This window comes from Sorex fumeus, unplaced genomic scaffold, assembly GCF_029834395.1.
Source record: "Sorex fumeus unplaced genomic scaffold, SorFum_2.1 ptg000003l, whole genome shotgun sequence".
Lineage (NCBI taxonomy): Eukaryota > Metazoa > Chordata > Mammalia > Eulipotyphla > Soricidae > Sorex > Sorex fumeus.
In genome coordinates, this window is record NW_026606060.1 from 15214195 (window position 1) to 15358373 (window position 144179).

Here is a 144179-nt window from a genome sequence, read left to right on the forward strand (position 1 = left end):
TATTCTTATATGCTTGTCAGACAAGGTGAGGAGAGACACACCCATGGGATCCCGCTCTAGGGTGGGTCGTCTTGCTGAGAAAGGATCTGTCCTAGGAGCAGCTTTCCCTGAGGCTAAGATTTCTATCCCTATTGATTGTGACCACACCTATAGGTAATTGTTCCCCCAATTCCTCATGGAGAGAGATATAATGAGACTGTAGAATGGGCAAGGGGGAGCACACTGGATCACAAATTCATAGAGCAGCAAAAATTGCATGGGAAAAACGTGGTAGGGAAGTGAAAAGTAGGGAACTCAGCTGACTTCCTCAGATAATTATAGTGAGGGCACACCACAAAGATTATCTTTATAGTAGAAACTGCAGAAAGCACAATGTTAGTAAGCACTGAAAATAGTCTGTGTGCTCTACCAGTTCCAACCAGCTCTATATCCACACAGATAATGACATTTTAGACACTGTGATTAAAAGTTTAATGAGCTCACAGAATAGATGGTTCAAGTAATAAATAAAGCACAAGAAAATGTGAAGTAGTTGGGAATGAAGTGATAGATAAGGCATTAGCCTTGCATGTAGATGATCTGGGTTTTATCCCCAGAACCCCATGATCAATACCCTGAGAAGCAATTCCTGAGCACAGAGACAGAGGGAACTCCTGAGAATTGCAGGTAGGATCTAAAAACCAGAAAAAAAGAAAATACAAGAGTAGAAATGAGAGAACGACAATCGGAAGTGACGGAACTGAAGAGTGTGGACAGCAAAATACAAACAAATATTCAACAACAAAAAATCAGCCTCAGCATCAGAGTAACAGAAGCTGAGGACAAAACTGCTGAATCCTCCGAGTAATAATAGAAACCTCAAGAAAACAAAAGAAGATAGAAAAAAATAGTTTTGATATAAATGAACAGTACACCAAGACCTATGGATTGAATTCTGTACTTGAAAATGACATGATAACTTAAAGATCCTTAAATAATCTGCAAAAATCTGGAGAAATAATACATATTTAGAGTAATGTGGTGTGCTTTGTGTGTGTTTTGTCAAATATTTTTATTTTGAGAGCCCTTTAACATTGTTTTCAAGAGGATTAGCCCTGGTGATTCTCAACCACCTGGACAGCAGTTTCATTTAGAGGCATAAGAGTAGCGTGCTATTCAGTTACATAGGGGCTAGAGATTATGTGGGCTACACTGGTGATGTTCAGAGTCTTCCAAAACTATACTTTGCAGAGTTTGAGAGGCTTGCAGAGCTATACCTATCAGTGCTTGAGGTATGGTACTTGGGTTCAAACTGGGGTTGACTACTTGCATGGCAAGTGTTTTAAGTCCTGCACTAAGGCGTGTGTATTCTTAATGTAAGAATAATACTTAATCCTTAAAATAGTATTTTATATTATTTTATAGTATTTTATATTATATTTTATATTATTATATTATTTTTATTATACATCCTTATTGAAGGTCAGAGAGACAGTAGAGAGGGTAAGGAATTTGCCTTCAATGTGACAGATTTAAGTTCAATCCCCTACAACCCATAATGGTTCCCAGGAGTGATCCCTGAGCATAGGGGTGATTCCTGAGTACTAAGCCAGGCATCAGCCCTGACTGCTGAGTGTGGCACAAAAGCAAAAACAAAACTTACTAAAAACATGGAAAAATGTAGGCTTCTAATGTGGATATCAAAATGGTCCTTTTCCACGACACCCAAAAGGAGAGAGAGAACAGGGGGGAATGCCCTGCCACAGTGGCAGGGTGGGATGGGGGGGATGAGGGGGAGGGATATTATCCATGGTGGCGGAAAATGGGCACTGGTGGAGGGGTGGGTATTTGATCAGTGGATAAACGAAACCCAAGCACAAAAATTTGTAAATCTACAACTGTACCTCATGGTGTTTCACTAATAAAAATAAAAAAATAAAAAAAAAACAAAATGGTCCTTTAAAATTAATTATATACATTTAAGAAATGAATCTTAACATTTTGTACCTTCTCTATGAAGATTCTCTTTTCCTGTATCATATTTATATGAATATTTCAATGTTTTTCATCCTTCTGAAGAAACTATTGTTTATCTTTAAATATATTTTCATTTGCTCTCCAAAATAATTTGATTAGGAGGTAGTTTTCATATTATTATCCATATATCATTAATATTTAAACACCTCAATAATCAATGAGGCATATGTATACAAATAAAAACTTATTAGGCTGCCTGACTATGGACTGGATAATTAAACACTTAAAAGGGTGGTTTCTAGCCTTAAATAATCAACTCTAAATAATCAACTGAATCAATCAGAATTTCCATGACAAATCTAGTTTTTGCCTCAGCACTCTAGCACAACCAAAATTTCCACCAGAAATTTTAGTGAGGTGGAAATTTATATGCTGACTGACTTTATAATGAAAATTAAAGACATGAAAAAGCATCTCACTTTTCTCATTGTGAGAAAGAAAATGGGCATAGTGAATATGAACAATTGTTGTTTTTACATGATAGTTTTTAACCTAACATTAATAGATGTATCATATTACTTTGTAATAACAAACAGACTAACAAACATCGTCCTCCCGTTGTTCATCGATTTGCTCGAACAGGCCCAGTAACGTCTCCATTTTGAGACTTGTTGTTACTGTGTTTGGCATATTGAATATACTCTCTGTAGCTTGCCGGATTCTCTGAGAGGGGCAAAGGAATTGAACCCTGCTCGGCTGGGCTGGCTGTGAGCAAGGCAAATGCCCTACCACTGTGCTACCGCTCAGAAAAAATAATGAATTCATGCAAAATACAAGATAATAAAAGACTGCATTATTATGGAACACAATAATTGGGGCCTAAAGAAAGTACTAAGAATTGCATGTTACTAGCATCTGGTTCTCCCCAGTTCTATCCCTGGTACAGCATAACATCCCCAAGCATGCCGGGAGTAATCTCTGAACACAGAGCCACCAGCAAATCTTTCACCCTTTTGAGTATGGTCCCCCCCCCAGAAAAAAAGTGCAAATGAACAAACAAAAAATAGGAAAGAAAATTTAAAAAAAATCCAAAAATTGATCTCTTAATCTCTTTATTTTGTTCTACATATTGGGGTAATTTTTTATGAATTGAAATAATAAAAGTTATGATATTAATTAAGCATTTAAACATTTTTATATAGATATGAGACATCTTTTTTCAAACTAACAATTGGAAAAAGATTTCCATAATTATTCTTTGAATAATATCAAGAAAAAGTGAAAAATAATAAACTTGAATTTATGTTTATACTGAAAGTTTTACTGTAGTCATTACTAACTAAACACTTCAAAATTATCTTTAGATAACAGTCTCTTTAGCAAAGTCTGCTACTTGGTTACTTATAAAGCATAGTTTATGTATGATTAAAGTGAACTAAACATTTTTTAATTTATTACAGTTCCTTGTTGAGAGCCAGAAAGATGATGTGTCTTAAATATAGTTATAAAAACCTCTTGTTTCTTAAAAAGTATTTTCAATATATTCTAGGGGAATTGCCAACATGAACAACATTTGGTTGCACTGCTTGTGGTATGACAGGTGATTTCTTTTCATGTAACACAGACATAAATTCACTTGTGGATATCATCTATTAGTTTCTCCAGAGTAGTTGGTGTTTCCTTTATAACAAAATGTGGAATGAGGATTATACTTCAACACAAATGTTTTCTACTGATATAAAATGTATGTCTAGTTTCTCTGTTTCTGAGTACTTCAGCATAATCAGAGACATTTTATTTTTAAAAATGACTCATACAGCAATCTCTGTGATTCCATTTAAAATGGCAATCCAACTCAACACATGCAAAAACAACGAAGGAACATAAAGTAGCTGCATTAAAAGATAAAATAGGAATGAGCAAGTCAGTGTATGCAGGTGATAACAGACACCTACTTCACAAGTCCTGATTGGCTGACAAAATTTGTAACAAACTGATGACATTGAGATGAAAATTATTTTTGTGGGCTGGAGTGATAGCACAGCGGGTAGGGCATTTGCTTTGCATGCAGCCAACCTGGGTTCCATCCTCAGCAACTCATATGTTCCCCCGAGGAGTAATTCCTGAGTGCAGAGCCAGGAGTGATCCCTGAGCATTGCTGGATGTGACCCAAAATGCAAAAAAAAAAAAATAGTTTTGTATGTGCTACTTTTGAGAAAATGTGTCTTAAAATCAATGAAATATAATTTATCATGTTTTCCTTTTAGCCCACTCTCATCTTCAGACTCAATCATCAGCTACCTTCCAGTTCTAAAGTTGGTATATACAAAGGAAAAAACAAACAAAATGAATGTACTTCTTTTGGGCTTGATCAGAGGATATACTTGTGTAAAGTACAAGAGTGATGACTTATAGTGATGTAGATGGTAACAATGGTCTTCTCTGGTTACTGTCTGTGTCAAAATAATAGCAACAACCTATTGAAAAAAACACCCTTTGTATTTCAAATTTGAAATACAAATTTGAAATTTGAAATACAAATATTTCAAATTTCAGAATTTCCAGTCTAGCACAAGATACTCCAAAAAGAACTCAGTGGATTCATTGTTTCTTCAGTGGGAAAAGAGAGATCAAGACAAGCATGCAGCCTCCTCAGTGTTAAAGGATCCTTCCAAGGAGATCCATTCAAGTTCTGCATAATGAGATTCTCTGGAGCAAACTGTACATCTCTTCCACTGTGATTCCGCTAGAGAAGATGGTGCCTGGCATCAGCAATGTAGGCAGTTATGGGCGAGTACCTTACCTGAGCACAAATCACACCCTGAGGCTCACGAGCAGTCGGTGGTCTTGGCTTTCCAGGGAACTCACTTGCCACTTCTCCTTTATTTGGGATTGTAGAACATCAAACCGATGGAATCCATTCTCCTACTTCGTCTGTAAAGGGAGGCAAAATTTTAGATTTTAGCCTACTACTTTTCTAAATTTAACTTCTCCCACACAATCAGAAATTCTGACCAGAGAAACTGAGTCATCACCTGTTATAACCATTTCACTTTCTCAGTAAGACTGAGAATAGACTGTAGTTAAAAGACACAGGGGATTCTATTGTGGGGATACTAGGTGATGAAAATTTTCAATTATTAAAAAAGTCTTGGATATTTAAAATATGGAAACTCTAGTAACTTTCAGCCGTATAGTTCACAATATTCTATTGGTTGTTTGGAAGTGGCTAAGAGAGTAAATTCCAGTTGTCAATATAAGCACAGACATACATATTAATATACAACACAATTTAGCCATGCAAATTGATAAATCTTTTAAATAAATATATTGTGATAAGCATTTTGCAACACAAACATGTAAAATCATCACATCATACGCTTTAAACTTGTACAACAGTAAATGTAATTTTATCTCAATGACTATTAAAAATAGCACATGGAATATAGAATATGTAGTTTAATTTTTTGTGGTGTCTAGTTTTGGCATATTCCAGGTTTTCTCACAACTCCCAGCCCCCAGTTGGTGTTATGAATTAAATTCTTGTGCTCACTCTTTGAAGGCATAGGGACAAGAATTAGTATGAGATAAACAGGTATATTCAGGTGCTAGAACCTGAAAAGATAATGTGTTTATCCCAAAAACCCACCTTTCTATCACAGGCACAAAAATGAATTTTAGTAAAAAGAGAACAATTAGATAGTATGTATGACACTTGACACTTGACATCCAGTTACTCATTGATTTGCTCAAGCGGGCTCCAGTAATGTCTCCATTCATCCCTGTCGTATGCTAAGATAGCCCAATGGCATCTGCTCATTCTAGGAACACAAAGAGCCTCAGACATTTAGGGTCTTGACAAAGAAGTCTGACCATCTCAGAAATGGGCGGCCACGTGATCTTTTGAAGTCCCGTGGAATGCAGTCAGGAACGGCTCTAGTTCAGTGGTCATCTCCAAATCTCATTATGGGTCCAGTCCATCTGATTTTCGATGCCTTGGCAAACAAGACAGCATCCCTGATTCTTGACAATCAACGAAGGACAGAACTCTGGATTCTTTCTCTCAATTGAGTGAAGCATGATACTCCAAGTATAGCTCTTTCAATTCATCTTTGGGAGACATGAAAAGTGTTCTCATCCTCTTTTCGTAGGGCTCAGGTCTCTGAGGCATATGTTAATGCAGGAAAAACAGTGGAATTGAAGAGCTATGTCTGGAACCGGAGGTTCTTCATCCTCATAGCTATTTCTTTGATTCTCTTGAAGGTGTTCCAAGCCGCTCTCTTCCTCCTGTGCAACTCAGGTGCCAGGTCATTTGTGATGTTGACTTCTGACCTAGGTACACATAACTGTAGCATTTGGAGATGTTTGTCCCATTGAGAGTAAATGGAACATCAGGAATGAGACGGGTTTCATAAACATTCTCTTTGTGAGATTCAGCTGTAGTTCTATGTTTCCACACTAACGGTCAAAGTCGGCCAGCATTCGTGCCACTTGGCTGATGTTTGGTGTTATAAGAATGATGTCACCAGTGAATCGGAGGTGGTGTAATTGCCGACTGTCTAACTTCACTCCAATTTCTTCCCATTCCAGTCGTTGCATAACGTTCTCAAGGATGGCACTGAAGAGTTTTGGTAAAATGGTATCCCCCTGCCAAACCCCTCTCTTGATGTCATGATCACTTCCCTGTAGAATGGTGAGATCCTGGTAGTGAAACCGCAATACACCTCACGGAGGATCCTGATGTATTGACTTTGAATGCCCTGTTTGGCTAGGGCCTCGATGACCTCTTCCGTCTCAATAGAATCAAAGGCCTTCTTTAAATCAATGAACGTTAGACATAGCAGCATCTTGAACTCCCTAGAAACCTCAATGAGCTTGGTTAACATATGGATATGGTCGATAATGCTGAATCCTTTGCGGAACCCAGCTTGCTCACATGGTTGTTTTTCATCTAGCATTCTGCCAATCTTGTTAAGGATGACTAGAATGAACAGCTTGTAGATGAGAGACAATAGGCAGATTGGGCGATAGTTACCAATGTCATGGATGTCTCCCTTATTGTACAGTATTACAGTCTTGCTGGTTTTCCATTGGGATGGAACTTTGCAATCAGACAGGTAGCATGTGAAGGGCCGAGCCAAAGTATAGATGAGTACTAATGGCAGGTTCTTCCAATGTTTGTGTCTGACCTTGTTTGGATCAGGTTCTGTTTGCTTCTTTACTGATGAAATGGCGTGTCACATTTTGGAATTGAGAATGTTGGGAACGACATATCCATCCTGTGGAATTTGGTATGTGGGCAGGTGGATGTGACTATCAAAAAGATCCGATTAGAAGTTATGGATAATATTCTCCATTGTCCTTCTGGACATGTGATAGATTCATCAGAATGTCGAGGGCAGTCACCTTGGTCTTGTAGTTGGCAAAGGACAGGTAGGCATTGCGAGTGCTTTTCCCATCTTCTGTTGCATCTGCCAGCACTGCTGCTCCTCTCTCTTTGAGGTCTTCCTTTATTGTTTCTCTACTCATTTGCGAACTCGGATGTTCACTTGCGGTTGCCTGAGGCTTGCACCAAGCCACTTTGGCGAATGAGCTCGAGAGATTTCTAAGACAGTCATCTTTTTGTGGCTATCTCTCTCGGCATTCCTCGCACAATCATGAAGGTGCTGAACCAGTCGTTCGTATTCTTCATCAATGTTGTCAACGATGGCATCTTCCCATGTTGCTGCAGTAGTGCCAAAGAGCTCCCAGTTGGTGGTCATTCCTGGAGTTCTCTTCTTAAACTTTGCAGCCCTTTCTCCCCACTCTGTGAAGTAGAATTTTGCACAAAGGAGACGCTGGTCCGATCCCATTTGGAATTAGGGGACAACAGCGACATCAGTCAGGCAAGATCGTTGATTGAATATGATGTGGTCAATTTCATTGTGGAACTGTTCACTGGGAGACTCCCATGTCCAACATTAAGATTTGGCCTTCTGGAACTGTGAGTTACCATGGATGGTCTTGGTCGACATGATGAACTCATACAGTCTCTCATATAGAATGTATATTTTAAGTAATTAATAAATTCTCAACTGGATTTATCATCCTGAAGCATACAGTGAACCTAAGCAAAGTTTCATGAGCAAGATTTCTATTTGTCCTGATCTTAAAATTTTGGGAGAAGAATAACGTAAGGACACTATCCAGGCCCAGAAAAGTACTCTGTTTTTATTTTTTATTATTTTATTTCATTACTTTTCCATTTTGGATTCAGTTATTAATTTTCTTTGAGCCAGATTCATTATTGTCTTTGCTCTTTATATTTAACAGAGGAAGAGTTTTGGTCAAATTGCAGTCTTGAACATGCTACTGGTGGTGTCCTCTGTCTTCTTGCATATGTGTAAAGTTGGAGAGCTGAGGGTGCTTTGTAATCATTTACATTTATTAATGCCTGTAAAGGACAGAATGATGCTACTTTGTTACATGTGAATTTCATAAGCCTAAGGGCTGAAATGGGTCAGCAAGCAAGACCCTTGCCCAATATATGATTGGCTATAATTCAATCTATTTTGCGTTTGGCATGATCACTGAACACAGCCAGAGTAAGCTTAGTGCTCCACCCAGGTGAAGTCAAAAAAAAAAGGAAAAATAGAGGGCTATCGTTCCAGCCCGGAAACTCTTTAGTTTGTCTTCTTTTTTGGTTAGGTTTTGCAGCCACAGCTGGCAGTGCTCAGGGTTTACCCTCCTCAGGGTTTGCTCAAAGGTCACTCCTGAAAGTGATCCGTGGATAATAGGCAGTGATGGGCACTGAACAAGATCTGGGTACTTGTGAGCCAAGCACTTGAGCTGGGCCTCGGGAGCCTTATTTTTGATTCTAGCACCACATGTCCCTGGAGAATCCCTGGGTGTTGTCCCAAAACAAAACTAAGCAAACAATATTTAAAATTCAAAATTTAGTGTCCAAAAACAAGCGATTTTTGGAACAAAACTCACATTTTATTTACTTATTGCTCATAAATATTTTTGTATATCATAGACGAGTTCAGTTGCTGGGATGAAGAATGCATGACTTGAAATATGTGATCTGTTACTTTCAGAAAACAATTCAGTATCTCTATAATACGCCATTTGACTATGACCTTTGCTGAGATTGTTAAAATAATCCAATCTTAATGTGCTTTGCAATTAAAAACTATTTAAAGCTAGGACAAGTTCCCAACTTTTTGCTTATTTATGTTCAACTTTATTCATTTTAATATAGTGAAATGTACCAATATGATTTTTCTCATCTGCCTTTCTTGGAATTCATGCTTAATTTTTTTAAATGAACTAAAATAACCATGACTATTTCCTTTTTGACCTAAGAAGTATTTAGGAGGGATTTTAACTTTCTGTGTATTTCAGCTGTTTTGATTTGGGTGATTCATTTATTATTTATCCATATATTTCACACAGAATTCAGAAAATATGATGTGTATGATTTATAATGTTATGAAAGCTATACATTATCGTTCTAAAAATCCAGAAATTTGATATAGAGTGATGTAGAAATCTTTATTTATTTATAGATTTGTTATATGAATTCAATTCAATTACTAAGTACATTTATCTTTATTTTATTGTTACTTAATCCTTTTCCCAAAGTCAGTGTTGTCAATACTTCTGAGTAAAACTATTTGAATAACAGAAATTTAAATATATAAATTATTTCAAAAATAATCAATATATATATATTTCTCAGTAACTCTCTGTTCTGGACAAAAATATGAGAACTCTAATCTTATGAACCTTTATGATAGCTAAAATGTTATGGAACCATATAGAAATAAATAAAAATTGTTGCATTGTCTAGACTTATTTTAATCCTTATAAGTACTAAGATATATGAAACTATAAATATAAAAAGTGGAATTTTCCAATATCTGGAAATTTGAGTTTTATCTTTTGTGTTTTATTTACATGATATGCAAACATCTAATTACCAAGGGAGTATCTTGGTTGGGTTGATTTGAGAGCAGAGGGATAAGTGAAGGCAGAGAGAGAAAAATGAAAAGCAAATGTAAGTAAAATGAGCGTGAAAGTTATGAGAAAGCAGAGGGAAGGACAGAAACCATGTAAGACTGGTTTTTGACTTAGTTTGACTATTGAGATTTGAGGATTATTTCATTGTAAAACAAGTCTGCTGCCAACCTGTCAACTGCCATGGGATTTCATTACCTTTGTTCTGTCACTGCTACAGTCTAGGAGATATTCTGCTATTATCTGTGAGAAATAGATGTGTGTATATATGTACATATATACATTATGTATTGTATCTGTATATACATAGAGAGAGTATATCTAGAAATTACCACATGTATATGGAGATAGACAAATTGATAGAAAGATAGAACAGTACATTCTATGACAACAGTGAGGTGATTCTAACCTCTTAATTTGGCCTCTGTCTCCTCATAGTTTTTGTAACTTTTTAAAAACAATTTAGGCGTCAGCATTTACAGTACTGTTCATGACAGGTTTTCATGTGTACAATCTGCAATATTACACCCCATTCAACCTCCACCCCACCCCCAACTCTTTCCTACTCCTATCCTCCCTCATGCTAAGTTCAGTTCTGTAGACCAGTTCTAAGAATCTGGTGCATTTAACCATTTGTTATTAACTTACTTTGTTACTGTATTCATAACAGTCCTGTTTGAAGTTTTTCTTTGGTGCTGATTTACAAATGCTGTTGCAGGATACACTACTAATTTATATACAACTTTTGAGATTTCAATTGAAATATATAAGGTAGAATGGCTAAGTTTGAATAGACATTTTTTTCAATAATTTTATTTGTCAATACACAGCAGATTTCTGATATAAGTTGTATTGATTAAGAGAACTATGATGGAAAATAACAGCATGGATTTAGTGGATTTTAAATATATGTGAAATTTATATCCAAAATAGCAGATTTTCATACATTTTAGAAACAACTCAAATATGTGCTCGATATATGCTTTAATATTATAATGTTTAACATTATGATGTTTAATACATGCATAGATTCATGAACTCTGTAATTTATGACCCCTTCCCAGGAGACTATACTTTGGAATAGAAACTATAGCTTTCAATAATGACTTCCAGTTTGGGATTTCAGTGGGACTTATTATGTGAATTAATTCTTAATCCCTAGTTCATGGAAGTGCAATTGAAAATTAGCACTTTAATGTGTGATTCATAGAATGAATTACCATTACAGCAGCTTAATATTACTCTAGGGGTGAAAAATATTTACCATGGTTTCCCAAATTATCCATGTTTTATCCAAGAAGGAAATTTTATTCAAAAGGGATTCATTTCATTATTCAATGCAGATTTATTTTTCTTTGGCTGTGAATATTTCTGCTCTTATTGCTATTACAGATTATGGATGTAAAAATATCAGTTTATTGTTTTTGCATAAAGATTTTGCTGTCATTTCTGTTCATTGAATCTGATTTTTATTCCATTAGCCAGGATAAGAAAGGGATAATTTTGCTAAAAATTGGCATTTCTAGTCAATGGCATTAGTTTATTAGCACCCATATATTAGTTGCAAATTAGTTCTAAGAAAATACTAAATGTGTGGTAACAAACAAAAAAATGACTTTATTTTGTCATGTGAGAGCAATAAGTTTAGATGGAAATATGCCCTTTAATTGGAAAAATGTCCCTCTTTTAATTTAAGGAATTGAACTTTTCACAGTTCAATTAGGAATGCAAAAGCAAACAAACAAATGTCAATTTTAGAGAAATCAATAAATAAAAATTAGAAATCATATATCAGCTGTGCACTAAGAAGAAAAAATTCAGTGAAAATTCCACATAGTATTTTTTCAAAAAGTCAGTTTGACTTTTTCAAATATACCAGAGAATGTGGCTGGAGTGATAGCACTGATAGCACAGTGGGTAGGGTGTTTGCTTTCATGTGGCCGACCCAGGTTCAATTACTCCATCCCTTTCGGAGAGCCTGGCAAACTACCGAGAGTATCCCGCCTGCATGGCAGAGCCTGGCAAGCTCCTCATGGCGTATTCAATATGCCAAAATATTAACAAAAAGTCTCACAATAGAGACATTACTGGTGCCCACTCGAGCAAATCGATAAACAATGGGGAGATAGTGCTACAGTGCTAACAGTGAATGTAATGATAAAGAAAATATGCTGAAAGTGATGTCTATAGAAAACTTTGTTCCAATATAGCTCCCTTCCTTGTACATCTACCCCGAGCTCCTCCTGGAAGATGCTTGCTGCTAATAGGGTCAGCACTTAAGAAGATACCACGTTTTTTGCATATATCATCCAAACAAAACAAACATTTATTCAAAATGATACATGCACACCTATGTTTATCATTACACTAATTAAAATACCCAAGACATAGAAAGTATCTAAATATTTAACTACAGATTAATGGACCAAGAAGTTGTAGTCTATACCTACACCATGCAATACTATATATATATAGCTCTAAGAAAGAACAAAATCATTCAATTTGCAGCAACATGGACAGTACTAGAGGATATCATGCTGGGTGAAGTCGGTCAGAATGAAAGGGAGAAATAGAGAAGGAACTTCCTCAGTTGTAGAACTTAAAGATACATAGCAAAGTAGGGTTCAGAGCTATAGCACAGTAGTTGACACCTGCCTTGGGTGCCACTAACACAGGTTCAATCCCCACTACCTTCAAGTGATCCAGGAATAATCCCTCAGCACACAGCCAAGAGTAAAAACTGATCACTGCTAGGTGTGGCTCCCACATCAAAAATAAATAAATACATAAATAAATACAAAATAAAATAAAGATATATAACAAGGTAGCAACAAAAGATGCAAAGGCAATGTAATGGGACAACTAATCCACACAACTGGTCTGGGAGTAGAAGGGTGTTGAGAGGAATTGTTGGTAGAATTCTTGGAGGAGGGAACTGGTTGCAAATGAGATAGTGATAGTTTATTGTTAAAATGATGTGCATAAAAAACATTTTAATAGTGTTGTAACCACAGAATCTCAATAAAAAATAAGAAATAAATATAACAATTAATGCATGGACAGATATTAGGGCTTGGGAGCACAAACCATCTGGCATTCCTACTTTTGTCCACCATGGCTCCTAACTTAGGCAGAAATCAGAGAATATAGAATGTTATTGGAATACCATTCAGATAAACTTTATGTGGAATCTCACAGAGAACATGATGCTGAGAAACTTGATCATACGAATGTAGTCCAAATAGCAGAGAGTTAAAAAAAAATCCCAGTCAAACACTTAGAAGCAAAATAAGCAGAAAGCACTTGTTTATATGATGAAAAGTCACTTAAATAGATAAATCAAATACTATAAAGGAAATTGGGGAAGTGAGATTAAGAAGACAACTTGTTAAAAGTTGTTTGGGGTGATTATAAAAAGAATGTTAAGAATAACACTCCCTTTTTAAGATTAAAATTCCTTTACAGAATAAAAATAGAACGGAATAAAATGTTGACTAGAGATAATATTGTAAATCACAATATAGATTTCATTTGTGACTTCTGACTACCTTTTTCTCTTAACTGATATTGTTCATTATTGCAAACACCAACATTAATAATAGCATGAATCCAATACTATTTGCTGTCTTTAGGTTAGTTGGATGAGTTTAGGGAGTGAGCACTGAAATCTGTACTGGGCAGTAACGGAATGTGTTTTGCGAATGCATTTGGCAACTGTTCTGAGGGAAATTACTTTATTCTTATTCAGACAGACACCACACTCTTTCCCCTAAATAAAATGCTTATAATCAGCCATTTCTTCTTGAGGAAGAGATATGGTCAGTATTGATATGGAGGCAAAAAAATAACAGTTGAGATTTATTTAGACAATGGCTAAGCTGTGAAGAGGCACACATTGTTGCAATATTTTCTTAGTATAACTACTGAATTTTGCATTCAAAGAACCAATTGACTATATTCACATCTATCCAAGGATGCAGCATTATTAGGATAATGCTTCCTGTTTCTAGGAGAGGAGCAAAAGAAATGTATAATGCACAATGATGGTTAAAAAAAAAGCAGGTTCTCACAGGAAATACCATAAAAAGAAAAGACCCTCTAGTAAAGATGCTTTCTTTCACATAATCACATATTACTCTCCTGAATGTGCTTTCCAAGAATATCCTAGAAAGTAATAAGGAATTAAGTAAACACACCTTCTGACACTGACTGATAGCAAAAGACAATATAAAAATTATGGGACCAGAGCTTCCAGGGGTTAAGTATTTGCCTTTCATTCAGCAGGTCCCAGTGTGAATTTCAGCATTGTATATGATTCCCTGAGTACAAGCAGGGTCACCCCTAGACATGGAACAAAGAATAGCCCCTCAGTACTGTTGGATGTCCCCTGAAATCCACTCCCCTCCCCAATAAAATATAAAAAATATACATATAAAGCTATGACTTAGTTTGATATCAGAGATTTCTAGTGGCCTCAAGATAGAATCTTTCAGTTAAGGTCTTTCAGAATAGGTTTTTCCTCAATAGAAAAAGAACCCACATTTGATAGCTTGCCTACTTCATGATTACAGTTTTAGTTTTAGTTTCTCTTAGAGCTGGACATAGCTGCAAAACTAAGTTTGGACTAGAAAATAGGAAGATGTGAAACCCTGGGTTTGATCTCTGGCACAAAAGTAAGAAAGGAGTGAATAAAAAAAATAAAAAGAAAAGAAAGAAGAGAGAAGTGTGATGGCAATTTCTAATTTGTACTTCCTTGAGTAAGATAACATAGTCATGTGCAAATGCAATTACCTTAGACCAAGAAATAATGGCAAATGTGTATGTTCTCATTCACTGTTGGTGAGGATGTCTACTGGCCCAGCCTTTCTGGAAAACAATATGGTTGCTCCTAAAATATTTAGGAACTGATCTTCTGTTTTACCTAGCAACCCCTTTTCTTGGAATAGACTGCAAAGGCCCCCCAAAAGATAAAACCATACAATTTGCTGCTACATGGAGGGACCTTGAGAGTATCACGCTGAGTAAAGTTAATATTCCTAGACTTTCAGAAGTGATCCCTGAGCACAAACTCAGCAGTCAGCACTGAGCACACCTGGGTGTAGCCCAAAAAAACAAATAAACAAAATGATTATATTGTAAATGTGTTATAATTTTTAAATAGATGTTTACTCTTTTAAATATAGTAACATAATTAGTACCTCTTATGAAGAAAATTCAGTACAGAGCAAAGGTATACACATTGCACCCACCCAGTGGACCCTAGCTGTATTCCCGGCACGTGATTCCTAAAGAACTAGCAGGAGATGTAAGCCCTGGGTGTGGTCCAACCTCCCTTCTCCTCCACACACCCTAGAAAGTTGAGTAAAAGTACATTTACAAAAGTCATGCAAAGTCCAAAGAGACTGCAATCAATTTCTCTGAGTGCTCACCACTTGGAACATGGTATTAGTTTATGTTGGTAAGTTATTTATATATAAATACATACATACACACATATATGCATGTTTGTGTATATCTGTCACTCACTGTTCTCCCGTTGTTCATCAATTTGCTCAAGCGGGCCCAGTAATGTCTCTATTGTGATACTTCTTGTTACTGCGTTTGGCATATTCAATATCTCACGAGTAGCTTGCCAGGCTTTACTGTATGGGTGAGATACTCTCGGTAGCTGGCCGGGCTCTCTGAGAGGCACGAAGGAATTCATGCTAATTGAAATGAGTCAGAATGACAAAGACAAATATCAGATGGTCTTACTTATTTGCACTGTAAAAAGTAAAAATCAAGTGATTAAACAATTCCCAGTGCAAACTATGGTCAGTAGAACTGTGATCTGTGGATGCTTAAGGAGCTAGTGGAAAGGCACTCAGGGATAATAATGAAGGGATGTTGGCACTATGGTGTAGGCATGGTGTGGCAGCATCAAAAGAATAGTGATGCAATTGCCAAAACAATAGCAAATAAACTTTAGCAAAGAAGAAATCTAGTTTCATTACTAAACACCTATACTAAAAACAGATACTCATCTAAAATCTCAATCATCTGATAAAAGGATAACGATAACAATAATATCTATAACAATAATTATTTCAGCTACATAATTGTCTTGATGTTCTACATTTAGTGATTATCATGCTTTTCAATTCCTATTTATCTAACATCTACATACTTATTGCTATTGCTATGGGACACAGAATCTTTTCTGTAATATTTATGCCTTGTATTCCTACTTTTATATTGAGCCATGAAAAGCTAATTAGGAACAGAAATTATCAATATCTATCTGAAAGAAACGGTGGTAAAACGTGAATCAGAATAGAAACATGGAGTTAAATAGAAAATAAATCCTTTAACACCTAATTTTTAAAACTTTGCATTGTACTTAATTGAGATTTAAGACGATTTCCATAGGTAATACTCTATTCACTGTATCAGTTGAGTAAAATCCACTACAACAAAACTGTTAAAACCATCCTCTTAATATACTTTTCTATTATAATATTCTTCATCTGCAAGTTATTTTTTCAGAAAATGACTGGTTAAAGCCATAATTACTATTTCAATATTAAATGCACTACAATAACAATTCTTATTTTTAAGCATTGTATTATTGACAAATTTAGAAAAATATTTCTAGCCAGAATAGTAAAAACAAGCAATATTCTCTATATAATAACATATGTGAACTTTAAACATTATTTTAAAGACTCAGATTATCCTTTGCACATTTATAAACATGTTTCTACTAGATAAAAATTTTACTAAAAGCTACTACTTTGCTATTTTTAAATATAGAAACTAGAAACATTTTATAAAAATTATTAAATAAATGTGTGAATATCAAGAAAATAAGCATGTTGTTAAACCTTTAACCTGGAGATAGATTAATATATTTTTTAAATGACGGATGTGTATTGAGTATATGGTATGAGTTGAACTTTTGCAAAGCTGTTTTTTTACTCAATGTTATTTAACTAATTAAATAGTTTTGCTTGAAATGTGCAGTATTTATAATAGTGTAGAATTGAGTTGAATTTAAAATTAATTCCGTTCTCAAATACATTCTTTTGGGGATTGGAGAGATATCTCAGGGCTTAAGGCACATACATTGCACATAACCCACACCGTTTCTATTCCTCACATAACATATAATCACTTAAGCACCACCAGGAGTGATCCTTAAGCACAGAACCAGGAGTAAAACCTGTTCACTTTCAGATCTGCCTGCACCCCCAACAACCAAAAAAAAACCCTCACAAAACCTTTGAAAATTAATTGCCCATTTAAAAATGCTAAACAAGGTCTTAGAGTAGTGCCTCTTCAAGGATATATATATATATATATATATATATATATATATATATCCCCTAAAATCATGAGGGATGACACAAGGCAAGATAAATAGCCAAATGACACAATAATTGTGCTGTCAGACATGAAATACTGCTCCTTAAATTCATTTTCTTGCTGTGGTCTAAACACCAAGTCAAATAGAATTTCTGTTTAATTTTATTTTCTTGTGGAGCCAACATAGCTCTAATTCATGCCAGAAAGCATTTATTTGCAAGTAATGGGCCCTTATCTGCCTTGTTTCTTGGCCTCTATGTCCCTTGATCAAATACTTGAAAGTTATTTTAATGTAACTTTGTGTCGTATTATGTGCTGCTTTTGAACTTATAGTGTTTTCTCAATAGTCAGCACTTCTGCTTCCTTAAGCAATGTATTTGCTAAAAGAGCACAATAGCCAACATTTTCTAACCCTTTTGTGAGTTCTTCAGGGCTATAAATTCATTATAATGCAGTCAGTGAACTCCTGCATCTACTGCTTATATATAACCCACCAAAATATAGATGTGCTGATTAACACATAATACAAATGCTTTATGTTCCAAATAGTCACCCAGAGGAAAGAATGTGCACTTGATTTTATTGTTCAGCATTAGGCAAGACAAAGGGGGCATATGTGTATAATTAAAAAACTGCAAATGTCACTGACTCTTTGGTCAGGAGGTGAGTTTTAAAAAAATGGAGGCACTTGTGTATTTTGTGACCTTGTCTATTTGCCAATATAGAGAAGAAACACACGCACACATAATCACACACAACTGAACTGGCAGCAGAGAAAACAAGTCTTAGGCTAAGTAATTTCCTTCTGGAACAGAAAGATCAATGCAGTATAATTTTAGGAGTGCTGAGTGGCAGCCCTTCCAATTTTGTTCAATTTTCTATTGATGTACTAGCTTTGAGAAAATCATCTGATAAGAGTAGAGATCTGAGGTGTGGTTCTGATTCATAGTGAACTTAGTGTCATGGCTTAGAGGATCTGCATGGAAATCTGTCAGATATCAATTTCAGCTCCATCACTTCCTAGAGTTACAACTATGGAAAACCTACTTCACCTCTCCACCTACCTCACTTCCCTCACATTTAGACTAGAGATTACAATGACACCAACCTTTTAGGAGTACTGTAAGTGTGAAAAACATTCTATGCAAAAGGCTTAGAAAAGTGCTAGGCAAAGTCTAAGTCAATATGTGTCAGTTATTATGACTCAGTGTGACTTACTTCCCTCCACAAACTCCCCTCACCTTACAAACACACACATTCCAGGGAATCTCCATGTCTCGTATATTCTGATTTGATTTTTGTTCTTTTACTTACTTCTCAAAACTTTGTTTAGAGGCCTATATATTCAAGGGATAAAACTAGCTCATAAACCTGTGTATTAAAACAATTAGAATTACCAATGTGATGGGTATTAGGTAATTTAAATATGAATTGGAAATAAATTGTTTTATTCATGCTTTCTAGTATATACATATCATCATTCATTTTATGTGAGGTTAGGGAAAGAAAATCTTCTTACATAAGCCTAAATCACTTGTATCACTTGTATCAATTGTCATCCCGTTGATCATTGATTTGCTTGAGCAGGTGCCAGTTAACGTCTCCATTCATCCCTGCCCCATGCTAGTGTAACCCAATGGCATCTGCTAGCTCCAGAAACACGAAGAGGCTCAAACCATTTTTTCAGACTTTCGATGAAGAAATCTGACCATCTCATAGGTGGGCAACCACATGTTCTTTTGACATCCCATGGAATCCAGTCGGTAACAGCTCTTAGTCCAGTGGTCATCTCTAAATCTCATTGCATGTTGGGGATAAGCCTGTACACAAGGGAAGAGTAGGATGGGAGGGAGCCAACTACTGTAGACAAGGGAAGAGAAGGGTGGAGTACAGCTACCGTAGAAAAGGGGGGAGTGGAGAGGGAGCCAGCTACTGCAGATCAGTGAGAAATAGGAAGTTCCACCGATCTTGATGGTTCATCACCACCACCTCAATGTGGAAAGGGCAGCAACGATGCCAAAAAGTGAAGAGCGAACCAACACAGATTGTTACAACATGCCACCCTCATGGTACAGCCTGGCCATCTACCTGTGGCATACTTGATATGCCAAAAACAGTAAAAAAGGGAGGCCTCATTCCCCTGAACCTGGAAGAGACCCCAATAAGGCAGCGGCATCATTGAGAAGAACAAACAAGGAAAGGCTGCTAAATAAGTCTAAGTAGTCAGTATAAAGAAGAAACCAGAATTTAACTCGTCTGTTTAGAATCAAAAGATTTTGTAAAATATCATTCTATCCAATTCTTTTTAAAAGGCATCTGCATTTCAACAAATAATATATAACAATATATAAAATGCTGTCATAAAACTTGCATAGTGAGCTACTGGAAGAAATCTAGTATTATATGTCTATCTATACATGTATGTATGCATATATATTTGTTAACTTTACAAATGACAAAATAAGATTTATTGAGAGTAAACTTACTAATCTTATACATACGATGTATTGCCAAGAAAAGGCAAAATTAGATCATCTTAATAATTTCTCTGATGGTTTTTGCTCAAATTATTTATAATGGCAAGTAGCACTCAAGCACTGCCTTCTCTTGAAGACCTCACATGTTAGCAGGTGACTAACAGTAATAGAAAAATGAGTCAGACATTTCAAACAATGGGAGCTTATTTGTGAAATTCCCAAAATCACACCAAATCAGAAACATAGTCTACCTCCTATGTCACCGCTGTATTAACTAGCTCTATATATAGTTTTCAGTGAATCACTTTTCACAGGAATTCAAACTGCTTTCATTTACTTGAGAAGGAATGCTTATGAAATTGAATACAAAGTCATAAGTAAACTCTGAAGCTCTAAGTAAAATACTATACAATTTGTGGACACAGGTGACAGAATTTCATCTTCTGTTTGAAGTTCTCCACTTCTATATACCTGAATAAGAAGATAGGAATCAATTTCCTCTCTCACAGAGATGTCACTTGCAGAACTAGAAGATTCAAGAAGTGCCAATATTCCTTAATCACTTAATCACTTAACTTCCCGTTAGTCGTCGATTTGCTTGAGCGGGCACCAGTAACGTCTCCATTTGTCCCTTTCGCGTGCTAGTGTAGCCCAATGGTATCTGTTCGCTCCGGGAACATGAAGGGCCTCAAACTGATCGTTCATGATCTTGACGAAGAAGTCTGACCATCTGGTAGGTGGGCGGCCACCCGGTCTTTTGACATCCCGTGGAATCCAGTCAGTAACAGCTCTAGTCCAGCGGTCCTCTTTAAATCTCATTACGTGACCAGCCCATCTGATTTTCGACACTTTGGCAAATGAGACAGCGTCCCTGATTCTTGATCGTCGACGGATGTCAGAACTCTGGATTCTTTCTCTCATTTAAGTGAAATGTGATATTCCAAGCATAGCTCTTTCTATTCTTCTTTGGGAGACCTGAATAGCGTTCTCATCTTGTTTGCGTAGGGCCCAGGTCTCTGAGGCATATGTTAATGCAGGAAGAACAGTGGAATTGTAGAGATGTGCCTGGAGCCGGAGGTTCTTCGTCCTCTTAGCTATTGCTTCGACGTTCTTGAAAGCGTTCCAAGCAGCTCTCTTCCTCCTGCTGCAGCTCGGGTGCCAGGTCATTTGTCATATTGACCTCTTGACCTAGGTACACATAGCTGTTGCATTCGGAGATGGTCGTTCCATTGAGAGCGAATGGGGCGTCAGGAACGAGGCTGTTTCTCATAAACATTGTCTTTGTAAGATTCAGCTGTAGTCCTACCTTTCCACACTCACGGTCAAAGTCGGCCAGCATTTGTGCCGCTTGGCTGATGTTTGGTGTTATTAAAACAATGTCATCAGCAAAGCGGAGGTGGTGTAGTTGCCGACCATCTATCTTCACATCCATTCCTTCCCATTCCAGTCGTCGCATGATGTTCTCAAGGGTGGCACTGAAGAGTTTCGGTGAAATGGTAACACCCTGCCGAACCCCTCTCTTGACATCAACGATCACTTCTTTGTAGAATGGTGAGATCCTGGTAGTGAATCCACAATACAGCTCACGGAGGATCCTGATGTATTGGGCTTGAATGCCCTGATTGGCTAGGGCTTCAATGACCGCTTCCGTCTCAACAGAATCAAAGACCTTCTTTAAATCAATGAACGTTAGACAGAGTGGCATCTTGAACTCCCGAGAAACCTCAATGAGCTTGGTTATCGTGTGGATATGGTCGATGGTGCTGAATCCTTTGCGGAACCCAGCTTGCTCGCATGGTTGTCCTTCATCTAGTGTTCTGCCAATCCTATTTAGGATGACTCGAGTGAACAACTTGTAGATGACAGACAATAGGCAGATCGGGCGATAGTTCCCAATGTCATGGATGTCTCCCTTCTTGAACAGTAGTATGGTCCTGCTGGTTTTCCATTGGGACGGAACCTTGCATTCAGACAGGTGTGTCGGCAAGTGGACATGGCTGTCTAAGAGATTTGAGTAGAAGTCATGGATAATTCTCTCCATTGCCGTTCTGGAGGATGTGATGGATCCATCAGGACGTCAGAGGGCAGTCATCTTGGTCTTGTAGTTAGCGAAGGACAGGCGGGCGATATGAATACTTTTCCCGGCTTCTGCCGCATCTACCAGGTAGCGAGTGAAGAGCCGAGCCAGTGTTTTGATGAGTACTGACGGCAGGTTATTCAGGTGTTCAGGTCTGACCTTGTCTGGGCTGGGTGCTGTTTGTTTCTTTACCGACGAAGTGGCGTGTCAGATTTCGGAAGGGAGAACATTGGGAACGACATATCCATCCTGTGGAATTTGATATGTCGGCAAGTGGACATGGCTATCTAAGAGATTTGAGTAGAAGTCATGGATAATTCTCTCCATTGCCGTTCTGGAGGATATGATGGATCCATCAGGACGTCGGAGGGCAGTCATCTTGGTCTTGTAGTTAGCTAAGGACAGGCGGGCGATATGAATACTTTTCCCAGCTTCTGCTGCATCTACCAGTACTTCTGCTCTTCTCTCTTTGAGGTCTTCCTTGATCGCATCTCTGCACTGCTTTACGAGCTCGGACGTTAGCTTGCGGTTGCCTGAGGCATGCGCCAAACCATGCTGGCGAATTAGCTCAAGAGTTTTCGAAGATAGGCGATTTTTTGTGGCTATCTCTCTTGGCGTTCCTCGCACATTCATGGAGGTGCTGAACCAGTCGATCGTATTCCTCGTCAATGTTGTAAACAATGGCATCTTCCCATGTTGCTGCAATAGTACCAAAGAGTTCCCAGTTGGTGGTCATTCTGGGAGTTCTCTTTTTGAACTTTTCAGCCCTTTCTCCCCTCTCTGTGAAGTAGAATTTTGCACGAAGGAGACGGTAGTCCGATCCCGTTCGAAATTTTGGGACAACAGCGACATCAGTCAGGCAAAACTGTCGCTTGAATATGATGTGGTCTATTTCATTGTGGGGGCTGGAACGATAGCACAGCGGTAGGGCGTTCGCCTTACAAGCGGCCAACATGGCCGACCCGAGTTCAATTCCTCCGCCCCTCTCGGAGAGCCCAGCAAGCTACCGAGAGTATTCGATATGCCAGACACAGTAACAACAAAGTCTCCAATGGAGATGTTACTGGGCCCGCTCGAGCAAATCGATGATCAACGGGAGGGCCTTTACTTTACTTTACTTTTATTTCATTGTGGAATCGTCCACCAGGAGACTCCCATGTCCATCGTTTAGATTCTGCCTTCTGGAACTGTGAGTTACCATGAATGGACTTGGTCGACATGATGAACTCAGACAGTCTCTCACCCTGTTCGTTCCATTCTAGGCCATGGGTCCCGATGTGAAGTTCTTCAGCTGATCTTCTCGGTCCTATCTTGGCATTAAAATCACCCACAATGATCTTGTAGAAGGTGTGGTCTTCTTTATAGAACTTCTCTAGCTCCATGTAGAACTTCTCGATTTCTCTTTCATCATAATGAGATGTTGGTGTGTAGACAACGAAGATAGAAACTGCAGGCAGTGAGCCACATCTATTCAAATGTAAACGTCCGATTCGGGTTATTAGGCATTCAAATGAATCAATGCTCTTGGCCAAGTTTGTGTTGACAAGGACACCGATGCCTCCAACACCTCTTTTATCGCATGTTCCGAGGAACAATTCTTTTCCAGTGTCGAAAACGGCATGGTGAGATTCGTGCCTTCTTGTCTCGGTCAGACCAATGATGTTGCACTTGATCATGCTTGCTTGTACCATCAGGTCCTCGGTGGATGCATCTGATGCTAGCGTACGTGCATTGAAAGTACAGACGATCATTTTTGTCTTCCTTCATTGTGGCAGCCTAGGTCGGCCTTGAGATTGTGTCAGCCTCTCCTTTCTCATCCTTCTCAGTGCTGCCATGTCGGTGAAGCCTTCAGGGTCAGGTGAATGAGACCAGTTGTAGTTACTGGTTTTGGCATATCGAATACACAACGGATAGCTTGCCAGGCTCTTCCGTGTGGGCGGAATACTCTCGGTAGCTTGCCAGTCTTCCGAGAGGGATAGAGGCTTTTGGGGCGACCTCTAATCACCCTTGTAGGTGTTACCATATTTGAACCCTATCAAATATGGTACGACAATTCCAGAAGATGGGTATTTAGTGTCTTATGATGTGTCTGGAAAGCATCCTGGAGTGTGGCGACGGCTGGGTAGTGGGAGTAGTGTAGATATTCATTTTGAATATTCCTATCTCTAAAATAAAGTGTTTAGGTTTGTTTACAAGTAACTCAGTAATTTCCAAAGAATAGCAATATGTCTGCATATTATTTTAAAAGACAATATATCATGTTATGCTTCCCTAAAATATAGTGTCCACAGAGTAGCAAAATATGATAAAGAGGGAAAAATAACCTCTGAAAATCTACTGAAAGTCCCATTTATTATAGTCTCACACTGGTAATATTGGCAAAGCTACTTCTCAAAATGAGAGGGAAATTGTAATTCAGTTCTAATTCGATGAAAATAAATTCCAAGATGATGTGAGATAATTATTATACTAATTCAAGCAATTTAATATTTGTGTCCTCTCCTCCGAAATTTATATGCTCAATCCCATCTCATCAAAGTGATAGCATTTTTAGATAAAACATTTGAGAGAAATTTTAGGTCATACGGTGGATGCTCTCTGATGGAATTCATACTTTTTTATAAAAGGACAAAATAGAGTGATACCTAATTAATATAAATATAAATATTAAATATAAATATAGAGGACTGTGTCTTCAAGTCAGGAAATATGCCCTTACCAGACAGTCACTGAATTGACTAGATCTTCATTTTTGTCTTCCAGCCTACCATACTATGACAAACATATTTATGTTAAGTGACTCAGTCTATATTATTTTGTTAAAGATATAATGAAGGCAGACACACACAGGAAATATGTTGCTTTATTTGATTTTCACATAGAATAAATTTGTTATTTACAGATATTGTGGGGTAGATATATAAAAGCCCTCAAAATCCAAAGAAAAATTTTAATAAAACAAAGATAATATCCACTGGCTCAGATAATTGTGAGAGGGTCTAGGTTGAGTGGGATTTTGAGGTCAGTAGAAAATATTGGAAATGTATATCTCAGATCTATCATATAAATATGTTATTATTCATGAAAAATTTCTCAATAAACTAAAAATAGAATTTGCACTACAAAGTAACACGTAATCCATGGAAAAGAGTGGCCAATATGCACATTTAAGTATGATGGTATTTCTTAAAATTATCACGATCACAATCATGACCATCCTGTTGTTCATCGATTGCCTCGAGCAGGCCCCAGTAACATCTTCTTCATCCCAGCCCTGAGATTTTTTTAAAAAGTGCCATATTCAAGGCTTTTTCAGGGTTAGGAGAATGAGACCTATCATTGTTACTGGTATTTGGCATATTGGGTATGCCACGGGGAGTTTGCCAGACTCTGCCGTGTGGGCAGGTTACATTTGGTAGCCTGCCAGTTTGTCCAAAGAAAGAATGAGATAATAAGATGTCACGCGGCCGTGACTGCTGAAGACCTCCAGAATCAGGCACCACCATGCTGAGACCACTCTCCACATGCATGAAAGTACCGGCAGAGGAACAAAGGCATGCGGGTCCCGGGGCTGAGATCTCCAAGCCTGCTCAGATCGGAGCGGAGCATCCTCCACCCAGATCCTCCATATTCCAGTAGGCAGGGGTCACACCCACCAACTGGTCCCCTGGCGCTGTGTAATCCCCTCAATGGCCAAGACCCAGAGACTTAAAATTATATGATTATTCTATTCATATAAAGAGGTATGGATAATGCCAGATGTCTGCGGCTACTCTAGAACCAAAATAGACTAAATTGATAAAATATTGCAAACATAGTTTCCAAAAGTTATATTTTCTTTTTAGCTTCTGTTTTGTGTTTTTATTTGAGGAAATAATTGACCTGTTTGAACATTTTAATGCAATGATGTAGCCTACAAAGAATAAGGGGAGACTGATTTAACTGAAACATTGTTTTAATATTCTTTTGCAAGAGAAACATATTGAGAGTTCAAAAGGGCATAAAATATGATAAGGGCTGGAGCGATAGCACAGCGGGTAGGGCGTTCGCCTTACAAGCGGCCAACATGGCCAACCCGAGTTCGATTCCTCCGCCCCTCTCTGAGAGCCCGGCAAGCTACCGAGAGTATTCGATATGCCAGACACAGTAACAACAAAGTCTCCAATGGAGACGTTACTGGGCCCGCTCGAGCAAATCGACGATCAACGGGAGGGCCTTTACCTTTACCTTTTATTAAATTTAAATTCAAGGAAACATAGGTTCAGAAGAATGTCTCAACTTGATTTTAATACAGAGTCAGGCAAAGGTTTGCCAGATTGCTAAATGATTTTAAATATTAAAAACTAAAACTACTGTTTCTGCTTTGAAGTAATTGGGAAAAAGTCAAATATGAAAACATATTTTACTTTTAAAATTATCAAAATAGAAAGTAGTCAAAATCAGGGTATTTATTTTGGAGAAGAGGTAATCAAATGGGGGCCAAAATAGTTTTCTCAAATACCTTAACTACAAATGTTAAAAATAAGTTTTTTTTGTTCCTCTCAATAAAAGCGAATTTGTACTTTGACTAAAATACACATGTGGAAACACAGTTGTCATTTTTGTCCCATGGTACAGCACACACTGATGCAATGGTTTACACTGAGCCCTGTGAGTGAGAATAAGCTTCTGCCATCGAGTCAGTCAGGATAGAGAAATCATGATAGACTCATTATTTTGGTATAAAAAAGAGACTGTAGCACTGTCTGTAGCACTATCCACCCGTTGTTCATTGATTTGCTCGAGCGGGCATCAGTAATGTCTTCATTGTGAGACTTGTTGTTACCGTGTTTGGCATACTGAATATGCCATGGGGAACTTGCCAGGCTCTGCTGTGCGGGTGGGATATTCTTGGTAGCTTGCCAGGCTCTCCGAGAGGAATGGAGGAATCGAACCTGGGTCGGCTGCCTGCAAGGCAAATGCCCTACCTGTTGTGCTATTGCAAAGAGCAATAAGATTTAAAAAAAGCCACACAAAGTCAAAAGATTTATTTTATATTTGTTGATCTTTTCATGCAGTCAATTAAATATTTATTCAACAAGGTGAAAAAGAGTTTGCATTCTTGAGATACAGTATAGGAGGCTATGAACAGTGTATAGAGAGTTCTAGAAGAAGTGCTATAGGTTCAAGTAAAGAGTGAGAATATATGGTTTTGATCATGAGATAACTATCTTCTATTGCTGTTTTGGGCCACACCCAGCTGTGTTCTGGGCTTACTCCAGGGTGTGTACTTAAAACACTAAGAAGGTTTGTGGGGGTCACATGGGTTGCCAGAAGTCAAACCCAGGCTGGCTGTATGTAAGGAAAATTCCCCACCCACTGTTCTATTATTCCAGGCAAACATTTTCTAAAGATTTTTGTTGTTGTTGCTGTTGTTTTTAACAAAAGTTAAAGCAGATACAAGTTAAATGGCCAGGTGTGCCAAAGATTCAACTAATGGCCAGTTCATCCTGTTAATCTGTTCTCTTCACAAACCATCTTAATAATTGGTGACAGTCATTTTACTTCACATGATGATTTCTGGATAACTCTGCCCAACAAGGAATAAATATATAAAAAAATCAATGTTTCATCATTATTTCAACCAGATGTTAGGATGATATATTCAATGAACACCAGTGTTCTGTGATAAAAAACAGATTTCAAATTGTTGGAAAAATAATATAATACTTGTAAAATATTCCATTTTAATTGAATTACTGAATATGTATCTGTTATACTTTGAAAGAGAAAAAGACAAAGTTCATTAAGAAAATGTACAAATTGATTATATATAAATTTGTAAGATAAAATTGTAAATGATAGAAACATAATTAATTAAAGAGTCCATAGCCTATTATATAAGTTGCTATGGAAAAATGGTCTAGGTAATTCTGTTTCATCAAATCAAAGGAATATACATATACCACTAAATACAATATACTATGAACGCAAAAGTTGAACACAAGCAGGTGTGACTTGCATATTTATAAGTGATATCCATATAATGGTACTTACTGCTTTATTGAGTATAGACAACTATGTAAAATTCCTCTGTATGTAATGGCATCCCTCACATCCTTACATTGAAATCTCGATTCCGCCTTATGATGATATTTTGTCATTAAAACATTCTTGAAAGAACCAAGTACTTAAGTAGATCTTGCTGATTACAGACATCATGTGGAGATTCCATGTTAAAAATAGTTTCTAATTAAGGAATCTCTTAATATTTGTATTGCAGTTTTTTCTGGAGTCATTCAATTTTCCACAGAAGAGTCTCCCAATCTCCTCTCTGAGGCTTTAGCATGGTTGCCTGAGTTCTAAATACAGAGTGTAGAAAAGCCTGGGAACTTCAGCATTCAAAGCTTTATATTCCTACAGTTTGTTTCTTACAGATTTGAGGCTCGTTGATGTTGCCTTCTTGAAATGAGGAATCTGAGTCTGGAACATTTTCAGCTCAGATTCGCTGAAGAATAAGATTTTTACCTCCTGCCTTATTTTGAGGGCTTACAGAAAGTGTGTACTGGTGTCTGAGCTAGTTCTAGCAAGGTCTGAGCTACCTAATCCTTTCTGTCTTCAGATTTTCAGATACACATGATCTCTAAGCAGTTTAGCTGCAGCTTTCTCTACTCTGTCAAGTCTGTTATGCTAACTCATCTTGTTTGTCTTCCTAAAAATGATTAAAATTCCAGCTTGCTAAATTTTTTCATTCAAGTATTATTGTATTTGTTTACGTCATTTTTCTTAAAATAGGTTTTGAAGAGAGAAGATAAGGGTTTTTCTAACATTCACAGTTGTGGTCCAGAGAAATGGTACAGGATGTATACAGAGCTGATCCAGTTTTGACCTACGGGTGCTGAGCATGTTTCCCCAAGCTCCATCAGGAGATACACCTAAGCAGAGAGCCAGGAGTAAACCCTATACATGGCTGTGTGTGGTCCTAAAGTACCCCAAACAAAGCAACAACAACAACAAAAACATACAATTAAAAACTAAAGTGACAGTGTCTTGTCTTAGAGTGTCTTGGAGAGATAGCATAGTGGTAGGGCGTTAGCCTTGCACACGGCTGGGTTTGATTCCTCTGCCCCTCTCGGAGAGCCTGGCGAGCTACCGGGAGTATTTTGCGAGCTCGGCAAAGCCTGGCAAGCTACCCATGACGTATTCAATGTGACAAAAACAGTAACAAGAAGTCTCATGACGGAGACTTTACTGGGTCTGCTCTAGCAAATGGATGAAAAACAGGAGGACAGTGATAGTGACAGTGATAAACTGAAGTTATTAAGGATAGTCTAAGAATTAAACTAAAGAAAATTATTTATCAGTTAGAGCTGGAGCAATAGCACAGCGGGTAAGGCATTTGCCTTGCACACAGCCAACCCAGCTTTGTTTCCCAGCATCCCACATGGTCCCCTGGACATGGCCAGGAGTAATTCCTGAGTGCATGAGCCAGGAGTAACCCCTGTGCAACTCCAGGACTGCCCCCACCAAAAAAAAATTATTTCTCAGTTAAATGGAAGTATTTTCTTGAGAAATATGCTAAATAAGAATTCTCTGAGGTAGAATAAGGAACTGAAATAAATAACCTCTAAAATAAGCTTATGTTCTAAATAGCTAAAATTAAATTTATTGAATCTCATCATAGATCTCTTAACTACATTCATTTCAGCTTCTCTAGTAGAAAAGAATTCCATTATTCTAAGCCATCAAAGACCCTTCTGTTTAGCATCCCTGAGAAGCTCAATTGAGAATAGTTGTGGAGAAGCAAGGCAAAGTCCTACTCTGTACTCATCTACCTCTTCAGTTTTTCTCTGACCTACAGTTCTTTTCTCCATCTCCATTCCCTGAATTCCACTCTAACCTCTATCTCCAACCTGGATCTTAGATCAACTTTTCTATTCCACTGCCTTTACAAGTTATGCATCTTGAAAATTTGTTGACATGCATAATTTAAGGAATACAAATTTGAAATTAGTTTATTCTTATTCATCATTATATCTATGTTTTCTGTTTGTTTTAGCATAGTGGAAAAACAGGTTTAGTATCACATATATTAGCACATATATTAAATAACACACATATTTAATATAAACTATAATTAATTGTCACTGTCTTCCCGTTGTTCATCGATTTTCTCAAGCGGGCCCAGTAAAGTCTCCATTGGGAGACTTTGTTGTTACTGTGTTTGGCATATTGAATACATTACAGATAGCTTGCCAGGCTTTGCCTTGCAGGCGAGATACTCTCGGTAGCTTGCTGGGCTCTCCTAGAGGGGCGGAGGAATCGAACTCGGGTCGGCCATGTTGGCTGCTTGCAAGGCAAACGCCCTACCTGCTGTGCTGGTGCTAATAACTAATTTAGTAGACTATAATTTGTCATTTGTTATTCTAGTGTAAATGCTAGCACAAGTTAAAGTTATGCTCATTATTTCACAGAGAATGCTGTCACTTTGCCAATTTATTAGAATTTTTTCATGAAATTAAAAAAATAATAGGAATTTAATCTGATAAATTATAAAAATTGATTAATAACAGGTTAATTTCTCAAAAGTTTGAATATAAAAATGTAAGTCTTTTTTGATAGTAATATTTGTGTTTTTGCAGCCAACTATAACCAGCATGCTGGAACTATTTGTAAATATCACTTTTTCATTGGGTAATAGAGTCTTTTAAAATTATTCTGATACTACCTGAAATTAAATGCAAGATATTAAATACAATCCTCCTGGAAGACTAATGAATGTTACTTAATTTCTTTACTTATCACACTAGGAAAATCCTTAACACATGGCAGATGGAGATACATCTATAGAACATACACAAATAAGGAATACATTTTTTAAAAATTATGGTCTGTATGAAACTCACAAATTCAGGCCACATTAAAATGTACAGAAGTGATGAGGATTAAGAGACTACACTGGTGAAGAACCAGTAAGTACTACATGGATATGCACACTTCCCACCTCAAAATAGAACAAGAAAATAAGAAACAATTCTTCCTGAACACTAGCAATAAAAACTGTAAAGACACTAATTGCCTTCCAATTAGAAGCTGAAGGAAGATGCACAATTATTTTTCTTCAAAGAAGATATTTAACTCTCCAAGCAGTGATTTGCCTGCATATAAATACTTTCAGAAATGTTTAGATTATCTGCCTTGCATCTATTCAACAGCACAGAGATTAAAATAAGACAATTCCAACAAGTCATAATATGGGAGAGGCCGTTAAATAACTTTTGTCTGTATCATAATGTCAATGAGAAATTATTTTCTCTTCAAAGCACTAGAGAATTATTTTAATTGGTAGAAGCAAATCCGATTTGAAAATCTTAAAATTTACTCAAATAATTTGGCAATTATGAAATAATAGGCAAAATTTCATTGAGTTAACCACATTCTGACATTCATTTTGCTCTTTCTCATTTTCTGTAAACACCCATTTTCTTTGTAACATTATCACCTGCTTGATTATTTAATTACAGTTGTTTATGTTATTCCTCTCAAAGGTCTATGAATATAGGTTTGTCATTCTAATGGATACATAATAGTTGTCTGCTTTGGTTGCCATGTGAAACAAGCACTTTACTTTCTCTTCAACCCCTTGGCAAACTTTTATAAATATGATATTTATAAATACTTTTGTTTTTAGTGAAGTAATTTTGCAGTTTGAAGGCTTAAGAGATAATACAGGAGATAACGCACTTGCTTTGAATAAAGCAGTCTTCAGTTCAATCCCCAGCAGCACCTACAGGTTACTGAGCAATGGCAGTGGTCACTCCTCAATACAGAGCCAGAAACAGCTGCTGAGTGCAGGCAAATATGGTAATCACTTCTGGCTCCCCCAGGGAAGATATTTGCAGAGTATTATTTGCCTAGGAATTTTTATGAGCTGTCACCATTGTAGAAGTTAAATATTGCCAGATATATTGTTATCATTATGCTTTACACTTAGGATACATGAATAAAGTAATATGCTGTCACTGTCACTGTCACTGTCCTCCATTGTTCATTGATTTGCTCAAGCGGGCCCAGTAACATTGTGAGACTTGTTACTGTGTTTGGCATATAGAATAAGTTATGGGGAGCTTGCCAGGCTTTGCCAGGTGGGCAAGATACTCTCTGTAGCTTTCAGGGTTCTCCGAGAGTGGTGGAGGAATATTTTCCCAACATATTATGCTATACCATAGAAATGAATAAAGTATCAATAATTTTTAATTAACCATTTATAACATTTTTATTGGAATAAGTTTTATACTTTGAATTGAAATTTGTGGTCACATTATAAAGTCATAATCAGGGAATAGCTTTATCATTATTTTAATATTTATGGTAATACTGGGTGTTTACTCAGAAAAATGGCAGTTACTGCTTCCATTTTCAGTTCCCGCTATAGAATATTTTGTCATTTAAAATGCTTTATAGTTTCCTACCACTAACACCAACTTCTTTACAATCACTTTCTACATATCAGAGCCATATTCACTAGATGGAGATTGACTCTAAGTTTCTTATAGCGACCCTATGTTATTCTTGCAGCAGCACTTCTGCAGGAAATAGTTTCAATGTTACAAAAGTTCTAGAAGTTCCTTAAATATAACTTCTTATTCAAAATTGTCAGCAGGGTGTGTGTCTGTGTCTGTGTTTTTGTGTGTGTACATGCCTTCATATGTATACAGTCGTTTAAGACTACAAATAGACAGTGGATGATGAAATATTCAAGGTAAAAATCAATCCTCAGAATATATTTAAGTTTACCAGGGCAAGAACTCAAATTGAAATAGGTTGATAGCTCAATTATAAATGAACATGTTAAGCTGAACCAAGACTATTAAAAGCATAGTTAGTTTAGTTCAATTTGAAGTGAATAAACATGCAAACCCTGGTATCATAATTGAGCTCTTTATGAAATAGCATAGCATAAAAAATCATAAAAATATCAGTATCAACACAAGAAAGAGCATTTACTGAGCATCTACCTTGTTCCTTACATTTTTCACAAGAATGTAAATCGTTTAATTTTGCCACTGGTTCCATAAGGGAAAAATTATAAGTAACCTACTTTTAAATGAAAAAAAAAAAAACAGAATGACTGAGTAAATTCTTCAAGGGCATACATTTTAAAAAATATTGCTGTGAGAATACAATGTCAAGCTCTTTTATCCAGTTTGTGGCATTTTGCATATTTACATCCATTTTAACTGTAGTATTATTCTACCTAGATCTGGATAAGAAAGTAACATGAATATGAATTTTTATCTAAGTTTTTTAATAAATGGTTGGGTAGTAATAGAGAAAAATGAATTAACACTTAGTATTCAAAAGTTGAATGTTTGCACACTAGGAATGGGCTTCACTCTTTTTGCCAAAATATTTTTAATATTTTATAGAATTCAACTTGTAAAGGCAATTCATTTCATCCAAGTCTTGTTATAGACTTGAAATGACTTCAAATTCCAGTAAAGATTCAGCCATATTTTCAGATAGAAATGCAAGTTTAACATTCAAAATATACTAAGTAATTCTTGATCATGTTCCACTTTCTTGATGTTAATATTTAGATAAACAAAGCCAATAGACATGAGTCCACTATATGAGGCATTTTTTTCATTTCACTCCATGTAAGTATAAGTGATTAAACAATATAATTCAAAAACGTCTGCCTGAGATTTTGGCCTCATTTGGTTATTTAAAAAAATGCTTTGTTTTATTTTATTTTTCTGTTTAACAAATTTGAATTGACTGACAGAACACTGTAGTATATAAAGATTCTTGTCACACATTTCATAGAATCTTTAATTAATAAAATTTCACAATAGAAATTTCTTTTTTAATTTTTTTTTTTTTTTTGCTTTTTTGGGGGGAGGGCACACCCAGTGATGCTCAGAGGTTACTCCTGACTCTGCACTCAGGTATTACTCCTGGCAGTGCTCAGGGGACCATATGGGATGCTGGAAATTAAACCCCCATCAGCCACATGCAAGGCAAACACTTTGCCCGCTGTGGTATCACTCCAGTCTCTCTTTTTTAATTTTTAATTTAATTTTATTTTTAAAGTAGTTTGCAATAATTTGTTAAATTTAATATCAAACCCCAATCTCACCACCATTACACCTTCCCACCACCATATTTTGGATGTTTCCATCATGAACCCTAACCCCTGCCCCAAACCAGAACCAAAATAATTTATTTTGTATTGTTTGTTATGAATAAACTGCTGAAAGTGATCCAAGAAATTTTCCTTAGAGAAAAGAATGTGAAGATTGTTGTATTTCACCCAGAGGCTATTAAGCCCTTCTATAAGAGATAACTATAACGTTAAAGGTTGAGCCTTGTGTGCTTATACATATATATGTGTATATATATTTATATATGTGCAAATATATTTCCCCCTAAGATTGGTTGTCTTCTACTTTAAACCCCATGAAACGTGGTGCACTACTCTTGGGATATTCATGATCACAGTCCTCCCGTTGTTCATTGATTTGCTCAAGCAGGCCCAGTAATGTCTCCATCATGAGACCTGTTGTTACTGTGTTTGGCATATCAAATACATCACGGGTAACTTGCCAGGCTCTGCTATGCGGGCGAGATACTCTCAGTAACTTGCCGGCCTCTCCGAGAGGGGCGGAGGTATCAAACTCGGGTCGGCCATGTTGGCTGTGTGCAAGGCAAACGCCCTACCACTGTGCTATAGCTCCAGCCCACTCTTGGGATATTAGTGGTGTAAAATATGAGATGTTGCACAGCCACAAATCTGGCCCTATGGTGTAGGAGTAGGTTCACTCATGAGTGAGGCTCAGCCTGAGCATGTGGAGGGGCTGTGAGCAGATAGAGCTTGAGTTCTGGAGGTTCATGGCTGCCATGACTGGGTCCCTTGGGGTGGGGAGGAGTCTCACCCGCTCCCCTTGGGGGTGCCCGGAATGAAACAGTCTTGCATGGGGTTCAGCAGCATGGCTATAGCATGTCGTTTTATGCTCTCTTCCAAGAGATTATGAGTCCTAGAAAGTTCCTTTGAGCAAGGAATTTTCATCTCTTTTAAACTTTGTATTTTTTCTTACTTGATTAAAACAAAACTTCTGGACAAATTCATTTTTTTTCAAATGAGGCACGATGTCTAATTCATTTGCAACCGTCACTGTCACTGTCACTGTCCTCTCATTGTTCATCAATTTGCTGGAGTGGGCCCTGTAACGTCTCCATTGTGACAATTGTTACTGTGTTTGGCATATCGAAGACATCACAGCTAGCTTGCCAGGTTTTGCCGTGCGGGCAAGAAACTCTCGGTAGTTTGCCGGGCTCTCTGAGAGGGGTGGAGGAATCGAACTCATGTCGGCCATGTTGGACACTTGCAAGCAAATGCCCTACAAACTGCGCTATCACTCCAGTCCATTTGCAACTGTATCAAGCAAATTATTGCTATTTTCATTTTTTGAATTATATTATTTTACATTACTAGAAATCTTATGAAATATCTTATTCTGTGTAAGTTGAACCAAAATATAACAAAGTAGTTTTCATTTTAAGTAATGTGAAGGTCAATGGATGATAGGCACAGAGGAAAAATATATAAAATGTTTTGTTTCTTCCTATGACTTTGCTCTAAAGAAAGCCTTTGCATCTATCAACGTTAGTTTATTCTGAAGCTTGAAAATAGAAGGAAACTGCAATTCTAGTAACAATAAAAGTACACTCTGTACTCTCCTTGAACTTCTCTGCCCCAGTCTCTACATCTATTTTCATTTTGTACTCAATCTCTTGCAATTGCTTTTGAGAAATAATATGGGCTCCCTCTGGTGACTAATTTCACACCTAAACATTCCCATGGTACTTAATTAAAAGACTTGCAATCTCCAGATCCTCTGCTTATCTTATGCAGAAACTAGTTGAGGTTCTAAGTCTTCAGGGGAAAAGAAAAAAAAAACTTTTCAGTGTTTAGTATTGGTTCTCCATTAAATGATCAGGAAACATTCTTATTATCACTTATCACCATAGCATTAGCTCCCTACTTGTGATCTCTCTCTCTCTCTCTCTCTCTCTCTCTCTCTCTCTCTCTCTCTCTCTCTCTTATTGCAACTACCATTATTTAGAAAATATCCATTTTTGGCAAAATGTTTCTTAATTTCAGATGAAAGTAAAGTATTAAAAGTTATTTAATTAGTAGGTTTTTAAGTATGTTCATCTTCATAGAAATTAGGGTAGAGCCAAAGAAGAAATTCATGACATGGATGAAAGAATGTAACATGAATATTAAAAGTGCTAATTTCAACTTTTGAGTGATACATTTCACTTTATACTCCTGTCAATAACACATAATTGCATTATTGTGGGAGTGCACAATTTTGTAGTATAAGTATATAATTCAAGGAGTCAGGAGTGAGATGTCAGCACAGTGTCTGTGACACCAGAACAAAAACAAACAAAACAAAACAAAAAGGTAGTGAGGTTCTTCACAAAATTAAGTGTAAAACTGCACACTCTCAATCCTCCTAATTTGATTATTTTTCTATTTCTTTAATTTTAAAAATATATGTTGTTTATTAGTGTTCTGTTCACAAAATTTCTCCTTTTAGATATAATCATACTTTGGAAAATCACTTTCCATCAGCAATGATATTTTTAATTCATATGTAATAAATGAAGATCTGAAACTGAGTTTCATTTGTGTTCTTTTATTATTTCTCTACATTGCTATGATTATGTACATATCTTCCTGCAAATGACATCATCATCAAAATGAGATTTTAGAGATTTATTCATTCATGTCTATAAATATATTTCATTCACTTTACCTAAAATCAGTTATAATAACACAATATTTTATTTATACAGACCTCTGGTAATTTTTAAGTTGCATTTCATTCCCTATTAACATAAGGAATCTGAACATCTCAAGCCTTCTTTCATTATCGCATATTTGAAGATTTCTCAGGAAATTAGACTGAAGATGAATCAGTAGGTCTTAGAGAATGCACACCTTCAACCCTCTTGCTTAAACTATAAAGAATGGTCCGTTTTTGCTTTGTTTTGTTTTGTTTTAACCAAGTCAAACAGTACCACTGTAGTACTGTCCTCCCATTGTCCATCGATATGCTCCAGCAGGTCCAGTAACATTATGAGACTTGTTGTTACTGTGTTTGGCATATCAAATATGTCACAGGTAGCTTGCCAGGCTCTGAGGGTGAGATACTCTCTGTAGCTTTCTGGGCTCTCTTAGAGGGGTGGAGGAATCGAACTCTGGTCGGCCACGTGCAAGGCAAACGCCCTACCCGCTGTCCTATCGCTCCAGCCCGAGCCAAACAGTATACAGTTTTATTAAAGACACTGCAGATACAATTGTGGGATATTTCAGGTAGGATGTGGGAAGACAACAATTAATAACAAACAGCAACTCCCTTTTTCAGTGGACTATCAAAATTAGAAATGACCAGGAAGCCAGTAAATCTGATTTTGTAGTTTGAAGTAGGGAAAGTTAGAATGAAGATTGACACTTCACACTTAACATGCTGTTAACGATTTCTCACAAACTGGTTCTGACATTCAGGAAAGACTATTTTAAAAGGCAAAATTATTATCAATCTGAAGATGCACAATCTAAAAAAGGAAGCATTTCTCTTCTGAGGGAGGCCATCCCAGTAGTGTCAAGCTTGCCTGATATCCTGGTGTCAGATTTTTATAGTCCAGGCTCCAAAGGCTTCTCAGAGTTTAAAACTGGCAAATATACAACTGAAGATGGATCTGCAGATGACCTCTCAGATCTTTTCTGTGGTTTTCTATCACCTTGACTTTAACTCTTTTCACATCAGCTTCAGTCTTTCTTTTGGGTATGGTGTACTCAGACATGGGAATAATCGCTGTACATGAGAATACAGTTGGCCAGCCGGGATCATTCTCTGCTCTTTGCATTACTTTCAATTTATTTTTTTTTCCTTCAGGGCAGTTCTTCTCATTTTTTTCCCCTAACCACCTTATGTACTCTATGAGAACAAGTTTTTAGTCAGCTTTATAGACATAGTAAAAATTCCTTCCTTTTTAACATTTTGGAAGAGCTTGAGTATTACAGGCAAAGTCTTCAAACATTTTATTGGAGTGAACCTATTTGGGCCTGGGCTTTCTTTATTGGCTATATTTTTAAAGTACTATTTCAATTTCTTTACTTGTATTTGAGCTATTATTTTTTCCTCTTGTTTTTTTGGGCCACATATGGTTGTGTCCATAGATTACTTCTGGCTCTGCACTGAGACATTATTCCTGATGGTACTTGGGGGATCATCTGGGATACTGGAAATCAAACCAGGGGTGGCTGTGGGTAAGGCAAGTACCCTTCCCGCTATACTGTTGCTCAGCCCCTGTTAAAGTTTTCTCCTTCCTGCTATTTAATTATAGTTGTCTATATTATTCTAATAATCACTAACTTCAAAATTATATAGGTTCACAGCATAGTCTATTATGATCATATGTGTTTCCCAAGTGTCTTTTGTAATTTCTCCCTTTTCACATCGGATACAATTTATTTGAATTTTATCTATTTTCATTCCTCATGATTCTAAGGATTTTCAATTTTGTTTATTATTTGTGTAAAACCATCTTTTGCTTTCATTGACCCTTTTCCTCATTTCTAAATAATACTATATGATTTTTCCTCATTTATATACAATTAATTTCTGCTCTGATGTTTATTATTTTGTTCCTTTTACATATCTTGGAGTTCCTTTGATTTTCTATTTCTAGTACCTCCAACTATGATATTGTTCTATATTAGATTCTTTTCCTATTTCCTACTATAAGCTTTTTTTTTACTATAAATAGAATGCTTATGGCTATTTTTGCCACTTCTTATAAGTTCTTATAATTTTTTATCTTCCTTCTTGCTCATTTTAAGAAAATTTTGAATTTATTTTTTATTTACCCTTTGAACCCAAGATTTAAATAATTTTTATAGAAATAATGATGTATTTAATAAAATACTATTTAAATACTATTTAAATATTATGTTTATTTATATACAGAAATTGTTTTTAAATTTATGTATTCTCACACCTTTATTTTTTATTATTTTTATTATTATTATTATTATTATTATTTGCTTTTTTGGTCAGACCTGGTGATGCACCGGGGTTACTCCTGGCTCTGCACTCAGGAATTACTCCTGGCGGTGCTCAGGGGACCATATGGGATGCTGGGAGTTGAACTCGGGTGGGCCAGGTGCAAGGCAAATGCCCTACCTGCCATGCTATCACTTTAGCCCATTCCACTTTTTATTTTTATGATTATTTTTTCTTCTATGGCATTGTGTTTTGAGTAATACGTGAAATGGGTTCTATTTTTATTATTTTATGGAAACTCAAATTGTGTTCCAATGTTGTCAACCCTGGAGAATTTTGGTTTTCATTCATGCAATGTTAAATAAATATACTTGTTTTGGGGATACAGAATTCTCTGTGTGCTTACTGATTGCACTTTCCAATTCCATAAGGCCCTGGTTTCCATATTGATATTTCGGTTGGTATATCCAATGATGAGAATGTAGTGTTGAAACGTCCCCTACAATTGTGCTGCCATCACTGTATCACCTTTTCTCTATTAGCAATAGTTTTACAGATTTGGCTTCCTTTTTATTTGTTTTGTATATATTGAAAAGATTTATGTTCTCTTGGTCTATGATCTTTTAACCAATATGCAACATCTACCCCCTATCTCTTAATGTTTTCTTAAGACTGAATGCTATTTGGTTTGATACAATTATGGCTGTTACTGCTTTACTTTTATATCTACCATGCCCATGATTATTTACACTTTTAATCCTGACCCGATGTATATCTTGAGAATTCAAGTGTAAGTAGTAGAAGGTTGGATTTTGTTTTGTGATCCTTACTACTGCTGTGTGTTCATTGATAGGAGAGTTCAGTTCACTGGCTTTTAGAGAAATTATTGATAAGAATGTTGTCACTGTTATATGAAGATTTTATTTGTTTTGCCATTCTACATTTTTTATAGAGACCATTCAACATAATTTGCAATATTAGTCTGGGTGCAACATATGTCTTTAACTGCAGTTTGTCTGATAATGTTTTCATTAGTCCTAAACTCTGATTGAAACCCTGTGGAGTAGAGAATTCTTGGCTGGAAGTTCTTTTTGTTAAGTACTTTGAATATATCATTACAACCGTTTCTTTCAGAAAATCTCATTTGAAGTTTGTGCTTTTTCTTTTGGTGTGAGCTATTGCTTCTCTCTTGCTGAATTAAGCAGTCTATCACTGTTTGGTTCTAGCCATTTTGATTACAGTGTGTCTTATTGTTATGAAGTGTGTTTTGTTTGGTACTCTTTGGGGATTCCTGGATTTCTGTACAAGTCTCCCTTTTAATAACAGCAGATTCTATACTACTATCACTTCTGCTAGTTGTTCTTTACTGCCTTCTATTTCTCTCCTGAAAGTTTTAATATCCAGACATTTTTTGTTCTTATTATTATCTATTCAGTGTTTTTTTATTTCACAAGTCTCTTTACCTCTTATTTATTGCTGACTAAGTAAAGTAAAGTAAAGGCCCTCCCATTGATCATCGATTTGCTCGAGCGGGTCCAGTAACGTCTTCATTGGAGACTTTGTTGTTACTGTGTTTGGCATATCAAATATTGATGACTATTGCCTCTTATTTACTGATGACTATTGCCCCTTATTTACTGATGACATTTATTATTGTCTCTTATTTACTGAAGACATTGTGTAGTTTATTCTTTTGCCCACTGATTTGATTTTTTGTTTTTACCATTTTGTTGGGTGCTGGGCTGGAGTGATAGCACAGTGGATAGGGCATGTGGACAACCCAGGTTCGATTCCACCATCTCTCTTAGAGAGCATGGCAAGCTACAGAGAGTATCCTGCCCACACTGCAGAGCCTGACAAGCTTTCCCCCATGGCATGTTTGATATGCCCAAAATAGTAACAAGTCTCACAGTGGAGACATTATTGTTGCCTGCTCGAGCAAACCGATGAACAATGGGAGGACACTTCTACAGTGCTACTACTTTGCTGATGAATGCTGTTATTATATTCTTTAACTCCTTCCTTTCTGTTTCAATGAATATTTAAAATTCTCTGTCAAATTTTTTTCTGGCTTATTCCAGTGATATCCTTAGTTCATTGAACATAGACATAATCAATTATCTCAAGTCATCTATCAGGCAGCTTTGAAAGATCTGATGCACTTGAAGACTTACCTGGGTTTCTTCCCCAACTCATTCAAATAGTCAAATTTCTTCCCTTCTTCTCCTTCTCCTCCTTCTCCTTCTCCTTCTCCTTCTCCTTCTCCTTCTCCTTCTCCTTCTCCTTCTCCTTCTCCTTATTTCTCCTTCTTTCTCCTTCTCCTTCCTCTTCCTCCTCCTCCTCCTCCTCCTCCTCTTCTTCTTCTTCTTCTTCTTCTTCTTCTTCTTCTTCTTCTTCTTCTTCTTCTTCTTCTTCTTCTTCTTCTTCTTCTTCTTCTTCTTCTTCTCCTCCTTCTCAATCTTATCCTTCTTATCCTTCCTTTCTTCTTTTTCTTCATCTTTTTTCTTCTCCTCCTTTTTCTTCTCCTCCTCCTTGTTCTCCTTATCTTTGTTATTCTTCCTTTCTTCTCCTTCTTCTTTTCTTCTCCTCCTTCTTCTTTGTCTTCTCCTTCCTTCTTCCTTTCTTCTTTTTCTTCTTTTTCTTCTTTTTCTTCTTATTGTCCTCCTCCTCCTCCTCCTCCTCCTCCTCCTCTTCTTCTTCTTCTTCTTCTTCTTCTTCTTCTTCTTCTTCTTCTTCTTCTTCTTCTTCTTCTTCTTCTTCTTCTTCTTCTTCTTCTTCTTCTTCTCCTCCTCCTCCTCCTCCTCCTCCTCCTCCCCCTCCTCCTCCTCCTCCTCCTCTTTCTCCTCCTCCTCCTCCTCCTCCTTCCTCCTCCTCCTCCTCCTCCTCCTCCTCCTCCTTCTTCCTCTTCTTCTTGCAGTAACCCTGGTGCTTAATATTTGCTTTTATGGAGTTCCAAATTCCACATAGTGTGAATAGTGATCCAGAATTCCTGTTCAAAGTACTTGTCCAATGCTTATGCCTCTAGCAATTTTTAGCAGCTTTACTGACATGTAGTGATTTCTGAAATTTGTGAGGGCAGTTCTAGGTTTGAAGGAAAAATGAATTGAGTCTGGAAATGACCAGGGCCTCAGTAAGTCTTCAAGGGCTCAAGAGATAGAAATGAAGTATTGGAGTTCAACTTTTAAGGTTCTTGACATCATGAAATTAATGCTTCTATTTTTTCAAAAAACCTATTTGCTCTGGTACACTAATCAGAATGGATGCAGGGCTATTTTTGCTACTCTGTATGCAAAGGCCAGGAGTGATTTAGTAAATATGTTTAGTACCAATTAGTAAACTTGAATTTCCTGACCACAACCTGTATGCTTTCATAATATTGGTGTCACAAAAACTGGGATATTTTTCTCTTTAACATGTGTGATGGGTAAACACGTCCCTATGTTCACAGTTTCCTCATCACTTATACGTGTGCTCTACTTAATCTGACTTTGTTTCCATTTCAGCTAAATTCATGGGCACTCAAGATTATAATCATAGTTTTACATTTCTTTGTCATTTTAAAGAATACACAAATACAGATTTTCTTGTCCTATTTTTAATATAATAATTTTATTAGAATAATTTGTGCTCACTTCATAAAAGTTTTAGAGAAGAGATGTGAAGTCAAATCATAGTTGTTGCAGGGTGTGATTTCTTCTAACAATATAAAAATGCTGATTTTTTTAAAGGAGTGCCAAAGAGGTATAATTTTGTACTTAAAATTGTATTTTTGAGTAAGTTAGACCAACATTGCAGGTTTTTTCTTTTGTGTTTGATGCATAGTGTGCTATTTTAATAAATGTTTCAGCATCCTGTAAAACCACTCAAGAGCACTGAGTCTACCTTCTTATCTGGTTACTCAGAAGTCTTTGGGTAAGATTGTCTTTTGAAAAACTATGTGATTCTTTAGAAATTTTGAAATTTAAGCTGAAAATTTGTTTCTGAAATTGCAGATCTTGGCTGCCCTTTTCAGTTATTTTTAGTGGAGCTAATTCTTACTTTAAATCAATTTCCCTTAAAAGAAGCTATGATTTATTTATCTTTAAGTCTTTGTTTTGAAAGAAGAAAGCACACCTAAAGTGCTCAGGACGAACCCCTGACTCCTAGCTTTGTGTTCAGGGATTATTTCTGGTATGAATTATGCAGCATGGAGTTTGGGTAACATATTGAATATAAAGATTGAACCTGAGTGCAGATCATGTAAACTAAGCCCTTTTACCTTCTGTACTAGCTCTCCATCCTTTCCTTGTGTGTTAACTTCTCTTTTATCTTTAATCATAGGTTTTGCATTTTGCATTCCTGGGACAAAAGAAACAAGTCCTGAATGAAAGAACTTACTGGTATCAAATTACAGAAACAATTGACATATATTGCATTATTTTACCATTAATTAAAGATACAATTCTTGCTAAAATAGGAGAGTTTATAAATTTATTATGATACAAAATCTCAGCAAAAATATTTCTATGGCAATCAAACAGAGTAAGAGTTCCATACCAGAGGGGAAAAATAAGTATGTAGTAGGTCCTGTATAGCAATTTGACAAATCTTTTGAGCTTGTAAAAAAATACCTATTTTTATTTAGACATGTTATATTAATTTTGAATTATGGAGTGGAAAAGAAAATAAATAACTTATATTTTCTCCTATTACTATTTCTCAAATATAAACATGTATATTATAAAATATTAATAATATGTCTTTCATTTTGAGTACTTAGTTTCACATTCAAAAAAATAAGAGTTTTTGTTTCCAAGAAATTTGGTCATCTTACAAAAGAGCTGCAAAACTGTTCAGAAAAGTCATTTACACCACTATGTTCATTGCAGCATTATTTATAATAGACAAAATCTGGAAATAGCACAAGTATTCAAGAACAGATGATGAATACAAAAACTATGGCACATAGTTTTGGACTACTACTAATCTATAAGAAAGAACAAATGGACTACTACTAATCTATAAGAAATAACAAAACCATGAAATTTGTCACAAAGTGAATGAAACTAAAGGGTATCATGCTGAGTGATATCAGCCAGGAAGAGCAGATTATATAATCATTATCATATGTGAGATATTAATATAAATATATCTTAATATATATTATATAGTATAGTAGGGTCATAACAAATGTATATACATATATATATATATAGTAGGGAGATAGCAAAAGGCTGAAAAGCAACAAAATCTGTGAACTGGTCTAGAGAACTGGTCTTCATAGTGCGGAGAGGTGGAGGACGATGGTTTGAGGGCGGGGACCAGAGATAATTGGTGGAGGAAAATGGAACAATCTGGTAGGGAATGTGGCATTGGAGCATTATATGCATGAAACCCTATCCCTGACAATATTGTAAATCATGGTGACTAAAATAAAATTTTGAAAAGAAAAAAAATTATGATAGAAGTAGTATTTAGATATACTGATCTGAACAATTTTTAAATACATGTAACTCTTTTTTAATTGTCAGATCTTATGTGCTTCTCCCAAATCTTTCTCTAAGCAACAGATTTCTTTGTTATCAAATTTCAATTAATAAGTGTGAAAAAATATTTGGCAAGACATAGGAGCAGTGTCAGTCAATTATTGCACTGTCATAATATTACACTCCACCTTACACTTCATTATAATTGGAAAGTATTAGTCAATAAGATATGAAAAGCTGTCATACAATAACATCATTCTATAAAAAAATGTTTTCCAGTGTGATAAATACAATATAAGAACCCTGTGTTTTTGATGAAAACTCAGCAAAATGGGCATTAATGGAACTTTCCTCAATATAGTCAAAACCATCTACCACAAACCCATGGCAAGCATCATTCTCAATGGGAAGAAACTAAAAGCCTTCCCTCTGAGACCGGGGACAAGACAGGGTTTCACACTCTCGCCACTCCTATTCAATATAGTACTGGAAGTTCTGGCCATAGCAGTTAGACAAGGAAAAAAATCAAGGTTATACAGATAGGAAAAGAAGAGGTACAGCTCTCACTATTTGAGAATGATATGATACTATAGTGAGAAAATCCTAAAGACTCTACAAAAAAGCTCCTAGAAACAATAGGTTTATATATTAAAGTGGCAGGCTACAAAATCAACACCCCAAAGTCTATGGCTTTCCTCATACAAATAATGAAAGACAACAAAGAGATATTTAAAAAAAATCCTGTACACAATAGTACCTAAGAAAACCAAGTACCTCGGAATCAACTTAACCAAAGAGGTGAAGGAACTATACAAGGAAAATTTAAAAGAAACTACTTCAAGAAATAAAAGAGGACAGGAGTAAGTGGAAACACATCCCCTGATCATGGATAGAAAAGATCAATATTATAAAAGGCAATACTCCCCAAAGCACTATACAGGTTTAATGCAGTCCCTATTAGGAGACCCATGACATTTTTCAAAGAAATAGACAAAACACTCCTGAAATTCATTTAGAACAATAAACCCCCACGAATAGCTAAAGAGATCCTTGGGAAAAAGAAGATGGGTGGCATCACCTTGCCCAACCTCAAACTATAGTACAAAGCAGTAATAATTAAAACAACATGGTGTTGGACTAGAAACAGATCTGCAGACCAATAGAACAGAGTTGAATATTGTATCACAGACTCAAATATATGATCGCTTAATCTTTGACGAAGGAGCAAGAAATGTGAAGTGGGAACAGGGAAATCTTCAACAAGTGGTGCGGGGAAAACTTGACAGCTACCTGAGAAAAATAACTCTGACCTCTTTCTAATTCCTAGGCACAAAAGTCAGATCAAAGTGGATTAAAAACCTCAATATAAGACCTGAATCCAAAAAGTACATGAAAGAAAATGTAGGCAGAACCCTCTATGACACTGAAGCAAAAAGCATCTTGAAGGATGAAACACCACTGACCAAGCAAATGGAAATAAACTAATGGCACTACATTAAACTAAGAAGCTTCTGCACCTCAAAACAAACAGTGACCAAAGTACAGAGAGAGCCAATATAATGGAAAAGAATATTTGCCCAATACCCATCTGATAATGGATTAATATCCAGGATATACAAGACACTAGTAGTACAAGGAAAAATATATCCAACCCCATCAACAAATGGAGAGAAGAAATGAACAGATGCTTCCTCATAAAAGAAATACAAATGACCAAAAGGCACATGAAAAAATGCTCCACATCAATAGTCATTGGAGAGATGCAAATTAAAACAATGAGATATCATCTCACACCAGAGACTGGCACACATTCAAAAGAACAAAAGCAAGCAGTGTTGGCATGGATGTGGGGAGAAATGGATGCTCTTTAACTGTTGGTGGGAATGCCAACTGGTCTAGACTTTTTGGAAAACAATATGAACATTCCTTCACAAACTAGAAATTTAGCTTCCATATGACCCTGCAATACCACTTCTGTGAATATATCTCGATGGTACAAAAAAGCACAGTAGAAATGACATCTACACCTGTATGTTCTTTTGCAGCACTTTTCACAGTAGCCAGAAACTAGAAACAACCCAAGTGCCCAAGAACAGATGACTGGTTAAAGCAACTTTGGTACATCTACACAATGAAATACAATGAAGCTATTAGGAAAGATGAAGTCATAAAATTTGCTTATAAATGTATAGACACAAAGAGTATCATGCTAAGAGAATTGAGTCAGAAAGAGAGGAACAGACATAGAATGACCGAACTCATTTGTGGAATATAAAATAATTAAATATGAGACTGACATCCAAGGAAAGCAGACTCAAGGGCCAGGAATATTGCTCCATAGTTGGAAGCTTGTCTCTTGAGCTAGGGAAGAAGGGGATCACAAAGTCAATGATGGTTAGAGGAATCATTCAGGATTGGAGATGTGTGCCGAAAGTAGATAAAGGACCAAATGTGATAGACTCTCAGTTATCTATATTGCAAATCATACTGCCCAAAAGTCGAGAGAAATTGTCTGCTATTGAGCAGGAGGAGGGTTGGAAGGGTGGTATATTAGGGACGTTGGTTGTGGAGATTGTGCATTGGTGGAGGGATGGATGTTGGTTCATTTTTTTTTATTTCGGTTGGGCATTATATTTTGCTCAGATTTTCCCACCACCATTCAAGTCTGATTTTCAGGGACAAATGCTAGATCATATACTTTTCATTGATCACTTTACATATCAGGAAAGGTCGAGTGGCCGCTTACGCAGCCACGTGGTTCAGAAAATAGTCCTGGTAACTGCATGCCAGAGCCATGCTTGCAGAAGCTCATGGTCACTGGGATTCCATATGGAGAAGGCAGGAGACAGTACCTACACCATCTGGGACCTCCGGGTGATACTGGCTCTGGATTGGGCCCAGAGAATTCTCCGGGACCTGTGGGACCCTCCAGCCAGTTTTCTTCTTCACTGCTGTGTGCTTTAAGATGGCGTTGGGGGTGGGTTGTGGGCGTGACTTCTGGAATCAAAGGTTGCCTTTGGGAGGGGGGGAGATGGCGGCCCCATTGTTGTTCAGAAAATAGTCCTGGTACTCGCATGCCAGAGCCATGCCTGTAGAAGCTCATGGACACCGGGATTCCATTTGGAGAAGGTGGGGAGACAGCACCTAACCCATCTGGGACCTCTTGGTGATGTCGGCTCTGTATAGGGCCTGGAGAATTCTCCCTGGTGTTTGATCATTTTATAACTGAAACTCAGAGAAAAGTTTTGTAACTGTATTTCACAGTGAATCAATAAAAAAATTAAAAATAAATAAAATAAAAATAGACTATATGCAGATTTTAGATAGTACATTTTCTACATATTGCAAAAAAGTAATAATAAATTGAAGTCCCAAATCAATCAAACTTCTTACATCTGTTTATCAAATACTTAGAAGTTAGAATAATATATATTTATATATATATCAATATATATATATTGAATTGACTTTGTGAATACATTAACTATTCTAAATATTTCTGTCTAACCATTGATTTTGCTTAAATTGAGATATATTTGACAAATGCTATATGAACTTCACACTAGCATTTGTTATTTCTATATGATGTGAAACCATATGGCCTGAAGTGCAGCGGGTAGGGCGTTTGCCTTGCATGTGGCTTACCTGGGTTCGATTCCTCCGTCCCTCTCAGAGAATCCAACAAGCTACTGACAGTATCCTGCCCGCAAGGCAAAGCCTGGTAAGCTATCCATGACGTATTCAATATGCCAAAAACAGTAACAACAAATCTCACAATTGGAGACGTTACTGGTGCCTGCTTGAACTAATTGATGAACAAGAAAAGGACAGTGCTACAGTGCTACAGTGTGAAACCATATAACATCAAATTTTATATATCATCAATCACCATCAGCTATTAAATATATTTTATAAACAGATTTTAATACTTTCTATTTAATTTATAAATATATATCAGTATTCCCACATGGCAGAGTCTGGCAAACTCCCCGTGGTATACCCAATATGCCAAATACCAGTAACAATGATGGGTCTCATTCTCCTAACCCTGAAAAAGCCTTGAATATGGCACTTTAAAAAAAAAAATCTCAGGGCTAGGACGAAGAAGACGTTACTGGCACCTGCTCGAGGCAATCGACGAACAACAGGGTGGTCGTGATCGTGATATCAGTATTAAGTATTATCATCACATTCTACATCACATTGTCTTAACTCATTTTATAATTGTACGTTTGTGCCTTTTGATTATTATTACCTCTATTTTCCATAATCCAACCTTCCTTTTTAGCAATCACCCATTTTTTCTATACCTATGAGTTTACTTTTGCTATTTTTGTGCATCTTTTTATTAGTATATTCCACACATATGTGATAGTATATGTATTTATCTTTCTCTGACTTACTTCCTTTAGCAAAAGGCTCTCAAGTCCATCATGTTATCATAAATGGAAAACTGACTCTTTTGGATGAGATGTAATAAAATATTATTTAGTCACATTTTTTTCTTTATTTTTAAGGAGCTATTCTTTGGATAAATACTCAGAATTACAATTGTTGAAATAGCAGTTCCCTTTTTAAATTTAAGAATCATAAATGATATTTTCCATAATTATTGCATCAGTTTACATTCCTATTAACACTACACAGAGAATTTTTAAAATGCATTTGATATTTAGCCATTCTGACAGCTAATTTAAAAATCAAATACTTAGAGGTCAGAGAGATAATACAGCAGTGAGGCCTTTGTCTTGCATGAAGAAGACATGGATTCAATCCTTGATACTTCAAACAGTGGCCAAGGAACTCTGTGATGGTGGAAATTGATTATGGGACTCCCATATGCAAAGTATACGCTAGACCTTTGAACTCTATTACGATGCTGGGAATTTTTAACTTGATATTTTCTATTGTTATTATTTGCATTTGCACTCTTCTCTTTCAATGTAAAATCTCATATCTCTGCATAGTGTTGGTTTTTGTTTGTTTCTTTCTTTGATTTTGGGCAGAACTTATAATGCTCTAGGTTACTCCTGGATATATGCTCAGTGATTACTGTTAGCAGTTCTATAGAGACCATATATGATTCCAACAGATTTAACCCAGCTTGGATGCTTGCAAAATAAACTCCGTACCTGCTATTCTATTACTCTGGACCCTGGATATTATGTTTTGAACATTAAAAAGATACTACCCTCCACCTACAGTCCCAATGAATGAAATTAATTTAAATTAATACATTTAATTATCAGCTCAAGACCTCTGGGCCCCAGCCAAGGCCATGCTGGGACCACTCTCCACACACTTGGATGAGCCTCACGCATAAAAGAACTGGCAGAGGAACCCAGGTGTGTGGGACCCGGGGCTGAGATCTCCAAGCCTGCACGGTTTGGGACTGGACCTGCCAGTAGCTAGACAGTTACACCCACCAACTGCCGTGTAACCCTAACAACGGCCAGGATCCAGAGATTATCACACTCAGCTGACATCTTATCATCTCATTCCTACTTTGGACAAACAGGCAGGCTACCGAATGTAACCTGCCCACATGGCAGAGTCTGGCAAACTCCCCGTGGTATACCCAATATGCCAAATACCAGTAACAGTGATCGGTCTCATTCTCCTAACCCTGAAAGAGCCTTGAATATGGCACTTTAAAAAAAAAATCTCAAGGCTAGGACGAAGGAGACGTTACTGGGGCCTGCTCGAGGCAATCGACGAACAACAGGATGGTCGTGATCGTGATTTAATTATCACTTGATCACCTGATCACTTCACATCCCATTAATCATCGATTTGCTGAAGCAGGAGCCAGTAACGTCTCCATTTATCCCTGTTGCCTGATAGTATAGCTCAATGGCGCCTGCTTGTTCTAGGAAAATGAAGAGCCTCAAACCAATCGTTCAGAGTCTTGACTAAGAAGTCTGACCATCTCATAGGTGAGTGGCCACGCAATCTTTTGACATTCCGTGGAATCCAGTCGGTAAGGGCTCTAGTCCAGGGTTGTCTCCAGCCCATCTGATTTTCAACACCTTAACAAATGAGACCACGACCCTGATTCTTGACCATTAACAGAGGTCAGAACTCCGGATTCTTTCTCTCATTTGAGTGAAGCGTGATAGTCCAAGCATACTCTTTCAATTCCTCTTGGGAGACCTGAATAACGTTCTCATCCTGTTTTTATAGGGCCCAGGTCTCTGAGGCGTATGTTAATGCAGGAAGAACAGTGGAATTGAAGAGATGTGCCCAGAGCTGGAGGTTCTTTTTCCTCTTAGCTATTTATTCGACGTTCTTGAAGGAGTTCCAAGACAATCTCTTCCTTTTGCGCAACTCAGGTGCCAGGTCATTCGTCATGTTGACTTCTCAACCTAGGTACACATAAATGTTGCATTTAGAGATGATCATCCTGGTTAGAGTGAATGGAACATCAGAAACGAGACCATTTGTCAAAACCATTGTCTTTGTCAGATTCAGCTATAGTCCAACCATTCCACACTCACGGCCGAAGTTGGCTAGCATTTGTGCTGCTATCCTGATGTTTGGTGTTATAAGAAAGATATCATCAGCGAAGCAGAGGTCGTGTAGTTGCCGACCATCTATCTTCACTCCCATTCCTTCCCATTCCAGTCATCGCATGACATTCTTGAGGGTGGCACTGAAGAGTTTCGGTGAAATAGTATCACTCTGCCAAACCCCTTTCTTGACATCATTGATCACCTCCCTGTAGAATGGTGAGATCCTGGTAGTGAATCCATAATACAGCTCATGGAGGATCCTGATGTATTGACTTTGAATGCCCTGTTTGGCTAGGGTTTCGATGACTGCTTCCATCTCAACAGAATCAAAGGCCATATTTAAATCAATGAATGTTAGACAGAGCAGCATCTTGAACTCCCGAGAAACCTCAATGAGCTTGGTTATCATGTGGATATGGTCGATCTAGCTGAACCCTTTGTGGAAAACGGCTTGCTCTCATGGTTGTCCTTTATCTAGTGTTCTGCCAATCCTATTCAGGATGACTTAAGTGAACAGTTTGTAGATGACAGACGACAGGCAGATCAGGCAATAGTTGCTAATGTCGTCGATGTCACCCTTCTTCAACAGTAGTACAGTCCTGCTGGTTTTCCATTGGGAAGGAACTTTGCATTCAGACAGGTAGCATGTTAAATGTCAAGTCAGTGTATTGATGAATACCGACAGCAAATTCTTCAGGTGTTCAGGTCTAATCTTGACTGGGCCAGGTGATGTTTGCTTTTTTACCTACAAAATGGTGTGTTGGATTTTGGAAGGGAGAACGTTGGGAATGACATATCCATCCTGTGGAATTTGGTGTGTGGGCAGGTGGATGTGACTATCGAAGAAATCTGAGTAGAAGTCATGGATAATCTTCTCCATTGCCCTTTTGGAAGATGTGAGAGATCCATCAGGATGTCAGAGAGCAGTCATCCTGATTTTGTAGTTAGCAAAGGACAGGCGGACAATGTGAATGCTTTTCCCAGCTTCTGCCGCATCTGGCAGCACTGCTGCTCTTCTCTCTTTGAGGTCTTCCTTATAGCTTCTCTGCACTGCTTTGTGAGCTCGGAGGTTCGCTTGTGGTTGCCCGAGGCTTGCGCCAAGCCATGTTGGCGAATAAGCTCAAGTTCAATTCCCAGCATCAATTATTTATAAAATTATTAATATAAAACTAGGATGACAGAAATTTCTTTTTTATACTACAATATTAGTGAAATAATTTTATTTTTTCCTGCAGATACAATTCATTTTTTTTCAGTTTTTAATGAAACACAGTGAGACACGATTACAGACTTACACACTTTCATGATTACATTTCAGTCTTACAATGGTTGAGTACTCATACCTCCACCAGTGCCCGTTCTCCACCACCAATGATCCCAGTATCACTCCTTCCACCCCCCTTCTCCCTCCCCGCCTCTTTGGTAGGCACATTACATTTTAATCTCTCTCTCTCTCTCTCTCTCTCTCTCTCTCTCTCTCTCTTTGGGTGTTATGGCAGAAATTTCTTTAAGTGATCAGATATGACACAGTGAATCATGGTGATTTATCCATATAAAATTAACAATTAAATAATTATTTTCTTTTGGAAACAGAATTGAAATTTTTTTTATAAAAATCATTCTAGACTTCATTTACTGTAATATTTAAAGGTATCTATACAATATAATGGGTCTTATTTGATTATATTTTGCATAATGATAGTGTTACAAATTATAGAGATGTAACACTGATTATGAATTAGATACAATATTTTCAATGTTCAAATGGTTTCAGTTTATTTTTATAATAGATATTTGAGAAAACAGTGCATGTATTTTATCTAGGAGATTCAACTAGAAATACATAGTTGCTATTTACTGTGATGATAATGTTGCTAAGAAGTCCTTGAGATCTTTCCTTGGATTTTTCCTCTCCATTCTTCTGAACTAGTCACTTCAAATTGATTCTTTGAAATTTTCGAAATAATGGTGAAACTAATGATCCAAAAGAGCTCCAAAGCTCTTCGTAAGATGGGTAATGAAAAGAACATTTGTAGAGAAGAATAGGAGGAGGAAAATAGATTCTGAGAATAAGAGTTGGAATAGAAATTACTACTCAAATGTGAATGGTGGCCAGTTATACCAGAATATTTTTTAAATATTTTTGAGGGCTGGAGTGATAGTTCAATGGGTAGGGTTTTTGCCCTGCATGCAGCTGACTTGGTTTCCATTCCCAGTATCCCATATGGTCCCCCAAGCACCACTAGAAGTATTCCTGAGTGCATGAGCCAGAAGTGACCCGTGAGCCTCGCTGGGTGTGACACAAAAAGAAAATAAATAAATAAATAAGTAAATAAAATATTTTTGAAAAAGTAGGTTATAAATATTAAAATAGAATTTATGTACCCCCCATGAGAGACCGTTATGTGGAAAGTTAAATATTTCATACATTTTCCTTTGTAGCCCCATTTCAAATTAAAATTGCTTCTCAAATCGATTAAAATTCTAAACAAACAAAAATAGCATAAACTAGATAAGCCTTTATGTTTATTTGCTAACTTTAGTGTAAAAATTATCAAAAACTGAATGGAACAGGATTAAATTAAAATAAAAACTACCTAATCTTTAAAGAAAGAACTTTAATATCATTGACCTATGATTTTTAGTTGTATTCATGTACTTATTTGTTTTTTTCAGTGTCACACTTGGTGGTCCTCAGGGTTTTCTCCTGACTCTGTGTCCAGGGATCACTCTTTACAGTATTCACTGAAAAGCGGGTGTGTAATGTGCAGTTCAGCGATCTATCCCTGTCCCAGTATCTTATCCATGTATTATTTCCTTGGCAGTGTATACTTGAATTTAGGTGCAAATGCATGCGTGTGAATTCAAGATAAACCTAAACTTACATTTTTTAAATACCTTACCTTAACACAAACGTGCATGAGAGAATGATAAACTTTTTGTAGTTTCTTTAATATTTAAATATTCATTCATGTTTCAACTATGTAATGATGGAAAAAATGTAACCTGAAATTTAGTGCCTTAAGCAACAATGTCATCCATCATCATAATCCCATGTGTATTCCCTTCTTCTGTAGTTTTCCTTATATTCATAAAGCAAGTCTAAATATTTACTGAAAAGTGGTCTTCAACTCTAAAATGGCTTCTCTTTGCTCAACATATCACTCTGTGTTGCCTCTTACTATTCAGTAATCCTCTTTTCCTCTTTAAAAACTGTGTCAGCCTCCAGAAAAGTAGAGAAAAATTTAGACAGCAAACTGCAGTGTATAGTACTATCCTAAACCTCTTTCTCATTGCCATGTTTATGTCCCTCTAATAAAATAAACCACCTGGCTAATTCAAGAATTAAAGTATAAGATAATTGTGTAAGTACCTGAGTACTGAAAACTTTGTTTATAAGGGCTACTAATTTAATAGTCTTTCATAACTAGAATTTCAAAGTAAGCATAGAATTGCAACAAATTGAATTTAAATTATCATGCCTTAGGTGATAGAGAGGGTACCTGAGAAATAGAGGTTAGGCAATAATCTGTCATTTTTTTAAACAAAGAACATTGGTTTCTAGTAATTATCTTCTGGAGCCCAATTACCACTTTATTGCACCAAATCAATAGTTTTAGCTAGGTTTTGTTCCCTAATGTATTAACAACTGAATTCTGCAAAACTAATTGGCTTTCTGTGTATAAATATTCTGTGCTAGTCAGATTTTTTTCAGACTCCAAAGTACTGCCTCTCTTTTTGCCTGTTTATCTTGCTTAACACAATAGACATGCACATGAGTGTACACCCAGATGTTTGCACACATATAATTATAATTTTATAGCAGCATAAAGGATCACAATATTTATCTAATATTTTATAGATCTGCTTTCTGGATTTTATTTTCCTATATTCCATCATATTTAAAATCATGGCATTACAGAATATTTGAATGACTTTTATATATTGACAATGTACCAGGCATTGGGTTATACAGACTAAAACATCACAATTTTATTTATATAGTATATTATACCATATATATATATACAAGGTATATAAATATGGTATATATATATATAAGGTATAATATAAGGTATAATATAAGGTATAATATACTATATATAAGGTATAATATACTATATTATATATATATTATATATATAATATATATATCACTGGAGCGATAGCACAGCGGTAGGGCGTTTGCCTTACAAGCGGCCAACATGGCCGACCCAAGTTCGATTCCTCCGCCCCTCTTGGAGAGCCCGGCAAGCTACCGAGAGTATTCGATATGCCAGACACAGTAACAACAAAGTCTCCAATGAAGACGTTACTGGGCCTGCTCGAGCAAATCGACGATCAACGGGAGGGCCTTGTTCTTGTTGTTCACAATTATACCTTAGACATTTACAGAAGAATGTTATGATGTTTTTTTTTAATTAGTGAGACACCATGAGGTACAGTTGTAGAGTTACAAATTTTGTGCTTGGGTTTCAATTATACAATGATCCATCCCTTCACCAGTGCCCATTTCCCACCACCACGTATCCCAGTGTCCATACCATCCCCCCATCTCACCCTGCCTCTGTGGCAGGGCGTTCCCCTCTCTTCTCTCTCTCCTTTTGGGTGTTGTGGTTTGCAAAAGAGGCATTGAGTGGCAATCATGTTTTTGAAGCCAAACATATTATGCTCATTTCAGGTGAAATATTACATACATATTATGTATGGTGAGGCTCAAAAGAGGAAGTTAATATGCACAGTTATAAAAATAAAAAAGGATTGAGTTCAAATTAGAATTTTAATTGTGTGAGTAGAATTTCAGGGCCTCAGTACGGTAGAATAAATGGGAGCTGAAAATTAGTATGGTTCAGTGAAAAAGCAGATCCCAAACATCATAGTTATTATTAAATACTAAAAGCCTTTAAGAGTTTTCTCTCATAAGACCATCTGATAGGATAGAATATTAATACACTATACTAATTATAAAGTTAAGAAATAAGATGTGATCACCTGAAACCCAATTTTAGGTATTTATTTATTAAATGATTTATTAAAAATTACTTTTAGGAATTGAAATATATTAAAACAAACTAAACACATTCTTATAATTTGCATAACATTGAAACATAATATCGAATATATATCTTAAAGAATTACAGCACTGAGTGCTGATGCAGTCAGAGAAGAGTTGAAAAGGTGACATTTGAACTTGACCTTAATCCATTATTCTCACTTGTAGCCTGTTTCCTTATTCTCCAAGCAAGCAGAGTTCACATCCATTTTTGTTAGAACGAACATGAAGTTCGTTATCAATCACAACTCAAACATGAAGTTCTGACCCTTTAACCACATTGATTTGATATCTCATTGATCCTCTGTGCTTTATGTCAGTTCATTCTCCTCCCTTCCTTCCTCCCTCTCTATTTTACAAGTGCCTGCACTCTACTCTTGGCAGCTTATATGCTTAGAATCTTTGTTCTGAAAAGCACCAGGTTCTTTAGGATAAGGACTTACATTGGAGAAAATGTGCTCTCCAAAAATATAAGTGCTACTACTCTAAGTACCTGAAGTGGAAGAACAATCGTGAAATTTAATAAAGAAGAAATGAAATGTTCAATTGGAGACCAAAATTGCTTTACAGCAGTACAATAAAATAAAACACAAGCCAGTTGCCCTCAGCATTAGACTATTATTCACACACAGAAAAATAGGAAGTAGCCCTTGGGGTTGCTTGACCAGAAATATATGAGTGATGAGAGTTTTATTTCTTTTCTTATAACCTATAAGGAACCTGGGGGGGGGGGGGGGTAGAGAGGCTTACATTCATAAAATGCTAAGAAATAATTTTGTCCTATTTGCCTGTCAAATTTTTTATATATTATTTTGATAAACTAGTACAAGAAAGAGCAAAATATAAATCCTCATTACTCTTTAGATAATACTGCCCAGGAGGCCTGGAAATTTGCATTCTTCTTTAGAAACTGTATAATATGTTTAACATCAGTATTGAGTTTAGACTGATTCTGGGCCCCTGGAAAAACCAACATGTGACTAAATTGAGTCTTCCAGTTCAAAATTCAGACTTTTAAATAGTTGTTCTTGGTTTTGGGAGCATCTGGTAATGCCTAGGAGCTACTTCTAGCATTTTACTTGGGATTTGCTTCTGGTGGTCTCAAACCTCTAAAGTAGAATTTTTCTTTTCTTTTTTTTTTTTAATTAGGCCAGGATCAAGTTCAGAATGACACACATGCACAGAAAGAACTCTAACATTGAGCTGCATCTCTAATCTCTCCTTATATTTTGATTTGCATTTAATTTGAAACTTTGTTTTCTTTCAGTATCCAACTCATGCTGTCTTAACAGTGTCAGTTAGTTGCAGAACATCTGTGCCCTTCTATGCTTCAGCTCTTTCTAAAGATGAATTTCACTGCCTTCCAAACATCAGCGTGTGAACCCAGGATTATATATTTGCAATTTTTACGCATTTTATTTTCATAAAGTAGTTCACAATAGATCATTACGGATAATATTCAAACACCCACCCCACCAGTGAGCATCTTCCCACCACATTAAGAGGGAAGTGTGTGAAGGTTGCTCTATTTTATTCTGGAGTGATTTAAGCCTGTATATAAGAGAATAAAGGTAAAAAAGGTAAAGGCCCTCCCGTTGATCATCGATTTGCTCGAGCGGGCCCAGTAACGTCTCCATTGGAGACTTTGTTGTTACTGAGTCTGGCATATCGAATACTCTCGGTAGCTTGCCGGGCTCTCCGAGAGGGGCGGAAGAATCAAACTCGGGTCAGCCATGTTGGCCGCTTGTAAGGCGAACGCCCTACCCGCTGTGCTATCGCTCCAGCCCATATTACTGGAGCTCCAGCTCCAGTAATATAAGAGAATACAAGCAAATATTAAATAAATATGTTAAAAAATCAAATGTGTGCTACTTTAGGTACATCAGTGGGCTAGAGTCTAAGAGGAAATATTGTGTCACTCTCTTCTGGGAGCTTTATTTTACAGTCTCTGGATCTTGGATCTTGGCTGTTGATGATATTATATGGTGTGTGTGAGGGCGGGAAGTTTGTGAGTGTGACTGCCAAGCTGCTGGAAAACTGGAGAGCTGGATGGAGGAGGCTCATTCCCAATCTGAGCAGACTTGGAGATCTCAGCCACAGGTCCCGCATACCTGGGTTCCTCTGCCGGTTCCCTGGTGGGTCAGGCTCTTCTGAGCATGTAGAGAGTGGCCTTTAACTTGGCTGCAGCTGGGTTCTAAAGATTTTTGGCTGCTGGGGCTCTGCTTGCTCTCAACTCGCTCCCCTCCACAGTGCCCTGGTGAAGACATCTTGGTGCGGTGTGACCCCAAGATTTACATATAGACTTATATAATCTTTAAATTGCAATTTCTGAATATCTTTTTTGTTAAGCAATTCAGAATTAATAAGTGCAATTAATTGCAGGAAAACAACTACCTTATTGTTCTCTGAGTGGAAAATGCATCTGTATCTACTGATTATACGAGTTTGCCAAGATCATTCACATATAATCAGGGAGATCAAACTATTGCTTATTGTTCTTGGCACCATTAGAATCCCTGCCCTTAGTACTGAATCTTTATTGCACAATGTACTGAACTCAGAACATTTGCTCTTCTTCCTCTAAATAGAAGAAAAGAAACATTAGCAATAATATAATGCAAATATATGATAAATATACAAAATGATAATAATTAAAAATTATCAAAAGATAAAGTAAAGGAGCTAAAAGGTAGTAAAATGTCATAGAAAAGAAGTTAGGAAATACATTCATTTCAAATATTTCACCTATAAATGCAAATCTGGATACTAGAACCTAGAATGATAATTGTATTTATCTCATTGGACAATTTCAATTTATCAAAAAAATGAACAAAAAGGTGAAAAGCAAAGAGACAATAGAAAATTAAGGACCCTGGAACTTAGGCAATTGCTTTTCAATTAATAAATGAGTGAACAAAAAATAAAATATCAAATCTAGTATTCTCTACTCCTTTATTGTTTTGATGAAAGAAATTTCTAAGAAAAGATGAGATAAGACGGGGATAAAAGGATGTCCACTCAAAAGAAAGGGTGAATACTCTCTAACATGGCATTTATCTTTAAAAAGTCACTCTTTTTAATTGGTCCACTCACTAAAGCATTTTCACTAGCATTTTGACAAAGAAATATTATGTTTGATTGACAATTAATGGCTTCTTTAATTAAAGCAAAGGCAGAAATTATTTCAAAAGTTTTTTTTGCATTTTAAAAATATCTATTTAAGTGTTGAATCAATCATAAGTAAATAGATGTAAATGCTGAAATTTCAATATATATTAATTCACATAACAGCAGAGTTTGAATTTCTAAGAATATTATTCAAAATATAAAGAATTGAATCTCTAGTTTTAGGAAGTGTACAGATAAAAATGATACAGATAAAATGATCCAAATTTCATCTCTTTAGCATTTGAGTAGACATAGGATAGGAAAAAATCTCTACTTTTACCCATTAAGCTGCAATTTATCCATTATTTTTGTTACAAATGAAAGAAGAACATACCCTGTAAATGTACACTGATAAATATATCATTATTTGGACCTGGACTCTGGAGTAATATATAGAGACATCATGTCCTGGAAGGCGAGCATCCAGTTGTCTACAGATGGCAAGTTGTGCATTCTCCAAGCCTTGCTGAGGTAAAGAATTCCAATACTATATTGAATAGTAGTGGTAAGAGTAGAAATCCTTGTCTGGTACCTGATCTTAGAGATAAGCCTTCAGTTAGCTATGGGTTCATGGTAAGCAACTTTAACAATGTTGAGGCAAATTCTGTTTATCCCCCTTTCATTGAAAATTTCTAGCAGGAAAGAAACCAAATAATCACTATTTGTTAATCACATGACACCACGAAAACTTTGAAGATTTTTAAAAAGTACTTAAAAACAATAAACTTGTACAGTATTTTGGCAGGCAGAAAAGTTGACAGTATTTTCACATGAAAAGAAAGAGACAATATTTTTTTAAATCCCATTAAAACTTGTGCCTTAAATATTAGGTACCGGAATGGGAATCAAGTAAAAATGTTTTGAAAATCAAAAAATATGTTAATTGTATCACTTGTATCACTTGTCATCCCATTGATCATCAGTTTGCTCAAGCGGGCACCAGTAATGTCTCCATCTATCCATGTTGCTTGCTAGCCTAGCTCAATGGCATCTGCTCACTCCAGGAACATGAAGAACCTCAAACTGTTTGCTCAGGGTTTTGATGAAGAAGTCTGACCATCTCGTAGTTGGGGTCCACGTGTCCTTTTGACGTCCCATTGTATCCAATTGGTAACAGATCGAGTCCAACAGTCATCTCTAAATCGTATGTGTATGGTCAATCTGAACTTTGACATTTTGGCAAACGAGGCAACGTCCCTGATCCTTGCTCATTGAAGGATGTTGGAATACCGAATTGCTTCTGTCACTTGAGTGAAGCGTGATATTTCAAGCATAGTTCTTTTGATTCCTCTTTGGGTGATATGAATAGTGTTCTCATCCTGTAAGAGCAATTAGAGGCCACCTAAAGTCTCCATCCCTCTTGGAGAGTCTGGCAAGCTACCAAGTGTATACACCCACAGAGAAGAGCCTGGCAAGCTACCCGTGTCATATTTAATATGCCAAAAAAACAGTAAAAACAATTGGTCTAATTCCCATTAACATGAAAGAGCCCCCAATGCAGCAGCATTAAGAGAGATTAGCAAGGAGAGATTGATAAAATCTCAAGGCTGAACTAGGCTGCCAAAATGAAGGATTAAAATGACTGTCTTACTTTCAACACATGTATGCTGGCATGAGAAGCATCCATCGAGGATCTGATCGTGCAAGCACAGAAGATCAAGAATGACATCATTGATCTGACCAAGATGAGAAGGCATTGATCACATCACGCCATTTTCGACACTGGAGTAGAATTGTTCCTCGGAACATGTGACAATAGAGGAGTCAGAGGTGTCTCACGGAGGGTAGTTTCTATCGTCGTCGTCTACACACCAACATCCAACTATGATGAAAGAGAAATTGAAAAATTCTACGTGGAGCTGGAGAAGTTCTATAAAGAAGACCACACCTTCTACAAGATCACTGTTGGTGATTTTAATGCAAAGAAAAGGACCAATAATGTCTCCCAAAGAACTCCACATCAGGACCAATGGCCTAGCATAGAACAAACAGTGTGAGAGACTGTCTGAGTTCATCATGTCGACCAAGACTATTCATGGCAACCAATAGTTTGAGAATGCTGAATCTAAACATTGGATGTAGGAGTTTCCCGATGGACAGTTCCACAACAAAATTGACCACATCATATTCAATAGTCGGTTTTGCCTAACCAATGTCATCATTGTCAAAAAATTCCAAACTGAACAGGACCACTGTCTCTTTTGTGCAAAATTCTACTTCACAGAGCAGGGAGAAAGAGAAAGTTTAAGAAGAGAACAACCAGAATGACCACCAACTGGGAGTTCTTTGGCACTACTGCAGCAACATGGGAAGATGGCATGGTTGACAACATCGACGAGGAATATGATGGACTGGTTCAGCATCTCCATGATTGTGCAAGGAATGCCGAAAGTGGGCAAGCCAAAACATAGATGCCTGTCTTCTGAAACTCTCGAGCTCATTTCCCAATGTGGTTTGGTGCAAGCCTCAGGAAATCACAAGCTAACATCCTAGCTTGCTAAGCTGTACAGAGAAGCAATAATGGAAGACTTCAAAGAGAAAAGAACAGCAAGGTTGGCCAATGGGGCAGCAGCCGGGAAAAGTATTACCAATTCTCACCTGTCCTTCACCAACTACAAGACCGAGATGACTGCCTTCCGAAGTCCTGATGGATATATCACATCTTCCAGAAGGGCAATGGAGAAGATTATCCACAACTTCTACTTGGATCTCTTCATTAGCCACATCCACCTGCCCACATACCAAATTTTGTAGGATGGATTTGTTGTTCCCAGTGTTCTACCTTCCAAAATCCAAAACAGCATTTTGTCGGTAAAGCCATCATGCCCCAAAGTAGAGAGAGAGTATGGGCAATATTTTCTGTATGGAGGCAGGGGGAGGGTGGGGAAGGGGGCATACTAGGGAGATTGGTGGTGGGGAATGTGCACTGGTGGAGGGATAAGTGTTTGATCATTGTGTGATAGTAACCCAGAAATGAAAGCTTATAACTTTCTTATGGGAATTCAGTAATTTTTTTTTAAAAAGAAGGGTACAGCACCGGGTCCAGACAAGGTTGGACCCGAACACCTGAAGAATCTGTCACAAGTACTCATCAATACACTGGCTCGACTCTTCACATGCTACTTGTCTGAATGCAAGGTTTCATCCCAATGGAAAACCAGCAGGACCATTCTGTTGTATAAGAAGGGAGACATCCACAACATCGGCAACTATCGCCCAATCTGCCTGCTGTCTGTTGTCTATAAGTTGCTCACTTGAGTCATCCTGAATAGAATAGTCAGAACACTAGACAAAGGACAACCATGCGAGAAGCCATGCTCCAAAAAGTATTCAGCACAATCAACCATGTCCACATGGTGAACAAGCTCATTGAGGTTTCCTGAGAAATCAAGATTCCTCTCTGTCTAACTTTTATTGAATTAAAGAAGGTCTTTTATTCTGTGGAGACTGAACTGGTCACTGAAGCCCTAGCCAAACAAGGCATTCAAACTCAGTACATCAGGATCCTCTGAAAGCTGTGTTATGAATTCACCACCAGGATCTCACCATTCTACAAGGAAGTGATCATCAATGTAAAGAGAGGGGTTTGGCAGGGTGATAGCACTTCACCAAAACTCTTCAGTGTCACTCTCGAGAACATCATGTGATGACTAGAATGGGAAGAATTGAAAGTGAAGATAGGTGGTCGACAAGTACTCTACCACTGTTTTGCTGATGACATTGTTCTAATAACACCAAACATTAACCAAATGTCACAAATGCGGGACAACTTCGACTGTGAGTGTGGAAAGGTTGGACTGCAGCTGAATTTCACCAAGACAATGTTCATGAAAAACGAACTAGTCTCTGATGTTCTATTTGCTCTCAATGGAACAAACATCTCTGAATGCAGCAGCCATGTGTACCTGGGTGGAGAAATCAACATGAATGACTTGGCACCAGAACTGAGCAGGAGGAAGAGAGCAGCGTGGAACACCTTCAAGAGTGTCAAGGAAGTTGTTAAGCAGACGAAGAACCTCCAGCTCTGGGCACATCTTGACTCCACTATTCTTCCTGCACTAACATACGCCTCAGAAACTCGGGCTCTATAAAAAACAGGAGGAAAACGCTATTAGGTTAAGTTAATTATCTTGTCAAATTATTTTAATATCTATTGATATGATCATATGTCTTTCATTTTTTTTGCATTGACATTGTATATTATATTGACTGACTTGCATATATCAAACCATCCTTTCATTCCTGTGTTAAGTTCTGCTCATTCATAAGGTATGCATAGTCTTATTATTATGCATATATTATTAGATTCAGTTTTCTTTCAATTTGTTAAGAATATTTGCATATATATATATATATATATATATATATATATATATATATTGGTCTTGTAGTTGGCCCAAGCACAGGCGGGCATTGCAAATGCTTTTCCCGGCTTTTGCCGCATCTGCCAGCACTGCTGCTCTCTGCACTGCTTTGCAAGCTCTGATGTTCGTTTGTGGTTGCCTGAGGCTAATGCCAAGCCACGTTGGCGAATAAGCTCAAGATTTTTCGAAGACAGGCATTTTTATTGTGGTTATCTCTCTCTTGGTGTTCCTCACACAATCATGGAGGTGCTGAACCAGTTGATTGTACTCCTCATCAATGTTGTTAAGGACAGCATCTTTCCATGTTGCTGCAATAGTGCCAAAGAGCTCCCCGTTGGTGGTCATTCTGGGAATTCTCTAAACATTGCAGCCCTTTTCCCCCACTTTTTGAAGCAGAATTTTTCACGAAGGAGAAGGTGGTCCATCCGATTCCATTTGAAATTTTGGGACACCAGTGACATTGGTCAGGCAAAACTGTTGATTGAATATGGATATGGTCAATTTCTTTGTGGAACCTTCAACCGAGAGACTCCCATGTCTAACATATAGATTCGCCTTCTGGAACTCTGTGTTACCATGGATGGACTTACTTGACATTATGAACTCAGACAGTCTCTCACCCTGTTCGTTCCATTCTAGGCCATTGGTCCCTACGTGGAATTCTTCAGCTGATCTTCTTGGTCCTATCTTGGCATTAAAATCACAGAAAATGATCTTGTAGAAGGTGTGATCTTCTTTATAGAACTTCTCCAGTTCATGTAGAACTTCTCAATTTCTCCTTCATCATAATTGGATGCTGGTGCATAAGCAATGAAGATAGAAACTGCCAGCAGTGAGCCACATCTATTCAAGTGTAATTGTCCAATTTGGGTTGTTGGGCATTGAATGAATCCATGATCATGGTCAAGTTTGTGTTGACAAGGACACTGACACCACCAATGCCTCTTTTGTCACTTGTTTGGTGGAACAGTTCTTCTCTAGTGTCGAAAATGGTGTGATATGATTGATGCCTTCTCATCTCGGTCAGACCAATGATGTGGCACTTGATCTTTCTCGCTTGTACCATCAGATCCTCGGTGGACGCATCTGATGCAAGCAAATGTACATTGAAAGTACAGACCGTCATTTTTGTATTTCTTCTTTTTGGCAGCCTAGTTCGGCCTTGAGATTTTATCAACCTCTCCTTCAACATCCTTCTTAATGCTGCCACATTGGTGACTTTTACAGGATCAGGGGAATGAGACCCTTTGTATTTACTGGTTTTGGCATATCCAATAGGCCATAGATACAAGCCATACTTTACTGTGCGGGCAGGATATTCTCAGTAGCTTGCCAGGCTCTCCAAGACAAATAGAGGCCTATAAGGTGGCCTCTAATTGCCCTTACAGGTGTTCCTATGGTTCAAACCATATTTCAATCCTATCAAATATCATGTGGCAATCCCTGAAAAAGTGTTTTATAATGTGTTGTGTGGACACTTTGTGGCCATGCAGCTCTGAAAGTGTCCTAGTGCATTGCGGCAGCTGAGTGGTGGAGGTAGTGGAGGTAGTGAAGCTCTGAAGGTCAGGTATTTATCTTTTACCGGTAGTGTGGGTCTTCTGTGTGTAATCCCTGGATCACTGGCGGTTGGTGGAAGCTAGGGTACAGTGGGGCTTCTGGTGTTAATCCCTTGGTTGCCAGAGATTGGGGGGAGCAGACAGAAGATCTCTATTGCCTGTTTGTTGAGCCTGGAGTTTAAGGTCTCAGAGTTCTGCTTACCTGGTTCTGTGGGGCTTCACTCATGCGTGAGTCTGGACCCAAGTATCCGGAAAGCGTCCTGGAGCATGACAGTGGCTGGGTACTGGAGGTAGTGGAGTGTCCTTCACCAACTATAAGACCAAGGTGACTTTCCTTCGACGTCCTGATGGATCTATCACATCTTTCAGAAGGGCAATGGAGAAGATTGCCCATGACGTTTACTCTGATACCTTTGATAGTCATGTCCACCTGACCAAATTCTGCAGAATGGATATGTTGTTCCCAATGTACTCCTTTCCGAAATCCGACACGCCATTTCATTGGAAAAGAAGCAAACAGCACCTGGCACAGACAATATCAGACCCAGACACCTGAAGAACCTGCCGTCAGTACTCATCAATACACCAGCTTGGCTCTTCACACACTACCTGTCTGAATTCAAGGTTCCTTCCCAATGGAAAACCAGCAGGACTGAAGTACTGTGCAAGAAGTTAGACATCCACAATATTGACAATATCACCTGATCTGCCTGTTGTCTGTCATCTACAAGTTGTTCACTCGAGTTATCCTAAATAGGATTGGCAGAACACTAGAAGTACAACCATGCGAGCAAGCTGGGTTCTGCAAAGTATTCAGCAGGATCAACCATATCCACATGATAACCAAGCTCATTGAGGTTTCTCAGGAGTTCAAGATGCCACTCTGTCTAACGTTCATTGATTTAAAGAAGGCCTTTGATTCTGTTGAGATGGAAGCGGTCATCAAAGCCCTAGACAAAGAGGTTATTCAAACTCAATACATCAGGATTCTCTGTGATCTGTGCTACTGATTCACTACCAGGATCTCACCATTCTACAAAGAAGTGATCATACATGTCAAGAGAGGGGTTCAGTGGGGTGATAACATTTCACTGAAACTTTTCAGTGCCACCCTCAAGAATGTCATGTAATGACTAGAATGGGAAGGAATGAGAGTGGAGATAGATGGTTGGCAACTATATCACCACTGCTTTGCTGATGACATCATTCTAATAACACCAACCATTAGCCAAGCAGCACAAATGCTGGCCGACTTCAACTGTGAGTGTGGAAAGGTCTGACTACAGCTGAATCTCATGAACACAATGCTTATGAGAAACGATCTCATTCCTGATGCTCCATTTGCTCTCAATGGAACGAACATCTTCAAATGCAACAGTTATGTTTATCTACGTCAAGAAGTCAACATTATGAATGAGCTGGCACTTGAGTTACGCAGGAGGAAGAGAGTTGGATCAACTTCAAGAGGATGAAGAAACTCTGGCTCTGGGCACACGTCTTCAATTCCACTGTTCTTCCTGCATTAACATACACCTCAGAGACCTGGACCCTAAGAAATCAGGATGAGAACGCTATTTGGATCTCACAAAGAGGAATTGAAAGAGCTATGTCTGGAGTATCACGCTTCACTCAAATGAAAGAATCCAGAGTTCTGACCTCCCTCAACGGTCAAGAATCAGGGATGCTGTCTTGTTTGCTAAGGTGTCAAATATCAGATGGGCTAAACATCTAATGATATTTGGAGATACCCCCTTGACTAGAGCTGTTACCAACTGGATTCCACGGGATGCCAAAAGATTGTGTGGCCTCCCACCTACAAGATTGTCAGACTTTTTCATCAAGATCCTGAACAATTGGTTTGAGACTCTTTGTGACCCTAGAACAAGAAGACTCCATTAGGCTATACTAGTACACAACAGGGATAAATGGAGTATTTACTGGAGCCTGCCTGACTGAATAGATGAGTAACGGGATGTCAAGTGATCAAGTGATGTATATATTAATCAGTGATATTGGTCTACACTTTTCGTTTTTAGTGTTGTCAGGTATCAGGATAATGTTAGCCTTATAGAAACTGTTAAGGGGTGTTCGTGTTTCTTTAATTTGTCAAAGAGCCTGAAAATTATTGGAAGCAATCACCTTTTAAGGTTTTGAAAAAATGGCTAAAAAGCCTCTGAATTTTTAGGGCTTCTTTGGTTGTTGTTATTACTGGGTAGGGTGACCACCAACTTCATACCGTTTATAGTTACTAGTCTGTTAGTGTGCTATTTTTCTCAGTACACTCTTGGAAGATTATAAATGTACAAAGATGTATCCTGTCCTTTAGGTTTTGCACTTTAGTGTCATAAAAATTTTCATAGAAATTGCTAATGAGCTGGTAGAGTGATAGCACAGTGGGTAGGGCATTTGCCTTGCATACTGGCCAACCGAGTTTCAATTCCCAGTATGCCGTATGGTTCCCTGAGCACCACCAGGATTAATTACTGAGTGCAGAGCCAGGGATAACCTCTGTATATTGTCAGGTGTCAACCCTCACCCCAAAAAAGAAAATGATCACTAATGATCCTTTGAATTTCTATGATATTTGTTGTTACATCTACCCCTTCATTTCTGATTTATTAGACTTTTTAATTTTTTTTTTATAATCTAGCTAAGAGTTGGGAAATCTTGTTTAATCTTTTAAAGAACTAGCTTTTGGTTTCATTGATCTTTGGAATTGTTTTAAGCTTTTATTTCAATAATTTTTGTTTTAAGTTTTATGATTCCCTGTCTTCTGCTTATTTTGGGTCACCTTTATAGGACATTGATAGCTGATTAAGCTGCACTCATGCGTGATTCATTTTGACCCAGTTTTGTTTCTTAATGAACACTTAAGCTTCTTTCTCTTTGGTCTGCAATAATCAGCCCTACCCAGACTGTATATTTTTCACAGGGGAAATAAGTGCATACAGTATTAGGTACGATGAGTAAAAATATTATGCAGATGCTTACATGAACATTTGGCTCATATCATAGGGTGAGTATGGGTACTAGGAAGCAATGGAAGGTAGTGGGAACAGACGTGAAGGTTGGTCTGCTTGACTCTGGGAGAAACTAATTCGCCACCCCCACACCAGACACTAAGGGACTCTAATCTTGGTGGAGAAAGTTCAGGTCCTCAGAGCCAAGGGAGAATAAAATGAATTTGGTGCAAGAAACTTGGAGTGAGAGTAAAGTGCTTGGATGCAATGTAAAGTGATGGGCATAGAGGGGAGTGAGGGTGATCTGCCTGGCTATTGGGAAGCTCCCTGATGAGATGAAAACTTTAAATATTGGAAGATCACTTAGACTAAAAAAAGAAAATGTTAGTCCGGAATATCAATGCATTTAAACAACTTTAAACAATTATGACCTAAGGTTCCAAACCTAGACAGTTTCTGAGTTGTAAGAAGAGTTTGTGAGCCTGGTTAACCCAGTAGTGCCTGGCACTACTAATTAAAGACTTACCCTCTTTTAGTTTTTTCTTTTTCTTTTTTCTTTTTGAGTCACACTGGGAGATGCACAGGAGTTACTCCTGGCTCATGCACTCAGGAGTTACTCCTGGCGGTACTCTGGGGACCATATGGATGCTGGGAATTGAACCCAGATGACTGCGTGTAAGGCAAACGCCCAACCTCTTTCATTTTTACCTAAATCGAATCCTGTCTGTGTGTAAACCTGATTATTACATACAGTGTTCTTCTCAATATCAAAAAGACGTTTCTATTCAACTCAAGTTGCCAGAAATACATTCACTTTGCAGTATTTGTAGTTTCTGAAAAAAACTAAAATCGAAAAATAAGATATTTCCCAGTACAAAAAAGGTAAAATGCAGATTGCCATGTATGATTATGACAAGAAAGAGCTTTGTAACTCGATTTTTTGAAATGCCTTTGAAATATTATCACAGATTAAGTTTCTAAAGGTTTTCTTACTTAGAAAAAGTTAGAAATTCATTCAGAAAAATAAATAATAAGTGTTGCTTTTATCACTAACTGATAAAAACATAGCAAACATTCATCATCTGAATTTTACTCTTTTAATTTATATCAAATATTTCCAATAAAGAGGCATTTATTGTTCAACCCCCTTTTTTTAAAAAATTCTGAAGGATAATTTACCATTTTATGTACTTGCTATTGTTATAGTACTGTATTTCAAATTAGTTTTACTTGACACTGTATAAATGAGAATGATTTTTAATAAAAGTGTTATATATACAAGTCTTATTTCATAAAATTAGTAAATGAAGAGATGGTAAATTGTATTATAAATTGTGTCTTCAATTTACAAAGGCATCATCTAGGATTCATCATTTAATGCTTTCCTTTACTTTCCTTATTTGCTCACACAAAGATAAATAAGGTACTTCAGTGAAGGCACCAGGTTAAGGTAATTATACCTAAGCTTTATGATATATAATCCATCTACAATGAAGATGAGGCATTTTGAATAGAAATTTTGTCGCTGTAAAATAGTACAAGCAAAAGCATGCAAAGTCTTTCCACAATATAAAATGTAAAATCAATGAACTAATCTTTAACATTTTTGATATTATGTAGCTTAAGAGTTAGTGATAAGAGAAAGATAAAAGTATTTTGAACCACACATGCACAGGCAATGAGAAAATATTTGTGGTGGTGTTGATTTCAGTCCTTGTCTATATAACTAGTTATGAATTTAAAGTATAACTACCTTATTTACTAAAGGTAAAGGCCCTCCCGTTGTTCATCGATTTGCTCGAGCGGGCCCAGTAACGTCTCCATTGGAGACTTTGTTGTTACTGTGTTTGGCATATCGAATCCGTCACGGGGAGCTTGCCAGGCTCTGCTGTGTAGGCGATATACTCTCGGTAGTTTGCCGGGCTCTCCAAGAGGGGCAGAGGAATCGAACTCGGGTCGGCCATGTTGGCTGTGTGCAAGGCAAACGCCCTACCGCTGTGCTATCACTCCAGTCCACCTTATTTACTACGCATTCTATATTTCCTTTACTTCCATCAAGAATTTCAGCCAAATTTAGATCTTTATGTAGTTGGGTTGTCCAAACCATTATTCATAAAGGGTTTGGGCCTTTAGTAGTCCTATTTAATGTTGCAATTTTCCACTGACTTTTATAACAGGTCAATTATAAGAAGTTTTATTCTACATATATAGTTTACTTCTACTGAAGGACATAGTTCAATTTCTCCTTGTCAGTCTGTACTATGTATCACACCCACATAGTAACTCCATTCTTTGATTTTCAATTTAGAGTCCTAAGGAGCACAGCATGGCTCCTAGCACTTTAATCACTTCAGTTGAATCATAGTTTATCTTCTTCTGGAAGCATTCCTGTCTTAAGACTTTTAGGCTCAGAACAATGCAAAAGTCATAGTGATACCACTCACAGTGCTTGGTTTCTGATTGAACCCTGATTGGCTGATGTAAGGCAAATGCCTTATCTGCTTTACTATTGCCCCCAGCCAAAATGCCCACATTATTATCCATCCCATCCTTAATTCCAGACATTGGAATCTTGGGGAATGATAATGTGTGTGTATGCGTGGATGTATGTGATATTTATATTTTATGTGATATTATCATGTATGATATTATACATAAAAGTCTGTATTGTTGTACTTTTATGTATAAAAGTGTAATAATATTTGTAAAAGTTTATAATTATATATGTATGATTTTACACATATAATTATACTTTTCTATGTATATGTATATTATATGTCTACCTATATAATTATACATATATTATATATATATTATTTATTCACATATATAATTATATATGGCACACATTTTGAGAGAGAGAGAGAGAGAGAAACTCACAGCAAATACAGCTTCCTGGAAACTTTGACTCAGTAATAAAAGACCTTTAAACATAGTTTTACTGCAACTCAGTTTTCAAAAGAAATTTCCATCATTCTGTCTAGGGAACTATTCAAGATTACAGTCAACTAAGGTCATGAGATGGGGTCTGTTGCTACCCTGCGTTTGTTCTGAAATGCATTTCTTGATCATGGAAGAAATCCATTTGTGTGTGAGAGTATGCAATTCTACTTGAAGAGAAAGAAGATCTGTTTTCAGAATAAAAATCTATTCATGTCTTGGAGTGTTTTTGTTTGGATCTCTTTTAGCTGGCACCCTTCGGGCTCCTTGAACCTGAATGGCTTCATTGTGGAGCTCTGGGAATTTTTCAGCAATGATTTGTTTGACGGTGTTTTTTTCATTGGGATTGTTTCCGTGAGCTTCAGGTAGTTCCATGATTCTAATGTTGTTCCTCTTGGAATCATCTGCTAGAACTCTGATTCTCTGTAGAGCTATTTTGAGATCCCTTGCCACTGTTTGTTGTTGCGTGTTGGCTTGGTGCAGCTGATCTTCCAGCTCACTGATTCTCTCTTCAGCTGCGGTCATTCTATTCTTAAGAGAAGAGACTGAGTTTCTGATTTCATCTATGGAATCTTTTAATCATGACATTTCTGCTCTCATTTCTTCGTGTAATTTGTCGATTTTTTCTGTGGTGTTACTGGCTGTCTGTCTGACTGTTTCATTGAGTTGATTGAACATCTTCATGACTTTCCATCTGAATTCTATGTCAGAGAGATCTCTTAGGTGAACGGTATCGACAGAATCTTCTAGATTTTTTTTGTTGTCCTCCCTTGTGGTGGGGATTTTCTTTGTTTCTTCATATTGCTGAGTAGGTTGGAGACTAGATTCCTTGGGGACTAGGTTCTTTAGTATGGGTAAACAACCTGCGGCTGCATAAGTGGCCGCCTGCCGAAAATTAGGCCACACCCACTTCTGAAGCAACGCCCACTTGTGAAGACTCCACGCCTCTACGGAAACCTGGGTTTGGGCTGAGATGGGTGCCGCGTGAGGAGTGGAGAGGGGAGGGCAGACGCTCAAAATTGCTTTTCTCCAGGCATCTCGGGAGACACCTAGGGTCTTGCAGGGAGGGAGAGATGGAGGTCCCAGGGTTGCGAACCGGCGGCTGAACTGACCTGGGTTTGGGATGAGATGGGCGCCGTGTGAGGAGTGAAGAGGGGAGGGCAGACGCTCAAAACTGCTTTTCTCCAGGTGTCTCGGGAGACACCTAAGATCTTGCAGGGAGAGATGGAGGTCCCAGGGTCACGAACCGCCGGCTGAGCTGACCTGGGTTTGGGATGAGATGGGCGCCACAAAACACGAGAACCTAGAAGAAATGAATAAATTCCTGGATTCCTGTCATCTCCCAAAGCTGAATCAAGAAGATATAGAGTACCTGAATAGACCTATTCAGATCAAGGAAATTGAAACTGTAATCAAAAGTCTTCCCAAAAACAAAAGCCCAGGCCCAGATGGATTTACTAGCGAATTTTTCCAAACATTTAAAGAGGACCTACTGCCAGTTCTTCTCAAGCTTTTCGAGGAAATTGAAAAAACAGAAACTTTCCCAGTTTCTATGAAGCCCATATCTCTCTAATACCAAAAGGAAACAAAGACACCACAAGAAAAGAAAATTACAGGCCGATATCCTGATGAACATGGATGCGAAGATTCTCAACAAAATACTAAAAGGTAAAGGTAAAGGCCCTCCCGTTGATGGTTGATTTGCTTGAGCGGGCCCACTAACGTCTCCATTGGAGACTTTGTTGTTACTGTGTTTGGCATATCGAATACTCTCGGTAGCTTTCCGGGGCTGGAGCTATAGCACAGTGGGTAGGGCGTCTGCCTTGCATGCAGCCAACATGGCCGACCCGAGTTCGATTCCTCTGCCCCCCTCGGAGAGCCCGGCAAGCTACCGAGAGTATTCGATATGCCAGACACAGTAACAACAAAGTCTCCAATGGAGACGTTACTGGGCCCACTCGAGCAAACAAAATACAAGCCAATAGAATTCAACAACTCATCAAAAAGATCATACATCATGACCAAGTGGGATTCATCCCAGGGATGCAAGGATGGTTCAACATCTGGAAATCAATCAACATAATCCATCATATCAACAAAAGAAAAGATAAAAATCATATGATCATATCAATAGATGCAGAGAAAGCATTTGACAAGATCCAGCACCCATTCATGATGAAAACACTTGCCAAAATGGGGATAGAGGGGACTTTCCTCAATATAGTTAAAGCCATCTACCACAAACCTACAGCAAACATCATCCTCAATGGGGGAAAAACTGAGACCCTTCCCCCGAAAGTCAGGGACGAGAAAAGGATGCCCACTCTCTCCTCAACTGTTCAATATAGTACTAGAAGTACTTGCAATAGCGATTAGGCAAGAAAAAGATATTAAGGGCATCAAGATAGGGAAAGAAGAAATTAAGCTCTCACTATTCACAGATGTTATGATACTATACTTAGAAAACCCTAAAACCTCTACCAAGAAACTCCTAGAAACAATAGGCTTGTACAGTAACGTGGTAGACTATAAAATCAATACCCAAAAATCCATGGTTTTCCTATACGCAAATAGTGAAAGAGAGGAAAGTGACATGAAGAAAACAATCCCATTCACAATTGTGCCCCAGAAAAATCAAGTACCTGGGAATCAGCTTAACTAAGGAAGTAAAGGACCTGTACAAAGAAAACTACAAAACGCTACTTCAGGAAATAAAAGAGGACACGAGGAAATGGAAAAAATATCCCCTGTTCATGGATGGGGAGAATCAACATTGTCAAAATGGCAATGCTTCCCAAAGCACTGTAAAAATTCAATGCAATCCCTATAAGGATACCCATGAAATTCTTCAAAGAAATGGAGCAAAGACTCCTGAAATTTATATGGAACAATAAGCCCCCACGAATAGCTAAAGCAATTCTTGGGAAAAAGAAAATGGGAGGAATCAACCTACCTAACTTCAAGCACTACTATAAAGCAGTAATAAATAAAACAGCATGGTACTGGAACAAAGGCAGAGCTGCAGACCAATGGAACAGAGTTGAATATACTGACATCTCCTCCCAAACATATAATCATCTAATCTTCGATAAGGGGGCAAGAAAAGTGAAATGGAGCAGGGAAAGCCTCTTTAATAAATTGTGCTGGCAAAACTGGACAGCTACATGCAAAAAAAGTGGGCTCAGATCTCTGCCTAACACCATGCACAAAAGTAAGATCAAAATGGATTTATGACCTCAACATCAGACTGGAATCCATAATGTTTACTGAAGACAAAGTTGGCAAAACTCTCCATGATATTGAAGCTAATGGTATCTTCAAAGATGTCATGCCACTGGCCGAGCAAGTGAAAACAGAGATAGACAAATGGGACTATCTTAAACTAAGAATCTTCTGCACCTCAAAAGAAACAGTGACCAAAATACAAAGACAGCCTACAGAATAGGAAAGGATATTCACCAAACACACATCTGACAAGGGGTTGATATCAAGGATATACAAGATACTGGTTGAACTCCACGAGAAGAAATCACCCAACCCCATCAAAAAATGGGGCGAGGAAATGAACAGAAACTTTCGTAAAGAAGAAATCTGAATGGCAAAAAGGCACATGAGTAAATGCTCTACATCACTAATCATCAGAGAGATGCAGATCAAAACAACAGTGAGATATCATTTCACACCACAGAGACTGGCCCACATCCACAAGAACAAAAGCAACCGATGCTGGCGTGGATGTGGCGAGAAAGGGACCCTCCTTCACTGCTGGTGGGAACGCTGGCTGGTCCAACCCTTTGGGAAAAGAGTATGGACGATTCTCATAAAACTAGAATTTGGTCTCCCATTTGACCCAGCTATAGCACTCCTGGGAATATATCCCAGAGAGGCAAAAAGGTATAGTCGAAGTGACATCTGCACTTGTTTGTTCATTGCAGCACTCTTTACAATAGCCAGAATCTGGAAAAAACCTGAGTGCCTGAGAACAGATGACTGGTTAAAGAAACTTTGGTACATTTACACAATGGAGTACTATGTAGCTGTTAGAAAAGATGAAGTTATGAAATTTACATAGAAGTGGTACTACATGGAAAGTATCATATTAAGCGAAATGAGTCAGAAAGAGTGGGATGGACACAGAAAGATTGCATTCATCTGGGGAACATGAAGCAACAAAAAGGGAGACTAATGGGCTGGAGCGATAGCACAGGGGTAGGGCGTTTGCCTTTCATGCAGCTATAGCACTCCTGGGAATGGGAGGGCCTTTACTTTTTACTTTTTTTTATTGTGCACACATACAGTCCCTTGAGCTCCACCAGGAGCAGTAGCTCAGCTAAGAGTACCCCTGAACACAGCTGGATGTTACCCAATAAAAAAAAAAAACGAAAAAAACCCCTCAAGAACAGAAAAAAAATGAAAAAAAAAAACACAACACTTTTCCTTCTGTGGGACTTTAGGGATCAAAGTGATCTGGTGTAATCAACCTGGGTATTCATCTTAAGAAACATCGGCTATTGAACACTAAGTTTTTGTCTCTGTTTATAACATAGTGTATGTTCAGTATAATTTATAGTCAAGGCAAACTTGATGATTCAAAGTGCATCTAATTCATTCACCCATAGTATCCTTCTTTGCCAAGATTGGTCCTTTGTTTATTAGTAGGTAACGGTAGTGACTAGAGAATGAGGTTGATTGGTAACAAGCTAGTTGCTTATTAAACATCCTTTTGTTTTGTGCCAAGTCACAGAAATCTATGTATATATCTCTTCTCTAGACTCCCAAGACGCAAATTTTCTAATCATGCTGTTTACAAATCCCTGATCATTGAGCCAATAGAACATTGACCACCATCTACAAATTGCTCTATCATCAATGTTTGATCATTTCTCCTCCCGTGAAAATGAACAACTAGGTACAACTGAAATTATGTTAACCCAGAGAAATTATCTTCTCCACTTTTTTTAGGTCAATTAAGAGATTTTAGGGTAATTGATCACATTAATGTAGTATCAGCTTATCATGTAGAACCATATGTAAAGCGGATTCGAATTTTCTCTTCTACATGAAGCTATCATAGAAAGTGCCTCTGGGCTCAGAGGTATAGGTTGAGGTAGAGAAACAGGCATGAAATGAAATGGAACATTTGAAATGTAGGCTATTTCTCATGTTTCCTCTGTATATCTTTAAGTACTAACAGGTGAGGTATCATATATTGATGCTCCATTTGGTGATAAAGTTTTGCTCAGATACCTAACTTTATGGCATTACACATCAGATAACACCTTGGTAATGATACAGAACTCAAGTTGAATTATATATTTGGATCCCACAGTAAAGTTTTCAGTATCTGCTAAGGTCCTACTATGGTTCAAAGAATATTTCTTAAAAGAGGAATGATTCTGTTCAAATAATAGTAAGGTTTTGTGCTCAAATCATAAGCTTGACCTGTAATTCTCTTCTAGAGTTCCACAAAAGTCTTTAACCAGTTTATTTCTTAATGTGACACTGACCCTTCAAGGTTTTGAATCTGTTAGATCATGTGCTTCACATGGCAGAACAATTTCATGTGACATACCAGATCTGTCACAGTCTTCTTTTGTTCATGAATCTACTTGAAATACAGCAATATCTTTTTTGGGTCACTTAGTAAGTGGAGTAGAATACATTCTAGGTAGAGAAATATGTTGCTTATAAACTCTGAAGTTCTTAAATACAACTGGCCACCCTATCCAATAAACTGTCAGTGCCTGAATAGCACAGAATTCTCAAACCCTGAATAGCACAGAATTCTCAAACCCTCACGTGGATTTGTGGTTAGGTTGACCTAGAATCACTGAGAGGGACCCCAAGGCCATCTGAGTATTGAATGGGATGCCAAACATTTAAAAAAAAAACTAATAATAATGATAAATCCAAATAGGATCATAAGGCACTTTGCTCACCTTTTTCTGGTTGTAGGAGGAAACAGATGCCAATAAGCCCTTGAGAGTCTTCTTAAGAAAGGAAATAGTTAAACAGACATTTCACCCTTCTCTAGCCTTATGGTATGGCCAGATTAATGGTTAACATAGAATAACAAGTAATGAGCATAATTCCTCTTAAAAACTAAAAAAATTGTCCAAATTGCTTATGTGCATTTTTTAAATCTTTACCCACAAAATCCCACAGATTTCTAAACTCTGAGTTCTTCAATCACCAGGAGATAATTAGAATTATTAATTGGGTCTAGTTAAATTGTGTTTAACTCAATTTAGTATCTTAATTACCTACGTGTTTTGTTACAATTTATTTTAATTAATAAACGCAACATTTTGTAAAAAGAATTTGACTAGATGTTAGCATTTACGTAGGGAAATAATGTCATCACTATTATGCTATGCAAACAAAATTAAAAGATAATAGATACTAAGATACTAATATCATCATTCAGATTAATTATTACTAATAATTACTAAGCAATTACTAACACCATTATTTATGTTCATAATTACTAACTGACCATTTCTAAATTACAGTAAAATAAAGAAAACAAAAACTTTAATAATAGGAATTTCATTTATAAAAATGTATTTATTGATTTCACAAACTATAAAAGATTTTATCTGGTAAACTTTCATTAATATAACTTAAAATTTTTCTTGGTAATATAATTGTATGTAATAAGTGGAAATAAATGAATAAATAGATAATTAAAATGGAATAGCATTGTTAATGCCAAATTACCTTACATAGGCTGCCAATAAAAAACAGTATTTGTTCGAGTACTAATTGTGATATTGCAACACTGTTATTAGAAAAAAGAGATATGTGAACATTACTTGCTCTATTAGCAAACTATGTTCTTTGCATTATTCATTCAAATATGCTGTAAACAAATGGAATGTGCATTTCTATGTCTTCTCTGTCTTGAAATAAAAAATGCACAATAGAGATCTGCTTCAGTACAGTTTAAGCTAATGGAAAATCTCCTTCTAAACAATACAGAAGCAGTTTCCACATTCAGATTTAATCAAATAAAACGTAACAACTCAGAGAATTTCATTAGATTAGTCCATTGAAGCCATTGTATAAAAAAGCAGGATGAAAATTTAAGATTACATGGTCCATCCCCTCAAGTTTATAACTGATACAATAATATCTAAGTGTATACAAACTTTTCAAGGTCATAATGACTAAATGACAAAGTCAAATTCAAAGTTTTATGTGCATCAAGTCCCAAAAAGGGTGATACATATAATCACAGATTTAAATATTAACAGTAATCATAGATCCCTGAGCCTCTTCCTGTTTGTCCCCAATGCTGTGCCAGGTCTTCTTCCTCCCCCAGGTAAGTTATTACTCGAATCCGAGACTTGGCTTTCTCTGTACACACGCCCCAGTCATCCTCTAGGACCCTAGGACACTCACCATTGCTGAGCTTCTTCCTTTTCATTCCCAACTCTGTGCCCGGTCTTCTTCCTTCCCCAGGTCAGTCGTTACTTGAACCCAGGACTTGGTTTTCTCTGCAAACACCCCCCTCCAGACATCCTCTAGGACCCTGGGATGCTCACCATCCCCGAGCATTTTCCTGTCAGACCCCAGTACTGTGCCCAGTCTTCTTCCAACCCCTGTTAGTCATTACTCGAACCTGGAACGTGGATTTCTCCATGCATGGGCCCCAGGATTCCTCAAGACCCTGGGAGGCTCACCATCCCCGAGTATCTTCCGGTTTGTCCCCAGCACTGTGCCCAGTCTTCTTCCTTCCCCTGCTTGTACCACAACACACACCAGGTATTCGCAGGGGGCAGGGAAACTTCAGAAGTGGGCATGGCCTCTGTAAAAGTGGGAGTGGCCTAATATTGGGCCTCAGGTTTTCTACTCATACCCAACAATCTCAAGTAACATCTCAGTCTCCATACCTCCACACCAACATGAAGAAACAACGCAAATTCCCACCACCAGGGGAGGACAATGAAAAGAGTCCAGAAGCCTCAGTAAGTTCTACTCACCTAAGGGACCTCTCTGAGAAGGAATTCAGATATGAAGTAATGAAGATTTTCAATGAACTCAATGAAACAGTGAGACAGATATCCAGTAATTAAAGGAGGACATGAGAGAAACAATTGAGAAATTACAGGAAGAACTGAGAGCAGAAATTGGAAAGCTATGCACAGATATGTCACGATTAAAATATTCGGTAGATGGAATAAAAAAATTAGTCTGTGACCTCAGAGTTGAATTTCCACAGCTGAAGACACAATCAGTGAGCTGGAAGATCAGCTGCATGAATCCTACAGGCAACAACAAACAATGGCAAGAGACCTCAAAATAGCTCTAGAGCAAATCAGAGTAATAGGGGATAATTCCAAGATGAACAACATTAGAATCATTGGAGTACCACAAGGTCAGGAAAACAAACCCAATGAAAAATCCATGGTTAAACAAATCATTGCTGAAAAGTTCCCAGAACTGGACAATGCAGACATTCAGATTCAAGGAGCCTGAAGGGTGCCAGCTAAAGGAGATCCTAACAAAAACACTCCAAGACATATCATAGTTATAATGATGGATGCCACGGATAGAGACACAACACTACAAGCAGCAAGGTCAAAGAAAGAAATCACATACAAAAGAGCACCCCTTAGATTCACAGCAGACCTATTAGAGGAAACCCTCCAAGTCTGAAAGCAATGGTGGGATATAGTGGAAAAACTCACTGAAATGAATGCTTCACTAAGAATACTCTATCCGATTAAACTCTCACTTAAACTTGAAGGAACAGTACACTATTTTGTGGAAAACAGCAGCTCAGGAACTTCATAGACTCAAAAACAAACATACAAGAAGGCTTAAACGGCTACTATAACATAAGACAAACCTTATACATGCAACAAACCCTTACAGAATGATGAAACAAAACCCCATAACAATAATCTCTCTCAATGTCAATGGTATAAATTCACCAATTAAGAGACACAGAGTGGCAAAATGGATTGAAAGATAGAACCCAACATTCTGCTGCCTACAAGAAACTCATCTGAACAGTCAAAGCAAATACAGACTCAAAGTTAAAGAATGGAAAACAAACCTGCAAGCAAACAGCTCCCTCAAATAAGCTGGGGTGGCCATACTAGTATCCGACAACATTAATTTCACGTTGAAAATGATTAGAAGGGACAGAGAAGGCTATTTTTTATTTATCAAGGGATACGTAGAACAGGAAGAAATCACATACTTAAATGTATATGCATCTAATGAGGGAACACCTAAATACTTAAAAAAACTGCTAACAGATTTTAAGGAGCATATTGCTAGCAACACAATAGTAGCTGGGGACTTCAACATTGACTTATCAACTCTGGATAGATCAAGAAGAACAAAACTCAGTAAGGAAACATTGGCTTTGAAGGAAGAGAGAGTGCCTATAGACCTAAACAGGGCTTTGCACCCCAAAAAGAAAGAATACTCATTCCTCTCCAGTGAACACAAAATATTTTCCAAAATAGATCATGTGCCGGGCCACAAAGCATACCTCAATAGAATCCGGAAGATAGAAATAGTATCAACAATCTTTTCAGACCACAATGCACTGAAGATGGAAGTGAACCAAATACAGACACAGAGAATCAAATCAAACACCTGGAAATTAAACAACTCAATGTTGAACAATGAGTGGGTCAGGAAGGAAGTCAAGTACAAAATCAAAAGATATCTGTAAATAAATTAGAATGAAGAAACGAGCTACCAGAATCTAAGGGATGTAGCTAAAGCCATGTTAAGGGGAAAACTTATACCTCTGCAAGCCTTTCTCAGGAAGGAAGAAAATGCCCACATAAACAACTTACTTCACAGCTAAAGATCATAGAAAAGACTAACAAAAGGAGCCCAAACCAGGAAGAAGGAAAGAGATCATAAAACTTAGAGCAGAAATCAATGACACAGAAAGCCAAAGAAACTATCCGAAAGATCAATAAAACCAAGAGCAGGTTCTTTGAGAAAATAAACAAGATAGATAAACCACTAGCAAGACTCACAAACAATGAGAGAGAACCCTAATAAACTGAATCAGAAATGATAAGGGGGATATCACAACATAAATCAAAGAATTTAAAAATGATTATCAGAGACTACTTTAAATGCCACGAAACAAGAGAACCTAGAAGAAATGGATAAATTCCTGGATTCCTATAATCTCCCAGACTGAATCAAGAAGACTTAGACTACATGAATAGTCCTATTAACATCAAGGAAATTGTAACTGTAATCAAAAGTCTTCTCTAAAACAAAAGCCCAGGTCCAGATGAATTCAATAGTGAATTTTTCCACACATTTAAAGTGGACTTACTGCCAGTTCTTCTCAAGCATTTGTAGGGAATTGAAGAAACAGAAACTCTCAGAAACAGTCTCCATAAAGCCCATATCTCTCTAATACCAAAAGGAAATGAAGACACCACAAAAAAGAAAAATACAGGCCGATATCTCTGATGAACATGGATGCAAAGATTCTCAACAAAATAGTTGCAAATAGAATTCAACAACTCATCAAAAAGATCATACATCATGACCAAGTGGGATTCACCCCAGGAATGGAAGAATGGTCTAATATTTGGAAATCAATCAACATAATCCATCATATCAAAAAAGAAAAAATAAAAACTATACGATCTTATCAATAGATGCAGAGAATGCATTTGACAAGATTAAGCAACCATTTATGATGAAAACCCTCACCAAAATGGGTACAGAAGAGACTTTCCTCAATATAGTTAAGGCCATCTACCACAAGTCTGTGGCAAGCATCATCCTCAATGGGGAAAAATTGAGAGCCTTCCCTCTAAGATCAGGGACAAGTCAAGGATCCCCACTCTTTCCACTGCTGTTCAATATAGTACTGGAAGTACTTGCAATAACGGTTAGGCAAGAAAAAGATATTATGGGCATTCAGGTTGGAAAGGAAGAAATCAAGCTCTCACTATTCACATATGATATAATACTATACTTAGAGAACCCTAAAACCTCTACTGAGAAACTCCTAAGAAACAATAGACTTGGATAGTAAAGTTGCAGGCTATAAAATCAATACCCAAATGTTCATGACTTTCCTATATGCAAATAATGAGAGAGAAGAAAGCTACATGAAAAAAACAATCTCGTTCAATTGTGACCCAGAAAATCAAGTACCTAAGAATCAGTTTAACTAAGCAAGTAAAAGACCTATACAAAGAAAACTACAAAATACTACTTCAAAAATAAAAGAGGACATGAGAAAATGGAAAATATCCCCTGCTCATGGATCGAGAGAAGTAACATTGTCAAAATGGCAATACTACCCAAAGCATTGTACAAATTCAATGTGTCTCTATAACGATACCCATGACATTCTTCAAAGAAATGCAGGAAATACTCCCGAAATTCATATGGAACAATAAGTCCCCACAAATAGCTAAAGTAATTCTTGAGGAAAAAATGGGAGGAATCAACCTCCCTAACTTCAGACTCTACTACAAGGCAGTAATAATTAAAACAGCATGGTACGGGAACAAAGGCAGAACTGCAGACCATTGGAACAGGTTTGAATATACTGACATCTCCCCCCAAACATATGATCATCAAATCTTTGATAAAGGAGGAAGAAATATGATATGGAGCAAAGAAAGCCTCTTTAACAAACTGTGCTGGCAAATCTGGACATCTACATGCAAAAACTGGGCTCAGATATCTGCCTAACACCATGTACAAATGTACCATCAAAATGGATTAAACACCTCTACATCAGACCGAAATCCATAACGTACATAGAAGACAAGGTTGGCAAAACCCTCCACGACATTGAAGCTAATGGTATCTTCAAAAATGGCATGCCACTGGCCAAGAAAATGAAAACAGAAATAGACAAATGGAACTATCTTAAACTAAAAAGCTTCTGCACCTCAAGAGAAATAGTGACCAAAATACAAAGACAGTCTACAGAATGGGAAAGGATATTCGCCCATACCCATCTGACAAGGGGTTGATATCAAGGATATACAAAATACTGGTTGAACTCCACAAGAAGAAAACATCCAACCCCATCAAAAAAATGGAGCAACAAATTGAACAGAAACTTCCCCAAGAAGAAATCCAACGCAAAAAGGCACATGAGAAAATGCTCTACATCATTAACCATCAGGGAGATCAAAACAACAATGAGATATCATCTCACACCACAGAGACTTGCCCACATCAAAAAGTACAAAAGCAGCAGGTGTGAGAAAGGGACCCTACTTCACTGTTGGTGGGAATGCTGACTGGTTCTGCCCTTTTGGAAAACAGTATGGACGATTGTCAAAACATTAGAAATTGAGCTCCCATTTGACCCAGCAATACCACTCCTGGGAATATATCCCAGAGAGGCAAAAAAGTATAGTTGAAGTGACATATGCACTTGTTTGTTCATTGCAGCACTGTTTACAGTAGCCAGAATCTGGAAAAACCTGAGAGTCTGAGAACAGATGACTGGTTAAAGAAACTTTGGTACATCTACACAATGGAGTGCTATGCAGCTGTTAGAAAGATAAAGTGATGTAATTTACATACAATTGATACTACATGGAAATTATCATGCTAAGTGAAATGAGTCAGAAAGAGAGGGACAGGCATAGAAAGATTGCATTCATCTGGGGAAAATAAAGTAACAAAATAGGAGAATAACTCCCAAGTATAGCAGAGATAAGTACCAATAGGTTCACTTCATGGCTTCGAGGCCAGCCGCACACACTAGGGGAAAAGGGAGCTCAGATAGAAAAGGGAGCACCAAGCAAAGGGTGTTGGGAGGATCCTCCCAGGATGGAAGATGAATGTTGAAAGTGGATTATAGACAGAACATGATTGACACTCAATGTCTCTTTTGCAAACCACAGAACTCAAAAGGAGAGAGAGAACAAAAGGGAGTAACCGGCCACAGAGGCGGGGTGGGAGGGGGGAGAAAGGGGTGGGAGGGAGACTGGGATCAATATTGGATATTGTGCCATGGTGGAGATATGGGTACTCGATCATTGTATAACTGAAACCCAAGCACAAAAGTTTATAAGTCTACAACTGTACTCCATGGTGTTTTACTAATAAAAAAAGTAATTATACAAAAAAACCCACCTTTTTCTTTATAAATATAAATGTTCGGAATAGACACTATTAAAAATCACATAAAACCACTAACAGGAAAATAAATCAAGAAAATGAATGAAATAGTCAAATTCTGCATAAAGGGATATTTGTTAATGTTGTATATCATAATTCTATGAAAATATATCTTGATATTTACAAATTTTTATTTCTATTTTGAAAAAGTGAACAATTAATATTTATTTATTATGTAAGTTGCTGAAAATTGTTTCTGGATAAAAGCTGGCATATTATCATGATTCTGTTTAAAGATTTGCTCTTCTATTTGTTAAATCCTGGAAATAAAGTGACTTGAAGAAAAATATGATACTTTATGTAGTTGTAGGAAGTTTATAGCACAGTGGGTAAGGAGCTAGTCTGTCATAAGTGAGTTTTAATTTTTGGCACTGCATAGCAAAACCACCACAAGTGATCCCTGAGCACAGAGCCATGAGTAATCCACGACCACAGCTGGGTGTGACTCCCCAAAAAAACCAAACTAAAAAACAAATTCATGTTATTTTAACAAAAATAATTTTTACAAATATTAAAATTTTAATAATCTTAATTTCTACAGAATTATAGCTTACATTAATTTTTAATACTGATTTGATAAAATAACAACATGATAAAAGTAGAAAATAGGGACCAAGTGGTAGTAGAGCTGGTTGGGAATTTCCCTTGTATGTGGCCAACCCTATCTGATCTCTAACATCCCATCTTATCCCCAGAACACCACAAGGAATGATTACTGAGTGCAGAGATAGGAGCAGTTTCTGAGCACTGCTGGGTGTGACATAAAAACAAAACAATCAAACAAATTAATAAACAGTAAAACAAACCAAAAAGTAGAAAATGTAGTTATTTAAATTCTTCAGTTATTATTTATTGCTTATTTGAGTAAAGGCCCTCCCGTTGATCATCGATTTGCTCGAGCGGGCCCAGTAATGTCTCCATTGGAGACTTTGTTGTTACTGTGTTTGGCATATTGAATATATCACGGTGACTTGCCAGGCTCTGCCATGTGGGCGAGATACTCTCGGTAGCTTGCCAGGCTCTCCGAGAGGGGCGGAGGAATCGAACTTGGGTTGGCCATGTTGGCTGCGTGCAAGGCAAACACCCTACCGCTGTGAGTATTTTTAAAAAATACTTTGACCTTGTGTATATTTTCCATTCTTAATTTGCTGCTAGATATGTTTTAATTTCCATCATTTTAACTTTCTAAAATTATTGCAATCACCCAAAATAAAAGGTGGAATATTCTTCAAACAATGGATGTTAAAAATTGTAGCTTGTCAATTTTATCTTTTTGCTATGTGTGTTTTTCACTTTGTCACCATATAAACAATCTCATCTGTTTTTAATTATAACAGTACCTGCAAAATTCAAATGTTTCACAATTCAAAACTTTTGGGGTCACAAATTTTCAATTATCTTGACTTACTGGCAGAAGACTATTATATTCCCTTTTCTATTTAAATCAGAAACGACCTTGTGTTCTGCTTTGTCTTATGAAATGTGACACACAGTAATACAAGATGGAAATTCTGAAGAGCCAGTTAAAAGTTCTCTGTTCATATTTTCTGTTTAAGGTTGCATATTGAGATGGCAATATTATAAAGTGGTGAGCTTTCAGTGAGTATGAGCAAAGACTTCTTGTCAAACCATATTGGTCAGACTTATAAGAGTCAAGGAATACTTGTCACTACAACATAAATAGCCTAATTCAAGAGTATTTCTTATATAAAACATGACCTCTTTTGCAAACCTTGTAGCCATAGCTAAAGTTAAATGAATTATTTATAAGTAGAGGAGTTGTTCAGTAGATCCCAGATAAGAAAATACCACAACCTTGGAAATCTGCATTCTTATTTCCAGTATTATTCATTTATTATGAGCAGTGAAGTTGTTCGTTTTAAATCTTTAACTCTCTGAAAACTATTCTAAAGGCTCAGAAAACACCCCACATGGCTGCAATTCATGTTTTGTTTTTATAAATCCCTGAAATCAATCACCAACATCCCATTTTCATCACCAACCACATCTCATGATATAGCACTGATGGTCTAGAGCACTCTAGATAAGAGCAACATTGAGCACCAACTGAACACCCAACTGGAAGGTCTGTAGTGTGGGGTTAAATATTTCCAGGCTATGATAGGGAGAGGTCCCAATATCATAGACTACTGCTGGGGGACCCTCAAAGTATAAAAGTTAATGAAATCTATTAGATCAATATAAGTATACAAATTAAGGTATGATAAGAATTTTTATTTCATATGTAGTATCAATTTTAGAGAGAACATTCTTCAGTCTTGCATATGATACATACTTATGCAATCTAACCGAGACTATAATAAAAGTATAATTTTTTTCTCTATGGAAACAGAACTGTATGAAACTGCCTTGACTTCCTGTATGTAGTTTATTTTCTTTTTATTCAGGCATATCTCATAATTTTCATGAAATCAGTGTCATTGATTTCTGTAATTTTCACTGTTGGACCCATCGCTCATAGAAATATGCATAATACATTGAATTGCATATTCACCTAATTAAAATTGAAATACAAAACATTAGTCTTATTCAATACCAAATTATTTTACCTTAGATAATATTCAAATAATTATCCATCAGAATTTAATTTCCCAATTTATGTTGCAAAACATGCAGTCTATTCCAGTCATATTACAAATGTCAAATACTATGAACTAAGAATAACAAATCCATATGTCAAATTATTTTCCAAAGTCACTGGGTACATTTTTGCATACTGATAGAAATTTTATAGAAGCAAATTATATGGCTGGGCAATTTAAATAAAAATCTTACCATCAGTTTTATCTACTATTACTCTTCAATAAAAATGATAAGTACTCTTATTAGAATTTTAAAAATAAAATTTGGGTCCTACCATAATTAAATATTTTATTTAAAAGTTTTTTCTTGAAACTTTGGTACATCTACACAATGGAGTACAATGTATCTGTTAGAAAAGATGAAGTCATGAAATTTACATACAAGTGGTACTACATGGGAAGTATCATGCTAAGCAAAATGAGTCAGAGAGAGAGGGACATAGAAAGATTGAATTCATCTGGGGAACATAAAGTAAGAAAATAGAAGACTAACACCCAAGAATATCAGAGATAAATACCAGGAGATTCATTCCATGGCTTGGAGGCCAGCCGCAGATGCTAGGGGAAAAGACAGCTTAGATAGAGAAGGAGCACCAAATAAAGGGTGTTGGGAGGATCCTTCCAGGATGGGAGATGAATGCTGAAAGTAGACTATAGATTGAACATGATTGCCACTCAATGCCTCTTTTGCAAACCACAGCAACCAAAAGGAAAGAGAGAACAAAAGGGAATGACCTACCACAGACGTAGGATTGGACCGGGGCGTGGGGGGTGGGAGGGATACTGGGGTCAGTGGTGTCAATGGTGGTGGAGAATGGGCACTAGTGGAGGGATGGGTACTCAATCATTGTATAATTAAAACCCAAGCACAAAACTTTGTAAGTCTACAACAGTACCTCATGGTGTTTCACTAATAAAAATTTAAAAAATATATATTTATATCTGAGGGGGGAAAAAGTTATTTCTTGTTCTATTCTTCGAAGCTTTCTTTTAATATTTCTTTTATCATATAAAAATTAAAAACATATAACAAAGTACCCAGGACTTAGGTTACTTATAAACAAAATGTATATGAATGTTCTCTAGCTGGATATATAATGTGACTACAAGTGCTAATGATCATATCAAATTAGATATAAGTATCATTAGTACACCTGAAAGTCAATGAATACAGACAGTAACTAGGACATATGACTAGTCAATAGCTATATGGTCACATAGGTAATCAGAGAGGCTAACAACCAAACTTAACATAAAGCGAAGTATAACTACTTCATAACCACATGCCAAGACTTCAAAGAATACTAACTCTTGACTGCATTGTTAATGCTCTTTAGGAAAACGTAACAGCTTTTAGTTGAATGACATCCATTTCAGCAGAATGATGTTTTTACTTAAGATGAAGGATAACTGTGCTGAGTCAATGGAGTACAGAATCAACCAACCGCTAGAAATAGGGTAGAAGTATATATTGAATAGAGGAAAGTAGAATTATTTTGAGAAGACTCCACAAGAATCATTATTGTCTATCAGTGTTTGAGGAGTTGTAGGTTCCAATTTGTGGTGGAGGAATCCAAGAGAATATAATATCCCAGCCATATTTGGTAAACTATGCCTGTTTGTTCAGTGTTAGAGGTAAGGATATAGATAGGCTTTGGGACCTTCAGAGTCAGGAACCACCAGGCCAACCCCAATGGTGTCATGGACCTTCAAGATTACACCTTGCGCTGTTTGGTGTGGGAGGCATATGATTTAAGCCCTGGCACATTGCATGCATGGCTTGTGTTCCACTGAGGTATCTCCTTCACTCCAGGATGCAATATTTTTAATTTATTTTGATTGAAGATCCCAACCATCTGTTCTCAGGACTTACTACTAATTCTGTTCTCAGTGATCACTCTGATCACTCCTTTTGGGGCTCAGAGGAACCACATGCAGTTCAAAGGAACAACCCAGGTAGGCCATGTGCAAGGCAAGTGTCCTGAACACTCTACTATCTCCTCTGCCTTCCATAAAGTATATTGTTAAAAGAAAACTGTGTTTATTTTAAACTATATTTTATTCTGTTATTCTTAATTTTTGAAGCAGAAAAAGTTCTGTAAGATATTTGAAGTATACCATGCAATGTTTTTATACTGTGAAAGACTCCCCACATTGAGATGTAAATAATGTATTTATATTTTATGTCCTTTATTTAATTTTTTGACATTACCTTTGTTTTGTTGGGCCATGCATAGCAATGCTCAGTGGCTACTCCAAGATTTGTGTGCTGGTTTCACCCGTGCTTGTGCTCAAAGGATCATATGCTGTGCCAGGAATCAAACTGGGGTCAACCTCAAGTAAGGCAGATGCTTTGACACTTGCACTATCTATTCAAATTAAGATAACATGTCTCCTAATATATTTACATATTTTCTTTATTTTTTGTGAAAAAATTTAAATTTTTGTTGTTTAACAAATGTCTACTATAAACAATACATTACCAGCTTTAGTACCAACGCTGTAGTGTTAATACAAAGCAATTTAGTCTTACAATTATGAATCTTTCATAACTCTTCCATATTCCCTGCAAACCTAACCCCTAGAAACCATCTTTTAAGATTGTTTTATACCTTAATTATTGTAAATAATTATTTTATGAACACAGTAACGCAGGTAATTATTTAACATAACAATTATTCCCATTAGATAGAAGATAGATGTGGAATACGACATTCCATTAAAAATCTTTCAAATAAACTGCCAAATGAATTTTTAAAAACCTTATAGTTACAAAATAAATGAGTTTGTTCATATGCTTGCTTAATAAGCAAATTGTTAAGAAATATTATTTAATGCAATTAAGGCCAATTTATCAATTGACTTAGGTCTAAAATAACTGATTCCACAAATAAGCATCATAGGTCATCCAACAGTGCATAAACCACATACATTGAAGAGACAGTAGAATTTCAAAAATAAGCCTAAGAATATTTATCTATTCTAAGATAGCAGAAACAAGTAACAAAATGCCATTTTAGCTCTGATTCATATCTTCTCCCTCTTCATATATATAGCTCAAATAAATTTTCTCTCATGTATCACTCAGTGATATCATCTACAAGATCATTGTCGGTGATTTTAATGCCAAGGTAGGACCAAGAAGATCAGCCGATGAACTCCACATCGGGACCCATGGTCTAGAATGGAACAAACAGGGTGACAGACTGTCTGAGTTCATCATGTCAACCAAGATCTTCCATGGTAACTCACAGTTCCAAAAGGCTGAATCTAAACATTGGACATGGGAGTCTCCCGGTGGACAGTTCCACAATGAAATAGACCACATCATATTCCATCGGCGGTTTTGCCTAATCAATGTTGCTGTTGTCCCAAAATTCCAAACGGGATCGGACTACTGTCTCCTTCATGCAAAATTCTGCCTCACAGAATGAGGAGAAAAGAATGCAAAGTTTAAGAAGAGAACTCCCAGAACGACCACCAACTGGAAGCTCTTTGGCTCTGTTGCGGCAACATGGGAAGATGCCATCATTGACAACATTGATGAGGAATACGATCGAATGATTCAGCACTTCCATGATTGTGCGAGGAATGCCAAGTGAGAGATAACCACAAAAAACTGCCTTTCTTCGAACACTCTTGAACTTATTCACCAACGTGGCTTGGCACATGCCTCAGTCACCGCAAGCGAAAATACGAGCTGGCAAAACAATGCAGAGAAGCCATCAAGGATGACCTCAAAGACAGGAGAGAAGCGGTGCTGGTAGATGTGACAGAAGCAGGGAAAAGCATTCGTAATGCCCGCCTGTCCTTTGCCAACTACAAGACCAAGATGACTGCCCTCCGACATCCTGATGGATCTATCACATCTTCCAGAAGGGCAATGGAGAAGATTATTCATGACTTCTACTCAGATCTCTTTAATAGCTAAGTCAACTTGCCCACATACCACATTCCGCATGATGGATATATCGTTCCCAATGTCCTCCCTTCCGAAATACAATATGCCATCTCGTAGGTAAAGAAACAAAGAGCACCTGGACAGAGAAGATCGGACCTAACACCTGAAGAACTTACCATCAGTACTCATCAATACACTGGCTCGGCTCTTCACACGCTACCTCTCTGAATGCAAGATTCCATCCCAATGGAAAACCAGCAGGACTCTACTATACTATACAAGAAGGGAGACATCCACGACATTGGCAACTATCGCCCAATCTGCCTATTGTCTGTCATCTACAAACTGTTCACTCGAGTCATGCTGAATAGGATTAGCAGAATATTAGTTGAAGAACAACCATGTGAACAAGCCGGATTCCGAAAAGGATTCAGTACCATCGACCATATCCACATGATTACTAAGCTCATTGAGGTTTCTCGGGAGTTCAAGATGCCTCTGTGTCTAACTTCATTGATTTAAAGAAGGCCTTTGATTCTGTTGAGAAGGAAGCGGTCATAGAAGCCCTAGCCAATCAGGGCGTACAAACTAAATACATCAGGATCCTTTGTGAGCTCTATTACAGATTCACTACCAGGGTCTCACCATTCTACAAAGAGGTAATCATCCATGTCAAGAGAGTGGTTCGGCAGGGTGATACCATTTCACCAAAACTCTTTAGTGCCACCCTCGAGAACATCATGTGACGACTGGAATGGGAAAGAATAGGAGTGAAGATAGATGGTCGGCAACTACACCACCTCTGCTTTGCTGATGACATCATTCTAATAACACCGAACATCAGCCAGCGGCACAAATGTTGACCCACTTTGACCATGAGTGTGGAAAGGTCGGACTACAGCTGAATCTTATGAAGACAATGTTTATGAGAAACAGCCTCGTTCCTGACGCTCCATTCGCCCTCAACAGAACCACCATCTCCGAATGCAACAGTTATATATACCTACGTCAAGAAATCAACATGATGAATGACCTGCACCTGAGTTGCGCAGGAGGAAGAGAGCAGCTTGGAATGCCTTCAAGAGCATTGAAGAAATAACTAAGAGGACAAAGAACCTCCAGCTACGAGCACATCTCTTCGATTCCACTGTTCTTCCTCCATTAACATATGCCTCAGAGACCTGGGCCCTATGAAAATAGGATGAGAACGCTATTCGGGTCTCTCAAAGAGGAATTGAAAGAGCTATGCTTGGAATATCACGATTCATTCAAATGAGAGATAGAATCCGGAGTTCTGATCTCTGTCAACGCTCAAGAATCAGGGACACTGTCTCATTTGCCAAGGCATCAAAAATCAGATGGGCTGGACACGTAATGAGGTTACAGACAACCCCTGGACTAGAGCCGTTACCTACTGGATTCCACAGGACGTCGAAAGACCGTGTGACTGACCACCTACAAGATGGTCAGACTTCTTCGTCAAGACCCTGAATGATCGGTTTGAGGCTCTGCATGTTCCTAGAACGAACAGATGCCATTGGGCTACGCTAGCACGCAACAGGGATGAATGGAGATGTTACTGGCACCCGCTCGAGTAAATTGATGAATAATGGGGGATCAAGTGATCAAGTGATCAAGTATCACTCAGTAAAATAGTAATGAAAACTCAAAATGCATATATGATCAGCAACTTCTGTGTAAAGATATTGTGTGCAAGAAAGATTTCAATTTTTCAGTAATTTTAGTCTAGTTAATGATGGTGTTGATTATAGACATCTATTTTAAATCTTACAAAAATAGTTCATTTAAGTTTTTGTTATGAAGTTTGCTACATTCTAAAAGATTCTAATCTTTTAGATTAAACATTCTAAAAGGATGAATAAAAGTATATTTCAGAGATATCAAGCTTGAAAGTTTTACTCAGAATGGCTTATTAGTATATTCATACCACACAAGTGTTTAAACATAGATGAAAAAATAGTTCATCCATTTTAATATTTTGAGAGTTTACGCAGGTCTTCTCAAACTTATTCTATCTGGTGCTACTTTAGGAAATAATATTATGCATTGCACACTGACAGGCGCAATGACAAGAAGAAATACTTTGTTTAGTATTTACACAGATAAGATATTTAAAATTTAAAACAAAACCCAAGTTAATCAACCAGCATTCCACCTTAGCAGTGGTAGCACTGTAGCACTGTCCTCCCATTGTTCATCGATTTGCTCAAGTGGGCCCAGTAACGTCTCCATTGTGAGACTTGTTGTTACTGTGTTTGGCATATTGGATACGTCACGGGTAGCTTGCCAGTCTTTGCCGTACTCTTGGTAGCTTACTTGACTCTCCAAGAGGGGCAGAAAAATCGAACCCAGCTTGGCCAAGCTGGCCACACGCAAGTCCTACCGCTGTGCTATAGCTCCAACGTGGCAGTGGTATATATTTACTAATAGCTGGTAAATGTTATAAGGTAGAATAATTAGACCATCTGCTTTATCCCACAGTCTTTGGAGCAGTCTGCTGGGGAAAAAAATATCTCAGTATTCCTAGTGTATTTTAGCTCTGCAATTCTTAGTGGAAAAGTGAAATAGTAATATCCAATTTTACAAAAGGCAATAAATGGAAATATTAGAGGCAGTACACACTAGCTTTACATAATTATAGCTTTTCTGAAGGTAAGAATGGCTACTTACTTGAAGGTAAGAATTATTTTCTGAATGGTTATTTACTTATTGATATTAGCAAGGAAATACTGTGTACATCACAGAGATGATTTAATCATATAGAACTGCTTATTATTTAGAATAATACCTTCAGTAACTCAAAGATGTACTTGAATAAACATCTAAAACAATAAAAATAGTGATTGGACAATTCATACCTAGATATTTTGATATAAACAATATCAAAATTTTTGAGGTGAGTGAGGGAATGTTCCTCAATTTTTAGATACTCTGCATTGCAGTAACTCTGCATTGCAATACAGTGTAAATTTCAAGTTTATATAACTATAAATTAATATTTAGCCTCTCTGGAAAGAAAGATGGCGGCCGCACGGGAGCCTTGTGGACAGCAGGTTTGAGCCGCGGGGGCGGGGGCGGCAGGGACCTCATGGGAAGGGGGGCGTAATGGGCCGTCCTTCACGCCCGACAGAGGTCGCCAGCTGCCCCCCACGAGCGGCTCTCCGGCACGGCCACGGCCCCGGAGGCACAAGGACTTAGCACAGAGAGCCAACCGCTTGGAGCAGAAAAGCAAATGGACTATGTGTTAAACCGCGCCAGCACAGAAACCAATCTCTTAACTATCTAACTTTTAATAGAAATTCTTCCAGGGTTAATAAGTAAAATAGCAGAAATCCAAAACCTTGCGGCCGCGCGACATTGTTTTATTCTTAAACCAAGATGTAGAAAGCAAATCACTTCACAACGCTGTTTCAGCATGTCTGATTGGGGGGGAGGGGGGTCGTAAACTCTAAACAATAATTGTGCATCTTCTATCGAAACAATGTATCGAGTCAAAGTAGATAGAGTATTAACTAGAACTCATCTGCCTCACAGGAATTGGGAGGGGTGGGAGGTGGGGTTCTATTGGGGTTCGCGGTTAAAAATAAGTATTGGTAAAGGGAAATGTGTTTGATATTTACATGACTGAGACCTAAACCCGAAAGCTCTGTAACTTTTCCCACAGTGATTCAATAAAGAAATAAATTTAAAAAAATAAAGTATGAATTGAGCTAAAAAAAATTAATATTTATATTTTATGATTATCAGAGTTCAATTTTATTCTTCTTCATAAATTATGCCTTTTTCCCAATTTACCCATGTCCCTCATCATTTGCTTATGTATCATTACCTTAGACAACCAATAATATACATTTTTTATTTAAAAATTTAGAATTATTTCAGTTTTTTCACTTACTACTGTTTGTGTGCCAATATGAATAAAATTATAGTGTTTATTTCAACTTTTGACTTACTTCATCTATTGTTCGATTCATCAATTGTTATAAATGGTAGAATTTCATATATTTTTATAACTGAGAATTTAATTAGATATGTATATATACTTTCTGTATTTCTACATTCATTGATCTACTCATCTGCTGATGTCCAATTATTCTGTCATTTCTAGCCTTTGACTATTTTATATATGTATTAAATATGGCTATTCATATATCTTTTAATATTAGTGATTTTTGAAATTTTAGATTGAATATATAAAAAAGTGAAAAATAGATTGTTTAAAAATTTTCCCTTCCTTCCTCTCTCCCTCCCTCCCTCCCTCCCTCCCTCCGTTCCTTCCTTCCTTCCTTCCTTCCTTCCTTCCTTCCTTCCTTCCTTCCTTCCATCCTTCCTTCCTTCCTTTCTTCCTCCCACTCTTGCTTTCTTTCTCTATCTCTTCCCTTTCTTTCTGTTTTTTTCTCTCTTCTGTCCTTTCTCTCTTCATTCCTCTCTTCCTTGCCCTCCCTCCCTCCCTCCCTCCCTTTCTTCCTTCCTTCCTTCCTTCCTTCCTTCCTTCCTTCCTTCCTTCCTTCCTTCCTTCCTTCCTCCTTTCCTCCCCCTCCCTCCCTTCCAACCTTCTTTCCTTTCTTCCTTTTTTCTTTTCTTTTAGAGAAAACTCAGTACTGCTTACATAATGGTTTCATCAATTACCAATCTACAAACTTAATAGTTTTCGTTGTCTACAGATTCTCTGCAACAATTGTACTTTCTTGTAGTTTGATAGAAGATATTCTCACTACATATTTAAATTCACAATAACACAAAGCAAATTAAAGAAACTTTAAAAAACAATAGCAATAAAGATGAAAGACCTTTATACTGCAAAGTGTAATGGTTAAAACAATTTTAAAAGACAAAAGAAAAGTATGGTCATAGAAATATATGCTCAAAGATTGGAGGCATTAAAATAATAAGATGGTTATTTTCTCAAAAGAATATGCAGGTTTTATGTAATCCTTTTCAAGATTTTAAGTAGGAAAAAGATGCTGAAAAATAAATAAAAGGTAAGAAATCATGCTCCCCTACTTCAAACGTTATACAGCAATAACAATGAGAACAGCATGGAGTTCAAATAAAAACAAGATAAGCTTGGCAGTTGACCAGAACTGAGATTCCAAATCAACCTACATGTATATGTGCAATGATTTTATAACATATAAGCCAAAAATTTATAATAAATCAAGGTAAGCTTTCAATGAATGACCTCTTTAATACTATTTGTAAACATGACAGTTATATACAAAATAACAAGTGAATCTTGAGCAGAGGTTCCCAAATTTATTTCTCACATTGCATATAAAAAGTAATACAAAACGAATTAGAGTTTAATGTAAGCCCTTAAATATGAAATACATTCTCTCAAGAAATTAACATAGTCAATAAATGTATTAGTATTGATCTTAGAGAGGTTTTTGGGAAATTGGGTTCAGTGGCAAAGAGAAAAAAAATTACAAAAGAAGATCTACACAAAACTAAAATAAAAATATTGTAAAGAAATGTGTGTCAAATCAAAAATACTTACTGAATGGAAAAAATCATTTGTATATCATAAGACTGACAAAGGGTTGATATACAAATTAAATACACAAATACAACTCAAAAATAGCAACAAAAATAAAGAAGTAGCACGATTTAAAAATTGGTATGTGGCAACAGAGAAACAGTACAGAAGATAAGATGCTACAGCTGATCTGGATTTCATCTTATGCACTACATATGGTCCCCTGAACACCATCAGAAGTGATCCCTGAGTATAGAGCCAGTAGCAAGTCATGAGGACTACTAGGTGTGATCCCCAAACCAAAATAAATTAATTAATAAATAAATACTAAATTTAATTAAGAAGTAAAATAGATATGTAATATGAATAATTGCCTATACTAAGAAGACATACAGGAGGACAATTGGAATACATTTTTAAACTAAAGATATGTAAAGTGAAACAGAAAAGACTATGGTTATTATTTAATTTTCACTAACTCATAATTTAAAAAATTAGAAAACAAATTAGGAAGCTACCTGCAAAAACCCGTGAATTTGTATCTTGCAAGGATATCAAATTTTTTTTTGAAAGCACTGTGGAAGTTCTGTGGACGTTATTAAAGGAGAATTAAAATGAGTTAAAATTTCAACTATGTCTTTAATTAATTTTAAAATAAAGGAATATGTCAAATGACAAACAATTATAATAGTACACTTGGTTTTTGAAATGTTATAATTGTTGTCTATTTATATTATCAGGAACAGTAATGAAAATGAAATATCAGGGGCATATTCATCAAAAATTGTTTGTACATTGTTAAAAAAAGTGATCTAGAGAAAAAATCTGGTAAAATCAAAATCACAAGTGGAAGCAAAAGAGAGAAGGTAGGCAAAGCAGATATAATCCTTTTAACTGTCTTTTATCACTTGAGTTAACTTTTCTTTGGCTTTAGTAGAAAGAAGATAAAAGGAGTCTTTGTGCATCTCTCCTGATAGTTCTCTAAGAATTAATGATCAATTTTAAGTAAGCCATGATAATATTTATAGTTGGCTTTCTCTGACCCTTTTAGTGTCTGAATAATCAATAGCAGTGCTCATTAATTAGCCAATATGTTTGAACAATACAATATTTTTCTTGTTCAGCTTTATCATTCTCACTTAAAGAAATTACTTTCATACAGAAATTGTAAGATAAATTTCTCATATCTTTCTATTACCCTTTTCTTTCTCTCTCAACACATACATAACCCCAAACATAAATGTACACATATTTTCACACACTTTGTCCAACTTAATCCTCCTATTCATTTTCAGAATTGATTGTTTTCTGAGAAGATATGTCTAGAAAATACTTTAAGTTATATCATAGTTGGTCCAGAAAGAAACCTACAATTATGATCAATCATTTCAAAATAAACTTGTTAATTTTAGATTTTTACACATTTAGTAAAAACTTTAATAACTGTTTTATTATAAAACATGATACATATATATGTATATATATAATCCACATAGATTACACTGGATTTTAATGGAATCATAGAAGACAAATTCTTATGATGAATAAAAGAACTTTTGCATGACAATTACTCAAAGTTGTGTTTTGTGAGGGCAATCAGATTTTACTTGTTTCAAGTCAATAAAGAAATTCCTGGGTGCTTTCAACATTACATTTTGGGGGCTGGAGCAATAGCACAGCGGGTAGGACGTTTGCCTTGTATGCAGCCGACCCAGGATCAATTCCCAGCATTCCATATGGTCCCCTAAGCGCAGAGCCAGGAGTAACCTCTGTGCATCGCTGGGTGTGACTCAAAAAGAAAAAAAATTCTCTTCATATTTTTGAGGTTTTAGGATCATGATCTCTAGTTCTCCCTTACTATGAGCTAACAGCTGACGTTATTAAACCTAATAAGTAGCCACGTTTGGTACACTAAGGGCCAAATGGAGCCAAAACATCTCATGACCCAAGCACAAGAATTTGTAAGTTTACAACTGTACCTCATGGTGTTTCACTAATAAAAAAAAACACACACAAAAAAAGTATCTTAAACAAAGCCAAGTTCTCAATAAAAAATTAGTGAAAAGCCAAACAACTAAGAAATGAAATTAGGATACCAGATTAAAAATAATTTGACAGCGATAGCATAGCAGTAAGGTGTTTGCCTTGCGTGCAGTCAGCCCGGCCAAGCTGGGTTTGATTCCTCCACCCCTCTCCGAGAGCCCTTCAAGCTACCGAGAGTATCTCACCCACACTGCAAACCCTGGCAAGCTACCCATGACGTACTCAATATGCCAAACATAGTAACAACAAGTCTCAAAATGGAGACGTTACTGGGCCTGCTTGAACAAATTGATGAACAATGAGAGAACAGTGACAGTTACAGTAGAGAATGAGTTCAGAGTATCACTGAAAGACCACTATTTACATTTGAATACTTGGATGCATCTGATACTTTCTTCTTAGTGCAAGGAAATAAGTGATCCTTAATAAACATTTATGCATTATTTATCTTTGCCTATCATGCATGATTAATATAAAGGCTTGAATTCTAAGCAAATCTAATCAGAGGAATTTATAGAATTTGTATATAAAGTAGAAATAAATTCCTACATTTTTTACATTTTCTTTAGCATTATCAGGGAGGATGTTCCTTTTTTGTTTTTTTTTGTTTTGTTTTGTTTTTGCTTTTTGGGTCACACCAGCGATGCACAGGAGTTATTTCTGGCTCTGCACTCAGGAATTACTCCTGGTGGTGCCCAGGGATTATATGGGATGCTGAGAGTCAAACCCAGGTCGGTCGCGTGCAAAGCAAACGCCCTACCCGCTATGCTATCGCTCCAGTCTTGATGATCCCTTTTTAGTAAAGCTGATGCTCTAGAAGAAAATGGGCATGCAGTAGGACAGATGTTATGCCAATAAATAGATAAAGATGGCTAATATACAGAGACAAAATCATTTCAATTAAAAAAGTGTTGCCTATAACTAGATCAACTCAAATTCTGTCAGTTGCATATATAATTTTCAGATAAGTTTAAAATTTAGTTTCCTAAGTAACTAGATACATGCATTCTGAAACACATTTTAAGAAGTGCTCCATTATTTAAGAACATATGAGGACCTTTATTTCAATACTCTTAATTTTTAATTTTCTGAGCATGTTAAATAAACTAAAATAACATGTGAATTTCAGAATTTAAGCATATACTTTCCAAAGTACTTTTTAAAACTCCTGGCATAAACTGAGAGCCATGACAGTATGGGGAAACATCTCCTTAACAAAGAACATAAGGATGGGAGAGTTCCCTGGGTAAAACAAATTTGGATGCTATGGCAGCAAATAAAGACAGACTAGGAAAGAATAGAATATAACAATTAAAGATATTTTAGATAAAGATGGCAGCAAACATATGCCCAGGCAAGAATAGAATAGGAAATTGTTATGATTTTATATTTCAGCAATTCCTGAGAACTGCCTATGTGTATATCCTAGCCTGTAGTATTACGGCACTCCCTAAAATTTGATATATCAACTTATTGTTTTAATGTGTCTGTAAATTTAAACAATGGATCCAGGTGAGGGAGCAATATTTCATGAACTCAATGGTGATCCTATTTCATGTCAACTGATGCATTTCTGTTCAAGGATTTCTTTCTATAAAAGCTCACAGGTGGTGGGTGTGGGAGATGGGTGTAGAACCAGTTTGACCCAATTGGTGCCATGACAGCATAGGTTAAAAGTTATTACAATATCAGCTCATAGATATTCATTAGAATACAATTCACTGTTTGAGGTGAGAGGTCACAATAACGCTCCATACTGCTCCATACAGAGATTTCAGATCTGTAGAATACAAATATGTTGCATAGAAAAGCTTTTGTTATTGTTAACATTAGCAAGAAAAACTGTATTAAAATTTAAATTATAGGACAAGTAGACAAAAGTGGCCATGAAACTAGGTTCAAAAGGTGCCAGTGCCCAAAGTTATCCTGGAAATCACTGCAGCATGGCACTAATTGATAGTCTCAATAGAATTTGGTAGGGAGCCTGTCCACTGTAATATCCCTTGGCTCTGGTAGATTATATTCTAAGATTCACTTTATAATAGACATTCTACTTGATCTGCTGTGACGTATTAATACTTGTTCATTGAAAGCTGGTGTCCTTATTTTTTCTCCTTGAGTTTGACCTCGTTTGTCCTAGATAGATGATCTCCAAGATTAACATTTTATTTATTTATTTATTTATTTTTTATTTTTTTAATAGTGAGACATCATGAGGTACAGTTGCAGATTTACACATTTTTGTGCTTGGGTTTCAATTATACAATGATCAAATACCATCCCTCCACCAGTGCCCACTTCCCACCACCACGGATCCCAGTATCCCTCCCACCCCCCATGCTCCCCATCCCACCCTGTCTCTGTGGCAAGGCATTCCGCTCTGTTCTCTCTCTCCTTTTGGGTGTTGTGGTTTGCAAAAGAGGCATTGAGTGCCAATCATGTTTGGTTGATAGTCTACTTTCAGCATGCTTCTCCAATCCTGAGAGGATCCTCCCAACATCTTTTGTTTGGTGCTCCCTTCTCTGTCTGAGCTCCCTTTCCCCCTAGCATGTGTGGCTGGTCTCCAAGACTAATATTTTAAAAGGGGCCATCGTTTCTATTTAGCTTGGTTTCTTGAGCCACCATTCTTCAACTAACGCTGAAAGGAAATCTGAACTGATCATATGGATCAATACCACTGAGTGTCCCTTTGAGAGCAACTGACAAACTCAATGTGCAGTAGGAATCAATCACCAGGGATGAGGAAACCTTCTGAATGATATTTGCCTGAAGCCTTAACACTGTTGCAATTGATAAGAGAAAGACAGTAGAGTCAAGGGGTCTGGACCAGCAGAGCCCAACTACTGGAGAAAAGTAAATATTCTTTCAAGACACTTATTTTTTTCTTTTTTGTTTGTATTTTTCTCTATCAGGAAATGACCAAAACAGATGGTTGTGACAGCTTGTAGGCTATGGACTGGGAAGTTTTTATTATACTCAAATTAGTTTCTCCAAGTAAAGGGTAACTCAGATTTATTCACAGTTTGGATTTGCGAATCTCAGTTCACAGTAAAAGGGCAAAATTAAACACAGGCCTTTTTAAAATTATGATTTTTGTTTCGCTATCAATTAATGCCCCATTGACCAAAGTAAACTACTTCATAATCTATCAGTGCTTTGTTTATGGACTCTGAAAGGTGTAATATGCTTTCTGAAGGCATATAAATTCTGACACCAAAACAAAGATTACCTACAGTTACAACATGCATAATTTTCTTTCTATATATTGCAGCATATTTCCTAGTATTCTGGGCACAGAAGTAGCCAGAAATTTGGAAAATATAGTGGATATAAAAAGTGTTAGTGGCTTAAAGATGGTATAAAAGTACAATATAATCTGATCATAAGTTGATATAAAGAATATTTGGCATGAGTCTAGTAAAAGCACAAGCTTCTTGAAATTCTTCATATTCAACATTATTATTGTGGACATAGTCTACAGTAGGACATTATGGATGCCAGTCTAAAACTTGGGCTATGATGCAGTATGATACTTTTATTTCAAGTGATTCCTTCATTTAAAAGTAGAAAACTTACCACCAATTATATGATAAAAGACACAGAAAATTCCTTACATGGGCGAACTTCAAATATGAATCTAGATATTATTTTAGAGTCCACCACTGAACTTCATACACTATTGTGAAATTATGAAGTCTTTCATACATGAAGCAAAATACCTGTTAGTCAAGATTGTTTTCACAGAAGAACATAAAAATGAAATTTTTATTTCATTTTAGTATAACATATATATAGTTTTGAGGTGAGTCCAATTCATTTGAAAGTAAGATATATGTCTCATAAAAATGCAATCAGGATGGTATTCCTAATTTTTCTAGAAGTGAATGGGAGAAAAAGTGCTCTATCAGAGGAAGGGTCGGGAAAAAACAATAATAAATGGAAAAGTTATACTTCAGTTTATAAAGTCCATTGTTCTTTGGAGCTTCTTTAGAAATGGGAAATTTTCATATGTGGTTGTCATAGAAACAATAAAGCTTTATATTTTTTCTATTCTGATTACTATTATTGCAATAATTTGGCCACATCTCAGGTCTTTGATTTTCTACCAATCTGGATTACACTTGATTACAACTCCACATATCATAAAATAGCTTTATAAAAAAATTCATATTCAGATGGAATATTTTTAAGAATGAATACACAGTGTTTAATTAATAAAAGAACCTGGAAGCTAAAAAAAATAACATTTCTCACATGCCATATAACTCTAGAACAAACAGAACACTGAATACGATTTTTTTACATAATTAAATTTACAATTTCATCATTTGAATCTTTTTGGGAAAAAGGTGACATGACAAGTCATTCTTAGCATTTCTCCTACAAAACGGGATGGTTCTCAAACATTGACATGTTAGTTAAACTCCCTGGGCTTTACTATACTCTAGTCAGCATTTATTTAATAAATTAAATGTCCTGAGAATTTTTAGTGATCTAGGAATGACTACAGACCTTATCACGGCTGTCAAACTCATGCAGCTCCGAACTCATCTGATTCTGATGAAAGACCTACCCAATATATGTCTGAAGATAAGTGAGAAAGAGGGGACGCCTACGACCAATAAAAAAACAGGCGGGGAAGTGAGTTTCGATATTGGATTTACAAAGAGGACATTTTTAATTGTACTATGAAGTGAAACTCTTTTTATTGTTAATTAATTGAGCAAACTTAGTTTATAATAAAATGCATAGATGTGTGGTATTATGATACTAGGCATGTTACCAACGTATCAATGACCCTTCATTTCTTTCCAAAAGACAGTGATCTAGAGGCTGGAGCAATAGCACAGTGGGTAGGGCGTTTGCTTTGCACGCGGACAACAGGGGTTGGATTCCCAGCGTCCCATATGGCCTACCGAGCACCAACAGAAGTAATTTCTGAGTAATTTATTCGCAGAGCCAGGAGTAACCCCTGAGCATTTCCGGGTGTGACCCAAAGAGAAAAATAAGAGTAATCTAGGAATAACTAAAGACCATGTCAGGGCTCTCAACTGGTGTAAACAAGGGATCCATCTCTTTCCTGTCACCCAGTCAGGTAAGCCACTCTGCTCTCAATCCCCTCAATCCACAGGCTTGTTTCACTGGACATCACCTTGATCTTTTTTCTTTTCAAATTTTTATTAGTGAGACACCATGAGGAACAGTTGTAGACTTACAAACTTTGTGCTTGGGTTTCAATTATACAATCATACAAAGATCACCTTGATCTTTAGAAAGTGAATATAGTTTTACTTGTAAGAATAGAATCTTGAAAACAAAATTTAAACACCGTATCAGTAGACAATTCTAAAATGAGTGTAAAAATTTGTCTCATAAAACTATACTTCAATTACTCTTGAACAGGTATTTGTAGCTCTACTTCTGTATATTATTTCCAGGATAAAATGACTAAAAAATTGCTAAATATGACAATAATTTAGACTTTTATTTATGCGGTTTTCTTTTCTTTTTTCATTTATTTATTTATTTATTATTATTTTGAGAGGGGTGACACACACAGCAATACTCTTGTGTGACTTCTGGCTCTGCGCTCAGAAATAATTCCTGGCAGTGCTCAAGGGATACAGGGATCTAACCCAGGCCACCTGCATAAAGGGCAAATGTCTTATCTGCTGTACTTTCTCTCTGGTTTTATTTATTTTCATTTCTCCATAATTCAGTCTCACCATGCATCTATGGGAGGACACTGGTTTTCACAAAATAGGGTTTACTGGAAAATATCTGAATTTAACTGGCATTGGCTATGTTTGAGATATATTCCTTAAACTCTGTATTATCTTTGCAGCCCATGACATTCATTTTGAAATGGGTTTATTATAAGTAATGTTACCTCTTACAATAAACTTTTAATCTGAAAAAACAACTTATATACTTTATCATATTAAGGAGCATCTATATTATGAAAGAAAAACTTTCTACTCACAAATATTCCCTAATGAAAAAATATAAAATTCATAGCATCTTATAAAGCAAATGAATAATTCTGAAGTTTTGTTTCAGTTATACAGGTTTTTTCCCATCCTTTGTCTATTTATTCTGTAGAGTGTTCTATAAAATGCTTCACTCACATTTTGTTACTTAAATACCATTTCAACTCCCAACTGCAGTTTAGGGCATAGCTGCTCTTATAAATATCTTTCTAAATGCCTTTTCTAAAAATTATTTTTCCTCTTTCTGATCTAACTAGTACTTTATATGTATTTTTAATATTTATTCAGTATTTGACTATTCTTTATGTGAGCAATTTATAGCAAGAGTCATGCAAGCATTGAAAATAAACAAATAATGCAAAAGCGTGACTTTAGGGAGTTTACAAACTAGATAAAGGAGTTATACAGAAATAAGATAAAGGAAACAATAAATAGTAAATTTGACTATGTCCGTATTTGAGTTTATGTCTCTTTATTATTCTAAATAATTACTTGAAAGGGAAATTTGAATATTACATTATTGTAATTTCCAATATATTGTGTCACTATCTTAACTTTTATTGATAATAAAATAATTTCACAGAAAAGTACAAAATAAAAATCTGAAGTTTAAAATATTGAAAAGTAAATATCTGTGAGTTAGTTATGAAGTCTAAGGAAAATACTACTATTAGTAATTGCTCTGGAATCTCTTTGTAACATTTCCTAATCACTTCTGATTAGAAACCAAATATAGAAATACTCCTACATTTATTGTTTCTATTTTTTATTTCACTTTCTAATTCTCTATACCTAATTAGTATATTTATAAATTGTAGATTGATTTTAGTACATAGATTTTATGTACTAAATAATTGAAATTATATAAAATCGTCTTATTTTTCCTAGCTTTTTGCACAATTACCTATTTAAAAGTTACCAATTATTCATAGCTCATTATCATTGGTGAACAGTATTTCATTATATAGATGTAAATTTTTCTATTTTATATTATTGGAAAACTGTATTGTGCCTAATTTTTGTTTATTCATTCTAATGCTGTCACATAAAATATTTAGAAAACAATCATTTTTAGGTCAAATACTCTGATGACTATCTTTCTGATAATTTTTTTAATAACTTGGGACAGTGGACATTAATGAAACAACAAACAATGTGGCTAGTAGTAACCCAAAGAAACACATTCTTCAGACTTTCTCTTGCTGTACACATAACTCTCCTTAAAAATAAAATCTTTGCATGTTTTTGCACCAAGCACGAAACTGGAAGAGTTACAGATGTCTCTAAGATAATATAAATGCAACCAAAAGTTTTAGCGGAGAGTACATGTATATGAAAATATGTCTCACACATATACCATTTGCAAAAATTTAATTGAAATAAGAACTCCCACCACATGCCATGGTAGGAAGCCTCTCAGAAGAACTGCATGAAATCATTTGCTAAATTACCACTGTAGAAAAGCTAACGTTAGAAAGAGCTGTGTGCTACCTACAAATGATGATTTCAAAGTATTGTAAGATTGCTCTTCCCATCGAGAAATGATACTGCTTCATTTAAATATAGAAGTTATAGTATTTCATTTCTATTTAAATTCTGATACAGAAGCAGATTGTTAGAAATATAACAATGTGTGTATGATAGAATTAATGGTATGATATATTTTCTTCATTTTCTCCAGAAATCTGCATTGCTTTTATAAAATGTCATTCATTTATTTTGTAGAAATTGAATTATGGTTCAAAATTTTCCATCGCTTATTTTGATATATGAATAGAAAATGTAATATTTCTGTCTCAATATTTGTTGAATTAAAGTTTTAAGGGTAAATACTATCAAGCACTTTTAGAATGAGAGTGTTTATTAGAGAAATAGAGAAAGATGCATTACTAACAGAAATTATGTCATCTGATATATACACTGTTTCAAGGACAAGAGTAACTATGCATATGTCATTTGTAATGTTGTGAATGGTTTTTTCAATTTCACATCAATTAATTTAATCATAATGTTTACATATTGTTCATTATCACTGTCATGTGTGTGAAATACTAAAATGACAATTGACAAACCACAAATCAGATGACCAAAAATAAAATATAATAAAGTAGTTATTGAATTGTCATGAATGTAGCTTGTTAAGCAAAGCTTAGGTGAGAAATGTAACATGATTCTATGTAACAAGTTAAATTTTGATCACTTATGTAACTTGTCATCCAGTTGCTCATCTATTTGCTCTAGTAGGCGTCAGTAACATCTCTATTCATCCCTGTCACATGCTAGTGTAGCCCAATGGCGTCTGCTCGCTGAAGTAAATTTTGATACCATATATAATATATAATATAATGCAATATATTGTATCATGTTATATTCTATCACTGTCACTGTCCTGTCAGTGTCCTCCCTTTGTCCATCGATTTGCTTGAGCAGGCCCAGTAACATTGTGAGACTTGTTAGTATGTTTGGCATATTGAATACATCACGGGTAGCTTGCCAGGCTTTGCGGGTGGGTGAGATACTCTCAGTAGCTTGCCGGGCTCTCCAAGAGGGTCAGACGAATTGAACTCAGGTCGACCAGATCGGCCACATGCAAGGCAAATGCTCTACCTGCTGTGCTATTGCTCTAGTTCCCATGATGTCATATAATGCTATATAAAATATAGTATATTTACAATTTTAATCTATATATTATATAGTAGAAAAATTTATTTTACATATATTATATGGACCTGCCAGTAGCTAGACAGTTACACCCACCAACTGCCGTGTAACCCCAACAATGGCCAGGATCCAGAGATTATCACACTCAGCTGACATCTTATCATCTCATTCCTACTTTGGACAAATTGGCAGGCTACTGAATGTAACCTGCCCTCATGGCAGAGTCTGGCAAACTCCCCGTGGTGTATCCAATATGCCAAATACCAGTAACAATGATGGGTCTCATTCTCCTAACCCTGAAAGAGCCTTGAATATGGCACTTTAAAAAAAAATCTCAGGGCTAGGACGAAGGAGACGTTACTGGGGCCTGCTCAAGGCAATCGACGAACAACAGGATGGTCGTGATATTATATATTACACATATGTTTATGTTACATACATAATGCAATTATAGTAGAACTGTAGCACTGCCCTCCCGTTGTTCATAGATTTGCTCGAGTGGGCACCAGTAACGTCTCCATTGTGAGACTTGTTATTACTATGTTTGGCATATCGAATATACTATGGGGAGCTTGCCAGGCTCTGCCGTGCAGGCAGGATACTCTCGATAGCTTGCCAGGCTCTCCAAAAGGGACAGATGAATCGAACCTGGGCCAGCCACAAGCAAGGCAAACACCCTACTCACTGTGATAGCACAGCCCTCAATTATAGTATACATTATAATATATTATTATTACAGTATATGATATATATTACATATATAATAGCTTCATAATGTCCTGAGGAAGCACACCTTGTTGTATTCAGTTTATTTCTGGTTTTGTGCTCAGGAATCACTCCTTGTGTAACTCAGTGCACCATGTGGGTTAAAAGGCTACAGGGGAAAAAACACAGAATGCCAAAATGCAAATTAATAAACTTACTCATAGTACTATATCCAAATCCCATCAAGGTCTATTTTAAAAAATAGAAATAGTTAGTCGTTACACCTACCAAATGCTCCTGCCACCGTGTTATCCTATCAATGGCCAAGATCAGAGACTATAAAACCCAGATCCTGGAAAAGAACAGTTCAGTGTCTCCTACCCCTGCACCTGGCTGTCTCACTGGGGCCCCTTAGAGGGGGGCAGGTAGAGTTTTCCTCCCCACCCTGAGCAGAGCCCCAGAAACCAGCCATCGCCATGCTTAAAACCAATGTCCACACATTCAGACGAGCCTCATGCATGAAGGAAACAGCAGAGGAACCCAGGAATGTGAAGACCAGAACTGAGATCTCCAAGCCTGCTTGGATTGGCACTGGGCCTCCTCCACCCAGATTCCCCATCTTCCAGTAGGTAGGTGTTAACACTCACCAACTTCCCTGACGTCGTATTATATCATCAATGACCAAGATCCAGATAGTATAAAACCCAGCATTCGCGGTCAACATCTGATTAGCTAGCTCTCACTCTTGGAGAAACTGGCAGGCTACCAAGAGTATCCTGCCTACACGGCAAAGTCTGGCAATTCCCCATGGCATATTTTCAATATGCCAAAAACCAGTAACAATGATGGGTCTCATTCCCCTGACCCTGAAAGTGCCTCTAATGTGTCACTTTCTAAAATCTCAGGGCTAGGATGTAGGAGACGTTACTGGCGCCTGCTCGAGGAAATTAATGAACAACAGGATGACAATGATACTGTAATGAATAAAATAAAAGAAATCTAAATGTGAAATTACAGAAACCTAGTACATATAAAAGACAATTTCAATGGATTTGACTAAGACAAATTATACCAGTTGTGTTCAGGGACTACAATGTTTGAATCTGGGATTTAGACTTTAAATTCTATAAAGAATGTAGGACTGTCACAAACTTAATTTTAATTACCTTAATGAAATGTTTATCTATATTTTTATTGTGAATTCTTATATTTATGTATTTCTCTGTGCAATGTACTATGTTAGTTAATATATCTATATCTATAGAGGGAGAATTATTTAAGCATTTCTTTTGTATTTTGATATTGAAAACAGAGATAAGTAAAGCTAAGAATACAAGGCCTCATGTTATTTTGTGTTCACAGATAATCACTAACTCTGTAGTACTTTCCCATCTATTAAAAAAACAACATTTGAATATTTATTGTCTGAACTAGATGTCAAATTATATTTTTGTATATCTGTCAAAATGCATGCTAGGCATTTTAGAAAAAAAACACATTTTTTAAAATTTTAGCTTTCTAATTTAATTGTCTAAACCCTGAAGTCTGGAATATGTTTAAGAAGCAGTTTGTCTCCAAATATAACTGTAAAATCCAGGATAACTTTTCTTTTCTTCTTTACATTAACTTTGGTTTGAAAAGTGTTGAGCATGTGTTTATGGAGAGAGTTTACTTTTAGATTTCCTAGAATGATTCTGTTCACTGAATTTACTAACATGCATGCAGTTTTAAATAAAATTTTAAATACAATCTGGATATTATATAGGTATCTAAAAACAACTGTGAAGTTCAAAGTGCGATGGTGACAGAGGAAGCTCCTTGTTTTGCTTCTAAGTACAAGTAGGTATTAGCCAGGAGAAAATGATACTGAGAAATTCCCACAGCTCCCTATGATGAGACAATGCCACCCCTTGTGCCTCAGTTACTGAAATAAGGAGGTCATTAAGGAGACGCAAGATTCACTGAACATATGTGAAATCAGACAACTTAAACGTGCATGGAGCTTGAGGTCCTGGAAAAAGAACTTAGGGGGAATTCTGTCCTGGCTAGAGATATGAGGGGAAGGAGATGAGAAACAGAACCAAGACATACACCGTCAATCCAAGTAAATCCCACTGATAGGTGCCTGTGAACCACATACCAGGAATTATTAAACAAGAATGACAATAGAGAAAGAGTCTGCTTTGTACTCTGCCTACTCTGCCTCTCCATGGCTCAGTGGAATGGCTGCTATTGGGGTGCACTGACTTAGGATGGTCTGACTAGTTCCAAGTCTGGGTTCTAAAGAGGAGGAATACTGCAGAATAACGAATGCAAATCAGTCCCCCAGCACATTCTGAAGAAAGCTAACCTGTTTGCCTCCCTCCTCCACTCTGCTAACGCAACAGCTGAAACAAACATCAGTACCTAGGGAACCAATAAAAGCTTGAAGTATCAAATAAGGGCTAGAGCGATAGCACAGCAGTAGGGCGTTTGCCTTGCACAGCCAACATGGCCGGCACGAGATTGATTCCTCCACCCCTCTCGGAGAGCCCGGCAAGCTACCGAGAGTATCTTGCCCGCACGGCAGAGCCTGGCAAGCTACGTGACGTATTCAATATGCCAAACACAGTAACAACAAGTCTCATGAAGGAGACGTTACTGGGCCTGCTCAATCAAATCGATGAACAACGGGAGGACCATGATCAAATAAGATCTCATGCAGAACTTAGTATATTGCCACCTGCTGGAAAGTAAGTGAATTCAGCTCTTCAAGTAACTGATATACATAGGAAAAAAATGAGGGTCAAAGAAATTATACAGTAAGTTATTGGCACATGCCTCTGCATATAGCAGATCCAGTTTGACCTACCATATCACATATAATATTTCTATTCCTGGCATGACAAAGCCATGAGCACCTCCAGATGTGACACGAAAGCCAAATTAAACATAGAAATAAATAAAAGGAAAATAAATGATCAAATCAAATCACTTGATCACTTGATCACTTGATCCCCCGTTATTCATCAATTTACTCGAGCAGGTGCCAGTAACGTCTCCATTCATCCCTGTTGCGTGCTAGCTAGTCCAATGGCATCTGTTCATTCTAGGAACATGCAGAGCCTCAAACCGATCCTTCAGGGTCTTGACAAAGAAGTCTGACCATCTTGTAGGTGGGCGTCTACGCGATCTTTTGACGTCCCGTGGAATCCAGTCAGTAGTAGCTCTAGTCCAGCGGTTGTCTGTAAACCTCATTACGTGTCCAGCCCATCTGATTTTTGATGCCTTGGCCAATGAGACAGCGTCCCTGATTCTTGAGCGTTGATGGAGATCAGAACTCCGGATTCTATCTCTCATTTGAGTGTATCGTGATATTCCAAGCATAGCTCTTTCGATTCCTCTTTGAGAGAACCGAATAGCGTTCTCATCCTGTTTTCGTAGGGCCCAGGTCTCTGAGGCATATGTTAATGCAGGAAGAAGAGTGGAATCGAAGAGATGTGCTCGTAGCTGGAGGTTCTTTGTCCTCTTAGTTATTTCTTCAATGCTCTTGAAGGCATTCCAAGCTGCTCTCTTCCTCCTGCGCAACTCAGGTCACAGGTCATTAATCATGTTGATTTCTCGACCTAGGTATATATAACTGTTGCATTCAGAGATGGTGGTTCCGTAGAGAGCGAATGGAGCATCAGGAATGAGGCTGTTTATCATAAACATTGTCTTTGTAAGATTCAGCTGTAGTCCGACCTTTCCACAACTTATGGTCGAAGTGGGTCAGAATTTGTGCCGCTTGGCTGATGTTTGGTGTTATTAGAACGATGTCATCAGCAAAGCAGAGGTGGTGTAGTTGCTGTCCTCTGCTACAAATCAAATCAAATAATAAAAATACTTCAAAGCTTTTAAATGAGAACTAAACATAAAGCAAAAGAAATTTTGAGAACTGAAGAGAATATGGCATCAAATGGTGAGAACAAGAGTCTCAGAATCCAGTTTATCAGAATGTTCAAAATGTCTAGAATAGAAAACTCAAATAATTACAATAAAACTCAGAAAGGTAGGTCGAGCTAATGCAAAATATACTGGAAAAAATGTTATTAAAAACACAAACTACTCCAATAAGGAACCCAGAAGAAATAGAATATCTTGACAAGAATATCTGTCGGTCTAAAACCTAATATCTGTATTCTAAAACCAATCCCAACACCAAAGCACCTTCCCACCACCATTTTTTTCAATTTTGCCAATTACTCCTCAAGACTGCGTCTATCACAGTTCCTGACTAACTTATTTTATACTGGATGTTATAACTCACTAAAAATTGTCAAAAAGTATTTCCTTAGAAGAAGGTGTGTATATTTTTGTATCTCACTTGGAGCCATAAATTACTAAGATGTTGTTAAGCCTTGTATTATATCTTCTTAATTGATATAGTTGCCTTCTACTTTATATCTTCTCCAATGTGGTGTTCTATTCCTGGTTCATCATGGTGTAGAGTTTGAGACGTCATGTGAATGCATGCTCCAGGAATTAAAAAATTTTGTATGGGATAATACCGCTGGAATTAAATTTTTAACTGGATGGTGACTTTCGATGCCCCTGATCACATAGCTCGGTGCAGAGTTCAGAAGCATCTCTGAAACTTGTTGATCTCTTTGATTTTTATTTATGAGGCTCTAGATCATGTCCAGTTATCAGTTTATTTGGCCCAGATGCAGTTTGTGGGGGTTACTGCCAGACTTCTGCAAGAATAGGGAGATTGGAGGAGGTAGCCTATCCTCAACTAAGTGAGAGCCTGGAGATTTCAGTCACAAAACTATACCCAAGTTTTTCAACAGATAAATTCATGAATGAGGCTAATCCCTAGCAGTGGAGTCCAGACATGAGCATGGTGGCGATTGTGGAGTTGGTAAGTTTTCTACTGCCAGACTCTGTTGTTTTTCAGTAACAACAAACTTTCAAGGAAGAAAATTAAGTATGAACTTAACCTTTCCAAACTCTGTTAAAATCACATATAGTATATAAAGCTAAGATCATTTTTTTTTATTAGTGAAACACCATGAGGTACAGTTGTAGATTTACAAATGTTTGTGCTTGGATCTCGGTCATACCACGATCAAATACCCATCCCTCCACCAGTGCCCATTTTCCACCACCAGGATAATATCCCTCCCTCCCCATCCTCCCATCCCCCATCCCCCCCTGCCACTGTGGCAGGGCATTCCCTTTTGTTTTCTCTCTCCTCCTGGGTGTTGTGATCAGCCAAAGAGGCATTGAGTGCCGAACATGTTCAGTCCAGTCTACTTTCAACCTGCATCTCCCCTCCTGGGAGGATCCTCCAAACACCCTCCACTTGGTGTTCCCCTTTCTATCTGAATTGTCCTTTCCCCTAGAATACCCAGCTGGCCTCTAAGTTATGGAGTAATTCTCCTGGTGTTGCTCTCAGCTATTCTTGGGTATTAATCTCATATTTTATTATTTTATATCCCCCAGATGAATGCTATCTTTCTATGTCTATCCCTCTCTTTATGACTCATTTCTCTTAGCATGATACTTTCCATATTGTACCACTTGTATGTAAAGTTCAAGACTTCATCTTTTCTAAGAGCCACATAGTACTCCATTGTGTAGATGTACCAAAGTTTCTTTAACCAGTCATCTGTTCTTGGGCACTCAGGTCTCTTCCAGTTTCTGGCTACTGTAAAGAGTGCTGCAATGAACAAACAAGTGCAGATGTCACTTCGGCTACACATTTTTGCCTCTCTGGGATATATTCCCAGGAGTGGTATCGCTGGGTCAAATGGGAGCTCAATTTCTAATTTTTTGAGGAACGTCCATACTGTTTTCCAAAAGGGCTGAACCAGTCGGCATTCCCACCAACAGTGAAGGAGTGTCCCTTTCTCGCCACATCCGCGCCAGCAACGGTTGCTTTTGTTCTTTTGAATGTGGGCCAGTCTCTGAGGTGTGAGATGGTATCTCATTGTGGTTTTGATCTGCATCTCCCTGATGATTAATGATGTAGAGCATTTTCTCATGTGCTTTTTTGCCATTCGGATTTCTTCTTTGAGAAAGTTTCTGTTCATTTCATTGCCCCATTTTTTGATGGGGTTGGATGTTTTCTTCTTGTGGAGTTCAACCAGTATTTTGTATATCCTTGATATCAACCCCTTGTCAGATGTGTATTCGGCGAATATTCTTTCCCATTCTGTAGACTGTCTTGTATTTTGGTCACTGTTTCTTTGGAGGTACAGAAGCTTCTTAGTTTAAGATAGTCCCATTTATCTATCTCTGTTTTCACTTGCTCAGCCAGTGGCGTGTCATCTTTGAACATACCATTAGCCTCAATGTCATGGAGGGTTTTGCCAACTTTTTCTTCAATGTATCTTATGGTTTCTGATCTGATGTTGAGGTCTTTAATCAATTTTGATCTTACCTTTGTACATGATGTTAGGCAGAATTCTGAGCCCATATTTTTGCATGTAGCCGTCCAGTGATGCCAGCACAATTTGTTAAAGAGGCTTTCTTTACTCCACTTCACATTTCTTGCACCTTTATCAAAGATTAGATGATCATATGATTGGGGGGAGATGTCAGTGTATTCAACTCTGTTCCATTGGTCTGCAGTTCTGCTTTGTTCCAGTACCATGCTGTTTTGATTATTACCGCTTTGTAGTAAAGTTTGAAGTTAGGGAGGTTGGTTCCTCCCATTTTCTTTTTCCCCAGAATTGCTTTAGCTATTCGTGGGGGTTTATTGTTCCATATAAATTTCAGGAGTGTTTTCTCCATTTCTTTGAAGAATGTCATGGGTATCCTTATAGGGATTGCATTGAATTTATACAATGCTTTCGGTAGTATTGCCATTTTGACAATGTTAAGTCTTCCGACCCATGAGCAGGGGATGTCTTTCCATTTCCTCATGTCCTCTTTTATTTCCTGAAGTAGCGTTTTGTAGTTTTCTTTGTACAGGTCCTTTACTTCCTTAGTTAAGCTGATACCTAGGTACTTGATTTTCTGGGGCACAATTCTGAACGGGATTGATTTTTTCATATAGCTTTCCTCTCTCTCACTGTTTGCATATAGGAAAGCCATGGACTTTTGGGTATTGATTTTATAACCTGCAACTTTACTATACAAGTCTATTGTTTCTAGGAGTTTTTTGGTGGAGGTTATTGGGTTCTCTAAGTATAGTATCATATCATCTGCGAACAGTGAGAGCTTGATTTCTTCCTTTCCTACCTGAATGCCCTTAATGTCTTTTTCTTGCCTAATTGCTATTGCAAGTACTTCCAGTACTATATTGAACAGCAGTGGAGAGAGTGGGCATCCTTGTCTCGTCCCTGATCTTAGAGGGAAGGCTCTCAGTTTTTCCCCATTGAGGATGATGCTTGCTGTAGGCTTGTGGTAGATGGCTTTAAATATGTTGAGGAAAGTCCCCTCTATACCCATTTTGGCTAGGGTTTTCATCATAAAGGGGTGCTGGATCTTGTCAAATGCTTTCTCTGCATCTATTGATATGATCATATGCTTTTTATCTTTTCTTTTGTTGATATGATGGATTATGTTGATTGATTTCCGAATGTTGAACCATCCTTGCATCCCTGGGATGAATCCTACTTGGTCATGGTGTATGATCTTTTTGATGAGTAGTTGGATTCTATTTGCTAGTAGTTTGTTGAGGATCTTTGCATCTGTGTTCATCAGGGATATCGGCCTGTAGTTCTCTTTCTTTGTGTTATCTCTGTCTGCTTTTGGTATCAGTGTGATATTTGCTTCATAGAAACTGTTCGGAAGTGTATTTGATATTTCAATTTCATGGAAAAGCTTAAAGAGGATTGGGAGTAAGTCTTCTTTAAAGATTTGGAAGAATTCACTGGTGAATCCATCCGGGCCAGGACTTTTGTGCTTGGGGAGACTTTTTATTACCATTTCAATTTCCTTGATGGTGATAGGTCTGTTCAGGTATTCCAGGTCTTCTTGGTTCAGCCTTGGGAGTCTGTAGGAGTCTAGGAATTTATCCATTTCCTCGAGGTTTTGATGTTCTGTGGCATAAAGCTTTTCAAAGTACTCCCTGAGGATCCTTTGAATTTCTGTAGTTTCTGTTCTAATGACCCCCTTTTCATTTCTGATTCCGTTTATTAGGGTTTTCTCTCTCCCTTTCTTTGTGAGTTTTGCTAGGGGCTTATCGATTTTGTTAATTTTTTCAAAGAACCAGCTCTTGGTTTCATTGACCTTTCGGATTGTTTTCTGGGTTTCCATCTCGTTAATCTCTGCTCTGAGTTTTATTATTTCCTTCCTCCTGTTAGGGTTGTGCTCCTTTTGTTGGTCCTTCTCCAAGTTCTTAAGCTGTGAGGTTAGTTTATTTATGTGGGCTCGCTCCTCCTTTCTGAGGAATGCTTGTAGAGCTATAAACTTTCCTCTTAAGACTGCTTTTGCTGTGTCCCATAAGTTTTGGTAACTCGTGTCCTCATTTTCATTCGTTTCTAGGAATCTTTTGATTTCCTCTTTAATTTCCTGTCTAAGCCACTCGTTGTTTAATAGCGCACTGTTTAATTTCCATGTGTTTAATTTAGTTTTCTGTTTTTGTGTGTGATTTACTTCTAATTTCAGCATATTATGGTCTGAGAAGATTTTTGATATAATCTCTATCTTCTTAATTTTATGGAGGCATGTTTTGTGGCTCAGCATGTGGTCTATCTTGGAGAACGTTCCATGTATGCTTGAGAAGAATGTGTATTGAGCTTTTTGTGGATGAAGTGTCCTGTATATATCTACTAAACCCCTTTCTTCCATTGTTTCCCTCAGATGAAGTATGTCCTTGCTAAGCTTGAGTCTGGTTGGTCTATCAAGAGGTGACAAAGCGGTGTTGAGGTTTCCCACTAGTATTGTGTTGCTATCGATGTCTTTTTCCAAATCTATGAGTAATTGTTTTAAGTACTTTGCTGGTCTCTCATTAGGTGCATATACATTTATTATTGTAAGTTCTTCCTGTTGTACAGATCCTTTGGTCAATAGGAAATGGCCTTCACTGTCTCTTATGACCTTCTTCACTCTGAAATCGATGTGGTCTGATATTAGGATAGCTACCCCAGCTTTTTTCTGAGAGCTGTTTCCCTGTAGGATTGTTTTCCAGCCTTTAACTCTGAGTCTGTGTTTGCTTTGACTATTGGGATGTGTTTCTTGCAGGCAGCAGAATGTTGGGTTCAATTTTCTAATCCATCCTGCCACTCTATGTCTTTTAATTGGTGCGTTTAGCCCATTGACATTGAGAGAGATTATTGTTATGGGATTTTGTCCCATTGTTCTGTTGAAATTTGGTGTATTTGAGAGGCCTGTCTTGCCTAAAAGTAGCCCATTTAGTTGTACTTGTAACCATGGTTTTGAGTCTATGAAGTTCCTGAGCTGTTGTTTGTCTGTGAAACTGTGTGTTGTTCCTTCTATTATGAATGAGAGTCTCGCTGGGTAAAGTATTTTTGGAGAAGCATTTATTTCATTGAGTTTTTTCACTATGTCCCACCACTGTTTTCGGGCCTTGAGGGTTTCATCAGAGAAATCAGCAGTGAATTTTAAGGATGCTCCTTTGTAAGAGATTTCTTTCTCCTATCTTGCTGCTTTCAGAATTTTGTCTCTGTCTAAAGTTTTGGTCATTTTGATTAGGATGTGTCTTTGGGTATTTTTATTCGGATTTCTTCTAGCCGGTACCCTTCGGGCCTCCTGGATGTGGTCACAAGTTTTCTTCAGCTCTGGAAACGTTGTAGCAATGATTTCTTTGACAGTTTCTTCTTCATCAAGGTTTTCTTCCCGTCCCTCTGGGACTCCAGTGATTCTTATGTTACCCCTCTTGGCTTCGTCACGATCTTCTCTTGCCATCTGTTCTCGAACTGTGAGTCTCTTTTCCATTTTCTGCTGTTTTCTGACAAGACTCTGAACTTGATCTTCGAGCTCACTGATTCTGTTCTCAGCCGCTGTTACTCTGCTGCTGAGGCCTTCCACTGAAGTTTTCAATTCGGCTACCAGGTTTTACAGGTCCGACATTTCCGATTGCATTTTCCTCATTTCTGCCTTCAAATCCTCTTGTCTTTTATTGGCATTGGTTTCCATTGTTTCTTTTAGTTCCCTAAGCATCCTGAGTAGCTCCCTTCTGAATTCCTTGTCAGAGAGGTTGTCTAACGCTATAGTACTGTTCGTGTCTTCTGGGCTAGCCTCGTGAATAAGAAAGTTTGGTGGGCTTTTGCGTTGGTTTACCATTGTGACCAGTGTGGTTTGGTCCTTCACACTCGCTGCTACTGTTCTAGTTGAGTGAGGAGAGGCTGCCAGGAGCCGTTCAGCTTTGTTGCTGCTAGATACGCCTCTTCTACCTTTCTGAGTCTGACCTTCTTCTCAATCAGGCGTTATTCTTTGTTTTATAACTGACATTGAGTGAAACTTTTGGAGGCGTTACTATTTACTACTGAGCTTGTATAGCTATTTTCCAACTGAACTTTTGTTGGAAATGGAGTAGGCGAGTGGGATTTTGTTGAACTGTAGTAGAAGAGGTCAGAAATATTGTTTGGTATTAGGTAACAAGTTGATGAAAAGGATGAAAGGATGAAGGTCCAAGTAGGTTGAAGTGAGTGATATACCTGCGCCCGGAAGCAGGCCACGTCCACTTTTAGGCCACGCCCCCTTCTTAGAGGCCACGCCCCTAGACAATCCCAGGCCACTCCCTCCCAGGATCCTGGGATCCGCGCTGTTCTCCGGCGGGGCTCGCTCGGCGGGCCGTGCGTCTGGGTTCAGGGGCGGGGCTCCGCTGGGGTCCTCCAACCCACCTGGATGGGAGGGGCCGGTGGGCTGCCGGGCGCGCCGCTCCGGATCTGGTCACGCGCTGGGGCTTGGGGTCCGTGCTCTCGATCATTTTATTTTGAATACTGTCACTGTCACTGTCCTCCCATTGTTCATCGATTTGTTCAAGCGGGCTCAGTAACATTGCAAGACCTGTTACTGTGTTTGGCATATTGAATATGTCACGGGTAGCCTGCCAGGCTTTGCTGTGCGGGTAAGATACTCTCGGTAGCTTGCTGGGCTCTCCGAGAGGGGTGGAGGAATTGAACTAGGGTTGGCCATGTAACCCGCATGCTAGGCAAACACCCCACCCGTTGTGCCATTGAGTCTCAATGCCTCAGATATCCTTGCGCCATGGACTGCAATTTTGAATACTAAGCTATTACAAACATATAATACTACAGATTAATATATTTGATAAACATTGAATACATTTGTAACAAAATACCAGAAAATAACACTTAACAAGTGAGATGGAGTCATACATTATAAATAACTGGAATTTATTCCAGGATTGCAAATCTGGAACACAGGCAAATCAATGTGTTAAGCAACAATAAATACTGTGCATTATCCATAAACTGATGACAGAAAATCATCTTAGTTCATACTTATACAAGTGCCAGTATCGGGAATAATATTTTAGTGAAGACCCAAAAGTGTTTTTATAATTTTTAAAATAATTTCCATAATTATTATTATGTTGATTATTCAAAACCTTTTATAAGCTTCTGATGAAACTTTATTTATGAAAGGGAAAATATTCTATGCAAGAGGAAATCAGCTGATGAAATTTCTGTACCAAATTCACATATCAGTTGTGCATTTCCATAGCAACAAATGAATCTAGTCTCTCTGTTGTTAACCTTGCAGTCTTTGAAATATTTACAACTGAGACATTGCCCTTCATCAAATAATGCCAGTCATCATCATCATGACAAAATTCATATGACTATTATACTTTATGGACTGCAAAGTGGACACATGAATTATCTATTGGTGTTCTCATAAAAACTCCAGTTAAGCAGTTAGGGTTGACTGAGCTATCCCTACTTTGAAGATGAAGGGAATACGATGCCAAGTATATAGTAACATCTCAGTGCCACACAGATAATTAATGAGAAAAATTACAGCACCCCACCTTTTGTAGAAGGGTGTCAACTTAACATTCTATACAATGCTTTGAAAATATGCATATCAGGTTCATTGAATTTTTATTTGTAAAATAATTTAATAGATAAAAATGTTTATGTACTTGCTTGTGTGTGTGTGTGTGTGTGAGTGTGTGTGTGTGCATCTTAGGCAGTTGATGCTGAGCACATGTATTGTAGGTAGCTTAATTCAATGTTTTCAAACCTACATAAAAATGCAAATGTCTTAAGTGTCTTTTTTAAATACAAAAATTTTTTTTTCACATCCTCTATGCAGCACCAGATTTCATGTTTGGCACATTATTTTCATTTTCAAAATCAAAATTATAATAATAATGATATTTGGGTTTTTTCCAGGACTTTCAAAATAGGCAAGGCAAAGACGTCTTCTGTCTGATCACTGATACTTTTCTTTCTCTGCATTTTCTATGTCCAGAGAATACACCAACATTGTTCAGGAAATATATGCATTACTGGTGATCAATATAGGTCTGCTGTGTACAAAGCAAGTACCTTACCCTCTATACTATCTCTATGGCCCCATGCATGTATCATTATATCATTATATCATCCTGTTGTTCGTTAATTTACTCAAGTGGGTGCCAGTAATGTTTCTAGTTCTCGCAGCCCTGAGATTTTAGCATCCTCTTCTTACTCATCATTTCCTATTGATTGGAGGCTCTTTCAGGGTCAGGGGAACGAGACCTGTGATTGTTACTGTTTTTGGCATATCGAATATGTCACAGGGAGCTTGCCAGTCTCTGCCCTTGTGGGTGGGATACTCTCTGTAGCTTTTCAGACTCTCTGAGAGGCATATATTTACATATTTTTCTCTATGATTTGTTGCCTACTGTCTGAAAACCATTAAATATGGTGTGGTAATGATAGAAAATGGGTAGGAAGTTTTTTCATAATATGTCACTGTCGCAAAGTGGCCACATGGTCTGAAAAACAGCATGAAGTATGGGCAAGGTTCATTAGTGGAGAATAGCTGCTGGGACTGGGTCCCTTGGGGCGGGGAGGGCTCTCACCCACCCTAGTCTGGGGCTCCCCAGGTAAAAACAGCCTGGCGCAGCGTCCATGTAACATTATTAGTATGAAAGCTATCTAGTAAACATTTTTTTATACCATAGGATCCTTCCACCCCTCTCAGAGAATCCGGCAAGGTACCAAGAGTATCCTACCCACACGGCAGAGCCTGGCAAGCTCCCTGTGGCATACTCAATATGCCAAAAACAGTAACAACATGTCTCACAATGGAGAAGTTACTGGTGCCCGCTCAAGCAAATCAGTGAACAATGGGATGACATTGCTACAGAGCATCTTTATACAGAAAGTTATTTATATTTTACTGTTCAGCAGTTTTTTTTTACTAAGCTATATTTAATAATATGTTTTTAAGAAAAAATGAATATGAAATCACGGTCCTCTCGTAGTTCATCAATTTGCTTGAGCGGGCCCAGTAACGTCTCCATCATGAGACTTGTTGTTACTGTGTTTGGCATATCGAATACACCATGGGAAGCTTATCAGGCTTTGCCGTGTGGGCGAGATAGTCTCAGTAGCTTGCGGGGCTCTCCGAGAGGGGTGGAGGAATCAAACTCTGGTCAGACATGTTGGCCATTTGTAAGGCAAACACCCTACCGCTGTGCTGAAATGTATCTGTAAAATATCACTGTTTTTCTATTACCATACTGCATTATTAGATTTGTCACAAGTGAATTAGTTTTCATTTATTTTTATTAACTAAATTCCATAGTTATTTTATCTACTTTTGTATTTTTGTAAGAAATAAATTTTATATCCCAGGATACCTTCTATAATACCATATTACAGGCATATTCTTTCATTTCCTTAAGTTCTATTAATTTGAATGACAGCCACTTTTCTTGTTTTGAATGACCTTGAGAATTTTGAGAGTTACAGGTATTTATGAAACACTTCAGTGCAACAAATCATATATTTACATGAAAAAAGTATCTTTTATGCCTTTTCTATAATTTTTCTTAATAAACTGGCTATCTTTTCTGATACATCATAAAACACTTAATACAAGATTACTGCTCCATATTTTAATGTGTTAAAATGGGGTTTGAAGCATGGGAACACCTGTAAGGGTGACTAAAGGCCGCTCTAAAAGCCTCTATTCCTTGTGGAGAGCCTGGCAAGCTACCGAGAATGTTCCACCCACATGGCAGAGCCTGGCAAGCTATCTGTGTTGTATTAGATTGTATTAGATATTCAAAAACCAGTAAATACAATGGGTCCCATTCTCCTAATCCTTAAAGAGCCACCAATATGGCAGCGTTAAGAAGGATGAGGAAGGAGAGGCTCATAAAATCTCAGGGCTGACCTAGGCTGCCAAAATGAAGAAGGACAAAAATGACTGTCTGTAGTTTCAATGCACTTACGCTGGCATCGATGCATTCATTGAAGACCTGATGGTGCAAGCGCAAAAGATCAAGTATAACACCATTGGTCTGACCGAGATGAAAAGGCGTCAATCACATCACATTGTTTTCGACACTGGGGAAGAACTGTTCCTCGGGACATGCAACAAAAGAGGCATCGGTGGTGTTGGTATCCTTGTCAACACAAACTTGGCCATAAACATTGATTCATTGAATGGCTAACAACCCGAATTGGACGATTACACTTAAATAGATGTGGCTCACTACCAGCAGTTTCTATCTTTGTTGTCTACGCACCAACATCCAATTATGATGAAGAAGAAATTGAGAAGTTCTACATGGAACTGGAGAAGTTCTATAAAGAAGACCACACCTTCTACAAGATCATTGTCGGTGATTTTAATGCCAAGATAGAAATGAGGAGATCAGCCGAAGTACTCCACACCGGGAACCATGGCCTAGAATGTAATGAACAGGGTGAAAGACTGTCCAAGTTCATCATGTCCACCAAGACCATCCATGATAACTCACAGGTCCAGAAGACTGAATCTAAATGTTAGACATGGGAGTCTCCCGGTGGATGGTTCCACAAAGAAATTGACCACATCATGTTCAATCCACGGTTTTGCCTGACTGATGTAGCTGTTGTCCCAAAATTCCAAACGGGATTGGACCACTGTTTCCTTCATGCAAAATTCTGCTTCACAGAGCGGGGAGAAAGGGCTGCAAAGTTCAAGAAGAGAACTCCCAGAATGACCACCAACTCGGAGCTCTTTGGCACTATTGCAGAAACATGGAAAGATGCTGTCATTTACAACACTGATGAGGAATACGATAGACTGGTTCAGCCCCTCCATGATTGTGCGAGCAATGCCGAGAGAGAGCCACAAAAACACAACCGTTTTCGAAAACTCTCAAGCTCATTTGACAACATGGATTGGCGCAAGACTCAGGCAAGCGCAAGCTAACGTTCGAGCTTGCAAAGTAGTACAGAAAAGCGATAAAGGAAGACCTCAAAGAGAAAAGAAAAGAAGTCCTGGCAGATGACGCAGAAGCTGGGAAAGGCATTTGCAATGCCTGCCTGTTTTTCGCCAACTACAAGACCAACATGACTGCCCTCCGACGTCCTGATGGATCTATCACATCTTCCAGAAGGGCAAAGGAGAAGATTATCCATGACTTCTCCACCTGCCCACATACCAAATTCCACAGGATGGATATGTCATTCTCAAAGTTCTCCATTCTGAAATCCGACATGCCATTTTGTTGGTAAAGAAGTGAACAGCATCTAGCCCAGACAAGTCAGACCCAAACACCTGAAGAACCTGCCATCAGTACTCATCAATATGCTGGCTCGGCTCTTCACATGATACTTGTCTGAATGCAAGGTTCCATCCCAATGGAAAGCTAACAGGACTGTACTACTGTACAAGAAAGGAGACATCCATGACATTGGCAACTATCACCCAATCTGCCTGTTGTCTGTCATCTACAAGCTGTTCACTCGAGTCATCCTGAATAGGATTGGCAGAACATTAGATGAAGGACAACAATGCAAGCAAGCCGCGTTCCACAAAGGATTCAGCACAATCGACTATATCCACATTTTAACCAAGCTCATTGAGGTTTCTAGAGAGTTTAAGATGCCGCTCTGTCTAACATTTATCAATTTAAAGAAGGCCTTTGATTCTATTGAGATGGAAGCAGTCATCGAAGCCCTTGCCAAACAGGATGTTCGAACACAATACATTAGGATCCTCCATGAGCTGTATTGTGGATTCACTACCAGTATCTCACCATTCTACATGGAGTTGATCATTGATGTCAAGAGAGGATTTTGGCAGGGTGATACCATTTCATCGAAACTCTTCAGTGCCACCCTCAAGAACATCATGCCATGACTTGAATGGAAAGGAATGGGAGTGAAGATGGACGGTTGGCAACTTCACCACCTCTGCTTCGCTGATGACATTGTTCTTATAACACCAAACATCAGCCAAGCGGCACAAATGCTGGCTTACTTCAACTGTGAGTGTGCAAAGGTCAGACTACAGATGAATCTAACAAAGACAATGTTTATGACAAATGGTCTCATTTCTGATTTCTATTCACTCCCGATGGGATGAACATCTTTGAATGCAACAGTTATGTGTACCTAGGTTGAGAAGTCAACATGACAAATGACCTGGCACCTAAGTTGCACAGGAGGACGAGAGCAGCTTGGAACTCCTTCAAGAACATCAAAGAAATAGCTAAAAGGACTAAGAACCTCCAGCTCTAGGCACATCTCTTTGATTCCACTGTTCTTCCTGCATTAACGTATGCCTCAGATACCTGGGCCCTATAAAAGCAGCATGAGAACAGTATTCAGGTCTCTCAAAGAGGAATCGAAGGAGCTATGTTTGGAGTATCATGCTTCACTCAAATGAGAGGAAGAATCCAGAGTTCCGACCTTTGTCGACAGTCAAGAATCAGGGATGCTGTCTCATTCGCCAAGGCATCAAATATAAGATGGGCTGGACACATAATGAGATTTGGAGATGACCACTGGACTAGAGCCATTTCCGACTGGATTCCACGGGACATCAAAAGATCACATGGCTGCCCACCTATGAGATGGTCAGACTTCTTTGTCAAGACCCTGAATGACTGGTTTGAGGCTCTTTGTGTTCCTAGAATGAGCAGTTGCCGTTGGGCTACATTAGCACGTGACAGGGATGAATGGAGACGTTGCTGGTGCCCACTTGAGCAAATCGATGAGTAATGGGATGTCAAGTAATCAAGTGATCAAGATCTTTTCTGATCATTGTAAAATTGCCTGAAGTCAAAATACAACTAAGTGAAATATTTATTTATATATTTTTATTAGTTTGCCTCTGTATTACCATAAAAAATATATGTCATGATTCTCCATAGTATATCATATTTCAGTACCTATATACATAAAGTACATATGTACGTAAAGTTATCTATTCAATAACATATATATAGCTATCTATGTGTGTGTATATAGTTAAGTGTAGATATGCATGTGTTTGTATGTGTATAGGTATCTATGTAGTATACTGTTGATCAAAGCACATTATATTATCCAAATGTTCAAAATTTCTCTGATCATCATGACAAAAAGTAAGACTGCCAAAACCAATTATGCAGTAGGTCATGATTGGCTGAGAACATAATCCAGCCCGTCTGTAACAGAGTACTATATACTAAAGAGTATTGTTTTTGTAAATCATATTATATTATATATTCAAGATATTCCCTATAATGATACAAAACTTATTTAATATTTTAGTGGCATACGAGAAAAAGGAGATTTAACATCAATGGTAAAGTAATGGCTTGAGAAAATGTATTTGGCATGCAGAAAGTATTTCTGAGTTCTTCATTTTCCTTTATGTAAGTACAATGAGCAGAAAGAGACTGAATTGCTAATGCTCTTTTTACCTGGTGATTTGGTGAATTTAAACACTAAGCCTAGAAAGTTGGCACCAAAACTTTGGACTGCAAAATTAGCTTCTCTAGATTTGACTGTTGTCCTGTAATTTCCTCTTGGCTCTGAGAGTCTCCACAAACTTTTTAATTTTCCTTTTGGCCTAGAAAATGCTCCAGCATATCACAAGAACACACAAATTATTACAGGATAATTCAGTAGCTAAAATATCAAAGGCCATTTAAATGTCAATTTTTTATACATTTTAGAGGTTAATATACCATTGTTGATACAGTTTTTTGAGTGTCACAAATTGACTGAGTAGTTGTACAGAAAAAATACTCTGAGGAAAATTGTATTATCTTTCATTTCAGGAACTGTACATAAAATGTGTGTAAGGAAGAGGCGAAAGGAAATAATATAGAAGAGGCACACTTGATATAAAGAGCAAAATTGTATGTGTTTTGCTACTTTGAAGTGCACAGAGATGCTATTCATTATCGTTCTTTCTCCCTTATCTATGTCTTTAAGCCTTTGCCTTTCTAATTTTAAAAGGACATAGAGAATGATAAAGGCTGTTGAACATCAAGATACGTAAACCTCTGAAGAGTTGAGTTCATTGGTTCTATAGTTCCTTTTAGCAATTTTTTATCTTGAAGTAAAAACTGAAAATATTTTCTGAAGAAGAATCCATTGAAATTGTTTATTAAGACACTGAAGTTTGATTCTTTGCTATAATTTTTTAACTTTAAAACGTTGTTTATCTTAGCTTAAGACTGTTTCTCCACAATCATTTAAAATTAATTTTCTGTGTTCTTTCTCCAATTTCTTTACTATCTATCACCATGAAATGAAAATGAACAGCAGATAAAATGCTCTATATACTACCAAATTATGATTATTTTGAATTTTGGATTAGTAGTTAATAAAGTCCTTGGTTGGTTAAATCAACAATACTAGTTTTATAAAAAGGAGTTTTACCTGTTGGACTAATTTGTCTTATCAAGCATGGGTACAAAAATAAAAGTGCATTATTGCTCTTTTTATTTTTGAAAGATGGTTTGGCCTACACGTTGAGGTGCTCAGGGAAAACTCCAGACTCTGAGCTCAGTTTTCATAGTGCTTTGAGGACCATTTTCAGTGCTGGGGATTTAAATGGGGTTGGCAACATACAAAGCAAGAAATTCATATCTTACACTAGCTCTCTGACTTTTATTGCCTTTTTATTTTTATTATTTTATATAAAGAACTATGATTTACAAAGTTGCTTATAATAGAGTTTTAGGCATAAATTTTTTAGTACCAATCCCACAGCTCTGTGAACTGTCCACCAATGTTCCAGGTCCCTGCCCACATCCCAACTAGCCTCTTTGACAGGCAGATTTTAAAATTTGGTCCTCCTCGACTAGGTTTGAGAAGTTCAATGAACTCAAAGACTTTGTCTGGACTTCTGTTTCTGTTGCCTACTGACCAAGTAAAAGAATGCTTGATTTTTCATTCCCCCTTTGTCCTACTCAAAGCTGGGCAACTTCCCAGTACAGGAGGTTTCAGTTTGGGGAAAATGCACCCTCGTAAATGATTTGTAAATGATGTATGAGGAACAACATAGTCTCTATGAATATGTCAAAACTGTGACAAAGCAGGCCGCTCCGACCGGTAGCATTAGGTCAAAAGGGTCACCAGGTGGCTGACCAACGGTGCATGGCTCTATTCATCGTCCCATCCACTTTCCCACATCCCATCCCCGTTTCCTTTCTTTTGGGTGGGTTGTGGAAACATACTTAAGTCTGTACCTGTGCTCTGAATAAATGCACGCATTCATGCCATCTCCTGAATGACGGAACCCTGTGTGACTCGAGTGCTGATTTCACCCTGACGGCCCTCCGCTGGCTCGGCCCCGCAGCGCCGGATGCGGCAGTTTCTACTGTAACAGTTGGATTTCTTACTGTTGTTAGACTTCTGTGGATGCTAACAATCCTGATTTGTTGTACAGAAAAAGTATTACGCTTCTGTTATTCAGAATATTTTCATTGCCCTGTATAGAATTTCTATAGAACAGGTGTGGATCAGGTTTCTATCTCTTAGTCAGAAGGAACTAAAGGGGCTTTTGGTGATTTTCTGGCACTAAAGTCAGACCCAGTAGTTTTCCCTCAGCCCATAGAATGTGTGAAATGGGTGCAGTTAACTTCCACTCAATACAGTGTGTTGGGTCCTCTGCTGGGGCTAGTGAGAGGGCTCCTCTGTGGGTTGGAGGGAAAAGGCCCTTAGTCCTGAGCACACCTTTATTCAGAGGATTTTAAACTTGACATAGCTGGCATAAGCCCTAGTGACTGTGCAGTAGGTTGTGCAGTACTGTGTATTAGCACATTTGTTATTACTGCTTTCTCAAAAGTACTTAAGATCAGTCAACAGCTTAAAAACTGATGCTTAGAATTCTAATACTAATGTGTCGAGTCAATAATTCACCAAATGCTTTTAAGATATTAGTTGTAAAAGCATTTCAAAATCAATTATTACAATTTGACCATGAAAGTTGGATGCATATATTAAGTCACTCCTTATGTATCACTATTAGCTTCTTTAGCTATCATTTGGCCATTAATAAATGTTGATAAAATTATAAGTAGCTGAGGCAGAACTTGATTTATTAGATCACTATTCATAAAATGTGAATATTTATTTGAACTGAACAAAGAACACCATGAAATAGCTTTATAGATGAAGAAAGTGTTAGGGGTTAATAGACTTGTCTAATTATGTTGTATGTGATTGTGAATTATTAAAAATTATTAAATTTTTCATTTCTCAATACAGTTATGTGTCCCTTCCACAAAGACTTAAATGTGTAGCTATGGGGAATTATGCAATTTCTAGCTCTGATTATAAGCATGGAAAGACCAAACAAAGGGAATCAGACAAGTTAATCTCAGCATATGAGTTTCCTCCTTTTGTAAATTAATATCCTTGTACCAGTTGAGATCTTGACATTTGTTTTTCTGCATTTTTCAATTCTGGGTATGAGAATTTAAACAAGACATAACCCAAATCTCAAATACTCAGATTTAATGATTTGATTTTAAAAATTTAGTTCATATCATGCAAAGACAAACTACAATGAGAAATGAGCAGCATGGTGTAACAATACTAATAACTGCCATCATTTACACTCTACACTCTGTCCTAGAGATCTTGCTCTCAGCCCCCTTACATTATTTATATAACTAGTCTGTGTAAAGGGCCAGGTCATCTCTACTTCACAAATAAAAAGATGGTAGGTTGAGCCGTGGGCATAGCTGGTAAATAGTTGACAGGGATGGAAAAATAAGCACTTTAATATAAACCATGTTTTACCATCAGACCATGTTGCAGTTTCTCAACATTCAACGCTGTTTTTGTGCATTTATGTCTCTTGCAGGTGTTTTTAAAGCCCTCTCAAATACCACTTCCTAACACTAGTTCTTAAGGTTGGTATCCAAATAACATTTTTGATTACATTTCAATCACTTGATCACTTGACATCTCATTATTATTATTCATGGATTCTTTCAAGCAGGCACCAGTAATGACTCTATTTGTTCCTGTCGCATGCTAGTGTAGCCCAATGGCCTCTGCTCATTCTAGGAACACGAAGAGCCTCAAACTGATTATTCAGGGTCTTGACAAAGAAGTCTGACCATCTCGTAGGTGGGCCGTCATGCAATCTTTTGATGTCCTGTGGAATCCAGTTGGTAATGGCTCTAGTCCAGAGGTCATCTTCAATTCTCATTATGTGTCCAGCCCATCTGATTTTCAACGCCTTGGCAAACGAGATAGCGTCCCTGATTCTCGATCATTGACGGAAGTTCGAACTCTAGACTCTTTCTCTCATTTGAGTGAAGTGTGATGCTTCAAGCATAGATCTTTTGATTCCTCTTTGGAGACATTACCCAGCTTCCACCACATTCCAGGACAATTTCTGGACGCTTAGGCCAAGACTCATGCACGAGTGAAGCCCCACAGAACCAGGTAAGCAGAACTCTGTGACCTTGGACTCCAGGCTCAACAGACCTGGGAACAGAGATCCTCTGCCTGCTCTTACCAATGTCCGACGACCAAGGGATTAAAACCAGAAGCCCCACCCTACCCTGCCCTGTCTGCTTCCACCAATCTCCAGCGACCCAGGGATTACACACATACATTCTGATATTTTCTATATTCTAGAGGGTGAAAATGAGAAGTCAATATTTTTTATAGAAAGGCATATTAGGGAGCAGTGTTATTTCTACTTAAATTTTAATTATAAATTTTAAGAACAAACCCAAGGGGGAAAATTAATAAATAGAAATATGGTTTGTCTAATGAAAATTCCTCTCTGGTTCTAAAAAAGTTTTAAAGCAAAGACCTTAGAACACCATATAGACTGTGCCGCAAATGAACTAATAAAATGTACTTTATCCTGTTAGCTCGGCTTCAGTGGGGCCTAAGATATCCCTTAACCCTCTTATTATTTAATAAAAATGCCTGATCTGTTCTCCAAAAACCTAACTAACCGGAGAGTGATTTTTTTCCCGCTCCTGATGGAATCCTGGATTGCAAATAAGTTTTCCTCTGCCTAAAAGCAATCACCTAAGCCAGTGGTTATGTGGAACTTGGGTACAAGAAAAAAATCTATAAAACTTAATGGACCTACCTGATGCCCAGGTTTTCATATCATAATTCTGGGCATGAGATAATTTAAGTATTATTTGGTACAAGCTCAGTTGAGTTAAGACTGTAGTGGACATTAGTGATTTTGCAATTTTTTGCTGTCTGTAGATTACTATTAAAAAATGTTTCTGCTGATTCTTGCTACCACAACAAAAAATTTTTATAAAGACAAAATAAAGAACACCATTAACAGAGTTAATGGTGTATAAGTGAGGGATCTTTTGGATGTAAGTAGTAAACACCAGCGAACTTTTGTCAGAGAAAATTCAGTTTTGAAATAATTTTAAATAATATGTGATTCCATCTTGATGCATAGTTAAAAATTTCACCATTTATCTCTCTCCCTTTCCTTTCCTTTTTCCTACTTCTCCATCCACTACCCTCCTTACTTTCTTCTCTTTTGTTTTTGGCTACACTTGGAAATGCTGAGGGCTTACTCCTGACTCTCTGTGTTCAAGGGATCATATGTGATGTCAGGGATCAAACCTGGGTCTCTGGGTGTAAGTATACTTTCTACCTGATGTACCATTGATTGTTCCAGTTTAATTTTCAATTCTTTTGATAGCTGTGATAGCTTTTTTTTTAATTTTTAAAAAATATTCAATATTTGCTTTACTGGAAATCTGATTGGGTCATCTTTGAGAGTTGTGTGTCAGCAACTGCTGGGAATTCCATATACACATGTCTATCTTTCCAAGTAGTCCTTTATTAATAAAAAAGAAATATCTCTTTTCAAGTATCTACACCATATTTAGGTTACTTCCTGAATCAAGATAGTGCCATTTTCTGAAGAAACTACTGTGCTGAGCAGAGTACAGTGTATTGTTTCAATTATGGTGTATGGAATTACAAAAGAAAAGAAAATTATTATAACTAAGCTAATGTGAGAATAGATGATAAATTAACAAATGCATCTAACATGCACAAGAAAGTGGAAGACAGATTGATGTTGTGGCAATAAATAAAATTGCTTTCATTATCCGAGTAATATATGCCTCTAAGAAACTCTTGGAGTGCTTCTGTTTTTCAACTTTCTGGAAGATCCTAAAAATGATTGGAGTAGGCCTTTTTTTTTCCTTTTAATTTTTTTTTTCTGGTGGACACCAGGCAATGTGTAGGGGTTCCTCCTGGCTCTGCACTTGGAATTACTTCTAACAGTCCTCAGGGGACCAAACAAACTGCCATGGATTGAACTGGGTCTTCCATGTGCAAGGCAAATGCCCTATTCACTGTACTATTGCTTCAGATTCTGTAGGCATTCTTTAAAGATTTAAAAAAGCTTATTAAATCCATCTGAACTTGTGATTTTGAAGTTTTCCATTACAGTTTCAATTTTCTTGGTAGGTCTGTTCATGTACTCTCTTTCCTCTTGGTTCATCCTTGGGGCATTAAAAAGTCCCAAAATTTACCCATTTCTTCTGGCTTGTTTATTTTGTAGCATGAGATTTTTGTAGTAATCTTTGCTGATTCTTTGAATTTCTATGATATTACTGTGCCATCTCTCCTTTTATTTCTGATTCAAAGTGAAAACAAGAGAGAGAGAGAGAGAGAGGGAGAGGGAGAGAGAGAGAGAACTACAGTGAACATAGCTGTGCATATTTCTTTTACATGAAACTTTTTGCATTCTTAGGATAGATGCCAAAGGGTGGAATTGCTCAGTTGTATGCTAGTTCTCTTCTTAACACTTTGAGAAGTCTTTATACTGTTTTCCATAAAGGTTGACAAAATACCACTAATAGTGACCGAGGTTTTCTTTTTCACCACATTTCTTCCACCACTAGTTGATTCTGGTCTTTTATATATAGATCTTATCCATAGGTGTGAAATGATATACCATTGCCGTTTTGAGTTGCATTATAGAGATTATCAGTAGTGATATATTCTTTTTCACATGCCTATTGGCCATCACCCTGTCTTCTTTGGAAAATTATATATTCAATCCCATTTTTTATAGAGTTACAATAGTTGTTCTGAGTGCTTTGTTCTACAGCCAAATTCCCTCCATTCGTCTTCAGAGAAAAAAACAGTCAGTGTTACAGAAAGTCTGTCTCAAAGAAACTTCAGACAACAAAACTTTGATTTTGCTTGGATTGCACAACACCAGAAGAAAACATGATTACACCAAATAAATTCACAAACTTTCCATATCATGCGCAATTTCATTCAATCTGAAAATAGGAAAAAAAAATAAAAGATCATAATGAGCTAGAAAAATGCAATTATTTTTCAACCTGAGAAATATTCAACTGGTGAGAGAATGGAGGTTTTTTCGGTAACAGAACTGGATGTTGTAAAGTAGTGTTTTAAAATATATATTATGAACAGTATTCTTATTCTTGATATTTATGTTTTTTGTGCTTTATTGTTCTAGCTAGAATCTCTTTTCTTCTCTAATGGTATTATGGACTTAAATATTTTTATCTAATATTAATGTACAAATGTGCTCTTTCGTACTTAATGTCTGGATGAACTATATTCTCATCATTTTTTAGTCATTTTCTACAGTGTTCTTATGTATAAAATACATTTTTTTAGAAAGCTCCTCCTTTGGAATTTTCTTCTGTCATTATGTTTCTCTCTGTCATAATTATTGTTTAACACTTTCATTTTTGTTTCGTTTGGGCTGTGCTCTGTGGTGCTCAGAAATAACTCCATTCATGGCACAGTGGTAGGGTAACTCTTAAATGCTCAGTGGTAGGGTAATTCCTAAAGTGCTCAGGGGACCATGCAGCACTGGAGATCAAAACCTGGACTTCAGTATTTGAAGCATGTGCTCCAGCTATTTTAGCGATTCCACTGATCCATTCACCTTTAATATAGTTTAAAAAATACAGTTAGAAGTAAGCATATAACTTTGTCATTTGCTTCATATCACCTGCGCTGTGTATCTTTCCTCTTTTACCTTCTTAAATTCTTGTAAAGTACAACACAGGATGTTTAATGCTAATATCACCCTACTTTAAAGAAACTGTAGAATTTTACAGTCATACCAACCATCTCATCTGTCATGATTCTATGATAATTTTCATTACATTATATCTGCATATAATATAAATACCCAAGATGAGTTTGTTATTAATATTATATTTACACCAGTTAAAATTAAAGTATTGTATATGTACCCATATATTAAATGTTTTAAATATAATGCATGCCTACTTGAAAATGCAGGCTTATTTTTACTTTTAAATTTCTTGATCTTGGAAAATACTCCAGTATTTCTTTTGGTAAGAAGTCAATCAGAGCTAAATTTCTTTAGTTTACTATCAACAAAGTATATTAAAACATATACTTTGCTTTTTTTATGAATTACAGTCACGGTCCTCCCATTGTTCATCAATTTGCTCGAGCGGGCCCAGTAACATCTCCATCATGAGACTTGTTGTTACTGTGTTTGGCATATCAAATACACCACAGGTAGCTTGCCAGGCTCTGCCGTGCGGCGAGATACTCTCCGTAGCTTGCTGGGCTCTCCAAGAGGGGTGGAGGAATCAAACTCGGGTCGGTCATGTTGGCCGCTTGTAAGGAAAATGCCCTACCACTCTACTATCATTACCAAATGTAAAAAGTATCATTTGATGATCTTTCTGTTGTGCACAATGTGAAATATCACTGTATCATTGTCCTCCCGTTGTTCATTGATTTGCTCGAGCGGGCCCAGTAACGTCTCCATTGGAGACTTTGTTGTTACTGTGTTTGGCATATCGAACACATCAAGGGTAGCTTGCCAGGCTCTGCCGTGTGGGCGAGATATTCTCGGTAGCTTGCCGGGCTCTCTGAGAGGGGCAGAGGAATCGAACTCAGGACGGCCATGTTGGCTGCGTGCAAGGCAAACGCCCTACCGCTGTGCTATCGCTCTAGCCCATGTGAAATATACTGCCCCATTTTCTCCTGGCTTCAGAATCTCTTAATAGAACAGTTTCCTATTTTTTATGTTATTTTTGATGTACTGAATTCTAAATAGTCTATGTTTTATTTTTCATAGCTTGACTTTGAAAGTCATGACACTTCTTATTTGTCCTGTTATTTTTTGTTGAATTGTAACTTATGGGTTTTGTGAAATTTGGAAGCAGTTTTGACCCATATTTCTTATTCTAATTTTTCTTTTCTCTTCCCACTACTCCCTTGTAAGATTCTAGTTGTTTTTTCTTTTTCTTTCTTTTCTTTGTTTTTTTTTAGGACATAGGGTTGGTTATATTTGGAAGTTCTGGGTACTATTTCTAGTTATATTTTCCAGGGACCATGTCTAATGAGGCATCAAGCTGAGGCTGGCAGCATGCTGGGCAAGCACCATAACCCCTAAACTAATTTGTAACTCATGTACTTTTTTTTTTCTTTTTGGGTCACACCCACATGATGCTCAGGGGTTACTTCTGGCTCTGCACTCAAGAATCATTCCTGGCGGTGCTTGGGGGACCTTATGGGATGCTGGATATCGAACCCGGGTCTACAACCATACTATGCATCCTATCTCTTCACATTTTTATTAATTTGTTTTTATCATTATAGTTTAGATAACTTGTTTCAAGTAGGGTTAATATTTATAGTTATATTGTTCAAAATTTAGTACCTCAACAGTACCTTTTAAGGGCCTCCACAATTATCCTTATGTTACTTCTAGTTACATCGCAATTACCTAAGACAATCTCCCACAAATATTTAGTAAGTTTAGTTTTGTAATCCAAACAAAAGGGTTTATCATTTGTCTGCACAATATCATTTTCTTTTCACTTCTTTATATACCACATATACATGACATGAGAAACAATAAATATATACAACACCAATGAAAAATTGGAAGAAATGAACAGACACTTCTCTGAAGAGAATGTATAGATGACCAGTAGGTATCTGAGAAACTTCATATTCCTCTATTAACTCTGGGTGATAATCTTCTAAGATAGAGGATTCTTGGATGTAGGTTTTGACATAGTATTTATTTCTCTTCTTGTTAAATTCAGTTGAGAAATCTGATATGATTCTAATCTGCCTCCCATCATACACAGGATCCCTTGCTTCTCTGTTGCCACATTAATGGGTCTCTGACTTTTGTTCTTATTTTGATTACTGTGTTCTTTGTGAGTTTCCTTTTGTGGACACTCTTTGAACCTCTCTATCAGTGCAGTATTCTCCCTCTTCAGGCTGGGCAAGTTCTGAACTATTATTTCTTTTAATAAACCATTCTTTCCCTTTTCCTCTTTACTATTCTGGAAATCCAGTGATTCTGTGGTTATTCCTCCTGATTCCAACAATATCTCTTAGGTTTCCTTCATTTTTCCTCTTCAATTTCTTTCCTATTAACTGTTCTTTATCGGTGGTGCTGTGCACCTTGTCTTCAGGGCCATTGATTGCATTTTCAGCATCATCTATTCTGTTGCTGTGACCTACTACTGTGGTCTTCAGCTTCCTAGTTGGCCAGTTTCTATTTGGCTAGTACTTTCATTGTTTTTTTTTTTTTTGCATTAGAGTCTCTCCAAACTTATTGATGTTCTTCAAAGGTGATTCTTTCAGATCATTTAGCATCAAGAGAATTTCTCTAAAGTCTTTGAGTAGCTTTAAAAAGATCTGACTTTCTTCCGATCTTAGGTTCTTAGGAATCCATTGTGTAACTAACAACCTCCACACATCCTATTATATGTATTAAACATTATTTTGGCAAAATAAAAGATTTGAGGGAGTTGTACTTTTGACTTCCATTTGTGATGAAGCTGAATGACTTCATTTCTTTATCATTCCTATTGTGGATGGCAGTCATAGGAGGACAGGTCAATCATATGTTCATCCCAAGGACTGAAAGGGAAAATTTTTGTCAAAAAGCATGTTAATGAAAGTTTTAATTCAGAGCAAACATGGGAAATATGGCAAGTTATAAATAGTCACAGTTATTTTGTGGGATGTGGGTTGAGACACCCGGCAGTGTTCAAGGCTTATCTCTGCCTCTGTGCTCAGGGATTATTCCTGGCAGGGCTTGGTAGACCATATGGAATGTCAGGAATTAAATCTGGGACCTCTGCATCCTACCCACTATAATCTCTGGCTGAGGATCACAGTTCTTTAAAAAAATGTTCTGGAGGCTACAGTCCAAGTTTAGATACGTAGGATTAGATTTTGTATCTCCTGAAACTCTACTTCTTTGGTTATAGATGACTAATTTCTATATTTTATCTCATAGTCTTTTTTTCTATGCATATAACTTCTTGATCCTCCTCTCCCCTCATCCCCCCAAGCACCACACCCCTAGTGTTATGATTTTCATTTAATACTATATTTTGGGGGGCTGAGGTATAAATCAATCTGTTGGAGAGCATGCTTGCATGCTGAAGGGTCAGGCTTCAGACCTGTCCCACAAGGTATCCTCCAAGAGCTCCATAAGGACAGATAAATTAATTCATTGTCTATGAGTCATCTCTAAATTGTATCTAATTTAATTTTACTTTTATTTGTTTGGGTCTCACCTGGCGGCATTAAAGGATTGGTCCTGGTTCCATGTTCAGGAAATCATTCCTGGTAATCTTGGAGAACCACATAGGATGTCAGGGACTGGAAACTTGTTCAGCCACATGCCAGGTAAACACCCTTCTCATTATACTATTCTTCTTATCATGTTTTTAAAGCATTTAACAGTAATAACCACATTACTTTGCTTTCTCATCCTTGTTATTCTTGTTATTTGGTGACTAACCCATAATAAATACATGCATCTAGAATCTGGGAAGATAAAACAAGCCCACCAAGTTAAAAGTCCCTGGAATGTCCAAGAAAAAGACTCAATGGACTAAGTGCTTTGCATGTGGGAACTCTGTGTTTGTTCTCAGGCTTCCATAGTCCATTGAAAATTGCAGGGAGCAAACCCTGAACATAGAGAGGGGTAGTTCATCTGCTCCTTCCAAGCACTGATTGATGTGTAAACACAGGAAAAGACTCAAAACCAAAATCCTGATATAACTTCCTAACCCCTTTGAAATGTAAATTTGATTTAGAATAGATTATTAATAATGATATAATTTTTACAGTTTTGTATATTGTTGATACATACAACAACTCTTAAAATATTTCCCAAGAATCCAAGCACCATAACTTTGCAGATGGACTACTGGAATAATTCATTTTTAAAGGGTAATAGTTTTTGCTCTAACATTTTATTTTGCAGATGTCTGTGATCACAATCACAACCATCCTGTTACTCGTCAATTGCCTCGAGCAGGCCCCAGTAACGTCTCCTTCGTCCTAGTCCTGAGATTTTTTTTTTAAAGTGCCATATTAAAGGTTCTTTCAGAGTTAGGAGAATGAGACCCTTCACTGTTACTGGTATTTGGTATATTGGGTACGCCACAGAGAGTTTGCCAGACTCTGCCATGTGGGCCGGTTACATTCAGTAGCCTGTCAGTTTGTCCAAAGCAGGAATGAGATGATAAGATGTCGCACGACCGCAAATGCAGCCGCGTGCTTCCGGGAGCTGAGTGTGATAATCTCTGGATCCTGGCTGTTGTTGGGGTTACATGGCAGTTGGTGGGTGTAACTGTCTAGCTACTGGCAGGTCCAGTCCCAAACCGTGCAGGCTTGGAGATCTCAGCCCCGGGTCCCACACACCTGAGTTCCTCTGCCAGTTCTTTTATGCGTGAGGCTCATCCAAGTGAGTGGAGAGTGGTCCCAGCATGGCCTTGGCTGGGGCCCGGAGGTCTTCAGCTGTTGGGCCCTGGTGAGGACAGTCAGGCACAGGGTAGGAGACTCTGCCTTGTTCACTCCCAGGAGCTGCGTGTGATAATATCTGGATCCTGGCCGTTGTTGGAGTTACATGGCAGTTGGTGGGTGTAACTGTCTAGCTACTGGCAGGTCCAGTGTTTGTGATAATAGATATATATATAATCTGTTTATCACATTTTTCTATTACCTTGTTTCTTCAATGTATGTTAATTACAACATCTAGATTTTCTCAAAAGGGTCGTCCTTTTTTTGTAAGAATGCATCATATTTTCCTATTCATTTCATGTGCAGTGTCATTATGTTGAATTCTAGAACCTACATACTCGTACATAGCACTTTGTATTATATCTGGGTCTTGCACTCAGTTCTTGCAATATTGTTTTTGTATTAATGCAAACCAAGATTTTGTTTTAAGGCATACTAAAATTAGGACAAATAATATTAAATCAATTAGCCAAAACTGTAACTCTTTCTTGACTGAAGTGAACGGCAACTCGGATGTCAGTTTCATCCTTTTTTGAAATGCAGTTGTGTTATTTGTGCAATCAGTGCTTCATAAAGGTACAGTGCAGAAATGAGTAAGAGACTTGGACAGAAACTTCACACAGAACACAGACCTTTTTTTAAAAAAAAAATTGCTGTTCCCTCTCACTTATCCAGCAGATGTGAGTGACTTACTTGCTTTTATCTTCCTAGACCGGGATTGAACATGTTTCCATTGGAGTTAAGCTATCTCATGCCATTCGTAATTCTAGTCTCTCTTCCAATGTTTGAAAAGTAAGAAATCTAATTATGCTCACCCATTATTATGTATTCTTTCTTCTCTCCAAATATCTCTACAATTGCTTATATATTGAATACTGGTTTTAATCTTACCTGAGTGAAAGAGTAAGTCTGTTAGCAATTTTATCTGCCTTAATAAACATGGAGAGGCTGAGAGATAATAGAGTGGGTAAGCTCAAGCCTTTCATACAGCTGATATGGATTCAAACCTGAGCACTACATATAGTCTACAGAGCACAATAAGAGTGATCCTTGAGCACTCAGAGCCAGAAGTATGCCCTGAGCAAGGTGTATCCCCGAAACCAAACCAAATAACCGAAAAAAAAAGATGGAACTTACATTTAGTATAGCTTTATATGTTCCCATGTAAATACCTTTTACAACTCGCATTAGATTTATTTCTAATCTACATTTAAAATTAAGAAACAATTTTCATAAGGTAAAATATTATATTTGCTCTCTATTTGTAAAAAAAGACTGATTTTTTGTTAACTGTGATATTCCTTTTGTGCTGCTTAAGAAGACAAAATTAGGGCCTGGATTAATAGCACAACGGGTAGGGCATTTGCCTTGCATGAAGCTGACCCGGGTTGATTTCCCAGCATCCTATATGGTTCCCTGAGCACTGCAGGTGTAATTTCTTAGTGCATGAGACAGGAGTAACCCCTATTGCCGGGTGTCACCCAAAAAGGAAAAAAAAAACAAAAAACAAAATTAGTGTAAATAAGTTAAGTCTCTGACTTATTTTGGACACTGCACCAAGTAAAAATTACTACCAGGCACATATTAAATACTCTATAGACATATTAGAACTGAAATGCATGTTTATTTAGAAAGTTTGTTAATATGGTTTTTGTTGTTGCTGTTGTTGTTGTTGATTTTGTTTTTTAGCATTTTCCTGTGTTTTGATCACACTGAGATTAACTTTGGAACAGAGCACAGAACTCATTCCCACCTGCTTATACTCACCCTCATTTACCCTATTTCAACAGTTTTTAACCTTGAGTGTATAATGGAATTTCACACAGAGAAGTAAATACTGATGCCCAGTCTGTAAAACAGGCCAATGATTTAAATTGGGAATCAAGTATAAGTTATTTTTAAAATCTCACCAGATAATTCCAGTATGCACTCAATTCTGGACATTGTTCTAATTAAGTCCAATCACATAAATCTAGCTTCTTAAAATCATTATAAGGGTACTCATTTTGAGCAAACAGCTGAACGGTGATGAAGAGACACTTCTGCAATTTTCCAGTCCTCCAGGATTTTGACAATTTTTTATGATTATGGATTCCATGGTATGCTTTTGAATTATTCTGCAAATAATATAATCTGAAGGCCCATTGGAATTACCAAAATATTTAAAACAATAATGGGACCAAAAAAGTAAACTCATTTTGAGGAGGTCCCAGTCTCACTGGTTTTTAGAGCAGACTGAATATCTTGATGAGAATAAATGCATGCTCACAAGCTCTTATATTCAATGGTTTTTGCAATTTGGTGAAGAGCAGGTTGGCAGTGGTTTAGAGGGATTCTGAATAAAAGCATAGAGAAAGCCATAAGGCAAACAGATATAAATTCCAGTTTATAAGACTTGATCATGTTGATGAAATTTCTTTCCATTATAAATTTAGTCCAAAAACGTTTTAAATCCCCCCAATATAAGAGTAGTGGGTGTGCTTCTCAAGTTTTAATATTATTCTGCATGTTTATTTTACAGAATATCAACCAGAATCACATCTTGACAACACGCTTCTCCCCTGAGAACGGATTTTGACAGACTTCTCCTTATTTCAGGATCTAAAAAGCAATTTAGTCACCTGGGAAAAGAAGCTCTATGAAGGAATTGAAGGGTTGACTGCGTCTATTGAACTCTTATTAGAAAACTAGTCATCCTTTCTCATCTCTTAGATATAAATATTATGTTTCAGAGATTAATAGATTGAATCTTAGAGATTTGATATGAATCTATATTTCACAAAGTCCTGCCTTTGCTTGTGTCAAAGATCATTACAAGATTTTGTTAAAGGGATATATGCCCAGAAGATGTTAAATTTCTTAAGTTCTGGCTTTGTGTTAAACTCCTTTAATGATTTATTAATTCATTAATTGGTTTGGGGCCACATCCGGCAGTGCTTAGGGCTATTCGACTTTAGTTCTCAGGGATCAGTTCTGGTGGGGCACAAGGGTCCAAAAGTGTGCCAGTAACCAAACCCCTGTTATGCACATGCAAGGCAAGCAACTTACCTGCTGTACCATCTCTTTTGTTCTTGCTGCTGTGGCTTTTAGTTAAGGTCTTCATATCCAATCTAATCATGTTTATACTCTTATTAAAGTGTTCTATGGCTGGCTTGAATTTCGGAGTCCAAAATGACGGTTTTTCTTTGTCGTGAGCACATAAAATTTTGACTTATGTTTTTTCCCTGAAGATTCACCAAGTGTTCACTTAACCATCCTACTGCCTGGATCCCCATGCACCTGTATCCTTGTCTATTGATATTTTTGTTTTACTTATCTCGCTGAAAAATGTGTAATCTGTAAGAACAGTGGGACTTTATATACTTGCTTTTATACATACCAACAGGTAGGTATACAAAAAGGCCTGAGCATCATGCCAGGCTTGCACTCCTCTCTGTGAGTGCTCTAATCCAGAGAAAGGAGCCTGGCTAGTTTAAGGGGTACAATGGTGCTACATCTTTCCCAACTGAGAAAATGAAAAGATCCCAGAAATCCCAGAGTTGGCCTCATCAGAGATATTGAATAAGGGAGGGAGGGAGGGGAGAAAGAGAGAGAGAGAGAGAGAGAGAGAAAGAGAGAGAGAGAAGCTATCCCTAGAAAGAGAAGGACAGAGAGAGCATGAGTGAGAGCCATTCCACAGCCATTGCTGTCAAGATGCTATTAGAAGCATCTAGAGGCCAGCTAGGGACCTGCTCTGAGCAGCTGTGAGAAAGTGAGTTAGAAGCCAGAAGAGGCTGCCAACATCAAAGCTGCTGATAGCTGAAGGGATTTTGGCTGCTGAATAAGAGATGAGCTCCAACAGCCCTGGGAAGGCAAAGGACGTTTCCAATGCTCCTGACCCGAGAGAGGACAAGAGGGAGAGTTGAGAGCAATTTAGCTAGAGCTGTGGCCAGAAAGTCTTGGGAGAACTCTGATGCCATAAATGAACAGAGTCCTGAAAGAGCAGGGATTATACCCAGAAAGAGCACTTGAGGATGAGAGCTCTAAGACAGCCCTGCTGTAGCAGAGAGTGGGAGAACCCTAGCACTGCTAGAGAGCAAAGAGTTGACTGAAACGGGACATTTGGAATGTGCACAGCTCCATTAAAGAATGTTAGATCTATGCCCCCTTCCACACACACACACACACACCACCACCACCACCACCAACAACAACAACAACAACACACACACACACATTCACTCACTCCCTGACACATCTTCTTTATCCGCTTCAACTCCCAGACCAATACTCCCAAGAAGGAAAATATCTATAGCTCTTGATATGGTGAAAAGAGGTCAGAGTCCAGAAAAACACAACATGACCCGCCTCAGTCACACAGAACCTGGAGTCCTACAACATGGCATCCAATGTTTCTCTTCTTGGGCCTAATAAATTTTGAGGACATGAGTTATTTAAAATATTTATGCTAACAATTTCAAATTGTTTTTACTTACTTTTTGTCTTTGTTTGGGAGTCTTACTTAGCTGTGTTTAGGATTTACTCTTACCTCTGCTCAGAGATCACTCCTTGAGGACATAGTGCTGGGTATTGATTCTTAGATGACTGTGTTCAAGAAAAACACCTGAACCACTGTATTATCAGTCCTGCCCTGAAACAGTATTGAATTTGTTTTCATTATTCACTAGCAAATGAGGTCCTATTCTAATAGAAATAGATATCAGAAGATCGACTAGAAGGGATGAATTGAACATGGTATTCACCTTGAATGCACATTGAATATACATCCCATACTCAATTCAGGTGAGTGAGAATATCAACACCATCCTTTACGATTTTTATAATTTTGTAAGGAAAATATTGAAAGAACAGTTATAGAATGTATGACAGATTATATTATACTTTAACAAACAAAGGAGAGTATAGATTTAATAATGTGATTTGGCACAGATTACAACTAATTATGAAATTTAAAGATCCCAAGATAACATCACCATTGACATATTTTATGACAAATTTAGAAAGGCCAGGATCCCAGTGAATATATAATCCCCCTCCTAAATGTTTCTGGTTATTTTCTAAAAGATATCATTGGTGGATATTATTGCTTTAAATAATTTAGGTGGTTCTTACTTGAGAATTTATAGACAGTCACTTTTCTTTTTTTTATAAAAAGAAAATTGAGTACACCTTTCTTGTTTTTATAAAAAGAAAAGTGAGTATGTATACTAGTTGATTTTAGAACAAGAATGTAGATACGATCATTCTCCCAGCTAAATGGAATTAAGGTGGCCAAAATATGAATTGATAGGAAGAATCAAAAATCCTGGGTGACAGCCATGCATCGATTGTTGTAAGATTATCTGAAATGTTTTGGTGGATACTTCTAAGTCTAGTGTGTGTGGTAACAGTGGGGGAAGATTTGGCGTAAGTGAGTGTAGTTAAACACTATCATACTTTTAAGAATTAAGTAGAACTTACCACAGATTCATTGTTAAATTCCTAGACTAATACAGACTCCCAAGGCTGAACCAAGAAGACCTGGAATACCCGAACAGACCTATAACCATCAAGGAAATTGAAATGGTAATAAAAAGTCTCCCCAAGCACAAAAGCCCTGGCCCGGATGGATTCACTAGTGAATTCTTCCAAATCTTTAAAGAGGACTTACTCCCGATGCTCTTTAAGTTTTTCCACGAAATTGAAATATCAAAAACACTTCCGAACAGTTTCTACGAAGCAAATATCACCCTGATACCAAAAGCAGACAGAGATACCACAAAGAAAGAGAATTACAGGCCGATATCCCTGATGAACACAGATGCAAAGATCCTCAACAAACTATTAGCAAATAGAATCCAACTACTCATCAAAAAGATCATACACCATGACCAAGTAGGATTCATCCCAGGGATGCAAGGATGGTTTAACATTCGGAAATCAATCAACATAATCCACCATATCAACAAAAGAAAAGATAAAAAGCATATGATCATATCAATAGATGCAGAGAAAGCATTTGATAAGATCCAGCACCCCTTTATGATGAAAACCCTAGCCAAAATGGGTATAGAGGGGACCTTCCTCAACATAATTAAAGCCATCTACCACAAGCCTACAGCAAGCATCATCCTCAATGGGGAAAAACTGAGAGCCTTCCCTCTAAGATCAGGGACGAGACAGGGATGCCCGCTCTCTCCACTGCTGTTCAATATAGTACTGGAAGTACTTGCAATAGCAATTAGGCAAGAAAAAGACATTAAGGGCATTCAGGTAGGAAAGGAAGAAATAAAGCTCTCACTGTTCGCAGATGATATGATACTCTACTTAGAGAACCCAATAACCTCCACCAAAAAACTCCTAGAAACAATAGACTCGTATAGTAAAGTTGCAGGTTATAAAATCAATACCCAAAAGTCCATGGCTTTCCTATATGCAAACAGTGAGAGAGAAGAAAGCAACATGAAAAAAACAATCCCGTTCACAATTGTGCCCCAGAAAATCAAGTACCTAGGAATCAACTTAACTAAGGAAGTAAAGGACCT